This window comes from Rutidosis leptorrhynchoides, chromosome 4, assembly GCF_046630445.1.
Source record: "Rutidosis leptorrhynchoides isolate AG116_Rl617_1_P2 chromosome 4, CSIRO_AGI_Rlap_v1, whole genome shotgun sequence".
Taxonomy (NCBI): Eukaryota; Viridiplantae; Streptophyta; class Magnoliopsida; order Asterales; family Asteraceae; genus Rutidosis; species Rutidosis leptorrhynchoides.
In genome coordinates, this window is record NC_092336.1 from 445,368,056 (window position 1) to 445,498,549 (window position 130,494).

At 34.9% G+C, this 130,494-nt stretch overlaps 4 protein-coding genes across 5 annotated transcripts; all 4 read left to right on the forward strand.

The window, feature by feature from the left end:
- Positions 1-18,681: 18,681 nt before the first annotated feature.
- Positions 18,682-19,206, forward strand: LOC139842149 (uncharacterized). The gene has a single exon (XM_071832323.1). The coding sequence runs from the start codon at positions 18,682-18,684 to the stop codon at positions 19,204-19,206; it is 525 nt and encodes a 174-aa protein (XP_071688424.1).
- Positions 19,207-20,167: 961 nt separating this feature from the next.
- On the forward strand, positions 20,168-81,635 carry LOC139839437 (uncharacterized). 2 transcript variants are annotated; one of them, XM_071829499.1, is made up of 12 exons: positions 20,168-20,248; positions 20,461-20,602; positions 59,452-59,742; positions 59,883-60,110; positions 60,207-60,467; positions 61,033-61,357; positions 61,477-61,546; positions 61,706-61,912; positions 79,875-80,101; positions 80,210-80,288; positions 80,648-80,773; positions 80,933-81,635. In XM_071829499.1, the coding sequence occupies exons 2-12, from the start codon at positions 20,584-20,586 to the stop codon at positions 81,107-81,109; spliced, it is 2,010 nt and encodes a 669-aa protein (XP_071685600.1). In that variant the 5' UTR covers positions 20,168-20,248; positions 20,461-20,583; the 3' UTR covers positions 81,110-81,635. The 2 variants fall into 2 exon arrangements, with proteins under 2 accessions (XP_071685600.1, XP_071685601.1); XM_071829500.1 differs by lacking the exons at positions 20,168-20,248; positions 20,461-20,602 and having other exon boundaries at positions 59,603-59,789.
- On the forward strand, positions 22,003-25,627 carry LOC139839438 (uncharacterized). The gene is made up of 8 exons (XM_071829501.1): positions 22,003-22,256; positions 22,709-22,892; positions 23,012-23,081; positions 23,320-23,526; positions 24,022-24,242; positions 24,328-24,406; positions 24,610-24,750; positions 25,004-25,627. Exons 1-8 carry the CDS (start codon positions 22,076-22,078, stop codon positions 25,088-25,090), a joined length of 1,170 nt encoding a protein of 389 aa, XP_071685602.1. The 5' UTR covers positions 22,003-22,075; the 3' UTR covers positions 25,091-25,627.
- A 2,986-nt stretch (positions 81,636-84,621) lies between the features above and the next one.
- On the forward strand, positions 84,622-86,238 carry LOC139839439 (glucan endo-1,3-beta-glucosidase-like). Its single transcript, XM_071829502.1, has 2 exons — positions 84,622-84,777; positions 85,089-86,238. Exons 1-2 carry the CDS (start codon positions 84,720-84,722, stop codon positions 86,045-86,047), a joined length of 1,017 nt encoding a protein of 338 aa, XP_071685603.1. The 5' UTR covers positions 84,622-84,719; the 3' UTR covers positions 86,048-86,238.
- The last annotated feature ends 44,256 nt before the right edge of the window (positions 86,239-130,494 follow it).

Here is a 130,494-nt window from a genome sequence, read left to right on the forward strand (position 1 = left end):
TTTCTATAACTATAACAATCTTATTTCAAGTGATGATCTTACTTGAACTTGTTTTCGTGTCATGATTCTGCTTCAAGAACTTCGAGCCATCCAAGGATCCATTGAAGCTAGATCCATTTTTCTCTTTTCCAGTAGGTTTATCCAAGGAAATTAAGGTAGTAATGATGTTCATAACATCATTCGATTCATACATATAAAGCTATCTTATTCGAAGGTTTAAACTTGTAATCACTAGAACATAGTTTAGTTAATTCTAAACTTGTTCGCAAACAAAAGTTAATCCTTCTAAATTGACTTTTAAAATCAACTAAACACATGTTCTATATCTATATGATATGCTAACTTAATGATTTAAAACCTGGAAACACGAAAAACACCGTAAAACCGGATTTACGCCGTCGTAGTAACACCGCGGGCTGTTTTGGGTTAGTTAATTAAAAACTATGATAAACTTTGATTTAAAAGTTGTTATTCTGAGAAAATGATTTTTATTATGAACATGAAATTATATCCAAAAATTATGGTTAAACTCAAAGTGGAAGTATGTTTTCTAAAATGGTCATCTAGACGTCGTTCTTTCGACTGAAATGACTACCTTTACAAAAACGACTTGTAACTTATTTTTCCGACTATAAACCTATACTTTTTCTGTTTAGATTCATAAAATAGAGTTCAATATGAAATCATAGCAATTTGATTCACTCAAAACGGATTTAAAATGAAGAAGTTATGGGTAAAACAAGATTGGATAATTTTTCTCATTTTAGCTACGTGAAAATTGGTAACAAATCTATTCCAACCATAACTTAATCAACTTGTATTGTATATTATGTAATCTTGAGATACCATAGACACGTATACAATGTTTCGACCTATCATGTCGACACATCTATATATATTTCGGAACAACCATAGACACTCTATATGTGAATGTTGGAGTTAGCTATACAGGGTTGAGGTTGATTCCAAAATATATATAGTTTGAGTTGTGATCAATACTGAGATACGTATACACTGGGTCGTGGATTGATTCAAGATAATATTTATCGATTTATTTCTGTACATCTAACTGTGGACAACTAGTTATAGGTTACTAACGAGGACAGCTGACTTAATAAACTTAAAACATCAAAATATATTAAAAGTGTTGTAAATATATTTTGAACATACTTTAATATATATGTATATATTGTTATAGGTTCGTGAATCAACAGTGGCCAAGTCTTACTTCCCGACGAAGTAAAAATCTGTGAAAGTGAGTTATAGTCCCACTTTTAAAATCTAATATTTTTGGGATGAGAATACATGCAGGTTTTATAAATGATTTACAAAATAGACACAAGTACGTGAAACTACATTCTATGGTTGAATTATCGAAATCGAATATGCCCCTTTTTATTAAGTCTGGTAATCTAAGAATTAGGGAACAGACACCCTAATTGACGCGAATCCTAAAGATAGATCTATTGGGCCTAACAAACCCCATCCAAAGTACCGGATGCTTTAGTACTTCGAAATTTATATCATATCCGAAGGGTGTCCCGGAATGATGGGGATATTCTTATATATGCATCTTGTTATTGTCGGTTACCAGGTATTCACCATATGAATGATTTTTATCTCTATGTATGGGATGTGTATTGAAATATGAAATCTTGTGGTCTATTGTTACGATTTGATATATATAGGTTAAACCTATAACTCACCAACATTTTTGTTGACGTTTAAAGCATGTTTATTCTCAGGTGAATATTAAGAGCTTCCGCTGTTGCATACTAAAATAAGGACAAGATTTGGAGTCCATGTTTGTATGATATTGTGTAAAAACTGCATTCAAGAAACTGATTTCGATGTAACATATTTGTATTGTAAACCATTATGTAATGGTCGTGTGTAAACAGAATATTTTAGATTATCATTATTTGATAATCTACGTAAAGCTTTTTAAACCTTTATTTATGAAATAAAGGTTATGGTTTGTTTTAAAAATGAATGCAGTCTTTGAAAAACGTCTCATATAGAGGTCAAAACCTCGCAACGAAATCAATTAATATGGAACGTTTTTAATCAATAAGAACGGGACATTTCAGTGTGCGTCTTTGTAAATTGTAGGCCAATAAAATCCAGCATCATAAACTTTTCTTGCTGTTAGTTGAGGCCCATAATGCCCTCCTGTTGGTCCTGTGTGATAATGGTTTAATATTTTACTAGCTTCATCTCCAAATACACATCGGCGTATTATTCCATCGGGACAACTTTTAAACAGATGTGGATCTTCTCAAAAATAGTGTTTTATATCACTGAAGAATTTCTTTCGTCTTTGGTACGATAATCCTTTTTCAAGGAATCCACAAACTAAGTAGTTTGCATAGTCTGCAAACCATGGGATTTCTTTATAATCTATCTTCAATAGATATTCATCAGGAAAGTTGTCTTGTATGGCCGATTCATTTAGAACTTCTAATTCGGGATTTTCAAGACGAGAAAGTTGATCAGCGGCGAGATTTTCTGCTCCTCTTTTATCTCGGATTTTAATATCAAACTCTTGTAAGAGTAAGATCCAACGGATTAATCTTGGTTTAGCATCTTGTTTTGAAAATAGGTATCTAAGAGCAGAATGGTCGGTATAAACCACCGTTTTTGCTAGAACGAGATATGATCGAAATTTGTCAAAAGCAAAGACAATAGCAAGGAGTTCTTTTTCATTAGTTGTATAGTTCGTTTGTGCTCCTTGTAACGTCTTACTAGCATAATATATAGGTTGAAATCGTTTTTCAATCCTTTATCCTAAAACGGCTCCCATTGCAAAATCACTTGCATCGCACATTAGTTCAAATGGTAGATTCCAATTTGGTGTTATCATGATCGGCGCATTAGTGAGTTTCTCTTTAAGAATATTAAAAGATTTGATACACTCATCTGAAAAGATGAATGGAGCATCCTTTTCTAGGAGTTTATTCATAGGAGTGGCAATTTTAGAAAAATCTTTTATGAAACGTCGGTAAAAATCGGCATGCCCTAGAAAACTCCTAACTCCTCTAACATTGGTGGGATGTGGAAGTTTAGCAATTACATCTACTTTAGCTCTATCCACTTCAATTCCTTCTTTTGAAATTTTATGTCCAAGAACGATGCCTTCTTTAACCATGAAATGGCATTTCTCCCAATTAAGTACTAGATTTGATTGTTCGCATCTATTAAGCATTCGTTCAAGATTAGCTAGACATGATTCAAATGTATCACCGAAGACTGAAAAGTCATCCATGAATACTTCCATGCATTCTTCTATCATGTCGTGAAAAATCGCCATCATACACCTTTGAAAGGTTGCAGGGGCGTTGCAAAGTCCAAATGGCATGCGTTTGTAAGCAAAAGTACCATAAGGGCACGTGAATGTGGTTTTCTCTTGATCTTCGGGTGCTATTGGAATTTGAAAATATCCGGAAAATCCATCTAGAAAACAATAGAAACTATTTTCGGCTAATCTTTCCAACATTTGATCTATGAAAGGTAAGGGAAAGTGATCTTTTCTGGTGGCGTCATTTAATTTTCTATAATCAATACACACACGCCATCCTGTTATAGTCCTAGTAGGAATAAGCTCATTTTTCTCATTTGTAATGACAGTCATGCCACCCTTCTTAGGCACGCATTGTACTGGGCTTACCCATGGACTATCAGAGATTGGATAAATTAGACCTGCATCTAGCAGTTTAATAATCACTTCCTTAACTACATCTTGCATATTAGGATTTAGTCTTCATTGGCATTGCACATACGTTTTATGACCTTCTTCCATAAGGATTTTATGTGTGCAATACGAAGGACTTATTCCTTTAATATCATGAATCTTCCATGCAATGGCTGGTTTATGAGCTTTCAACACAGAAATGAGTTGTGATTTCTCATTTTCAGTAAGAGAAGACGATATTATTACATGTAATTCAGATTCACCATGTAAATAAGCGTATTCCAAATGGTTTGGAAGTGGCTTTAACTCTAATTTCGGAGGTTCTTCTATCGATGATTTGTATCGATATCTGTCTTCTTCTTTTAGCATTTGAATTTCTTCTGTTGTTGGTTCATATCCATTAGCTATAAGTGTAGCTAACATTTCAGCTTCATCAATTGGTTCATTACCTTCTCCTAAAGAACATTCTCCTGTTCCTTGTAATTCTGGAAATTCTTCTAATAATTCTGCATGTGCATCTATAGTTTGAATATAATAATATGTATCATCTGCAGATTGTGGTTGTTGCATTGCTCTATCAACTGAAAAGGTAACACTCTCATCCTCTATACTTAGGGTCAGTTTCTTACCGAACACGTCTATCATTGCTTTAGCCGTGTTTAAGAATGGTCTTCCTAATATGAGAGGAACTTGAGAATCTTCTTCCATGTCCAGAACAACAAAATCTACTGGAAATACTAAAGTACCAACTTTAACTAGCATGTTCTAAATTATCCCTCTAGGATATTTTATTGATCTATCGGCTAGTTGTATGCTTATTCTGGTTGGTTTCAATTCTCCAAGGTCTAGTTTAGCGTATAGTGAATACGGCATTAAATTTATACTAGCACCTAAGTCTGCCAATGCTTCTATTGAACTAAGACTACCCAGAAAACATGGAATTGTGAAACTTCCTGGATCAGATAATTTTTCTGGTATCTTATTTAACAGCACTGCTGAACAATTAGCATTCATAGTAACAGCCGAGAGTTCGTCCATTTTCTTTCTATTTGAGATTAGATCTTTCAAGAATTTAGCATAACTAGGCATTCCTGAAATCACATCAATGAAAGGAAGATTTACATTTATCTGTTTAAACATATCCAAGAATTTGGATTGCTTGGCTTCAAGTTTCTCTTTCTTCATTTTACTCGGGTAAGGAAGTGGTGGTTGGTATGGTTTAACATAAGGTTTATCCTTAACTGTGTTATCTTCATTAACCTTTTCAACTACCGGTTCTTTTTCCTTATCTTGATCAGGTTGTGGTTCTTGTGGAGTAGGAATAGCTTCATCAGAAGTTACAGGTATTTCAGGTGGTTTAAGTGTTGTACCACTTCTTGTGGTAATGGCTTTAGCTGTTTCATTCCGGGGGTTAGCATTTGTATCACTAGGTAGACTTCCTGGTTTTCTTTCACCTATTAACCTTGCTAGGTTACTTACTTCTTGTTCTAGATTTTGAATAGAAGCTTGTTGATTTCTAAATGCTTGAGCATTTTGTTCATTGGTTTGTTTCTGAGATGTGAAAAACTGCGTTTGAGTTTCAACTAGCTTCGACATCATATCTTCTAAATTCGGATTTTTATCATCGGTTTGTTGTGGTGGTTTGTTTTGAAAATTAGGTCTTTGCTGATTGTAAGTATTATTGGATACTTGTTGATTGCTAGGACCTTGTTGGTTGTTGTATGGAATATTTCGGTTATAATTCTGGTTTTGATTGTAAATCGGTCTTGGCGGTTGATAATTATTCTGATAATTATTTCCAGGCCTTTGGTTTATATATGAAATATTCTCTCTTTGTTCCATTGTTAATTCAATACTGAGACAATCTTTTGTCAAATGTGGTCCTCCACACTGCTCACAACTAATTCGTATTGAGTGAATATCTTTAGTCATCTTTTCCATTCGTCTCTCGACAGCATCTATCTTTGCGGAAATGGAATCTAAGTCATGGCTAGAATCGGCTCTAGCTGCTTTAGATGATCTAACGATATCTTTTTCTTGGTGCCACTCATGTGAGTGGGAAGCAGTGTTATCAATAATTTTGTAAGCATCAGTTTCGGTTTTCTTCATAATAGAACCACCAGCTGCTATATCTATGTCTTTCCTTGTAGTGATGTTGCATCCTTGGTAGAATATTTGTACTATTTGACAGGTATCTAAACCATGTTGCGGACATCCTCTTAACAACTTTCCATATCTAGTCCACGCCTCATATAGAGTTTCATTTGGCTTCTGTGTGAACGTAACAATTTCTGCTTGAAGTCTTACGGCTTTAGATGCAGGAAAGAATTGTTTAAGAAATTTGTCAACTAAAACATCCCATGTATCAATAGCCCCTTCAGGTAATGATTCCAACCAATCTTTAGCTTCTCCCTTTAAAGTCCAGGGAAATAACATGAGAAATATATGTTCATCCTCCACTTCTCTTATTTTAAATAGTGTGCAGATCCTATTAAAGGTACGTAAATGTTCATTTGGATCTTCCTTCGGCGCACCACTAAATTGGCATTGATTAGTCACCATGTGTAGAATTTGTCCTTTGATTTCATAATCTGGCGCATTAATGTCTGGATGAGTAATTGTGTGACCTTGGCCAGTGCGTTTAGCTCTCATTCGGTCTTCCATACTTAAAGGTTCCAGATTCTCCATAATTGAATTTGTTGAATCGGAATCACTAGAGGATTATGATTTTATGGTTCGTTCCTCAACAATCTCTGTTTGAATGATTGGTGGTTCCGGAGGAAAGTTTAGTGGTTCAGGATCTACGAATCGTTCCTGAATATTCTCCGGATTCTCAATTGTGAGGTCGGGTTCAAAAAATGGATTATCGGAAATTTGAACTGAAGTACTTGGTCGACTGGATGACGATTCTAAAGAAAAATCAACGGCAGTAATATTTGCTAAATGTCTTGATCTAGTTACAGGTGGTGAACGTACAAAAGGTGATGAACGTCTTGCTCGGTGCATTCACTGAATATCCTATTAGTTTTTAAAAGGAAAGAAAAATTATAATAAGTTATCCAATCAATAGACTTTTCTGATTTTGCCCACGTTTCGAATAGCCAAAAGATGCAGCAGAGGGGCAGGATTCGTTTGGTCTCAATATAATTGAGGACTGTTTGGCTCCAATAACCCGGTCCACGTACAAATCCAACTATTACTACGAACCAGAAAATTTTGATGTCTATCAATTTAACTACTTAAAATAAATTTTCGTAATTTTAAGAAATTTAGATAAGAAGTAGAATAAAAATCTATGTCCTAAAAACTAGAATAGCGAGAAATAAGAAAGAAAAAGAGTTCGTCGAAAAAGGTCGAAAAAGAAAAATGGTTGAAAAATAAAAGGTGACGGAAAAATAAAAGAAACTTATAAAACTTAAAAATACTTAACTAACCTAACCTTATTACTACAACTAACTTAAAATTATAATCGCAAATTGAAATTACTAATTGGAATGATATTTGATACATAGGTAAAAGTCGTCTAAAAATATTAAAGCTTACAGGAAAAACTAAATCCCAAATGGAAATAACTTAAAAAGAAACTAAAACTTAAAAAGGCGTCGCAAAGTTCTAAAGCACCTAAATCTTAGTCTAAAGAAAAAGCACTTAAGGGATTTTACGGCAAAGCCTAAAAATCTAGAAGTAAAAATAACTATGGCAAAAACTAAGTTTAAAACTAAATATGAGCTAAAAATACAAATATTACACTAAAACGATTAATAAGGGACAAAATATAAAAATATACAAAAAGTTGTAAAAATTACAATTTTTATAAAAATATTATTTTTATATTATTTATTTTATAAAACTATTAATTTTATAATTTAATTAAACTAATTAACTAAATAAAACAAATTAAATAAAAAGTAAAACTTAAAATAAAACTAATTATAATAATAATAATAATTAGGGTTAAATAATAATAATAATAATTAATTACCCGTAATTAATTTCAGTTTAGGGTTTCTGTCGGTGTCAGAGAAACTCCGCGAGTCGCGGTATTCAATGCATCAAACCCCGCGAGTCGCGGGGTTCCAAAATTCAACTCTGGAGCAGTTTTAATTTGACGCGTTTTTCTTTTTTTTTTTTATGTTTTCTAATTTTCTGTTTTAATATAAATAAAAGATATTTAAATAAAACTTATATTTTTATAAACTAAAATAAAAATAAAGAAACTTATAAAACTTTTAACAAACTCTTAAAAATATATAAATTTTTGTTTTTCTTTTTATATTTTTGAATATTTAAAACGTATTTTTATAAAAACAAATTTTAATAAAAGTAAACTAAAAATCTTTTTTTTTTTTATGTAGCGTTGCGCTTCCGGCTTTTAAGAGATTCCCCGGCAGCGGCGCCAAAAATAACTTGATGTTTTAGCAGTGTGGTATAAAAATACTATTAAATTTTACAGGAAATACTATTAAATACGATACAATTTTACACAAGATATTTATTTATTTAGAGAATGGATATACTTAAACCTTGCTACAACACTTATAGGCAGTGTACGTAATCATACAGTAGTGTAGTTTTTAGTAAGTCCGGTTCGTTCCACAGGGAATCTTTTTAAACAAAGCTTAACGCTATATTAGTTTACTTTTATAAAAATACAAATATATATATACGTAATATTATTATTATAAAGGGGGTTTTTACCGTTTAATGACCGGTTTGTCGATTTTAAAACTTTAGTCGTAGTTAAAACCAAATGTAAAATATTAAAAATAAATACAAGACTTAAATTAAAGCGTAAAGTAAATAACGATAATGAAATTGCGAATAATAAAAGTGCGATAAAATAAACTTGCGATAATTAAAAAGTACGATAATTAAAAGTGAAATTAAATACAATAACAATAAAAATGCAATAATTAGAAGTGCAATTAAATATAAAATAAAGGAAATTAAATATGAAATAAAAGAATTATGCTTATTTAAACTTCCGTAATCATGATGTTTGACGTGTTGATTTTTATACCCATGGGTTAATTGTCCTTTGTCCTGGATTATTTAATATGTCCATACTGATTTGTCCATAATAGTCTATCAGTCATAAATATAAAGAGCGAAAGCCTTCGTCAAATTATTCTTATTCCCGAAGTCAAATATTCCAACTAATTGGGGATTCGAATTGTAACAAGGTTTTAATACTTTGTTTAATGAATACACCAGGTTATCGACTGCGTGTAAACCAAGGTTTTACTACTTTGTTAACAATTACACCAATTACCCTTGAATGTAATTCACCCCTGTTTCAACAAGTCTATTAACTATTAATCCAGTTCCGTGTCCGGTAAAATGAATAATTATTGGTATTTATAGATATCCCGCCCACCGTACCCAGTCAAGCGTATGTGGTTATATATAAATACGTCAAATTATAAGTTTGTATATTAAATTAACAAGGTATTGTTTAGTTAATATAAAACCCATTAATAGCCCATAGTCTAATTTACACAAGTGTCGTTCTTTTATCCAAACCCCAATTATGGTACAAAGCCCAATTACCCAATTTTAGTAATTAGCCCAACATCATGATTACTTCGGATTAAATAAGCATAATAATAACTTAGCTACGAGACATTAATGTAAAAAGGTTGAACATAACTTACAATGATTAAAAATAGCGTAGTGTTACACGGACAGAATTTCGACTTACACCCTTACAACATTCGCTAACATACCCTTATTATTAGGATTAAAATTAAAATTAAAATTAAAATTAAAATATAAATATAAATATTTACATAGTATTATGAGAGAAGAAGAAAAAGATGATTTTTGCGATCAGAATTCGTTTGCTTTTATAGGGATTTTCGACTTTTGGGGCTCCGCGACTCGCGGCATATTTTGCCTTCAAACTCCGCGAGTCGCGGAGTTTACTTTTACAGCTCACACGAGCTTGGCTCTTTGTTTACCGACGGTTTAAAATATAAATATAATATATTAAATAATTATAAGAATTATTTAAATATTATATTATATTTATGTGCATAGTTGACTTGTAATTTTTAGTCCGTTACGTCGAGCGTTGAGAGTTGACTCTGGTCCCGGTTCCGGATTTTCGAACGTGCTTGCGTACAATTTAATATCTTGTACTTTGCGTTTTGAATCTTGTACTCTTGTAATTTCGAGACGTTTCTTATCAATAATTGGAACTTCTTTGATTGTCTTTTGTACTTTTGAGCTTTTTGGTCGTTTGCGTCTTCAATTCGTCGAATCTGTCTTTTGTCTTCACCTTTTATTATTTAAACGAATATCACTTTTAAATGGAACAATTGCAACTAAAAGCTTGTCTTTCTTGAGGAATAATGCTATGAAATATATGTTCGTTTTTAGCATTATCAATGGTGGTGATTAATTGGTTTTGACAACTAATATAAATAAAATAATGATCGAGTAGTTTTGTGAAAAGAATAGTGAGGGTTGTGTTGTGGTGTTTTGCAGAAACATTACACCCATAATATAATCATACAAAGTCTCTCAATAATGTAAAGTAATAATAAAATAATATCATTAATAACACGTTCAATTAATTAGCCGCCTCACATTTGTATTACATTACCTCTACACGGAGTGCTAAATCGTTTTCCGTTGATAATCAGTTGCGGATAAAAGTGTTCAGAAAAATCCCATATTTTTAAATTAACTATATTTATTTATTTTGGTCATTATGGTATAAAATTCGATCACTAATTTGTTAAATAAAAATTACATCAAATGTCCCTCTTAATTCTGGGTAAAATATAAAAAGTGTTAAAACTTAACAAATAGTTCCTAAATACATTTTTAATAAGCCTAAAATTTATAGAACCCAGTTTCGGATCACCGTTTATTTTAAAATCATATAAGTTCGAATTTAACTTGTTTAATATCAATCGGAACATCAAACGAGTATTACAATCATCTAATATTTATTTTTAATATACTATATATATATATATATATATATATATATATATATATATATATATATATATATATATATATATATATATATATATATATATATATATAAATGCATTTTAATATCAAGTTTTATTATATAACTAAATATATTAAATATATTTTTAAATAAATAAATTTAATATTTAATCTTATATATTTACAATTAATATTCATGTACATATACATATATATATATATATATATATATATATATATATATATATATATATATATGTATCTATTTACCATTAGTTGTTCGTGAATCGTCGGGATTGGTCGAAGGTCAATTGAATAAATGAAACAGTTCAAAATATTTGAGATTCAACCTAACAGACTTTGCTTATCGTGTCAGAATTATGAAATCGTATCATGAGTTTGGTTTAAAATTAGTTAAAATTTTCCGGGTCACTACAGCGTGGAATGCTGATGTTGTTGTTGGTGAAGCTGATGCTGTTGGTGGTGATGCTGATGTTGCTTACGGTGCTTACGGTGTTGGTGATGTTGATGGTACGGATGGTAATGGTGGTGCTGGTTATGCTGCTGATGCTTGTAGATATCGCACCGTATTCTCCAGAGCCACCACTCGAGAGCGAAGCTCGTTGACTTCTTCTACTATTCCGGGATGATTGGCGGTTGGAACAAGGGGGTGAATAAGATCTAAAATCTTTGATATTATATATTCGTGACGGGATACACTGGAAAGAAGAGAGAAAATGGTGTTTCAGACTGGTTCGCCGGTAAGCGCTTCAGGTTCTTCACCAAGAGGTGAATTCGCTTGGTGGAAGGGATCACCTTCTTCTTGTCTCCATTGATTAAGTCGACTACGAACCCATCCCCAATTCATCCAAAATAGATGATGGCTGATTGGTTCGTTTGTTCCGGTTACGCTGCCATTGGAGCTCGAGGAGTTCGAGGAATCCATATTATGTGTTTTGGAATAGGGTTTGATATGAAATGGGTGTTCGATATTGAATGATATATTCGTTTCCTTGAATACGTATATATAGCAAAAGATTTCCGTAATTTACGGAGTAAATTTAGGAAAAATGGTAGACAAAGTCTATTGGGATAGATATGATAAGATATGATAAGATATTATGTGTTTATACTCCATTTATGTAATAATGGCAGTATGACGTGTCGAGATTTAAAAATGATAAGTATGTAATCAGATAAACTTTCGATTAAAGACTTTCAATTCGTAATGGCCTATTCAGGTCTAAGGGCTTGAGCTATAGGATCCTTTAAATTGGTAATCCAAACCCTTCCATTCTAGAGTTTCGTAGACGCCACTCGTCAAGAAAGATCAATGATCAAAATAACGAGAAAGCAAAGATTTTTAAAAGTAATGAATATGATTAATAGAGATTTTAAGAATCATGGTTAACCTTTCATGTATTACGTATGTAATACACAAAACCATGATAGATGACAAAGGAATGTCGAGAATTTTAATAATCATGAGTGACAGCCCTCGGTGTTTGTAATGATAGGGTTCATGCTAGTCATCATAAAAGAATGAGAGAAGGACGGTTACAAGCGTTTTAAGGAAGACGTAAGGCAAGTGGTAAAAGTATAGATAACATATAGCAAAATAATAAAAGATAGGCAATTAAAACTAAGGCAGGAAAGGCTATAGTCCTAAAGATTGCTAAGGCACCCTAGCTAACACAGGTTCTCTATAATAGCCTGCTCTGATACCAATCTGTCACACCCCCAAATAGGGCCTAGGGTATTTGTGACTAATTATATCAAATCACAGTTGTATAAACGAGAACGACTCTATATGAGATATTTTATTGAATTTTGCAGCGGAAGATAATTAGATTACATTGTATTTAAAGCATTAAATGTCTTTAATTGATATGATATGTAATGAAGACTCCAAGCATAACAAGCAATCACCATCAAAGCAGCAGTTATACAGCGGAAGCAATATTTAAGTACCTGAGAATAAACATGCTTAAAAAGTCAACACGAGGTTGAGTGAGTTCATAGGTTTATCATAAATCAATAGTTCAGTATAGCATTAGACCACAAGATTTCAGTTTAAAGTTGATTGATACCCATCATATCAATCTAAAAAGAGTTGCTGTAGTTTGTAATATCACGACTAAACAGAATTTTACCCCGAGACACCTTGAACAGTCAGTGTCAGTTTGAATCATTATTATGTAACCAAAGACCAGAAGTCAAATGATTAGAGACGTTACTCTCAATAGCGCTATTCATAATAACTAAGTTTGCGTTCACCAAGCAATTAACGATATTACGGCAGGGATTTAGCATGACAAAGCACGTATTCAGCATAAAAGTTTGAGTACTTGTGTCTAACATGTAAAACAGTTATAAAAGTTGCGCATGTATTCTCAGCCCAAAAATATAGATAAAATGGGAGCTATGAAAACTCACGATACAATACGATAGTTTGTAGTAAATATGTGTATGATGGCACTGAACAAGTGCAGAGTTGTCCTTGGATTCACGAACCTATATCAGTTTTATATATATTAACACATGTACTTGTAATCGAATAATTATATATATATATATATATATATATATATATATATATATATATATATATATATATATATATATATATATATATATATATATATTTATTAGTTATGCCAGTTTTATATTAATAACATATAAATTCCTCATATTCATCTTATATATTTAAGAATATAAATTTTATTATGTTATGTGTGTGTGTATATATATATATATATATATATATATATATATATGTATATATATGTGTGTGTGTGTGTGTGTGTATGTGTGTGTATATATATCATTTGTTTGTTAAAATAGTAATTGTAATACTGCTAAAATAATATTAGTAATGATAATGATAATACTTAATGTTTATGATGACAATGTTAATAAATCTATTAGTGATAAAAATAGTGATATTAATAATAATAATTGTAAAAATATAAATTTTACTGTTAATGTTAGTTATGATAATAATTTTTGTAATTACATAATAATAATAATACTCATTATAATATAAATAATAATACTTATAATAATAATATTAGTAATAACAATAATAATAATAATAATCATAATAATAATCATAATTGTAATTATAGTTATGATAATAATAATAAAAATAAAATAATAATAATAGTAATAATAAAAATGTTAATTTTAATAAAAAATGATAGTTTAATAGTAATTTGAAAAATTAATGTTAAATGGTAATTCTAATACTAATATTAATAATAATGATACTTAATGTCATTTAATCATAATAATGATAATACTAGTAACAATAATTATAATAATAATAATAATAATAATAATAATAATAATAATAATAATAATAATAATAATAATAATAATAATAATAATAACAAAAAAAAATGTAACTACCTTAAAGCTTCCCTAAAAAAAATGCCATGATCGGGACTCGAACCAGCAACCTCTCGCTCACCCGACGCCCTTCTTAACCATCTGATCTGTTATGTCTTTCTGTTTTAATTCTTGTTTCATTTGTATTTAACTATATCTTATTCAGTTCCATTTCTTCATTATATTTAAATCGACCAGAGGTAAAACAATCATTACAACAAGACATTGAATCGGTTTTAGGATTTAAAAACTAAACAGAAACGATTAATTGTGGTTGACTTGTATTAACAGAAAAAAAATGTACAGCAGCTGCAGTCGTGATGAACACATATGAACTTAACCCTTGATTTTAAATTTAAGACCGTTTTACACCAATATTATAACACGAAAAACATTGAAAATCGATCCTAGAAACTATTGGAAATGTCAATTGAACTTAAAACATAAAAACAAACTCGAATTTTACAATGAACACTTAGTTGACTTTTTGAAATTGAAACTTTGACCTCGAAATTAATACTTGATTTCGTGAATTAAGAACTCAAACCTTGCAGATAGTTTGAATGGGTGATTCCTAACCTAACTGCATTTAAGAATTTTGAAATTCGATTCGGTTTTGAAATTTTTGAAAAACGACTCAAGAACAGAGAGCAAGCATTTTTTTTATATATATATTTTTATTTTCTAAATTGCATCTCTGGATTGGCATCATATATAGATGGTGAAGTCTGTAAAGATGTTTTGAATAATATGCTAATGGTCGACAATGGACAACACGATCAAGCAGAATATAAAATAAAAAAAATCAAAAGTAATCACGATTACAAAAAAATAAAAATAAAAGTAGGTTTGGATCAAATAATTCAGAGTCACGATCAGTTTAAAAATCAAAAGTAGAAAAAGAATTAAAAACAAATACTGGATTTAGGTATCTGTTATTTTCGGCAATTTGTTATTTATTTACTTATTTATATATATTTATGTACTACTTTACCTAATAATAAATATAATAAGCGAAATACTAATAATAATAATAAATAATACTAATAATAATGTCAATAATAATAATATTGATGATATTATTTGATAATCAAAATAATAAAATGATATCATTGATAATAATTTTTAATAATAAGAATAATAATAATACTTTTAATATTAATTAAAAATAATAATAATATTAATAGTAATGACAATACTGATAATGATAATTGCAAATAATAATCATAAATGATAAATGATGATAATAATAATAATAATAATAATAGAAATAATAATAATAATGATAATATTAAAATGGTAATAATAATATTATTAATGATAATAATAATAATAACATTAATAAAAAGGTTAATGATAACTATAATAATATCAATAATAACAATATTATTAATAATAAGTTGTATTAATTTAACAATAATGATATTTATAATAATTTTTGTAAAAGTGATAACACTAATAATATTATTAGTAATTATTTTAATGATGAAGGTAATTATTAATAATAATAATAATAATAATTATAATAATAATAGTAATACAACTGATAATAATAATGATTGTAAGTGATGTATATTTACATATCTTTTTATAATCGGTTGTTTGTGAATCATCGGAAATAGTCAAAGTTAAATGAAATCATATAAAAGTTAGGTTTAAATTTAGTCAGAAATTTCCGGGTTGTTATAAAAGCTGCTGATGAACAGTTTAATTGGGAGTCTGCAGATGTTGCTGAGGGTGTTGAAGAAGGTGGAATAATTTCAGATCTGTCCGATGATACTTCGGCTACTTTCATACCGGAATCTATCTCAGATGACGATATGATGTCGGGTGAAACTCAAGAGTCGAAAGGTTCCGTTCCGATGAGAATTCCTCGGGCAGTCGCGATGGTATCGAAGAATGTATTCCCAATGAAAGCTGCTTATATATCGAGGCACCTGTTCCCACGCGTGACAATAAGGGGTTGTTGTTGGACCCTATAAAAATTCAAATTACTGATGGGCCAGATTCTAACTCTTCTATTGGGCCTGATTACTCTAATGAATCCAACAAACCCGAGACGGGCTTTGACCCCTCAATTGGTCTGGGCTCTGGTTCAGATGGTGAAGATCGTGATATGGGTGATCCTAACTTAAGCAATAAGGATTGCGTTGTTTTGCCTGACGTGATCTCTAATTCTATTTCTACCACGGTAGCTCGCTTTCGAATTAAAGAGAGGAAAATCCATCATTTAATTAAAAGTCATTTCATTAAACATGTTTGGGGTCGGAGAAATATGAAACGTAGCCGACGTCGTGAAAACTTTCGTTGGCATGAAAGATATTTTATCGAGAATGTGATGAATAATTCGGAAGAGGACGATGATGAATTTGCTTGTTGCTCATGTTGCTCTTCCTGCACGTCCTCGGATTCGGAAACATAATTCTGCATCTAGTCGCGGTGTTTCGAGATATGTGGTTCCTTTTGTTTCGAGTTTTTGTTTGTTGTGCGTCTTAAAATCGTGAGTTGGGATGTAATCTCGAGTTAATTTTGTTGGCTATGTGTTCTTAATTATGTGTTTGGTAGTGGTCTCGTGCCTTGTCTAGCTCCTTGCTAATTTTTTGTATCGTGTACTTTTATATATTAATAAAACTTACTTGCCATTCAAAAAAAAATAATTTAATATTGATATTGATATTGATTGATTTAATGAAAAGTTCATCAATTAATATTAATATATACACTATTCTACTATTGAAAAGTTTCCACCCGTGCACTAGGTTCGAACATGAACTTGTACGAACTTCTGGTGTAAATTTGTAATTTTTTTTGAAAACGTGTATTTTTTTTCTAACACTTTGAAAAATTGTACATTTGTCATTTCTCTTATGAATATTTTAGAAGATCATCACCAATACAAGAACGGAGAGTGTTTGGTTGTTTGAATCAACCAAATCAGAGTTTGTATGAAAAAAATATGACTAAAATGAAGACAACTCGCTTAAATCTGTAATATCAATCAAAATTTTACATTTTATTCATCTTTGGAAATAAAATTAAATATTAAACTATATAAGTATTGTAAGTTAATGAAATGAAACTAGATAATATACAATTAGAAATAATATATCGCTAATAATATAGTAGGTCGTGTACCAAACTTACTCAATTAAGATTTGATTCTCTAGACCAAAGGCAATCATGACTTTATTACGAACATAAAGTATTAGTTGTATGTTATCTAGTCATGTATAGCCCATTGTACAGTCCATATCATTTGTGTATTAGGGTCCATTAGGTGAGCATGTATTTTGTGTATATATATCTAACGTTTGTGAATAATATGATTCATTGAGAACATATCAAATTATATAAAGTTCTAAGGTATAGAAATTTAAAAGAAGTTGAACTAACTTAAATGAAATAATGAAATTTCAACGAAACACTTTTTCTTAATTATTCAGTGTCGTGATCTCATCCTCCTTTTTGGCTTTATTCAAACTTCGTCCATGCACAATATCAATATCAATATTTATAATATCTTTTATTCTAAATTGGGTTCGCACGGACACCAGTTTTTTCTCTCTCCTCTAAAAAAACGCTCCCAATTTCTTTCCTACTGCTCCTTTCTTTTTCATCTTCCCACTCATCAAAAATCCTAATTTCTCACGCCACCTTCCTCTGATCAGATCTGTTTCTCGTTTTGTAGCCCTCGTTTTCTTTCTTCCTTCATCCACCGGCAACTAGCCAGTGGATTGGACCTTCTGATTGGACATGGGTAAGAATTCGGGAGGCAACAACAAGAAGAATAAAGGCTAACAATCGATTGCAAAGGTATTGCGCAGCCGAACTATTGGAGGTGAAGACAAGATCAATGTTAGCGATGACGCATCATCTAAGAGTGAAACTGAGAAGAAGACTGATGATCGTAAGATGGATGTTCCTGATATGTCAGCATCGAAGCAAACTGAATCGATGACTAGTGATGAGGCAGGTAATCGTTCCACTCCATCTGCTACTTCTGTTTCTCCAACTGGTACTTGTGTTAATGTAACAATAGATGAGAGTGTGGGACCACATATCAAGAATCAAGTTGTTGTTATGGGCAAGGACCAAATAAGTGTTAAAACAGGTTCAGATTCTTCAGACTCTTCTGATGAAGAGGTCGGACTCAAGATCAAGGATCGTGTAGAGAGAGTTGGGGATATTGATTCTTAACAGATTCAGATTCTTCAGACTCTTCTGATGAAAAGGTCGAACTCAAGATCAAGGATCGTGTAGAGAGAGTTGGGGATATTGATTCTCCAAAGAACAAAGTTGTGGATCTTGATCCTCTTGAACAAGAAAAACAGTCGGTTCTTAATGGTTCGATGGAGGATACGTATGGGAGTGAAAAAGTTCCTACACCTTATGTTTCGTATTCTCAGGCGGCTGGGAGACCAAGTAAAAAAAAAAGACAGTGGACTTTAGGTTCATTGAGCCTTCTGTTAGTTTGGATGATGGTATAGATGTGGAGTTGGCGAGGGCATCTATTCTTGAAGTGAATGAACGATACAACAATACTCTTTATGGATACTTTCTAGGCCAACGAGTAGCATATCCGGTTGTTAAAAACTGTGTTACAAACGTATGGAAGAAGTTCGGTTTGGAAAAAAATGATGAACTCTAAGAGTTTCTTCTTCTTTAAGTTTGCTTCGGAAACAGAATTGCAAGGAGTGCTAGAATCGGGCCCATGGATTATACGTTCAACTCCTATAATTCTTGACTCATGGTCTCCTGATGTTTCATTAACAAAGGAGGATTTAACCCGTGTCCCGGTTTGGGTGAAGATACATGATGTCCCTATTGCAGGATTTACTGAAATAGGATTGAGCGTTATAGCATCAAATATTGGTTATCCTTTGAAGTTAGATTCATACACGAGTACAATGTGTTTAGAGTCTTGGGGGAGGCCTAATTTTGCCCGAGCATTGATTGATGTTTCGTCGGATAGGGAGTTAAAAGAGAACATCAAAATGGCGATTCCTAGTATCGATGGGAAGAGAAAATCCATATGTACTTTAAAGGTTGAATATGAATGGAAGCCCCCTCGATATGCGTCTTGTGCTATCTTTGGGCACACGGAGTCTCAATGTCCAAAAAATGTTACTATAACCGTAGAAATTCAGTCTAAGGATTAAGATTGTTATGTACCAGTTGGCATAAAAGAATCTAATGGGGTAAGCAAGGTTAATAACAAACAAAAGGCTGGATTTGGTGTGGGAAAGCCAAAGCAAAAATTGGTTTATAGGCGCAAGAAGAGTGTGGCCCAAAGTAACACTAATAATAATAATAATAATGGATTGCTGAAAGTTGACCCAATGGAGAGAAGAGATTCGGAAGTTGGGACAAGTAAGAGCTCTCAAGTAAAGATTCAAAATTTGTTTGGAGCCTTAAATAATGATATATATAATATAACTTAATTGATGAGCCAAGCGATGTCGAATCTGATAAAGACGAAACATTTCAAATTTATGGCAGGGAAAAATGTAGGCAAGGAAACGACAACATTTGAAATGAAAAAAGGCTGGTTGTAATTTGTTTGTTCTTGTTTAGTTAGGTAGGTAATTGTCATTGTGTTTGCTAGTCCTTGCGTAGGTAGGTCTAGCTTGTGTTTGTGGTTGTTTGTGACGCCGTAAGGCGCGCTTACGGTCGTTGTTCTTATTTGTATTTTTATTATTTTTATAAAAATATTTACCGGATAAAACCCTTTACCCAAAAAAATAATATCTTTTATTCTCTATGTACTAAATAATAATGATAATGTGTTACTTGAAAACAAAGCGCACGACTCTTTTACCAATGTGTTAAGAAATATAAAAAGAATCATTTACAATGATTAAAACAGTCACTAATTAACCAACAAAATGGGTATATGTGACCAAAGTACATGACATATTTCGCAATGTGCAAGGCGTTTTAATGTACTAATTAATAGCCACTATATTGTCATTTTGTTACGTTTTTTACATTAAATAATATTCGAATTATAATTAAAATTAAATTAAATTAATATTAAATTGAATTTAAATTAAATTAAATTAAAATTTAAAGTTTAAAATTAAATTATATCAATACTTGTTAACCGACCCGTTTAACGGCTCGACATATTCACAGACATATCGCCTCTCCGTCTCAATCCCTCTCTTTGGCGAATGATCATCTTCAATACGTGTATCGTAGGTACAATCATAACCCTAACTTATATTCAAATCTATATATACATACATACATACATACATATACATTCATCGGTTATTATCCATATATAATGTTCTAATAGTATTACTAGAATACTAGTAGCTGTTCGTATATAATTCTCGTACTAAGTTTGTTCTCATTTTAATAAACCCTAGCTTTAATGAATTCTTATTGTTGTACTGATGAATGAATAGGTTGAATTCGATAGGCGCTAAGCTGATTGATATTGCATAGTGGTCTAGTGGACACGAATTTGCAGGTGTACGCCTGTATTCAATTGGACTTATATTTTGAGCCCTAATAATAAGGAAGGAACAATGCTTGGCTCTAGTAACTGTAAGTTGTTTTTGCTCTTTTTGTTATTAAAGCTATATATAACTTTATGTTTATTATATGCACATTCGTATTGTCATGTATTTATCTTTTTACTTTTATAGATATAAACATATGTGTTGTGCTACTCTCATACATTATGAATTTAAAGGATAAAGTGGCAGTGAAGTACTACCTGTTATTTTGCTTTCGTTGCGAGTTATATAGTATTTTCAAAACTCTTCAGTATGCAAATATTTGTTAATCTCTGTATTGGTGCTACATTAGATTATTTGGTGCCCATGAGATGTGTCTTTGACTGCTTTACTAACTTAATAAGTATTTATCCAAATCTGAGGATACATAAGGGTAGATTTATTGTATTTTGTTGGAGTATATACAGTTACAAATAAAATCAAAACCAAAGGTACAGTTGTTTGTTTTACCCAGGTCTGTAAGTGAGGTAGCGAGCTTATAAAAAAGCTTGGTAAGCCTTTGGTTATGGTGACTTTGACCAAAAACAACTCAATACATGTCAATTATAAAGTGAAGTCTGGTGTGATATTGGCTCAACAGCTAAAATGATAATTGAACCCTGTATCGAGGGTATACACGTTAAGGATACGTAGCACTTTTGAGATTTTCAGTTTTATCTTCCTGTAGTGGCACTCTATGTAATTAGAGATCGTTGTATTGAAAGACGTAATAAAGAATGTAATCGTATTTTCATGCAAGCCCATAGGAGCAAAGTTATAGGAATCCATAAGAAGGAGCCTAGGCATATTAAGTGTTTATACATAAGAATGTAGCCTATATCAAGCATGTAAAAAACGTAAACTTGGCTTCTCCCCATTCATTTTGCTTTTCAAAAAAATAAATAAATAAAGAAATCTAACCTTCATTTTATATTTCCTTCATTCACTAGTATGTCTTGCTAAATTTTCTTTCCTCGGCTTTTAAAACATTTTTTTTTCTTCACATATTCACTACGCATCTTGAGTTCTTGACTAATGTCATAGTAGTTTCATCTTTGTTCTGCTTGTAACAGTACCATCTGTTGATTATGCTTTCTGATTCATTAGTCTTGTTATTGTTATTGTTGTTTATGAGTTATTTTAACATTGTGCTCTTTTACTCTTTATATATGTGATTATTTCATTTCCTGTAATTCACATTATTACAGGTTCGTCTGTATTTGAGCAAAAGCCTGCATTTAGTGGCTTCGGATGCACTTATCCGTTTTATTCCACTAATTCATCAACTTTCAGTACTCTGGGATTTGAAGGCTCAATATCAAGGATGCCCACATACAAAGAAACAAGTTATGAAGAACTTAGATGGGAGCTTTATCAACTAGGTGATAATTATTGTGGTGTTTTTCTAAATAATTTGTCTATTGATTCTCTGATTAATAATTAATATAATTAGTTTTCTTATATATAAAAATTTTTGTTTATTTCTGGGGGCCCAAATCCTGCAGGTCTGTCTTTTGTTGGAATGGGGTTCAATACTAACAACACACAGGAAAACCCTTTTTCTTTGTCGCCTGAATTTAGCCCGCCTGCTAATCCGTTTTCTTCCATTACATCTCCCAATCCATTCGCCCCTAAGTCATCAACTTTGAAAGAAAAAAGTTATGAAGAATTTAGATGGGAGGCCTGTGAACTAAGAAACAAAGGTTTTGTGGTGTTTTTCTTATTAATAATCTGTATATTTATATTGATTTTGTGATCAATTACTACTATTACCATTTTGTTCAAATTTGATAATGCTATCTGTTGGGATCAAAAATTTCAGTAACCAAATAAAGGTTCAAGATGTTAGATTTAGTCATATTCATTCTTATATTGCTCGAGTGTGGCTCCTATGGGTTGGATGACACATTCTGCATTTTGTCTCCTTTTTATAAGCATATGTTAGAATCTTTCTTATAACTACTCCACTACGTGTCTTGACTATGGTCATAGTAGTTTCATATATGTTCTGCACGTAATAGTTCCATCTGTTGATCATGCTTTTTGTTTTGTTAGTCTTCTTATTGTTGTTTATGAGTTACTACTTCTTAACAACATTGTTTTCTTTTACTTCTTATTTATGTGATTATATCATTTCCTTCAATTCACATTACAGGTTCATCTGTATTTGGGCAAAAGCCTGCACTTGGTGCTACAAGCACACCAACTTTTGGCTATACGTTTGGCGTTTCTAGCTCGTCTTTTTTTGGATCAAGCACTCCACCCTTTTATTTAGGTAAATCAGAAGAAGCTAATGATTTTACAAAAAGACAAGAGAGTATTGAGTATATTACAGAAAGGTATTTTATATTTGTTTCTTATTTCGTGTAACTTTTCTATCATTTTCTCCCCCTTTTTAATTCCGGTGGACCAAAATATGACCATGTGGAAGTTGACTTCTTTTTGTATTGAGTTTCAGGCTAAAAAGTATGAGTTTGGAGTCGGTCATACCTTTAGCTGACTGGATACATGAGCTTTTAACTAGAAAGGTACGGAAACAAGTAAATTGTTACACATTTTATTGTCCTCCTAATAGTTTTTCATAGACCTTATTAAATTCTTGTGAGTTGTGACATCAATTTCTTACATCAAAGTTGTAATCTTGTTATCTTGTATGCACGAAATCGTGTATCTAAATATATATATATATATATATATATATATATATATATATATATATATATATATATATATATATATATATATATATATATATACTTTTGACAGGCGGCGGGAAATGAAGCATATAAAGCCGGGAAATATGCAGATGCAGTTGAACATTACACTTGTGCCTTATCATGCAGCGTTGTAACACGCCCTTTTGCAGCGATATGTTTTTGTAACCGTGCAGAAGCTTACAAAGCTTTGGGTCAAGTTGTAGATGCCATTGCAGATTGCAGCTTAGCTATTGCTCTTGATCCAACCTATCACAAGGTTTTATAACTAACATGCATCACTTTTCCTGGTTTTAAAGTTTTTGATACGAAAGGCGTTCTTACTATTTACTAAAAGCATTGAATATTTTAGCATATGCAACTTAGAATGGGCTTATGTTGCTATTAACCATGAATTTGTGTCAGATATTAAATCTAGCCAATAGGGAAACATAAAAAGTATTGAAAGTTGCTCAAAGTTGTATCTAATGCTTACAACCTCCTAAACCGTCTATCCAAATATTCACATTATTTTTTTATTCACAAATAAACACAATATATATTTTTAGTCCTTAGAAAATAGACAAAAACTATAGTTACCTGAACCTATGATAAATCCAACCCGGCCTGTGATAAAAGACAACCTGAACATGATACCCTATCGACTTATCCACCCATCTTGTCTTCTATGGTCTAAATGGTTCAGCAATGTTATGCTTTTATTCTTTCTCATGGTCATATTTCACGATTCAAAAATGATTAATATTAATGCCAGGCAATATCTAGACGTGCGAGCTTATATGAAATGATTAGAGACTATGGACTAGCGGCTATCGATATTCGAAGATTGGTATCTCTTTTGACATCACAAATAGATGAAAAAAGCCTTCTTTCTGGAGCAAGCGCTGTAAATGAGCTAAGGAAAACTTATCGCTGGCTAAATAACGTTAAAAAGGAATCTAGAAGAAAAATTCCCTTAAATATGTATCTCATTTTGTAAGTTCGTATTTTTGTTAAAGTCATAATTTAAAGAGGAAACCTTTTTTCTGTATTGAATGATGATTTGGTTTGTACACTGCAGGGGTGTTGAATCAAGTGCTGCTGCATCAGAAATCAAGAAGGCATATCTAAAAGCTGCACTGAAACATCATCCTGATAAGGTTTTATGCAACATCCTAATTTGGGTTTGATATGTATTAAAGTTAGTCTTTGGGAACCTTTCAACCCATTGACTCATACATTTTAGTCCGCCTTTCTATTCAGTTAGAGATATAAACATAACTAAATCTACGCATTTATAAGTAACTGGTTCTAATTGCTAACTATTTGAATGGTTCTGACGTACCCTATTTTGGTAATGCAGGCAGCCCGATCAGTGAGTAGAAGTGAAAATGGAGATGATGGATTATTATGGAAGGAAATAGCAGAAAAAGTTTACAAAGATGCTGATAGACTTTTTAAAATGATTGGAGAGGCTTATGCTATTCTTTCAAACCCTTCCAAGGTATCAAAACTTATATACATATCTCTCTCTGCTTTATAGATGTATTGTTTTTTATTTTTATTTTTTATTTTATAAACTACTAAATTTATTAAAAGCTAAAAAATTTGTAAAATGGTTAAGCTTTCTTCTTTTTTCTGATATCTTTCTCCCCAAACCTGAGAACTGACCCTAATTTCTAGACAATGTGTGTATTCTTTTTTTTTTTTTTTCGTTCGGCTTTCATATTAGAATGTTGTTTATGTTTGTTTTATAGAGGTCACGATATGACATGGATGAAGAGATGAAAAATGGCTACAAATGTTCAAAGCCCTTTTTTGAGCGAAGTGCGAGCAGACGATGACAAGAAAAGTCCAGCTCATCGTATCGATATACAACAAGGTATTCTTGATGTTGTTACTCTTGGATGGGATATATATGATCAAACTTCCAAATTGTGAACGGTTGTATGTGAGTATGATTTGTGCAATGATCAAGCAACCTGATGTACAAATCTAGCATGTGCTTTTTGACGAGAGTGGGGATTGCTAGTCTTGTGTATGTACCGGTAATACAATCCTGAAAGCAGTGTGTACAAGTGGCACTGTGGTTGGATACATCTGTTCGTGACTTAAAAGTGCCAGATGTGTTGTGACACTGATATACAAAATGGTGAGACAGTTGCATTATACTTTTATTTTGTGAGGCTTCCATGTACAGTGATTATGTTATGTGATTTAAAACACATAACAGAACAGGTGTTGGTTAAAATCCTGGGTGGCGAGTTGTGCATCAAGCTATAGGTTTTATATGTGCAGTTCATAGTTTCTATTTGTGTTTTGTTGAGATTTTGGGCCTGTGAGTATTTGGCCTTGTTTTTACACACCATCCATACAATCTGTAAAGCTTCATATATACATATATAAGATCACACAAACTTCCTTTTCAAAAAAAGAAAAGAAAAAAAAAAGTGATTTAAAACAGTCTTTTATTGAATTATTGTATTGTATTCTCATAGGAAAAGATTAATGTATCAAACATCTCAAAGAGGTTACAACTTGGGTAGGTGTTTGGATGACACAACTTTAGAGTTTATGGGGTAGAGCTTAGAGCACTCGGTGTCCAACCACCGTCAGCTAAGTGACCGACGCCGAACAAAAATGGACACCGGCCCAACTTCTCGACCACCGTCGGTTGCCCAATTTCACCAAATGGACAGTGGAAACTAGTCGTTATTTTTGTTTGTTGTTTTTTTTTCTCCTATAAAATTTGAAAATTGAAGCTGAAATGGAAGTTGAAATAGACATTGTGGACGCCCCCACCCATGTCGGTTTCAACTTCCAAAATGGAAGTCGAAATGGAAGCTGAAAATTGACGATGGACACCTTTTGCTCATGATTTTAAAGAGCTTATGGTTTTAAGCTTGGTTTGGTAACAAAAAAAAAAAGAGTTTATGAATAAAGTAGAGCTTAAAGGTTAAGCTCTTTCTAACTTTAAAAATAAGCTCCTAGCTTTTGTGAGATGATAATTTACATAATTACCTTTCACATAATTATATATCATTATTATTATTGTTCTTTCTAGTCAATCTACACACATAAGTTCTAATTCCAATTACTTTACGAAACACTTATGAAAAATAATAAGTTCCAGCTTTCAGCTTTAAAATATAAGCTCCAGCTCTAATTATAAGCTCAAGCTACTTTCATCCATACATATCCTAAAGGGCAAGATGGTTCTTTATTTTATTTTTTAAATTGATTACTATGACAACCAATATGATATGAATATTGATTTACTGAAATGTTCATCAATTAATTAATATTAATATTAATATATATTATATATTATATATTCACTATTCTACTTGGTCATTGAATCAGTGGCCACATTTTTTTGAGGGGGGTAAAAAAAAAGTCACATACAGTCATGACATAACCTGAATAAGTGAATAGGATACGAAATTTGACTAAAAATAGTTGTTTTCCCTGATAGTTTGAACATAAAAACTTATTATCGGTCTTTTCATTACAGTATACGGAGTACTATTTACTTTCTTGATCTTAATATAAAATGCGAACTTCTTTATTTGTCAAGTTTGAAATTTTAAAATTAGGTGGAGTTTATTTTGTTTGGATTGGAAATAATGATGTTACTTATTTGTCATTGCGCTACTAACTAGTACATTTGAGAATTAAGAATAGTGAGTGAGCAAGTAGAGAATTTTAAAGGTATAACATCTTTTACGAAAGTTCTCATTTGTCAATATTGTTGTAGACAAAATGATCTTTGAAACCAATTTAACTCATCTCAAGTGGTGGATGTATCATGTTGATTCTCGACATTTCTATAAGGAGAAGGAAGATTAAGATCCCTCGATAAGAAAATGACTCGCCAAACATGATAAGCAACCTTACATTCTATAAATAAATGAGTATCGTTTTTCACCAGGTGTTGACCTTGACAAAGAAGAGTCCAGATCAATACTTCTTTCACTAAGGTTTTTTCTAACTAGCAAAACTATTAAGAAACAACAATAGTCGAGTTATTAATTGTAATATGTCAATCATCCTTGAAACTAGTGGGCAATGCCCGTGCGTTGCACGGCTTGCTCCAAATTTTAATATTTTAAAATTTATGCATCGAATCGTTAGTGAGCAAGAGTTGACAACCATAAAAAAGATAAAAACAACTATAAAAAAAAGCGCACTCATATATACATATATACATATATACATATATTAATAAAACTACACACAAATCAAATGTACATCTTTAAATGAATTCTAAACAATTACTTAAAATAAGATAAAAATTCATTCCAAACCAATTACATCTTAATAATATATATATATATATATATATATATATATATATATATATATATATATATATATATATATATATATATATATATATATATATATAATGCTAATGTGATGGATGTATGTCTGACATTGAAAGAACAAATCATTCATAATGACGATGATGATGAATAACTAACGTCTATAAAACTCTATCAATTACTTCAATTGTAAAGTATGACTAACTTTGAAATGAAAAATGAGTATTTCACAAATGAAAATGAGTATTTATAGATAACAATGTATCAAAGCAGTTAGCTATTTAATATAAGAAAATGAAAAGATTAAAACTAATATATTTATTATAAGAAAAATGAAAAGCTTGAAACTTGAAACTTATCTATTTATTGTAGGAAAAATTAAAGGTTAAAAGTTAGATATTTAATAAAATGAAAATTAAAAAAAACTAATTAGCTTAATAAACATTTAACAAATTTAACTTATGTCATAAATAATACTATTATTTCATTAATTACATTTTCATTATGCTAATAGCTTAATGATGAAAGATGATCAACTACAATAGTCACCTATACCAATTCTTTAGTTTTAGGATTATATCTACTTCATTACCCAATTATAAACGGTAATATGCTATGAATGTTGATATAAATCTATCTTTAAGTCTATATATTTATTAAAATTGGTAGATTAATTTTAAAACTTTTTAACTATGATAATATAAATTTATCTAAAAGTCTATAAATGTATTAGTATGGGTAGATTTTAATTTTAACTTTTTTACTATGATGATAAAGGCAAGAGGTAATTCATACATATGAAAATCAAGAGTTAATTTATTCATAAATGATACGTATTTAATAATTTAATAATTATTATATTCATAAATAATTCATAATTTTTTACTTTACTATTTTATATCTTTTTTATTTAGTTAATTCTATTTATTACAACATACTTAATCTTGTAGGACTAAAAATATATAGATATATATATATAGATAATAAAAGTATAAACTTTTATCATGTTGTTAAGTGATTATATTAGGTAAAAAGAAAATAGTAATTGAGTTGGGTTAATGAGCATATTTATGACACTTGGAGTGTATATATATATATATATATATATATATATATATATATATATATATATATATATATATATATATATATATAAACTTTTACCATGTTGTTAAGTAGTTATATAGAGTAAAATAAAAAATAATAGTAATTGAGTTGGGTTAATGAACATATTTATGACACTTGGAGTGAACATATATATATATATATATATATATATATATATATATATATATATATATATATATATATATATATATATATATATATAGATAATAAAATTATAAACTTTTACCATGTTGTTAAGTGGTTATATTAAGTAAAAAAATAATAGTAATTGAGTTGGGTTAATGAGCATATTTATGACATCTGGAGTCAGTTGGAGTGAATATATATATATATATATATATATATATATATATATATATATATATATGTATATATATATATATATATATATTTATAGGCTAAAAAAATAACTTACGTTACTTAGAAAATGAAAAGTTTATATATTTATTGATTATTAATTACTTAAAATTTATTTATGACATTTTTATTTAATATAATTTTTATTTTATTTTTTACTTTTTTACCATAATAATTTTAACCTTTTTTACCAGTATATTAAATTACGTGGGTAAGTTTTATTGAATTAAATGTATTTAATACATCATACTTATGATTTTAGGACTCAATTACTATAGATATATAGAATATAGATTTAGATAGATGTTATTGGTCGAGTCTTTGGTGTTTGTTTATTTGGAGAAATGGGAAAATTAGTTGAGGGTTTAAATTAAAAAAAATAAAAAGTAGATGGGTGAGAAGTGTAATTAAAAGATTAAGAGAAGAATTATAAAATAAAAAACTTGAGAGGTGAAAAAAAATACAAAACTTCAAGGATTGTCTCTTTGGTTTGTCGAAAACACCAAGTTTCGTCCTTAAACTATTTTATAATCATATAGTCTTGTGATTTGTATTCAATCAAGGATAGTCTTGCTCACTAACGAACATCAATTATTTCGTTAAATCCATACATGTTTAGAACATGTGAGGATATATCTTTTCACCTTTACCTTTCTCTTCTATAGTTATCTCATTCATCTTCCTCTAATATCTATCTTTGCAAGTTAAAAATCTTCTTCCTCATCATTTTCAAAATAAATTACCTAATTAATTCCTATTTCAACTAAGAATACCTATTTGCAATATTAATACAAATCCATTAATCTATTATCACTTGCAAACCCCTCATTCAAGACTATTGCCATTTCATCGTCATCCATATGAGGAATTGTAACAGTAACAAAAATCGACATCTCTAAATAACAATGGTGGTTTGATAGTCCTGATTAACAGTAAAAGTATTGCAGTGGTGAAGCAACCCGTCCTAATCCATCAGGACGAATACATTACATTTGGATACATCGCGAGGTACTTGACCTCTATATGATACATTTTACAAACATTGCATTCGTTTTTAAAAGACAACCTTTCTTTACATTGAAAGTTGACAGGCATGCATACCATTTCATAATATATTCAAACTATCAATGACTTAATAATAATCTTGTTGAACTCAACGACTCGAATGCAACGTCTTTTGAAATATGTCATGAATGACTCCAAGTAATATCTCTAAAATGAGCAAATGCACAGCGGAAGATTTCTTTCATACCTGAGAATAAACATGCTTTCAAGTGTCAACCAAAAGGTTGGTGAGTTCATTAGTTTATCATAAATAATCATTTCATAACTTTAATAGACCACAAGATTTCATATTTCCATTTCTCATAAACATACGTCCCATGCATAAAGACAAAAATCATTCATATGGATTGAACACCTGGTAACCGACCTTAACAAGATGCATATAGAATATCCCCATCATTTTCGGGATCCTCCTTCGGACATGATATAAATTTCGAAGTACTAAAGCATCCGGTACTTTGGATGGGGCTTGTTGGGCCCGATAAATCTATCTTTAGAGTTCGCGTCAATTAGGGTGTCTGTTCCCTAATTCTTAGATTACCAGACTAAAAAGGGGCATATTCGGTTTAATAATCCAACCATAGAATGTAGTTTCGATCACTTATGTCTATTTCGTAAATCATTTATAAAAGCAGCGCATGTATTCTCAGTCCCAAAAATATAGATTTCAAAAGCATTTAAAAAGGGAGTAATGAAACTCACATTACTGTATTTTGTAGTAAAAATACATATGACGACATAGAACAACTGAACAATGCAGGGTTGGCCTCGGATTCACCAACCTATATCATTTATATATATATATATAAAATATATATATATATATATATATATATATATATATATATATATATATATATATATTAATACACATAATTGCGATTGAACAATTTATATATATTATTATTAGTGAATTAAATGTTAAATTATACGTTTCATTAATAACTTACTTGAATATATTTATCTCATATACAAAAGAAAGAAAGAAAAAGTGTGTGTGTGTGTGTGTATATATATATATATATATATATATATATATATAGTTTCGTTGAATATATTTTTATATACTAATTTTTATCGTAATGATAATTATATTAATATTAATAGTAGTATTGATAATGATATTAATATAGTTGTTATAATATTAATAATGATACTAGTAATAATAATAGTAACATTAAAATAATAATACTTAAATGTAGTAATATTAATGATTATACTTTTAATATTAATAATAATAATAATAATAATAATAATAATAATAATAATAATAATAATAATAATAATAATAATAATATATCATATATAAAAACACGCGTATGGCTCCTCTCAATTCAGATCGAAGGAAAAGAAGAAAATAAAAAAAATGCAGAGGAGAGGGAAAATACTCGTCGACTACTTAATCCACAATCATCATCATCGTCAGCAATAGATTAGTCAAACGGTGATCGTCGTTGAATTGCAGGTTTGTTGACTCGTCCTCATCCTTGTTCAATTTTATCATCGGTCTTCATCACTTTCCATCAATAAATCAATTAATCGATATATTAATTGGTGAAGTAAGTTAATTGGTTCATTAATACTCTGTTAATTTTCTTCAATCCTATATTTTCAGTATTTTAATTTGATCGAATACCAAAAATCACCCAAGTAATCTGTATTTACTAATATAATTTATTTTATAATTTTCCCCCAATTCGGTTCCAAAATCGAATCATCTGTGAAACTGTCATCATCTTTTCTATTTTACAGGTTCATCTCCTGGCTCGATTTGTTTCACTTATAGCTGCAACAGTTCATCTGTATCTATTCTTATGATTGACTATATTTATTAGTTATGCTTCTTGTACAATCTGAGCTATTTACCAATTCATTAAATCTTAGTTATCTGGTATACAATATATATATATTCTTGATATTAAAGTTATTAAATTTGATATGCTTTTTGAATTAGTTTGTAAAGCTTAAATTATTAATTCTGATATATATTCTGTAAGTATTTTTAATAATTAGTTTGAGTTTTGAATTTATTTAGTTGAAATCTAAATTATTAAAATTGTGTTTGTTAAATTATTTAGATGACAAAGATTCGTATGTTAATGACCTGTTTATGAAGTGAAGACCAAACAGGAAATGATCAACGAGTAGTAGGTGCTATTTGGTTTTCATTGCAGGTTAACAGAAGGTAGATAACATCAACAGCTAGAGTTGATCGTGCAGCATTCAACACAGATGGTGATGGTTGGGTGAGATGGTTTGGGTTTCAGGTTATAATCGGACAACAACAATAGTAGCATTCTTCTTGTTGTTGCAGCAACTAACTTGAAAATGATTTATTTGGTGGTTAAATCGAATAGGGCAAAAATAGCAGTTAAATAACAGCTCATTTGGTTTATATAGCAGGTTTGATGTACACGTTGATCACCAAAACAGAAAGATTCAAGCAGCAGCTGCAGCTGCACACGTAGACAGAAACAGAACCATACATATCTTGCAGCTGTAGCAGTTCGTATATAGTAGTAAATCATTTGCAGGTGGTGATATGGGTTTGAACAACAAGGGTTTTCAAAAGATGGTTTTGGGTCTCGGTTGTAGCACAACGATGGGTGTTGGTATGATGAGAGAGGAAGGGAAAGAGAGTTATATGTGTGAGTCTTCTATTCTATGCAAGAATATTTGTAATATTGTTATATTAATAATTTGATGGTGAGTTAGATTGATAACAAACTTTGTTTGCTACTTGATATAGAATTCGATGTACAGTGAATGAAGTACCAATCATGAGCAGCAACATAATTAGATTGATTGTGATTAGATGAGTATTATGTATTGTATCAATATCATATATCTATATTTGTATTTATAAAGTATATAATATAATCAATATTTGTGATGACCCAGAAATTTCTGACCAAATTTAAACTTAATCTTTGTATGATTAACATTTCCGACACGATAAGCAAAGTCTGTAAAACTGAATCTCAAAATTTTTGAACTACTTTTATATATTTAAATACCCTTCGACTATTTTCGACGATTCGAGAACAATTAATTGTAAATAGATATACATACATACATATATATATGTATATATATACATATATATATATATATATATATGTATATATATACATATATATATATATATATGTATATATATACATATATATATATATATATATATATATAAATTTAGAATGTTATGTCATCTTAAAAAAAAAGAATATAATCTTTATAAATATCTAAGATCACTTTTGACAACCCGTTTCTTAGTTGTCATGAAAAAGATAAAGATTTTAACGTTATCCTAAATTTTGGAATTTTTATAAACTTTTTGACATTATTTATTGTTAATAGTACATCAAATAACAATCCGTGATTTAATGATAGATAAAGGTGTCGACACATTATTACAACCAAATATCACGAGAATTTTGGCCTTTGGTCTCTATTACCTCACGTGGAAGATAACAACAAGTAGGGTATTATTATTATTTTTACATATGGGATTGCACATATATATATTCCAATCTAGTTTTATAGTACATAATGAATGGGTCAAAGTTAAACATATATCACATATATTATGATCAAAGGTAGGTGGCATATAACACTAGATAGACATAGTTTAATTATATATAAAAAAAACTTAAATTTTGTTAAAAAGTATAATTATATTTATAGTTATATAAACTATAAATTTTATATATTACATTTTTGGTGGTCAGTTTTTCCTAAAACAAACGTATAACTATTTTAATCATGAGTAAACTTTTTACCACACGTTTCTACTTGGTCATGATTAAAATAAATATTTTAACTTTATCCTAAATTATGATTTTGTTTACTTTTACCATCAATTATTGGTAACGGAGCATAAAATATCAGTTCGTGAAAACACGGATCGAAAATAAATAACAAGACAACAAGTCACGGATTTAAACAAGAAATTTGTTCTTGAAAACAACTTGTCACATGTTTTGTTTTCTTTCTATATCTTTTTATATTTAATATATTATTATATATTTATTATTATTATTATAAACCTAATACTAGAAGTTGTATGTATCGTAGTGTCACGAGAATGAGATAGATGGAATCTTTATAAGACTTGTGTGGCTAAATTTAATCTCCGAAAGCAAACGCGTAGCTTTCCAGAACAAAATAGGGCCCATCATCTTTTGCATCAACTCATGTCCGGCCTGACTTTTAAGCCTCGCGTGTAGTAAAGTCATAGCCTAGAACCAAGCTTCTCCTTTTAATTCTTGTCCAACTCGCCTCATAATCCTCTCATCTAGTCTATATATATATATTGTTTCAAAAGAGAAAAACAAATGGAGCACACATATACATAAAGCATATATACTCCGTAACATATTATTATTAGTAATATTTTTATTATTATCATTATTATTATTATAAATAATACATAAAATACTACGACGGGGTTATGTTCGGGTAATTTCAAAACGGGTTTTTAAACGGATTATAGCTAAGATATTGAGTATTGTTCGTGAATCCAAGACCAACCATACAATCATCCACTATCGTTACGTCTACCTACAATATTGAATCTCAATATTGAATGGTGAGTTTCATATGCTCCCTTTTTAATTGCTTTTGCAATCTATATTTTTGGGCTGAGAATACATGCACTTTATTTTAAACGCAATGGATACAAGTACATACTAAATTCTACACGGAGTTTGAACTAAAAATCCCTTAGCTTTGGTAACTAGTAACTGCCAGTTATAAGAACTGGTGGGCGCGAGTAGTTGTATATGGATCCATAGGGCTTGACATCCCCGTCTGTTCCAGATATAGAAACCCTAGCCTGAACTATAAAACAGACGTATGCTATTTGAGTTTAGTACACGTTGGTTTGCGTGTATTGTACATGTTGGTTGCATGTATGTTAAAACAGGGGTACTTATTATAACGTTAAAGCTTAGTTACCAGGGTGCTCAACTTTGTAGAACCAATTGATAAACGTTTCGGATGAAACAACTGGAACCTTGTGGTTTACTTTTATATACAGATGATGTGAAATATTAACTCACAAATCTGATAAATGTTTTGAATAAAACAACTGAACTTTTGTAATCCACATTGATATACGGATTATGTGTAATATTAAAACTATGAACTCACCAACCTTTGGGTTGACACTTGTTAGCATGTTTATTCTCAGGTTTCCTAGAAGTCTTTCGCTGTTTGCTTAGATGTTAGACAAGCTATGTGCATGGAGTCTTACATGACATATTTTTCAAGGAAACGTTGCATTCACCAAATCATCACCATGTATCTTATTTTGACTGCATTGTCAACGAAAGTACTGTTGTAAACTATTATTTATGGTGATTGTCTATATGTAGAAATCATCAGAGGTCGAAAACTTTTGATTTAAATATTCATTTATGGTGTGTCTTTTCAAAAGAATGCAATGTTTACAAAACGTATCATATAAAGGTCAAATACCTCACAATGAAATCAATGAATGACGTGTTCGTCCATATGGATTTGGAGCGATCGTCACAGTTGGTATCAGAGCGTTGGTCCTAGCGAACCAGGTCTTGCATGGGTGTGTCTAACTGATAGCTGTTAAGATGCATTAGTAAGTCTGGACTTCGACCGTGTCTTCATGTTAAAAGTTTTGCTTATTATTTCTTGTCGAAAATTACATGCTTATCATTCTTAAGTCTAGACACGCTTTCCTGCATTTATTGCATAAATAGTATATAGACAAAAATTCATATCTTAGCATATCTGTTACTGTAAACTTTTCCTGACATCTTCCAAAAATTTCTCCTTAATTTATGGGATTTTGGTATTATATATACATATGTAAATTATGTATCGGAGAATACTAAACTTAATCCTATAATCTATTTCATATCAAAAACCCTTTATCCGATCATATAATATGGATTTCTCACTTGATTCCTCGAACTCCTCGAGCTCCGAAAGCAGTGTAACTGGAATGGATCAACCAATCAGCCATCACCTATTCTGGATGAATTGGGGATGGGTTTATAATTTACTTAATCATTGGAGACAAGAAGAAGGTGATCCATTCCATCCACCACATTGTCCTCTTGGCGAAGAACCTGAAGCACTTACCGGCGAACCTATTCGAGACACCATTTTCTCTCTCATTTCCAGAGTGTATCGTCACAATTATATATTATCTCAAATTCTAGATCTTATTCGTCCACTCGTCCGAACCAACAATCACCCCGGTGTAATAGAAGAAGTCAACGAGCTTCGCGCTCGGGTAGTGGCTTTAGAGAATGTGGTGCAAAGGTTACAAGCACCAGCAGCAGTACCGACAGCAATAGTACCACCACCAACAACAACATCCGCATCCCATACCTCAACATCACAATCTGTACCTTGAACATCAACGTCATACGCACCATAGATACCAAGGAATACCAACAACAACAAACGATGAAGTATTGATTCATAACTTCATCAAAGAAATATTTTGCAGAGAATATGTAGTTTCTAAAAGTTTTGGAGATTATATATTCTAGTCCTAGTCGAAAACCAGATGAGATTAATATTATGTTAACTCATTAAATCCATGATTACATCTAAGAAAAATATATAAGTAGGTATATTTTCATAAAGATTGTAATTAAGAAAATTCTTTTGTACAAACTGTTAATGGTGAAAATATTTTAACGGGTAGGTAATACCCGAGAGATATATAAATTCACAATTAATATGTTACATTCTTCGATTCTGATTCAACAAATCATCAACTATACTCACTACTTTCACACAATATATATTCTTTTATAAAAATCAAAACAACCATCCTCATCCAAATTTGATTACATATTTTGATTTTGACAAATCAAAATCCGAGTCAAGATTTAACAAAAGACATTATTCTTAGATCTCTACATCTTTCAAAGCTATACTTTGACTTCAAAAATGTGAAAGATCATTTAGCATTGTTATTACTGAAAATAACCTTGCAATTTCTTTTCAAAGTATCCAGTATTATCAACCGTTCAACCAGTCAACAACGACCTTTCAGACTTGTAACTTTGGCATATATGTTTTTGTTATCGGGAAATCTTTCATATTCCACCACATTAGCAGTAAATTTACCAACAACTTCATTGATCTTTTGAAATGTCCCGTTCTTATTGATTAAAAACGTTCCATATTAATTGATTTCGTTGCGAGGTTTTGACCTCTATATGAGACGTTTTTCAAAGACTGCATTCATTTTTAAAACAAACCATAACCTTTATTTCATAGATAAAGGTTTTAAAAAGCTTTACGTAGATTATCAAATAATGATAATCTAAAATATCTTGTTTACACACGACCATTACATAATGGTTTACAATAAAAATATGTTACAACAAAATAAGTTTCTTGAATGCAGTTTTTATACAATATCATACAAGCATGGACTCCAAATCTCGTCCTTATTTTAGTATGCGACAGTGGAAGCTCTTAATAATCACCTGAGAATAAACATGCTTAAAACGTCAACAAAAATGTTGGTGAGTTATAGGTTTAACCTATATATATCAAATCATAATAATAGACCACAAGATTTCATATTTCAATACACATCCCATACATAGAGATAAAAATCATTCATATGGTGAACACCTGGTAACCGACATTAACAAGATGCATATATAAGAATATCCCCATCATTCCGGGACACCCTTCGGATATGATATAAATTTTGAAGTACTAAAGCAATCGGTACTTTGGATGGGGCTTGTTGGGCCCGATAGATCTATCTTTAGGATTCGCGTCAATTAGGGTGTCTGTTCCCTAATTCTTAGATTACCAGACTTAATAAAAAGGGGCATATTCGATTTCGATAATTCAACCATAGAATGTAGTTTCACGTACTTGTGTCTATTTTGTAAATCATTTATAAAACCTGCATGTATTCTCATCCCAAAAATATTAGAATTTAAAAGTGGGACTATAACTCACTTTCACAGATTTTTACTTCGTCGGGAAGTAAGACTTGGCCACTGGTTGATTCACGAACCTATAACAATATATACATATATATCAAAGTATGTTCAAAATATATTTACAACACTTTTAATATATTTTGATGTTTTAAGTTTATTAAGTCAGCTGTCCTCGTTAGTAACCTACAACTAGTTGTCCACAGTTAGATGTACAGAAATAAATCGATAAATATTATCTTGAATCAATCCATGACCCAGTGTATACGTATCTCAGTATTGATCACAACTCAAACTATATATATTTTGGAATCAACCTCAACCCTGTATAGCTAACTCCAACATTCACATATAGAGTGTCTATGGTTGTTCCGAAATATATATAGATGTGTCGACATGATAGGTCAAAACATTGTATACGTGTCTATGGTATCTCAAGATTACATAGTATACAATACAAGTTGATTAAGTTATGGTTGGAATAGATTTGTTAACAATTTTCACGTAGCTAAAATGAGAAAAATTATCCAATCTTGTTTTACTCATAACTTCTTCATTTTAAATCCGTTTTGAGTGAATCAAATTGCTATGGTTTCATATTGAACTCTATTTTATGAATCTAAACAGAAAAAGTATAGGTTTATAGTCGGAAAAATAAGTTACAAGTCATTTTTGTAAAGGTAGTCATTTTAGTCGAAAGAACGACGTCTAGATGACCATTTTAGAAAACATACTTCCACTTTGAGTTTAACCATAATTTTTGGATATAGTTTCATGTTCATAATAAAAATCATTTTCTCAGAATAACAACTTTTAAATCAAAGTTTATCATAGTTTTTAATTAACTAACCCAAAACAGCCCGCGGTGTTACTACGACGGCGTAAATCCGGTTTTACGGTGTTTTTCGTGTTTCCAGGTTTTAAATCATTAAGTTAGCATATCATACAGATATAGAACATGTGTTTAGTTGATTTTAAAAGTCAAGTTAGAAGGATTAACTTTTGTTTGCGAACAAGTTTAGAATTAACTAAACTATGTTCTAGTGATTACAAGTTTAAACCTTCGAATAAGATAGCTTTATATGTATGAATCGAATGATGTTATGAACATCATTACTACCTTAAGTTCCTTGAATAAACCTACTGGAAAAGAGAAAAATGGATCTAGCTTCAACGGATCCTTGGATGGCTCGAAGTTCTTGAAGCAGAATCATGACACGAAAACAAGTTCAAGTAAGATCATCACTTGAAATAAGATTGTTATAGTTATAGAAATTGAACCAAAGTTTGAATATGATTATTACCTTGTATTAGAATGATAACCTACTGTAAGAAACAAAGATTTCTTGAGGTTGGATGATCACCTTACAAGATTGGAAGTGAGCTAGCAAACTTGAAAGTATTCTTGATTTTATGTAACTAGAACTTGTAAAATATATGAAGAACACTTAGAACTTGAAGATAGAACTTGAGAGAGATCAATTAGATGAAGAAAATTGAAGAATTAAAGTGTTTGTAGTTGTTTTTGGTCGTTGGTGTATGGATTAGATATAAAGGATATGTAATTTTGTTTTCATGTAAATAAGTCATGAATGATTACTCATATTTTTGTAATTTTATGAGATATTTCATGCTAGTTGCCAAATGATGGTTCCCACATGTGTTAGGTGACTCACATGGGCTGCTAAGAGCTGATCATTGGAGTGTATATACCAATAGTACATACATCTAAAAGCTGTGTATTGTACGAGTACGAATACGGGTGCATACGAGTAGAATTGTTGATGAAACTGAACGAGGATGTAATTGTAAGCATTTTTGTTAAGTAGAAGTATTTTGATAAGTGTCTTGAAGTCTTTCAAAAGTGTATGAATACATATTAAAACACTACATGTATATACATTTTAACTGAGTCGTTAAGTCATCGTTAGTCGTTACATGTAAATGTTGTTTTGAAACCTTTAGGTTAACGATCTTGTTGAATGTTGTTAACCCATTGTTTATTATAACAAATGAGATGTTAAATTATTATATTATCATGATATTATCATGTATGAATATCTCTTAATATGATATATATACATTAAATGTCTTTACAACGATAATCGTTACATATATGTCTCGTTTAAAAATCATTAAGTTAGTAGTCTTGTTTTTAAATATGTAGTTCATTGTTAATATACTTAATGATACGTTTACTTATCATAGTATCATGTTAACTATATATATATCCATATATATGTCATCATATAGTTTTTACAAGTTTTAACGTTCGTGAATCACCGGTCAACTTGGGTGGTCAATTGTCTATATGAAACATATTTCAATTAATCAAGTCTTAACAAGTTTGATTGCTTAACATGTTGGAAACATTTAATCATGTAAATATCAATCTCAATTAATATATATAAACATGGAAAAGTTCGGGTCACTACAGTACCTACCCGTTGTTGAATTTGGATGATCTTCTCGGTAGTTTCTTGTATAATCTCAGGACCCGTAATCTGTCTATCCCCCACTTCACTCCAACAAATTGGAGACCTGCACTTTCTACCATAAAGTGCTTCAAACGGCGCCATCTCAATGCTTGAATGGTAGCTGTTGTTGTAGGAAAATTCTGCTAACGGTAGATGTCGATCCCAACTGTTTCCGAAATCAATAACACATGCTCGTAGCATGTCTTCAAGCGTTTGTATTGTCCTTTCGTTCTGCCCATCAGTTTGTGGATGATAGGCAGTACTCATGTCTAGACGAGTTCCTAATGCTTGCTGTAATGTCTGCCAGAATCTTGAAATAAATCTGCCATCCCTATCAGAGATAATAGAGATTGGTATTCCATGTCTGGAGACGACTTCCTTCAAATACAGTCGTGCTAACTTCTCCATCTTGTCATCTTCTCTTATTGGCAGGAAGTGTGCTGATTTGGTGAGACGATCAACTATTACCCAAATAGTATCAAAACCACTTGCAGTCCTTGGCAATTTAGTGATGAAATCCATGGTAATGTTTTCCCATTTCCATTCCGGGATTTCGGGTTGTTGAAGTAGACCTGATGGTTTCTGATGCTCAGCTTTGACCTTAGAACACGTCAAACATTCTCCTACATATTTAGCAACATCGGCTTTCATACCCGGCCACCAAAAATGTTTCTTGAGATCCTTGTACATCTTCCCCGTTCCAGGATGTATTGAGTATCTGGTTTTATGAGCTTCTCTAAGTACCATTTCTCTCATATCTCCAAATTTTGGTACCCAAATCCTTTCAGTCCTATACCGGGTTCCGTCTTCCTGAATATTAAGATGCTTCTCCGATCCTTTAGGTATTTCATCCTTTAAATTTCCCTCTTTAAAACTCCTTGTTGCGCCTCCTTTATTTAAGTAGTAAGGTTATTATGAATCATTATATTCATAGATTTTACTCGAATGGGTTCTCTGTCCTTCCTGCTCAAGGCATCGGCTACCACATTTGCCTTCCCCGGGTGGTAACGAATCTCAAAGTCGTAATCATTCAACAATTCAATCCACCTACGCTGCCTCATATTCAGTTGTTTCTGATTAAATATGTGTTGAAGACTTTTGTGGTCGGTATATATAATACTTTTGACCCCATATAAGTAGTGCCTCCAAGTCTTTAATGCAAAAACAACTGCGCCTAATTCCAAATCATGCGTCGTATAATTTTGTTCGTGAATCTTCAATTGTCTAGACGCATAAGCAATCACCTTCGTTCGTTGCATTAATACACAACCGAGACCTTGCTTTGATGCGTCACAATGAATCACAAAATCATCATTCCCTTCAGGCAATGACAATATAGGTGCTGCAGTTAGCTTTTTCTTCAATAACTGAAACGCTTTCTCTTGTTCATCATTCCATTCAAATTTCTTCCCTTTATGCGTTAATGCAGTCAAGGGTTTTGCTATTCTGGAAAAGTCTTGGATGAACCTTCTGTAGTAACCAGCTAGTCCTAAAAACTGGCGTATGTGTTTCGGAGTTTTCGGGGTTTCCCACTTTTCAACAGTTTCTATCTTTGCCGGATCCACCTTAATACCTTCTTTGTTCACTATGTGACCGAGGAATTGAACTTCTTCCAACCAAAATGCACACTTTGAAAACTTAGCATACAATTCTTCCTTCCTCAATACTTCTAACACCTTTCTCAAATGTTCACCGTGTTCTTGGTCATTCTTTGAGTAAATAAGTATGTCATCAATGAAAACAATGACAAACTTGTCAAGGTATGGTCCACACACTCGGTTCTTAAGGTCCATGAACACAGCTGGTGCATTAGTTAAACCAAAAGGCATGACCATAAACTCGTAATGACCGTAACGTGTTCTGAAAGCAGTCTTTGGAATATCATCTTCTTTCACCCGCATTTGATGATACCCGGAACGTAAGTCAATCTTTGAATAAACAGACGAGTCTTGTAGTTGATCAAATAAGTCGTCGATTCTCGGTAGTGGGTAGCGGTTCTTGATGGTAAGTTTGTTCAACTCTCGGTAGTCGATACACAACCTGAATGTACCATCTTTCTTCTTGACAAACAAAACAGGAGCTCCCCACGGTGATGTGCTTGGTCGAATGAAACCACGCTCTAAAAGTTCTTGTAATTGGCTTTGCAGTTCTTTCATCTCGCTGGGTGCGAGTCTGTAAGGAGCACGAGCTATTGGTGCAGCTCCTGGTACAAGATCTATTTGAAATTCAACGGATCGATGTGGGGGTAATCCCGGTAATTCTTTCGGAAATACATCGGGAAATTCTTTTGCAATGGGAACATCATTGATGCTCTTTTCTTCAGTTTGTACTTTCTCGACGTGTGCTAGAACAGCATAGCAACCTTTTCTTATTAGTTTTTGTGCCTTCAAATTACTAATAAGATGTAGCTTCGTGTTGCCCTTTTCTCCGTACACCATTAAGGGTTTTCCTTTTTCTCGTATAATGCGAATTGCATTTTTGTAACAAACAATCTCTGCTTTCACTTCTTTCAACCAGTCCATACCGATTATCACATCAAAACTCCCTAAATCTACTGGTATCAAATCAATCTTAAATGTTTCGCTAACCAGTTTAATTTCTCGATTCCGACATATATTATCTGCTGAAATTAATTTACCATTTGCTAATTCGAGTAAAAATTTACTATCCAAAGGCGTCAATGGACAACTTAATTTAGCACAAAAATCTCTACTCATATAGCTTCTATCCGCACCCGAATCAAATAAAACGTAAGCAGATTTATTGTCAATAAGAAACGTACCCGTAACAAGCTCCGGGTCTTCCTGTGCCTCTGCCGCATTAATATTGAAAAATCTTCCGCGGCCTTGTCCATTCGTGTTCTCCTGGTTCGGGCAATTTCTAATAATGTGGCCCGGTTTTCCACATTTATAACAAACTACATTGGCATAACTTGCTCCGACACTACTTGCTCCGTCATTACTCGTTCCGACACCATTTGTTCCTTTCGTTCTATTAACCCCTGGTCCGTAAACCTCACACTTCGCCGCGCTATGACCATTTCTTTTACACTTGTTGCAAAATTTGGTGCAGAACCCCGAGTGATACTTTTCACACCTTTGGCATAGCTGCTTCTGATTGTTGTTGTTGTTGCGGTTATTATTGTTGTTGGGATGATTGTTGTAGTTGCTGTTGTTGTTGTTGTTGTTGTTGTTGTTGGGCCGTTTGTTGTAGTTGCGATTGATGTTGCGATTGTTGGGATAATTGTTGCGATTATTGTTGTAATTGCTGTTGTTGTTGTATTGATGATTCTTATCACCGTTTTCCTCCCACTTTCTTTTGACTTGCTTCACATTGGCCTCTTCAGCAGTCTGTTCTTTAATTCTTTCTTCAATATGGTTAACTAGTTTGTGAGCCATTCTACATGCCTGTTGTATGGAGGCGGGCTCGTGTGAACTTATATCTTCTTGGATTCTTTCCGGTAATCCTTTCACAAACGCATCGATCTTCTCTTCCTCATCTTCGAATGCTCCCGGACACAATAGGCACAATTCTGTGAATCGTCTTTCGTATGTGGTAATATCAAATCCTTGGGTTCATAACCCTCTAAGTTCTGTCTTGAGCTTATTGACCTCGGTTCTGGGACGGTACTTCTCGTTCATCAAGTGCTTGAATGCTGACCACGGTAGTGCGTACGCATCGTCTTGTCCCACTTGCTCTAGATAGGTATTCCACCATGTTAACGCAGAACCTGTGAAGGTATGCGTAGCGTACTTCACTTTGTCCTCTTCAGTACACTTACTTATGGCAAACACCGATTCGACCTTCTCGGTCCACCGTTTCAATCCGATCGGTCCTTCGGTTCCATCAAATTCCAAAGGTTTGCAGGCAGTGAATTCTTTGTAGGTGCATCCTACACGATTTCCTGTACTGCTAGATCCAAGGTTATTGTTGGTATGTAGCGCAGCCTGTACTGCCGCTATGTTTGAAGCTAGAAAAGTACGGAATTCCTCTTCATTCATATTCACGGTGTGTCGAGTAGTCGGTGCCATTTCCTTCAAAATATTCAAATGGAACAAGTTAATCATACAGAATATTAAGAGTAGTTAATAGTATTTCGTAGCATAATATGAACTCATTTATAAAAGCTTTTTCTTCATATTAGCGTTTTATAAGTTTAAATTCGGGTAGTACCTACCCGTTAAGTTCATACTTAGTAGCTAATATACAATTCAACTACTACAATTCTATATGAAAAACTGATTATAATAATATTTCGCGTTCAAACTTTTACATAATATTTTACAAACTTACAATACCGCTTATTTTACATATAGCATGAAATATAGCACACAATAAATTTGATACAAGATGGTTGTGAAGATAATTCTAGCTAGTACACAAGTCGTTCAGCAAAGGCAATAAAGACACGTAATTCATACGTCCAGAAACAAGTCATGCATTCTGGTTTTACTAAGATTACTTCCCATCCTTGGTCTTGTGGAACATAACCATTATGGCCGTTGATAAGACAGCGTGTTGTAACGTCGTCAAAGGGACGAGGGTTACGTAATGTCCAACAGTCCCGTAACAATCTAAAAACCTCATTTCTTACCCCAATTACCGACTCCGTCACTTGTGGGAACGTTTTGTTTAATAGTTGTAGCCCGATGTTCTTGTTCTCACTTTGGTGAGAAGCGAACATTACTAATCCGTAAGCAATACATGCTTCTTTATGTTGCATGTTAGCCGCTTTTTCTAAATCACGAAGTCCAATATTCGGATATATTGAGTCAAAATAATTTCTTAACCCATTGCGTAAAATAGCATTTGGGTTCCCCGCAATATATGCGTCAAAGTAAACACATCGTAACTTATGGATTTCCCAATGTGATATCCCCCATCTTTCGAACGAAAGCCTTTTATAAACCAAGGCATTCTTGGAACGTTCTTCGAATGTCTTACAAACTGATCTCGCCTTAAATAGTTGTGTCGAAGAATTCTGACCGACTCTAGACAAGATTTCATCAATCATGTCTCCGGGTAGGTCTCTTAAAATATTGGGTTGTCTATCCAGTTTGTGTTTTTATACTGTAAAATAGACAAGAGTTAGATTCATAAAAAAAATACTTATTAATACAATCAATTTTTACATATATCATAAAGCATAAGCACACTATGTTACATATATTACACCACACGAATACAACTATCTTATTCCGACTCACTTGTTTCTTCTTCTTCGGTTTTGGTTCGTTTTGCCAAGTTTCTAGGGATATATGATGTTCCCCTAATACGAGCCATCGTTTTCCACATTGGTTTAGAAAAACCTGGTGGTTTAGAGGTTCCCGGGTCATTGTTACAACTTAAGGACTTCGGGGGGTGACGATACACATAAAGTTCATCGGGGTTGGAATTAGATTTCTCTATTTTTATGCCATTTCCCTTATTATTTTCTTTTGCCTTTTTAAATTCAGTTGGGGTAATTTCTATAACATCATCGGAATTCTCGTCGGAATCCGATTCATCGGAGAATTGGTAATCCTCCCAATATTTTGCTTCCTTGGCGGAAACACCATTGACCATAATTAACCTTGGTCGGTTGGTTGAGGATTTTCTTTTACTTAACCGTTTTATTATTTCCCCCACCGGTTCTATTTCTTCTTCCGGTTCCGATTCTTCTTCCGGTTCCGATTCTTCTTCCGGTTCCGACTCTTCTTCCGGTTCCTCTTCGGGAACTTGTGAATCAGTCCACGAATCATTCCAATTTACATTTGACTCTTCATTATTATTAGTTGAGTCAATGGGACTTGTTCTAGAGGTAGACATCTATCACATAATATCAAACGCGTTAAGAGATTAATATATCACATAATATTCACATGTTAAAAATATATAGTTTCCAACAAAATTTGTTAAGCAATCATTTTTCAAGTAAACACGGTCGAAGTCCAGACTCACTAATGCATCCTAACAAACTCGATAAGACACGCTAATGCAAAATTCTGGTTCTCTAAGACCAACGCTCGGATACCAACTGAAATGTCCCGTTCTTATTGATTAAAAACGTTCCATATTAATTGATTTCGTTGCGAGGTTTTGACCTCTATATGAGACGTTTTTCAAAGACTGCATTCATTTTTAAAACAAACCATAACCTTTATTTCATAGATAAAGGTTTTAAAAAGCTTTACGTAGATTATCAAATAATGATAATCTAAAATATCCTGTTTACACACGACCATTACATAATGGTTTACAATACAAATATGTTATAACAAAATAAGTTTCTTGAATGCAGTTTTTATACAATATCATACAAGCATGGACTCCAAATCTCGTCCTTATTTTAGTATGCGACAGCGGAAGCTCTTAATAATCACCCGAGAATAAACATGCTTAAAACGTCAACAAAAATGTTGGTGAGTTATAGGTTTAACCTATATATATCAAATCATAATAATAGACCACAAGATTTCATATTTCAATACACATCCCATACATAGAGATAAAAATCATTCATATGGTGAACACCTGGTAACCGACATTAACAAGATGCATATATAAGAATATCCCCATCATTCCGGAACACCCTTCGGATATGATATAAATTTCGAAGTACTAAAGCATCCGGTACTTTGGATGGGGCTTGTTGGGCCCGATAGATCTATCTTTAGGATTCGCGTCAATTAGGGTGTCTGTTCCCTAATTCTTAGATTACCAGACTTAATAAAAAGGGGCATATTCGATTTCGATAATTCAACCATAGAATGTAGTTTCACGTACTTGTGTCTATTTTGTAAATCATTTATAAAACCTGCATGTATTCTCATCCCAAAAATATTAGAATTTAAAAGTGGGACTATAACTCACTTTCACAGATTTTTACTTCGTCGGGAAGTAAGACTTGGCCACTGGTTGATTCACGAACCTATAACAATATATACATATATATCAAAGTATGTTCAAAATATATTTACAACACTTTTAATATATTTTGACGTTTTAAGTTTATTAAGTCAGCTGTCCTCGTTAGTAACCTACAACTAGTTGTCCACAGTTAGATGTACAGAAATAAATCGATAAATATTATCTTGAATCAATCCACGACCCAGTGTATACGTATCTCAGTATTGATCACAACTCAAACTATATATATTTTGGAATCAACCTCAACCCTGTATAGCTAACTCCAACATTCACATATAGAGTGTCTATGGTTGTTCCGAAATATATATAGATGTGTCGACATGATAGGTCGAAACATTGTATACGTGTCTATGGTATCTCAAGATTACATAGTATACAATACAAGTTGATTAAGTTATGGTTGGAATAGATTTGTTAACAATTTTCACGTAGCTAAAATGAGAAAAATTATCCAATCTTGTTTTACTCATAACTTCTTCATTTTAAATCCGTTTTGAGTGAATCAAATTGCTATGGTTTCATATTGAACTCTATTTTATGAATCTAAATAGAAAAAGTATAGGTTTATAGTCGGAAAAATAAGTTACAAGTCGTTTTTGTAAAGGTAGTCATTTTAGTCGAAAGAACGACGTCTAGATGACCATTTTAGAAAACATACTTCCACTTTGAGTTTAACCATAATTTTTGGATATAGTTTCATGTTCATAATAAAAATCATTTTCTCAGAATAACAACTTTTAAATCAAAGTTTATCATAGTTTTTAATTAACTAACCCAAAACAGCCCGCGGTGTTACTACGACGGCGTAAATCCGGTTTTACGGTGTTTTTCGTGTTTCCAGGTTTTAAATCATTAAGTTAGCATATCATACAGATATAGAACATGTGTTTAGTTGATTTTAAAAGTCAAGTTAGAAGGATTAACTTTTGTTTGCGAACAAGTTTAGAATTAACTAAACTATGTTCTAGTGATTACAAGTTTAAACCTTCGAATAAGATAGCTTTATATGTATGAATCGAATGATGTTATGAACATCATTACTACCTTAAGTTCCTTGGATAAACCTACTGGAAAAGAGAAAAATGGATCTAGCTTCAACGGATCCTTGGATGGCTCGAAGTTCTTGAAGCAGAATCATGACACGAAAACAAGTTCAAGTAAGATCATCACTTGAAATAAGATTGTTATAGTTATAGAAATTGAACCAAAGTTTGAATATGATTATTACCTTGTATTAGAATGATAACCTACTGTAAGAAACAAAGATTTCTTGAGGTTGGATGATCACCTTACAAGATTGGAAGTGAGCTAGCAAACTTGAAAGTATTCTTGATTTTATGTAACTAGAACTTTTGGAATTTATGAAGAACACTTAGAACTTGAAGATAGAACTTGAGAGAGATCAATTAGATGAAGAAAATTGAAGAATGAAAGTGTTTGTATGTGTTTTTGGTCGTTGGTGTATGGATTAGATATAAAGGATATGTAATTTTGTTTTCATGTAAATAAGTCATGAATGATTACTCATATTTTTGTAATTTTATGAGATATTTCATGCTAGTTGCCAAATGATGGTTCCCACATGTGTTAGGTGACTCACATGGGCTGCTAAGAGCTGATCATTGGAGTATATATACCAATAGTACATACATCTAAAAGCTGTGTATTGTACGAGTACGAATACGGGTGCATACGAGTAGAATTGTTGATGAAACTGAACGAGGATGTAATTGTAAGCATTTTTGTTAAGTAGAAGTATTTTGATAAGTGTATTGAAGTCTTTCAAAAGTGTATAAATACATATTAAAACACTACATGTATATACATTTTAACTGAGTCGTTAAGTCATCGTTAGTCGTTACATGTAAGTGTTGTTTTGAAACCTTTAGGTTACTGATCTTATTAAATGTTGTTAACCCAATGTTTGTAATATCAAATGAGATTTTAAATTATTATATTATCATGATATTATCATGTATGAATATCTCTTAATATGATATATATACATTAAATGTCTTTACAACGATAATCGTTACATATATGTCTCGTTTAAAAATCATTAAGTTAGTAGTCTTGTTTTTACATATGTAGTTCATTGTTAATATACTTAATGATATGTTTACTTATCATAGTATCATGTTAACTATATATATATATATATCCATATATATGTCATCATATAGTTTTTACAAGTTTTAACGTTCGTGAATCACCGGTCAACTTGGGTGGCCAATTGTCTATATGAAACATATTTCAATTAATCAAGTCTTAACAAGTTTGATTGCTTAACATGTTGGAAACATTTAATCATGTAAATATCAATCTCAATTAATATATATAAACATGGAAAAGTTCGGGTCACTACATCTTTGACCTTCCGAAAAATCCTTATACTCATTGAAACCGTATCATGTACTCATCCACATCTTGTAACGGCAATTGCCATACCATCTATCGGGAATTAGCAATCAGTATTTTGAAATCTTGCAGCACGTTTACGCCAACGGTTATATGTGTGCATATAACGTCTACCTCCTGGACTTACATACTTCGAATATGAAGTTTCTGAAAAACATCCCAAACTACGAAACTAGTTCTCGAAATCTTGAAAAATGCTGATGAAGCATCAAAAACTGTGAACGGCTTTAACAGTCAAAAGTTTGATGATAAAGAATAGTGTGTTGGTAAAGCTCGGAAAAAATTTTGGTACTGAAAAACGGATTGAGCAAAGTATGAAGGAGGCTGTGGATAAATCACATAGACTAAACCTGCCTTTAAAGAATCCAAATGATTCAGTATCTACTGAAGCCATTAACGAATACCTTGCTTCTGAATCTAAACCCTTGCGGACAATATTCTTCATCATCCTCTGATATTAGAAATTCTAAGATATCATCGTATCTTTCATTATAAAAATCCTCCATATTTCTGGAGATAATTCCATAATCATTCTTATCGGAAATCAATTTTCTCCTTGCGATATCCGTGTAACATCATAAAAGAAACTATTTTAGTTTCTAAATTCTGAAACCTTCGAGTTTAAAATATGAATATTTTTGAAGTGGTATTGGGAGCTGAAGCATGAGTTAGTATAATATAATAACACTTGATCAACGTGATTATATTACAGTAAGTCATGCTGAGTTTCTAATGGAACTGGATAAAGGTTCACAGATCACACCCTCATCATGAACCATGTTACATAACTTTTTTATTCTATTTAACCTCTCAACATATCAAGAAAATATGTTTCTTGATGATTCAGTCTTTTCCATATATTCTGGTAATTTGACAAATCAAGATCGTGCCATTACGATTACCTTCTCAGAACATTAACTATGTTCATCCAAAACTCCATACCTACGAATTCTGGACCATTACAAGAGATGCCTAATCGCAAGAAGAAGAAACGAAGGGACAAAGCCCCGAAATAGAAATTGGAGTATAAATTGCAGCAAATGGGAGGGAGTATTAACTGTGAATGACAATGATTATAGAAGACAGAAGTAGGGACATTGAAATATAAGGGGAGATATAAAGCCCGATAACAAACCCGAAATTACAAACCATGTATATCAATGCGTATAGCAATATAAAGACACGGGAGAATGAAAAACACTATAACCCCAAGGTAATGGTAGAAGAAAATAACTTCCTCTGGTGGTAGATGAAGAAGAAGAATGACAGATATGAAAGTTAGGAATATATCAAGAATCAGAACTGGATGAAGCATTTCACAATCTTTTGGAAGTATGAAATGAGGAAGAAGATGTAGGGGTGGTGAAAATAATGAAACGGAAGAGGTCAATTTATAGCAAAATATCGGACGCAGCAATAGAGGCAGATTACGCATTTAATCAAAGAAAATCCTAATTTCCGCAAATTCTGAAAAATCAAATCTTATTTAAATTATGAAAATTTTCTATTCCTTAAAATCCGGAAATCAATCGTTACTACATCAAGAGATAAGACGCATCTCTATTCTCCATTTCACTTGATTACGATAACTTCTCTCATACGCTTCGAGTAATTGGATTATTTTATCCATATTATTCAAACATAGATAAAACTCTAATATCAACTCATATTCGTCATTAAAACATTTTTATTGTTAGCCATGACGACCTCACTCAAATTTCGGGACGAAATTTCTTTAACGGGTAGGTACTGTGATGACCCATAAATTTCTGACCAAATTTAAACTTAATCTTTGTATGATTAACATTTCCGACACGATAAACAAAGTCTGTAAAACTGAATCTCAAAATTTTTGAACTACTTTTATATATTTAAATACCCTTCGACTATTTTCGACGATTCGAGAACAATTAATTGTAAATAGATATACATACATACATACATACATATATATATATATATATATATATATATATATATATATATATATATATATATATAAATTTAGAATGTTATGTCATCTTAAAAAAAAAAGAATATAATCTTTATAAATATCTAAGATCACTTTTGACAACCCGTTTCTTAGTTGTCATGAAAAAGATAAAGATTTTAACGTTATCCTAAATTTTGGAATTTTTATAAACTTTTTGACATTATTTATTGTTAATAGTACATCAAATAACAATCCGTGATTTAATGATAGATAAAGGTGTCGACACATTATTACAACCAAATATCACGAGAATTTTGGCCTTTGGTCTCTATTACCTCACGTGGAAGATAACAACAAGTAGGGTATTATTATTATTTTTACATATGGGATTGCACATATATATATATTCCAATCTAGTTTTATAGTACATAATGAATGTGTCAAAGTTAAACATATATCACATATATTATGATCAAAGGTAGGTGGCATATAACACTAGATAGACATAGTTTAATTATATATAAAAAAACTTAAATTTTGTTAAAAAGTATAATTATATTTATAGTTATATAAACTATAAATTTTATATATTACATTTTTGGTGGTCAGTTTTTCCTAAAACAAACGTATAACTATTTTAATCATGAGTACACTTTTTACCACACGTTTCTACTTGGTCATGATTAAAATAAATATTTTAACTTTATCCTAAATTATGATTTTGTTTACTTTTACCATCAATTATTGGTAACGGAGCATAAAATATCAGTTCGTGAAAACACGGATCGAAAATAAATAACAATACAACAAGTCACGGATTTAAACAAGAAATTTGTTCTTGAAAACAACTTGTCACACGTTTTGTTTTCTTTCTATATCTTTTTATATTTAATATATTATTACATATTTATTATTATTATTATTATAAACCTAATACTAGAAGTTGTATGTATCGTAGTGTCACGAGAATGAGATAGATGGAATCTTTATAAGACTTGTGTGGCTAAATTTAATCTCCGAAAGCAAACGCGTAGCTTTCCAGAACAAAATAGGGCCCATCATCTTTTGCATCAACTCATGTCCGGCCTGACTTTTAAGCCTCGCGTGTAGTAAAGTCATAGCCTAGAACCAAGCTTCTCCTTTTAATTCTTGTCCAACTCGCCTCATAATCCTCTCATCTAGTCTATATATATATATTGTTTCAAAAGAGAAAAACAAATGGAGCACACATATACATAAAGCATATATACTCCGTAACATATTATTATTAGTAATATTTTTATTATTATCATTATTATTATTATAAATAATACATAAAATACTACGACGGGGTTATGTTCGGGTGATTTCAAAACAGGTTTTTAAACGGATTATAGCTAAGATATTGAGTATTGTTCGTGAATCCAAGACCAACCATACAATCATCCACTATCGTTACGTCTACCTACAATATTGAATCTCAATATTGAATGGTGAGTTTCATATGCTCCCTTTTTAATTGCTTTTGCAATCTATATTTTTGGGCTGAGAATACATGCACTTTATTTTAAACGCAATGGATACAAGTACATACTAAATTCTACACGGAGTTTGAACTGAAAATCCCTTAGCTTTGGTAACTAGTAACTGTCAGTTATAAGAACTGGTGGGCGCGAGTAGTTGTATATGGATCCATAGGGCTTGACATCCCCGTCTGTTCCAGGTATAGAAACCCTAGCCTGAACTATAAAACAGACGTATGCTATTTGAGTTTAGTACACGTTGGTTTGCGTGTATTGTACATGTTGGTTGCATGTATGTTAAAACAGGGGTACTTATTATAACGTTAAAGCTTAGTTACCAGGGTGCTCAACTTTGTAGAACCAATTGATAAACGTTTCGGATGAAACAACTGGAACCTTGTGGTTTACTTTTATATACAGATGATGTGAAACATTAACTCACAAATCTGATAAATGTTTTGAATAAAACAACTGAACTTTTGTAATCCACATTGATATACGGATTATGTGTAATATTAAAACTATGAACTCACCAACCTTTGGGTTGACACTTGTTAGCATGTTTATTCTCAGGTTTCCTAGAAGTCTTCCACTGTTTGCTTAGATGTTAGACAAGCTATGTGCATGGAGTCTTACATGACATATTTTTCAAGGAAACGTTGCATTCACCAAATCATCACCATGTATCTTATTTTGACTGCATTGTCAACGAAAGTACTGTTGTAAACTATTATTTATGGTGATTGTCTATATGTAGAAATCATCAGAGGTCGAAAACCTTTGATTTAAATATTCATTTATGGTGTGTCTTTTCAAAAGAATGCAATGTTTACAAAACGTATCATATTAAGGTCAAATACCTCGCAATGAAATCAATGAATGACGTGTTCGTCCATATGGATTTGGAGCGATCGTCACAATATTAATACTAATTATATATATATATATATATATATATATATATATATATATATATATATATATATATATATATATATATATATATATATACATATGTAATAATAATAATTCTAATTAATAAAATTTATATTAATAACACTTATTATTGATTATGGAAATAGAAATAGAAATACTAACACTAATAATAATAATAGAAGTACTTAAAATATATAATAGCAATATAATGTTATTACTAATAACAATAATGATAATTTCAATAATAATAATATTATTAGTAACACTAATAATAATACTAATATTAATAATATAGATATAAAAATTTAATAATTTATACATTATTATTTACATAATACTTTCTAATTGTATAATATATTCATTTTATTAGTAACTTAATTATTTTATATATTACTTTAAATTTCAATTCAATTCAAAAGATTTATTTGTATTATATTTATTTAAATTAGTACATACCTTTCTAATTATATTAATATATATATATATATATTCACACATTTATTTACAACAACTGTTCGTGAATCGTCGAGGATGGTCAAAGGTTAAATGCATTCATGTAATCTGTTCCAAAGTTTTCGAGACTCAACATTACAGACTTTGCTTTTCGTGTCGGAAACTTATAAAGATTAAGTTTAAATTTGGTCGGAAATTCCCGGGTCGTCACAAGTGGGGGTGATTACAATCTTTTCTGACAATGTGTGTTTAAGGAGTAAAGATAGATAACATACAAATTAACAAAAGTCTTAAGTAATTTTTAACTTATTCTTTTATTGATTAAATAATCTTAAAGAAACACAAATATTTTTAGAGTGGAATAGATATTCGTTTGATACATATTACACCTTGATAGCTTAGAATGAACTAATGCACATTCAAGTTAAAGACTCATGTAATTTGAGATCCTACACCACTAACTAAAATATTTATAGAGCGTATGTATTTATAGAGAATCTATTAACCATGTATTACTCTGTTGAGCGTTGGTCTAAAGACTTGTCTGTACTTCGGTAGGTAGAAAAGATGTTGTACTTTGTAGGCATGTGCAGCTCTCTTTCATTATTTATAGCTATAGCCTATAGCAGAAACATCCCAGAAAGGTCGAACACATTATTTGAATAACAAATAGAATGTTATGTTTGCAACGTGTTGACAAGTACATCGATGAACTGCGCATGCGATTGTACCTCTTCATTCCTCATGTTGTGTTGTAAGGTTACTTGTCACTGTCGACGTGCAACCTTCTTTCTTTGACTTTGTCTTCGCTGTTAGTAGAATGTCATGCTTGATTAGACAACTCATGAAACAAACTATGTCTTGGAAGAACTGACATAATCTGTCGAAGTTTTTGTTGTTGTTGGGTCTTCCAAATTATTTTGTTGGGTCTTCAGCGAACTTTTATCAAGTCTTCAGAAAAATCAACTACTGACTATCTTGTGCTGATAAGTGACAACTAAAACACTAAGACACAACACGAAAAAGGTTGTACACCATTTAGAACTATTTTTATAAACGTATGTTGGCCGCACATAAATACAATTAGTGGTTAATTACATATTCTGTCTTAATTAAATCATTAAATGAGTTATTGACTCGACATGATTGTTACAACTCGGTTTGTTACAATCTATTTCCCTATTCCAATAATTTATTAATTAAGAAAATCAGCATTCGTATATAAGGAATCAATTGAAACAAAATTTAGCATAAATTCAGATAGAATTAGTGGCATCAGTGTAATGGTTCGACTAGAGCTTCGGGCAACAGGCACAGGAGACGGATCGGTGTTGGTGTTGGGTTGTTCGACTAGATCTTTGGTAAATTGAAAGGTTTTGAAACATTTGTTGTTGATGATCATGGATTGGTATTGTGCTGTTCATTCAATAAAGTTTCAAATTATTTTTCTTGAAAGCCTATGATGAAGATGAAAGATTGATGATGAAGGATAATGAATAATTAAATGAAGTATATAAAGTTCCTAGTCAAACAACGTGCTGACTAAATGTTGAGCTCGAACATTAAATTTTTGAACATTTGGACTTTTGTTCGAACTTAACTAGGTTCTAACATGGTCGTGTTCGAACCAATTCAAATATAGTGCACGGGATCGTAGTTGTATTTTATAGGGCAACAAATTTTTTTGACCAGTTTACTATGTTCGAACATGGGTACGTTTAAACCATGTTCGAAACTTTGGTGTAAATTTGCAATTATACTGAAAAAGTATATTTTGTCCAAACACTTTAATAAAAGTGTATATCGTCATTTTCCCTATAAATATTCTTGAAGACCATCACCGATACAAGGACAAAGAGGCGTTTTTCTTTTTGAATTAACTAAATGAAAGTCCGTATGAACAAAACGGTAACAACTCGCTTAAATCTATAATATCAATCAAAACTTCACATTCTATTCATATTTTGGACATAAAAATAAATTTAAGCTAAATAGGTTTCTTAAGTTAATGAAATCAAACTAGTTAATATGTAATTAGAAATGATATGCCGCTAAAAATATAGTAGGCCGTGTATCAAACTTAGGGGGTGTTTGGATTTGCGTTTTGAAAACTGATTATGCGTTTTAGATAATTATAATCGGATAATCAGCTGTTAAGAAAACGTGGTGTAGACGGACGGTGTTTGGATTAGATTACACAATTTGATATCGTAATAATCATATAATCAGTATTTTGAGTGTTTGGAAAAACTAATTTTTCAACATTTATTTGATAAAATGACTAAAATAGACATCTTATTGTTAAAGTTAAGTTACACTGGTATTTTTTAACAAATAATATAATTAATACGGAGTAGTATTTGTTATAAGATGGTGTAAATTTTTCTATATTATACGTATAATATAATAATATATTAGATTAGATATTAGATATTAGAATATAATAATAATAAAAATAATATAATAAAAGTTAAAATAATACTATACTTCGTATTAGGAGAGGAGATAATATCACCTTTGCTGCACCTCGAAAGATTGAGAACACAATACAAGGATAGGACCGTAATTTTTACGAGCAAACAAGTAAATTCAATATCACGTTTTTGCTGCAGTGACCACTAGCTTACTTCTTAGAAAACGTGGTTTCATCATCTTGAAACGTAAAAAAGTGATTTTCAATTTTGATTTACCAAACACTATTAACTAATTATTTGCATTTTCAAAACGCAATAATCAAAAAATCTCATTCAAAACGCATTCTCAAACACCCTCTTACCCAATTAAGATTTGACTATCGAGAATGCCTAAGACGTCATTACGAACATAAAGTACCAAGCTATAGAAATTCAAAAAGAAGCTAACTCAACTTGAATGAGATATAATGAAATTTTACCGGAACACTTTTTCTTTTCAGTGTGATGATCTACGCCCCTTTAAAAGCTATATTAAAGCTTGTCCCTGCACCAATATCAATATTTCTTCTGTTTTCTATGTGTACATAATAATGTACCAGATGGAAGCAAAGCGCATGACCCTTTTAGCAATGTGTTAAAAATATAAAAAATCATTTACGATGATTAAGACATTCACCATTTAACCAACACAATGGGATATCACATATGTGACCAAATATGGCGGCCGATTCATGGCTTATCGGGGTTGATTCAATCTTTTTCCGATTTTGATACTATGATGACTAATATGGCAGCCGAAACTCATAATGTTATTGACATTCCCATTTCTTCCGGTGTGACCTCACTGAAGGCGACTAAAGTGAAAGTTTCAAGAAGAAGACGTTAGGTTCAAGAAGCCGAGATGGAGCAGTTTGGAAAATTCATTAAGGATGCTTGAGCTATTTCTTTCCTTTGTGTGGATGAATAGTTGTGATAAAGATGGTTACTAATTGTTCATCCTACGATAGATTAATTTTGGTTTCTTACTTATTTTTCTTATTGTATTCCTCGAATCTTTTTGTTCGGGGCGAGCTAAGTAAGTTTTAGATTTTAGTTTGAGCTCGAATTTCTTTGAATATATGTTTATTTTGGGACTTCAATTTTTGTTGAAGATCTCATTTGTTTTATCTATTTTTTCGAAAAAGAAGTGACCAAATTACATAACGTTTTCTGCAATGTGCAAGACGTCTTTAATGTACTAATTAAAATAGTCACTATACTGTCGTTTTGTTTTATTTTACATTAAATTAGATTAGATCAAATATTAATTGAATTAAATTAAATTAATATAAATTAAAATTCAAATAAATAAAATTAAAATTAAAATTAAAATAAAATTAAGAATAGCTTATTAATAAAGCGTACTTGTTAACCGACCCGTTTGAAAATATAAGAAGTTACCTTGAGCTGTTTACCGGCTTCCGCAGCAACAATTGCTTCAGCGCCAGCGGGAGCTGTTTACCGGCCTATCCGTCTCAATCCCTCTCTCTTTGGCGACAGATCGTCTTCTTCAATACGTATATAGGTACAATCGTAACCCTAACTTAACTCTAAATCTATACATACATACTTATACATTCATCTGATCGGTTATTATCTATATATAATGTTCTAATATTATTACAATAAGCTGTTCGTATATAATTCTCGTAGTAAGTTCGTTCTTATTCTTAATTTACCCTCGCTTTAATGAATTCTGTTTTCTCCTTTCTTATTGTTGTACTGATGAATAGTTTGAATTCGAATAGACGCTGAGCTGATTGATATTTCATACTGGACACGAATTTGCAGGTGTACGCCTGTATTCAATTGGACTTGCATTTTGAGCCCTAATAATAAGGAAGGAACAATGTTTGGCTCTAGTAACTGTAAGTTGTTTTTGCTCTTTTTGTTATTAAAGCTATATATAACTTTATGTTTATTATATGCACATTCGTATTGTCATGTATTTTTACTTTTATGGATATAAACATATGCCTTGTGCTACCCTCATACGTTATAAATTTATTGGAAAAAGTGGCAGTGGAGTACTACCTGTTATTATGCTTTTATTGCGAGTGGTTTTCTTTCCTCAGCTTTTAAAACATTTTTTTTTCTTCTTCTAATATTCACTATGCATATTGACTAATGTCACAGTAGTTTCATATTTGTTCTGCTTGTAATAGTGCCATCTGTTGATTATGCATTCTGATTCGTTAGTCTTATTATTGTTGTTTATGAGTTATTTTAACATTGTGATCTTTTACTCTTTATATATGTGATTATTTCATTTCCTGTAATTCACATTACAGGTTCGTCTGTGTTTGAGCAAAAGCCTGCATTTAGTGGCTTGGGATGCACTAATCCGTCTGGACCTTTTCGAAGCTCATACCAGCCTGCATTTAGTGGCTTGGGATGCACTAATCCGCCTGGTCCCTTTGGAAGCTCATATCAGCAATCACAACCTTGTTTTGGAACCCCATATCAGCAATCACAACCTGGTTTTTGGTCAAGTCCTGCTTTTGGTCAATCAACATCTGCATGTAGTAGCAGCCCCTTTGGTACTGCCACCTCAGCCTTTGGGACTCAAAGTTATCCCTTTGGTATTAAATTATCTGTAGTTGTGTTACAAGTATTGATTCGTTACACAGTAAGCTTTATGTGGCCTTGGATGAAACTCAACCTTTTTACTGGTCACTGATAATAATCAGTTTTCTGACAATTTGTTCCTACAAACATGCAGGAGCTCAGGCTACAACACCAACATTTGGGAGTCCCGGTTTTGGACAATCGTCTTTTGGAGGTCAGCGTGGGGGAAGTAGAGTAACCCCTTATTCGCAAACACCTGAGGCATACAATGCTAATTGCACACAGGCTTCTGGGAAATTGGAGTCGATTTCAGCGATGCACACATACAGAGAAAAAAGCCATGAAGAACTTAGATGGGAGGACTATCAAATGGGAGATAAAGGTGATAATCATTGTGGCGTTTCTCTTAATAATCTCTCTATTAATTCCTTGATTGATAGTTAGTTTTATTATATTTTATGATTTTTGTTTATCTCAGGGGGCTCAAATCCTGCAGGCCCGTCTTTTGGTGGAATGGGCTTCAATACTAACAACACACACGAAAACCCTTTTTATTGGTTGCCTGCATTTAGCCAGCCTGCTAATCTGTTTTCTTCTACTACATCTACCAATCCATTTGCCCCTAATACATCAACTTTCAGTACTCCGGGTTTCGGTAGCTCAATACCAGCGAAGCCCACATACAAAGAAAAAAGTTATGAAGAACATAGATGGGAGGACTATCAACGAGGACATAAAGGTAATAATCATTTTTGGTGCTGCTCTTATTAATCTATATATTGATTACCTGATTAATTTAGTACTATTAGCATCGATATTTCTGTTCAACTTTGAGAATGCTATCTGTTGGGCACATGAATTTCAGTAACCAAATAAAGGTTCAAGATGTTAGCTTTAGTCATATTCATTCTTATATATTGCTCGAGTGTGGCTCCTATGGGTTGGATGACACATTCTCCATATGGTAGAATCTTTCTTATAAGTACTTTACATGTAAAAAACGTAACCTTGCTTTCTCCCAATTCTAAATTCCAACCTTCTTTTTTATTTCTTTCATTCATTCGTATGTGTTGCTAAATTTTTTCTTCGTCAGCTTTTAAAACATTTTTTTATTCGCATGGTATCCACTACGCATCTTGACTACGGTCATAGTAGTTTGATATATGTTCTGCATGTAATAGTGTTGATAATGCTTTTTGATTTGTTAGTCTTCTTATTGTCATTTATGACTTATTTCTTAACATTGTTTTCTTTTACATCTTAATTTACATGATTATATCATTTCCTTCCAATTCACATTACAGGTTCATCTGTATTTGGGCAAAAGCCTGCATTTGGTAGCTTTGGATCCTCATTTCAACAATCACAACCTGCTTTTGGAAGCAGTGTATTTGGCTCTTCACCATTTGGAGCTTCAAGTCAACCCGCTTTTGGTGCTACAAGAACATCAACTTTTGGTTCTACATCGACACCACCAACATTTGGAAACAAAGGCTCTGCGTTTGGTGTTTATAGCTCGTCTCATTTTGGATCAAACACTCCTCCCTCTAATTTAGGGAAGGTAGAAGAAGCTAATGAATATACAAAAAGACAAGAGAGTTATGCTTATATTACATATATTACAGAAAGGTATCTTATATTTGTTTCTTATTTCTTGTAACTTCTCTCACTTTCTCTTTTCTTTTTGATTTCCGGTGGAACAAAATCTGACCCTTTGGAAGTTGACTTCTTTTTGTATTGAGTTTCAGGCTAGAAAGACTGAATTTGGAGTCGGTCATACCTTTAGCTGACACGATACATGGGCTTTTAACTAGAAAGGTACGGAAGCAAGTACACTGTTACATTTTTTGTCCTAATATAGTTTCATAGACCTTACTAATTTATTGTGAGTTGTGATATCAATTTCTTACATCGGATTTGTAATCATGTTACTTAACACAGATAGTGTTTGTAATTGTATAAATATACATTTGATAGGCAGCAGGAAATGAAGCATATAAAGCCGGAAAGTATGAAGATGCAGTTGAACATTACACATCTGCGTTATCATGCAGCCTTGAATCACGCCCATTTGCAGCGATATGTTATTGTAACCGTGCAGCAGCTTACAAAGCTTTGGGTCAAGTTGTAGATGCCATTGCAGATTGCAGTTTAGCTATAGCTCTTGATCCAACCTATCACAAGGTTTGATAACATGTACCACTCTTCTTGGTTTTAAAGTTTTGATACAATAGGCTTTTGTACTATTTACCACAAGCATTGTATATTTTAGCATATGCTCTCAACTTCCATATAAATGCAACTTAAGATGTAACGTAATTATAAAAATACGTGGACTTAAATCAGTTACCTTTATTGCAACTAATAGTCTAGTCTTAATAGTTTAAATCAGTTACCTGTATTACCTTAAATCAGTTACATATTGCCTCACCCACCCATCTTGCTGTTGGGATTTAACAAGTTTCGAAATGCTTAAAACATAATAAGAATCAAACTTAGCGGAAGCATGTAATTACCAATTTTAGACTTGTTAAACTTTAACCAATTAAAGTTAAATCCCAATTAGGATCAAGTTGTGAAACATACTTACAAACTACAAGATAGATAAGAGATTATACATTCTCCAAGCTATGTAGTTGATGATGAAGAAGATGATGATGAATGGAGCTTCAAAAGTATGAAACCTCAAGTTGTTATACCCCAAACCTTGCACCAACACCCTAGCTTTTAGTTAGGATTTATTTGACACTTAATTAGAACTTGCAAAATCAATTGAAGAACCCTTTTCTTCCCTCTTTTGGTCACGGCAAAAGACAGCAGCAGCAAGCAGTTTTTGCAGTTTTATTTTTATGTGTTTAAGTGTATTTTTTCAAGTATTACTTGAGTCAAGCTTTGGTAAACTACTTAAGCATGTGCCTTAGTAGTTGTGCTATCTTAAAAGTGACAAAACAAGGCATGGGTGTCTCCTAGGAGACTCCAAAATTCTGCACACTTTCAATTATATAATAATGTTTATATTTTATAAAACTTGTTATAAAATACTTGTAATTTATATAAAACTTATTATATAAAGTATGCATTTGTTAAGTCACTTATTTTATAAACCAATTTTATAAAATATAACACAACATAATTATTTAAACCTATAAATAATTAAATCCACATCATATATAAATTATCCAAATAATCTATCTCAAGTGATTATAATTTAGAAAACCGATTTTCTAAAGTTCAAGTGTCGCGTATTTATTTAACAATCCAACCGTTAAAATAAATACATATAAAGTGTTGGTTAGCTTGTTATTGGGTATGACCCGACTTGGATCATAACATAGTGGCCACGTTAATTTAATATGTCTCTCGGGCATACGAAATACCTTCAATCTCCCACTTGCACGAGAAACATAAGAAATTAATGCAAGTGATGGATACCACCTAACAACCGTCCATCACCCCCAATATGTTATGACTTTTGCCATTCAATAACATCATCCCTTTCGAGTTCCCATCTCGAATATGAATAGGTGAATCTTTTCATTACATCCTTTCGTCCTAGATGTCATGTTAAATCCAAGAGACACAGAGCGATCACTCTCTTTTAGATTTAACTTTATCAGGCCTTAGACATCTGACTCTCAACGAATAAGAGGGACAAATTCCATCTTGACTACATACGTCCTAAATATGTACCTTGCATTATGCCTGAGCTCTTCCTTGTGAACTACCATATTTCAGAATAGCGAAGGAAAGAATCAAGGTACAATACTTGGTAAATATCCGAACCCAATATATATCTCAGGTCAGAGGATACAATGATATTCGCCTTTACTCAAGATTACATGTGATCAACCACAAAGGCTCCATTTAGTAAGTCTTGAGGGCGGGTCTTCCAATATTTGTATCCCACAAATATCTATGAACCTTGGTTGCAACCTTGCACCACATTCATCCCGTGAATGTATACCAATCCGAGTTCATAATAGTCTAAACCTCACATTTGCTCCCACAAATGTGATCGACTACGGAATTTAGAATAATTACTTATTCATGGATAAAATATGCAAAATAGGAACATAACTCAAAATAAATTAATACCATAATTATATTAATGAGTTTGAACAATTTCGTTCCGTTACAATACTTAAAACAGATCATGACCAATCACTAGAATATCGAAGCCCTAATGCACAAACATGTCCTGCATGTTTTGATCCATGTAAGAGCTTCGTGAGAGGATCCGCTATATTAAGATCTGTGTGAACTTTGCGAATACATATCTTTCCTTTTTCAACTTCATCCCTTATGTAGTTGAATCTCCGCTCAATGTGACGGGTCTTTTGGTGAGCACGAGGTTCCTTGATTTGAGCAATCGCACCCTCGTTGTCACAAAAGATCTCAAGAGGGTCCTGAATGGAAGGGACTACTCCTAAGTCGTCGATGAATTTCTTCATCCATGCAGCTTCCTGAGCTGCCAATGATGCGGCGATGTACTCCGACTCTGTAGTGGATAAAGCAACAACATCCTGTTTTGAACTCTTCCAAGAGACTGCACCTCCATTCAACGTGAAGACATAACCGGATTGTGATCGAGAATCATCTCGATCAGTTTGGAAACTCGTGTCCACGTAACCTTTTACAGCGAGTTCCTCCTCACCAGACCCATATATTAGAAACATATCCTTAGTCCTCCTAAGGTATTTCAATATACTTTTAACAGCAATCCAATGACTGTTTCCTGGGTTATTCTGGTATCTACTTGTCAGGCTAAGAGCGCATGACACATCCGGTCTAGTGCATATCATTGCATACATGATTGACCCAATAGCAGATGCGTACGGGACTTTCTTCATTCTCTCTTGTTCATCTTTCGTGGTAGGACACTGAGATGAACTGAGAGGCGTTCCTCTTTGAATAGGTACCAAACCTTTCTTAGAGTTGTCCATCTTGAACCTTTTCAAGATCTTTTCAATGTATGCACTTTGATTCAAACCTATCAGTTTCTTGGATCTATCCCTGTAGATCCCAATCCCCAAAACGTATTGTGCTTCTCCAAGATCCTTAATAGAGAAGCATTTACTTAGCCAAGTTTTAACACCTTCCATTGCCGGAATATCATTTTCAAATAACAATATATCATCCACATATAGTACAAGGAACATGATAGTGCTCCCACTAGCCTTCTTGTATACACAAGCTTCATCACCATTTTTAATGAAGCCAAATTTCTTGGCCTCCTTATTAAAACGATGATTCCACATTCTGGATGCTTGTTTTAATCCGTAGATTGATTTCTTTAACTTGCATACCTTATTAGGATATTTCGGATCCACAAAACCTTCAGGCTGAACCATATAGACATCTTCCTCAAGATGTCCATTTAGGAAAGCGGTCTTGACATCCATCTGCCATATTTCATAATCATAATGAGCCGCAATGGCAAGTAATATCCTAATAGACTTTAGCATTGCCACAGGCGAAAAAGTTTCATCATAGTCAACCCTTTGAGTTTGAGTGAAACCTTTTGCTACAAGTCTAGCTTTATATGTATCCAAGTTTCCATGTATGTCGGTTTTCATTTTGAAAAGCCATTTACAATCAACTAGCCTAGAGCCAGGAGGTTGCGCAACAAGTTCCCAAACTTGGTTGTCATACATGGATTGCATCTCAGCGTTCATGGCTTCCTGCCATTTATCTTTATCAATCCTTGATAAAGCATCTTGGTAGTTGGTTGGTTCATCCAAATCAACCACATAGCAACCATCCATGAGAAACCCATATCTCTCAGGAAGATTACTAATCCTACCAGATCTGCGAACGTCTTGTGTATTTTGATCATCCATTTGATCATTCTCAACATTTTCATGTTGAGTGCTAGTGTCAACCAATTGTGTATCATCCAATTCATCTTGAACCTCCTCAAGATCTACCTTTCTTTCACTATTACCTTCCATTGGGAACTTAGTTTCAAGGAATTCAGCCTTTCGAGCAACAAATACATTCTGCTCGGTTGGATCATAGAAATAATATCCCATATCATCCTTGGGATATCCTATGAAGATACACTTCGTGGATCGAGCATTCAACTTATTAGGGACGTAACGCTTAGGATAAGCTTCACATCCCCATACCTTTAAGTATGATAGAGATGGAGGTTTTCCAAACCACATCTCATGAGGAGTTCGTTCCACTTTCTTGGTTGGGGCCATATTTAGAATACGAGCCGCGGAGCATAGACAATAACCCCAGAATGATAGAGGTAACGAGCTTCTAGCCATCATAGATCGAACCATATCCATTAGGGTTCGGTTCCTCCTTTTGGATACACCAATAAGCTGTGGTGTCCCGGGTGGAGTAAGTTGCGAGATAATTCCACATCTTCTAAGATGATCTTGGAAAGCATCACTTAGGTATTCACCTCCTCTATCGGTACGAAGTACCTTTATTGTCTTGTTGAGTTGATTTTGTACTTCGTTTTGATATTCTTTGAATGCTTCAAAGGTTTCGTCCTTGTGTCTTAATAAGTAGACATATCCGAAACAACTGAAGTCATCAATGAAAGTAACGAAGTATCTTTCACCATTCCTAGTCATGGGCTTAAAGGGTCCACATACATCCGAATGTATTAATCCCAATAAGTCTTTAGCCCTTTCATAGGTCCCTTTGAAAGGTGCTTTAGTCATTTTGCCTTGTAAACAAGATTCACATACATCAAACGAGTCTTGTTCATTTGATTTCAAAAGTCCATTCTTTTGAAGTGTATGCATTCGATTCTTGTTTATGTGACCAAGGCGACAATGCCATAAGTAGGAATCACTCAAATCCCTTTTAAGTTTCTTGGTGTTTGCATGGTATATTGAGCTATTGTATGATGTGTCATCACGAACCAATTCATAAATACCATTCACAGGCGAAGCCTTGAAATAGAACACATCATGTAAAGAAACATGGATATCATCATTAATGAAATTAAGATTAAAACCATATTGTTTCAAACGGGATACAGAAATAATGTTTCGAGATAAATCGGGTGCATACAAAACATTTTTCAAAATAAGCTCCGAACCACTTGGTAGCTTTAAAACAAAGTCTCCTTGAGCTTTCACTTGCACCCTTGCTCCATTTCCCATGAAGAGACTTGTTGTTCCCGCATCTTGATCACTTCTTTTGAACCCCTGCAAAGTATTGCAAATATGAGTTCCACATCCTGTGTCTAATACCCATGTATTAGAAGAAGTAATACTAAGCTTAATGTATACCATATATACATTACCTGAGGTTTGCCCCGCATCCCTCTTTTCCTTCAACTCCTTGAGGTAGACCGGGTAGTTACGCTTCCAGTGACCCATTTCACCGCAACCGAAGCACGGATCTTCCTTGGGGTTAGCCTTTCCGGCAACCTTTTGCTTTTTGTTGTTGTTGGTTGGAGTAATCACCTTCCCCTTTCCTTTGCCCTTGCCTTGGTAGGCGGGTCCTTTCCTCTTAGCCGCCTTCGGCTTAGAAGTGTTATTGTTTTTGGACCCGCCTTCATTGATCGTAAACACGGGTGAAGCCCTTTTACCCATGCTTGCCACTGCCGTCTTAAGCATGGCATGTAATTCGCCAATGCTTTTATCCCATCCATTCATGTTGTAATTCATTACAAATGTGTCAAACCTCTTTGACAAGGAATTAAGGATAAGGTCCGTGGCTAATTCATTAGACACGTTGCAGTTTAGACGGTTCGCTCGATCAATTAGGCTTTTCATCTTAAGGACATAAGATGAAACGGATTGGGAGTCGTCCATCCGACATGCATGAAGCGCTCGGACCGTTTCAAAGCGCTCGACACGAGCTTGTTGAAGGAACATCTCCTTCAACTGTGTGATCATGTCATATGCACTATGATGCTCGAAATCCTTTTGGAGTTCTGGTATCATAGTCCCAAGCATGAGGCAAGAAACTTGCACCGAATCGGTGCAATATTTCTCCCAATAAGCCATGCCTTCCGTATCATCCTCGTCCGGTTGATCGGGAATGGGGTCTTCCAACACATACGCCTTATCCTCAAGTTTGAGGACAATTCTTAGATTGCGGAACCAATCCATGAAGTTCGTATGGTTGAGTTTTTCCTTTTCGAGGATTGACCTCAACGATAGGTTGTTAAAGTTGATAGGTGCGTTTGGAATGTTGTTGTTGTTATTGGCGGCCATCTACAAAATTTAACAAAGTTGTTTAAGTATTAATTTTAATTTAACAATCAATACCCTTTAAATCCAATTGATATTTATTAAATTTTAGAATCCAACGGTAAATCAAATTTCGGTTAGGTGACCTTTATCCAGTCATTTGATTTAGCTAGGTAGTCATTATATGTGTAGCGACCCGACCAAATCATGTTTGACGGCGCCGTCTACTTAGGTCCCGTTACGTGGTCATAAGTCTTTAAGACAAAGTTTGACCAAAATATGTCGCCTTCATTTCAAAATAAAGATTTTTCCCAAAGTTTACAAGAATTGTTCAACCAATAGTTAAGTTACAACGTTATAATACGAATGAAATCTAGGCGACACGGTTTAAAGTAAAGTCAAAAGACGCTCCATGAAATGCACATATACTCGACATCCAATGCAAGTATCAAATAATGAGCGGAAGCATGTATCATGTATCGTTCAAGGACCTGAGAAAAACATAGAAATCTGTCAACGAAAACGTTGGTGAAATCATAGGTTTAAGTAAGTAAGTACAAGTGAACCACAAGATTTGCATCAATGAAATAATAGTAATACATTCCAAAAGTTTGTTTCACGAGCACCCAATTATCAAAGCTTAACATTCCTTCCATTGTATACCCCATCACTTAGTGCTAGAACAAACACTGATTCTCGAAAATATATTTCATCCGTAGACGGTAGCGAACCGTCAAAGATGAGGGTTGTCAACCCATATGGCCATATAACATAAGTTCTCGCTTACACCCGGCAAGTGTAACTAATGATAATCGAATTGAGGATTTTGTTCTAAACTCGTATGTAGAATGTTTGTTTTCCTGTACTTGTGTTCACTTAGTAAAAGAAATGTTTATGTTTTCTCATCCCAAATGTAAGTTCAAAAAGAGTAAAAGTGGGACTATGATCTCACCTTGAGTGCACGAGTAGTAAAGTACTTCGACAAGTAAACGTGTGCAAAGAACAATGCTAGTCTTGACCTAAACAAATAGGTCGTATCAATAACGGTAAACACGATAGGTCAAAGATGTTCAATTAGTCCTATGGCTCGTTACGACTCGATTATTTAGCATGTGAAATCAAATTGTCAATTTTCATGCAAGATACAAGTATATAAACAAGTTAGGAAGGTTGCAAAATCATTTGGTTAAGTTTGACAAAAAGTCAAACTTTGGTCGGTCAAAGTCAACGAAAAAGTCAACACGTTCGGGTCGTGTCCCGAACTATTTTTCTGAGGTTTTTAATCATGTATGAACATGCTAGGACAGGTTACATGTGAATCGGAGGTGCGTAGCATAGCAAACATTATTCGAAAATTGACCAAGTTGGACAGACCCAAACGGCGCGCCGCGCGGGTATATGGCGCGCCGTGCGGGTACCTGTGCAGAGAATTCTGGCAGTTTTTAAGTTTTATGCACGAACCTAACTTCAAACAATCACCATTTATGATCCGCAAACAATCAAGACAAGTATCTTATACCGTTGGGAAGGTAATTTGACGAGGAAAACAACTAAACACATTTCATCAATCAATCTACCTATTACAACAACCAAAACCGCATCTAATGCTTAACATTAACCGCATACAAGTTCATAAATGCAATTCAATGATTCGGGCAACCAATTTACATGAATGATATGCCGTTTCGAAGGTAATCAAGCATACAATCCAACTAAACACTTACCAATAATAATCCATGGCATTCAATGCATCAAAAGTCCATTTCAAGTTCATCAAACCCTAACCCAAATTCACCAAAATCACTAATCAGGTTCATGAAGTTTTCTAAGGCAACCTACACATCAAATTGAAGCTAGTGATGCTAGTAACACAATTAAAACATCAACTTTTAACATCTAACAACATATGATCATCCAAAATTCAAGAACAACACACCAAAATTCAAGTTCATGCTAGTTACACTAAAACAACGAGATCGAGCATATAAATCATATATTCGTGTTAGACTTGAGCCATAGACACTAATTAACACTTTTATAAGTTAAAAACATCAAGAACACAAAATCTAGTGATTTTAGAAAGTTTACCCAAATGAGATGAAGTTGGTACCAAAATGAAGAGGATGAAGAGAGGATCACAAATATGTAGTTTATTTTGTTGTAAGCCTCCTAGATCGAATTTAGATGATGATTGAATGAATTTGGTTTTGGGTGTGTGTTCTTGCTAGAGAGAAAGAGAGAGAGATGGAGGTGGAAATGAATGGGTGAAAGGGGTTTGACCCTTTGACCTAGTCAAGGGTTTGATCCCTTGTCAAGTTTAGTCCCTCAACTTTCGTTCGGGTGCGGGAATTACCTAAACGAGATAATTTAAAACGCGTATCAACGGGAGATGTTATAAACATATAACGGACTTTATATTAGTATAACGGAAAAGTAAATGGAAAAAGGCGGGATGTTACATTACCTACTCCTTAAAAGAAATTTCGTCCCGAAATTTAAGTAGGCGTAGTAGTCGTTGTTTCTTCCTCGAGATCTTGCGTTTCCGAATTCACGAATAGATGAGGATACTTCCTTTGCATTTGATCTTGTCTTTCCCAAGTAAACTCGGGTCCTCTTTTGGCATTCCAACGAACCTTGACAATCGGAATTCGGCTTTGTTTCAATGTCTTGACGGAGGTGTCCACAATTTCAACCGGTTCCTCCACAAAATGAAGTTTGTCATCAATAGTAAGTTCTTCGAGAGGGATGACGATATCGGGTTCGGCAAGACACTCTTTCAAGTTAGATACATGGAAGGTAGGATGAACGGAGTTCAATTGAGGCGGAAGATCTAAACGATAAGCAACGGTTCCAATACGCTCCAAGATTTCGAAAGGACCAATATACCGCGGATTTAGCTTCCCGCGTTTCCCAAAACGGATTACACCCTTCCAAGGTGCGACTTTTAACATTACTCGGTCACCGACTTGAAATTCAAGATCGTTGCGTCGTTTGTCGGTATAGCTCTTTTGACGACTTCGGGCCGTCCTAAGCCTATCTCGGATTTGAACGATTTTCTCGGTGGTTTCGTGAATGAGTTCGGGTCCGGTGATTTGCACGTCGCCTACCTCGGCCCAACAAAGAGGTGAACGACATTTGCGGCCATATAGCGCTTCAAAAGGTGCGGCTTTAATACTCGCGTGATAACTATTGTTGTAAGAGAACTCGGCGAGAGGTAAGTGCTTGTCCCAAGCTTTTCCGAAATCAACCACGCAAGCTCGTAACATGTCCTCTAAGGTTTGAATTGTACGTTCGCTTTGTCCATCGGTTTGAGGATGATATGCGGTGCTCATGTCTAAACGCGTTCCCAACGCTTCTTGCAATGTACGCCAAAATCTAGAAACGAAACGGCCATCTCGGTCGGAGATAATCGATAAAGGTACACCGTGTCGGGCTACGATCTCCTTAATGTAAAGTTGTGCAAGTTTCTCCATTTTGTCCGTTTCTTTCATGGCAAGGAAGTGTGCGGATTTGGTGAGACGGTCAACAATAACCCAAATGGTATCATAACCGCCCGTCGTTTTTGGTAGCTTGGTGATAAAATCCATCGTTATCCTTTCCCACTTCCATTGCGGGATCTCGGGTTGTTGAAGTAGTCCGGACGGTCTTTGGTGTTCGGCTTTGACTTTGGAACATGTCAAACACTTGGAAACATAAGTAGCTACGTCCCTTTTAATGTTCGGCCACCAATATAGTTGTTTAAGGTCGTGGTACATCTTATTGGCACCGGGGTGAATCGAGTATCGTGACTTATGGGCTTCATCTAAAATAAGGCTTCGTAGATCCCCATAACTAGGCACCCAAATTCTTCCGGCGAAATATCGGAGTCCGGTTTCTTTAACTTCGAATCGAGAGGTGAGGACGTTCAAGTGTTCGAGAGAGATGTTTTCATCCTTGAGAGCCTCATCTTGGGCTACCCGAATTTGGCTATTAAGGTTGGTGTGAATGGTGATGTTTAAAGCTCGGACACGGAGAGGCACCGCTCTTTCTTTTCGACTTAAGGCATCGGCTACTACATTTGCCTTCCCGGGATGGTAACGAAGCTCGCAATCGTAATCGTTTAAGGTTTCAATCCACCTTCGTTGTCTCATGTTTAGTTGCTTTTGATCGAAAATGTGTTGAAGGCTTTTGTGATCGGTGAAGATAGTACTCTTGGTTCCATAAAGATAGTGTCTCCACATTTTAAGTGCAAAGACAACGGCTCCGAGTTCGAGATCATGTGTCGTATAGTTTCGTTCATGAATTTTGAGTTGTCGAGAAGCATAAGCAATGACTTTCGTTCGTTGCATCAATACACACCCAAAACCATGTTTTGAGGCATCGCAATATACAACAAAGTCATCATTGCCTTCGGGAAGTGACAAGATAGGAGCGGTGGTTAGCTTCGTTTTCAAGATTTGGAATGCGGATTCATGTTCGGTCGCCCAAATGAATTTCTTTCCCTTGTGAGTCAATGCGGTCAGAGGACGTGCAACCAAAGAGAAATTTTCGATGAATCTACGATAGTACCCGGCGAGACCCAAAAATTGACGAATGTGAGTAGGAGTAGTAGGAGTCTCCCATTTACTAATGGCTTCGATCTTTGTGGGATCGACTTTAATGCCTTGATCACTTACAACATGACCAAGAAATTGAACTTCCTTCAACCAAAATTCACACTTGGAGAATTTGGCATAAAGTCGTTCTTGTCTCAAGAGTTCAAGCACAAGTCGGAGATGTTGTTCGTGCTCTTCTTCATTTTTAGAATAGATCAATATATCATCGATGAACACAATAACGAATTTATCGAGATACGGTTTGCACACGCGGTTCATAAGATCCATGAACACCGCCGGTGCGTTAGTGAGACCAAATGGCATGACGAGGAATTCATAACTACCATAGCGAGTCCGGAAAGCGGTTTTGGAGACATCTTCCCCCTTAACCCTTAATTGATGATAACCCGAGCGGAGATCGATTTTCGAATATACACAAGACCCTTGTAGTTGATCAAAGAGGTCATCGATGCGAGGAAGAGGATATCGGTTCTTAACCGTCAATTTATTTAGTTCACGATAATCAATGCACATTCGTAGGGATCCGTCTTTCTTTTTAACAAACAAAATCGGAGCGCCCCAAGGTGAATGGCTAGGTTGGATAAAACCACGATCAAGTAGTTCTTGGATTTGACTTTGCAATTCTTGCATTTCGGATGGGGCGAGTCTATATGGTGCACGTGCTACGGGTGCGGCTCCCGGAATAAGATCGATTTGGAATTCAACCGGTCGATGAGGTGGAAGACCCGGCAATTTGTCGGGAAATACATCGGAAAAGTCACTAACAATTGGCACATCATCGATATGCTTCTCATCGGACTCGACTTTCTTAACGTGGGCAAGGATCGCAAAACAACCCTTACGGAGTAGTTTTCTAACTTTAAGGCACGAAACGAGATTGAGTCTGGTGCAACTCTTATCGCCATAAACAATCAAAGGTTCACCATTCTCGATAGGAATTCGGATTGCGTTAAGATCACAAAGGATGTGAGATTTCGTTTTGACTAACCAATTCATACCGATTATTACATCAAAGCTTCCTAGTTCCATGGGTATCAAGTCAATTTCAAATTCCTTACCCAAAATGTTTAACGCACACCCCCGGTAATATGTGTCGGCACTTAATAGTTTCCCGTTAGCCACTTCAATGGTATAAGGGGTATCTAATGGAAGAGGTGGAGTGCTAAAAGAATGAGTCAAAGTCTTGGATACAAAGCATTTATCGGCACCTGAATCGAATAAGCAAGAGACATAAGAATTGTTGAGGAGAAACGTACCCGTGACTAGTTCAGTGTCATCCCGGGCTTCCTCGGTGTTGATGTTAAAAGCTCGGCCGCGCGTGTTGGGGTTATCTTTCTTCTTTGGGCATGCATTTCTATAATGACCCGTTTGGCCACATTCGTAACAAGTGCCCGTCTTTGGTGCATTGGGCCACTTTCGAGCGACGGGAGTGGCACTTTTACAATCGTTGGCCTTATGACCAACTCCTTGGCACCGGTGGCAAATTAACTTGCCACATTCACCAAAGTGATGTTTGTTGCATTTGTTGCAAAGAGGTAGGTTCCCGGCATAACCCCTCTTGCCGTCGGAGGTGTAAGGCTTCTTAGCAAAGTTGTTGTTGCTTGATTGGGAGGGTTCCCACTTTCTTTTGTTGCCGCCCGATTTATCCTCGGCTTTAGGTGCCGGAACTACGATTTCGTCAACCGTTTCAATTAGTTGGCGAGCCATGTTCATAGCGGCTTGATGAGTAGTGGGTTTGGATGACATCACCCCTTGTTTGATGCTTTTTGGAAGACCGAGCATGTAGAGCTCAATCCTTTGAGATTCGGGGTTAACAAGATTAGGACACATCAAGGATAGTTCGGCGAAGCGTTGATTATAAGCTTTAAGATCGTTTCCGACCGCTTTCAAAGCTCTTAGTTCTTCCTCAAGCTTTCGGGTTTCTTCGCGCGGAAAATACTCAACAATCATCTTTTCCTTTAGATCGGCCCAAGAGAGGGCATGAGCTTCATCGGTACCCACCGATTGAACATAGGTGTTCCACCATGTTAGAGCAATTCCGGAGAAAGTGTGAGTGGAGTATTTGACCTTGTCTTGGTCCCGACAACCGCTTATGCTAAAGACGGCTTCCGTTTGCTCAAACCATCGGGTGAGCACGACCGGTCCCCCGGTTCCATCAAAAGTGTGAGGTTTGCACCCCATGAAAGCTTTATAGGAGCATCCCTCGTTTGAGTTTCCGGCTCCATTGTTGTTGTTGTTGTTGTTGTTGTTGTGGTTGTTATTATTATTGTTGTTGGATGAGTGACCGGCCATGGCCGCATCTACGGCGGTAGCTATCATCCGTTCGAGAGCTTGTTCGGGAGTTTCATTGCGGCGTACACGACGAGGAGCCATTGTTCCTTCAAGACACAAGAATATCATTGATTAGTATTCTCAATAATACTAACCGTGATATAGAATAAAGATAAAGAGAAGTTTTTCCTCGACTCGCCTTAAATTCTTTATGTCATAATGTCGGAACGTTCATATGAGTCACCGTAATATAATCCCGGAAATTATATTACCCTGATTCATATGTGCATTCGACATCATTTCATATAGTCAAGGTGGCGTGTCAATCAAATTAAACAACGTGAGATTAAGATGAACTAAGAGTAGATATGAGTAGAAGCGTTCGAGTATAAATGCACAAGTAGTCAAGTAATTCCTACTTCAAGTCTATATGCTGGTTGTAGTCTAGACTCACCAATGTACCCTATGACTCGGGGTTGACACTAATGAACTCTAAATCCCTACAACCAACGCTCTGATACCATCTGTAGCGACCCGACCAAATCATGTTTGACGGCGCCGTCTACTTAGGTCCCGTTACGTGGTCATAAGTCTTTAAGACAAAGTTTGACCAAAATATGTCGCCTTCATTTCAAAATAAAGATTTTTCCCAAAGTTTACAAGAATTGTTCAACCAATAGTTAAGTTACAACGTTATAATACGAATGAAATCTAGGCGACACGGTTTAAAGTAAAGTCAAAAGACGCTCCATGAAATGCACATATACTCGACATCCAATGCAAGTATCAAATAATGAGCGGAAGCATGTATCATGTATCGTTCAAGGACCTGAGAAAAACATAGAAATCTGTCAACGAAAACGTTGGTGAAATCATAGGTTTAAGTAAGTAAGTACAAGTGAACCACAAGATTTGCATCAATGAAATAATAGTAATACATTCCAAAAGTTTGTTTCACGAGCACCCAATTATCAAAGCTTAACATTCCTTCCATTGTATACCCCATCACTTAGTGCTAGAACAAACACTGATTCTCGAAAATATATTTCATCCGTAGACGGTAGCGAACCGTCAAAGATGAGGGTTGTCAACCCATATGGCCATATAACATAAGTTCTCGCTTACACCCGGCAAGTGTAACTAATGATAATCGAATTGAGGATTTTGTTCTAAACTCGTATGTAGAATGTTTGTTTTCCTGTACTTGTGTTCACTTAGTAAAAGAAATGTTTATGTTTTCTCATCCCAAATGTAAGTTCAAAAAGAGTAAAAGTGGGACTATGATCTCACCTTGAGTGCACGAGTAGTAAAGTACTTCGACAAGTAAACGTGTGCAAAGAACAATGCTAGTCTTGACCTAAACAAATAGGTCGTATCAATAACGGTAAACACGATAGGTCAAAGATGTTCAATTAGTCCTATGGCTCGTTACGACTCGATTATTTAGCATGTGAAATCAAATTGTCAATTTTCATGCAAGATACAAGTATATAAACAAGTTAGGAAGGTTGCAAAATCATTTGGTTAAGTTTGACAAAAAGTTAAACTTTGGTCGGTCAAAGTCAACGAAAAAGTCAACACGTTCGGGTCGTGTCCCGAACTATTTTTCTGAGGTTTTTAATCATGTATGAACATGCTAGGACAGGTTACATGTGAATCGGAGGTGCGTAGCATAGCAAACATTATTCGAAAATTGACCAAGTTGGACAGACCCAAACGGCGCGCCGCGCGGGTATATGGCGCGCCGCGCGGGTACCTGTGCAGAGAATTCTGGCAGTTTTTAAGTTTTATGCACGAACCTAACTTCAAACAATCACCATTTATGATCCGCAAACAATCAAGACAAGTATCTTATACCGTTGGGAAGGTAATTTGACGAGGAAAACAACTAAACACATTTCATCAATCAATCTACCTATTACAACAACCAAAACCGCATCTAATGCTTAACATTAACCGCATACAAGTTCATAAATGCAATTCAATGATTCGGGCAACCAATTTACATGAATGATATGCCGTTTCGAAGGTAATCAAGCATACAATCCAACTAAACACTTACCAATAATAATCCATGGCATTCAATGCATCAAAAGTCCATTTCAAGTTCATCAAACCCTAACCCAAATTCACCAAAATCACTAATCAGGTTCATGAAGTTTTCTAAGGCAACCTACACATCAAATTGAAGCTAGTGATGCTAGTAACACAATTAAAACATCAACTTTTAACATCTAACAACATATGATCATCCAAAATTCAAGAACAACACACCAAAATTCAAGTTCATGCTAGTTACACTAAAACAACGAGATCGAGCATATAAATCATATATTCGTGTTAGACTTGAGCCATAGACACTAATTAACACTTTTATAAGTTAAAAACATCAAGAACACAAAATTCAGTGATTTTAGAAAGTTTACCCAAATGAGATGAAGTTGGTACCAAAATGAAGAGGATGAAGAGAGGATCACAAATATGTAGTTTATTTTGTTGTAAGCCTCCTAGATCGAATTTAGATGATGATTGAATGAATTTGGTTTTGGGTGTGTGTTCTTGCTAGAGAGAAAGAGAGAGAGATGGAGGTGGAAATGAATGGGTGAAAGGGGTTTGACCCTTTGACCTAGTCAAGGGTTTGATCCCTTGTCAAGTTTAGTCCCTCAACTTTCGTTCGGGTGCGGGAATTACCTAAACGAGATAATTTAAAACGCGTATCAACGGGAGATGTTATAAACATATAACGGACTTTATATTAGTATAACGGAAAAGTAAATGGAAAAAGGCGGGATGTTACAATATGACAATTGCAATCCTTTTGCAACTTCTAAGTTATGGGATCATGCAATCCTTTTGCATGACATATTATCCCATCAACGCCTATTTGTTCCTCATGCTTCGGTGACCCTAAGTTCATGATTCCCAAATCAAGTCGTCCTACTTATGTAAACGTGTAAATTTAACATACAAGTGGTTAGGTGACCTTTATCCCACAAGTGTGCGAAATTTACCTCAATCATATTAGTTTGTTCATAACGGTTAGGTGACCTTTATCCCATTATGAGTTCCCTAATATTTTTAAGTGTCACATAAAAGGATGGCGTTTTCACTTGTTTGCCTTGTCGATAAGGGATTTTAAGTTTCCTTTAATTCTAGTTTGAGAAAACTTTTATACCATACACCAACATGCATTTAGTGTATGGTTTATTTGGAATCCATTTTCAAGTCTTGTAATTTTAGCCAATTACTTGATATAAACCATTTTATATATATGATCCTTATCATGTTCTTAATAACCGATTATTAATGTCCTTTTAGTCATTTTTAATTTAACCATTTAAATTGACGTTTTACATGTCGTTAATAATGTATTAATTTAACCAATTAAATTGCCATTTTCTAGTCGTTGACTTGTGTGATTAACTTGTAGCAAACAAACATACAATCCACATAATCATACAAAACAACCACGCATGCAAAATCATATGTTCACAATCAAGCCATTTTGGTGGACATTTGTTTAGCCGAAAACAAATGCCACCGGTAAAGGGGTTATAACACAAAGTAGGAGATTTTAAATCTCCCACTTAATCTTGCATCCAAATGCTTCTTCATGTGTTCTTCAAGTCTTCATCATCTTCATCATTTTACAAAATATATCCTAATACATTTTGTCTAAAAAATGAAAATACAACCTAATCTATTTTACATACCAAATATAAAATAAATTACATAACCAAAATAATATAATTACAAATCAAATTGAATGAATATTACAACCACATGAAGGAATTAATATTACATACCAAATGAATTATTAATAATCATCCAAACATGCAACCATTCAAACAAAGGGTCAAGGCTTGATTGTGAACTTCTACATACAACAACAAAATATGACCAAATTTCAAGTTCCAAACCCATTTAGAACTTGCTAAAATTCGGCCAAAAATGGAAACCCACCCAAACACTTTAATTTTTGCATTTTACAATCATGCATGTACATAAAATGCAAAATATATAGTGAGTTTAATAATCATCTCGAAGCATATTTCAACAACTTCGGCTCTAGATACCATTGTTGGGATTTAACAAGTTTCGAAATGCTTAAAACATAATAAGAATCAAACTTAGCGGAAGCATGTAATTACCAATTTTAGACTTGTTAAACTTTAACCAATTAAAGTTAAATCCCAATTAGGATCAAGTTGTGAAACATACTTACAAACTACAAGATAGATAAGAGATTATACCTTCTCCAAGCTATGTAGTTGATGATGAAGAAGATGATGATGAATGGAGCTTCAAAAGTATGAAACCTCAAGTTGTTATACCCCAAACCTTGCACCAACACCCTAGCTTTTAGTTAGGATTTATTTGACACTTAATTAGAACTTGCAAAATCAATTGAAGAACCCTTTTCTTCCCTCTTTTGGTCACGGCAAAAGACAGCAGCAGCAAGCAGTTTTTGCAGTTTTATTTTTATATGTTTAAGTGTATTTTTTCAAGTATTACTTGAGTCAAACTTTGGTAAACTACTTAAGCATGTGCCTTAGTAGTTGTGCTATCTTAAAAGTGACAAAACAAGTCATGGGTGTCTCCTAGGAGACTCCAAAATTCTGCACACTTTCAATTATATAATAATGTTTATATTTTATAAAACTTGTTATAAAATACTTGTAATCTATATAAAACTTATTATATAAAGTATGCATTTGTTAAGTCACTTATTTTATAAACCAATTTTATAAAATATAACACAACATAATTATTTAAACCTATAAATAATTAAATCCACATCATATATAAATTATCCAAATAATCTATCTCAAGTGATTATAATTTAGAAAACCGATTTTCTAAAGTTCAAGTGTCGCGTATTTATTTAACAATCCAACCGTTAAAATAAATACATATAAAGTGTTGGTTAGCTTGTTATTGGGTATGACCCGACTTGGATCATAACATAGTGGCCACGTTAATTTAATATGTCTCTCGGGCATACGAAATACCTTCACTTGCCTTCTCTAGTCTTAATAGTTTAGCAAATGTTTTTCTTTTATTCTTTCTCATGGTCATATTTGACAATTTAAAATTTGATTTAATTATATGCAGGCAATATCTAGACGTGCGAGCCTATATGAAATGATTAGAGACTATGGACTAGCGTCTATCGATCTTCGAAGATTGGTATCTCTTTTGACAACATCACAAATGGATGAAAAGGGCCTTCTTTCTGATAAAGCAAGTGTTGTAAATGAGTTAAGGAAAACTCAGCTCTGGCTTAATAACGTTGAAAAGGAATCCAGGAAAAAAATTCCCTTAAATATGTATCTCATTTTGTAAGTTCATTTTTTTTTTTTGTTTTTTGTTTTTTTTTTTAAACTTGTGATTTTAAGAGGAAACCTTTTTTCTGTATGAAATGATGATTTGATTCATACACATTACAGGGGTGTTAAATCAACTGCTGCTGCATCAGAAATAAAGAAGGCGTATCGAAAAGCTGCACTGAAACATCATCCTGATAAGGTTATTATATGCAACATCCTAATTCTGGTTTGGTCAAAACAGTTGATTTATTGATATTGGGTCAGATTGGGTTAATGGGAAAAGGTTTTTTTTTTTTCTTTCAAATTTTGTGATTAGCCTTTGTAATATGATTTCAAGTTGATTTAATATTTCCAGATCTAGGTTTTTAATATAAAATTAAATTGAGACGTTTTATGTATTAAAGTTACTCTTAGGGAACCTTTCGACCCATTGACTCATTTTGACCCATTATTCAGTTAAATGAGAGAAACATAACTAATTCTACACATTCATAAGTAACTGGTTCGAATTGCTAACTATTTGAATGATTCTGATGTAGCCTATTTTTGGTAATGTAGGCTGCCCAATCTGTAAAAAGTGATAATGGAATGTGGAAGGAAATAGCTGAAAATGTTTACAAAGATGCTGATACGTTTTTCAAATTGATTGGAGAGGCTTATGCTATTCTTTCAAACCCTTCCAAGGTATCAAAACTTAATACATATATCTCTCTCTGCTTTAGATGTATTGTTTTAATATAAACTACCAAATTTACTAAACGTTAAAAAATGTCTAGATGATGTATGTATTTATTTATTTTTTCGTTGGACAATTTTAAAACGCCGTTACTGTTTGTTTTATAGAGGTCACGATATGACATGGATGAAAAGATGAGAAATGAAGTAAACAAATATAATGGTAGAAGCAGCTCAGGAAAAATGGCTACAAATGTTCAAAGCCCCACTGTATTTGAGCGAAGTGGGAGCAGTCGATGGCGAGAAAATTCCAGCTCATCATATAGATATACATGGTATTCTTGATGTTCGGATGGAATATAAGATCAAACTTCCAGAATGTAAATGGGTTGCATGTGAGTATATATTGTGCAATGATCAAGCAACCTGGATGTACAAATCTAGCACGTGTGGACGGAAAGGAAAAAACTTCCCATTTGAGGAAAGTGGGGATCGCTAGTCTTGTGTATTAACCGGTAATACAATCCTGAAAGCAGCGTGTACAAGTGGGGATGAGGTTGGATACATCCGTTCGTGACTTAAGTGTCAGATGAGTTGCAACAATGATATGCAGAATGGTGAGACAGTTTCATTGTACTTGTATTTTGTGAGGCTTCCGTGTATAGTGATTGTGGTATGTTACTTAAACAGATTACTAATGGAGTGGACTAATTCTTTTATTGATTTATGGTGTTCTGTTAGGAAGTTTAACGTATCAAACACCTTCAAGGGGTTACAACTTGGGTATTTTTTTTATTAGCGAAGAAACCCTTAGCGAGTACATTGATTCCCCCATAGAGGATGGTTTTATATTTGTTAAAATTTATTATTATGACAACCAATATTATTAATCATTTAATATTGATTTACTGAAATGTTCATCAATTAATAAACGGTCATGACATAATTTGGTTAGGATACGAATGTTCTTTTATGGTAGTTTGAATGGAAAAACTTCTCTGTCTATTTATTTATTTTAATGTAGTTTTTGATCATAAATTAGAAAATTAACTTGTTTATTTGTCATGTTTGAAGTTTCAAAATTAGGTCGAGTTTTTTTGTTTGAATTGAAAATAATGATGTAACTTATTTGTCATTGTGCTACTAGTACATTTGAGAATAAAGAATATTGAGGAACAAGTAGAAAATTTCAAAAGGTGTTATGAAAGTTCTCATTTGTCTATATTGTTGTAGACAAAATGATCATTTAACCAATTAACTCACCTCAAGCAGTGTTATTGAGTTCGTCTGGACCACAGTGGCTTTGAGATGCCATGTGCGATGCTTCAAGAAAGTTCTAAACCAAACTCTGGCACTTGGTAAAGATTTGTGATCTCCGCGTGATGACAAGTAACTCGTGAAGGTCTATAGTCAACTACGGCTATTGAGCGTCGAGATGTTTTACCGCACGAGATCCTTTTCTCACGCACGGTACTTATATCATGACATGAAAATATGCACCGGTTGCGACAGATAGTCGTGGCCCAAATGACTGCCTCCCACGTGGGTTTTTGCTTTTCAGATCAATGCCCAACATTTATACAAAGGAAAAGATAGATCCCTCCGTGAGAAAATGGTGCGCCAAACAAGATAAGCAACCTTACATTCTATAAATCGATGAGTATCGTCTTCCACCGTGTGTTGACAAAAAGGACACACCTCTTTCATTAAGATTTTGTCTAACTGCGAAACGATTGAGAAGTAGTCTCCACGATTAAGAAACAACATTAATTGAGCTATTAACCATAATCCGTCAACCATCCATGAAATGTTGGCTTAGGGATGGCATCGGGCCGGGTTTGATCGGGTATAGGCAAAATCAAACCCAAACTCGATTAAGAAACTCACTCCCAAACCCGGTATCATACCCGGCGGGTAACCATTAACTAATTAACCGTCGGGTAACGGATTTCTCCACGGATAATCGGGTAACCATTTAATTAAAATCAAATTAAATTAAATGTTAAAGAATTTACAAACTACATTACTAACTGAGATTAAAATGTTAAAGAATTAAATGTTAAAGAATCTTGCTGTGCAGCTTGTTCATAGTAGCATCCAAGGATTAATCTCAGTTACATGTCTATACTCGGATGTAATGTATGCATGTTTTTCTTGTCCATTTTGGTGGGCCTTATGAAGTGGGCTAGTAGGATATAAGCCCAGGTTGGTATTTGTTTGTAACTTTCAATATAATATATTGAATAAACTAATCGGGTATATGAGTCGGGCATACGGGTCGGGTATATGAGTTTTTATTTAAAACCAAACCCGAACCTGAACCCGCGAAAAAAAGTAAACCTATAACCATACCCGACCCTAAACTCGTATACCCGAACCAAACCTGGACCAATAATATCGGGTTTCGGGTTTACCCATCGAGTACGGGTATTTTTGCCATCCCTATGTTGGCTGTTCTTACATAATCTTAAGGGTTTACGCTTAACAAAATCCTTATTACTAGTTATATACAGGACTATAATATTAGTTGTTGACCAACGAAGCATTGCTTCAATGGTACCGCGGTTACACTTGTGTACTCGCAGGGCTAGAGGTCTCGGGTTCGAACCTCGTCACCCGCTCTAGAAATTGAAACATTATTCCTTGAAGGTGGCCCAAAGGGAAGGTTTTACCGACCCGCTCCGGGACTAAGATCCGGCCCGCCTGCCCCTCGGGATGGTTTAAGGGTCGGATCCTCAGAGTGTGGTTCGGGTTTCCTGCCCGAAAGCGCGCGTGTGTGCAAATGATGACTAGGCTTCGGTCAGGACTGATGCAAGCTTGCCTTTCAAAAAAATAAAAAAAAAAAAAAAAAAAAAAATATAATAGTTGTTGAAATTATAGTTTATAAAATTTATAGTAAGACTGAGTGACTGACAAGTCCTTCAGAATATGCATGATATTATGAGATTTGAACATAAATTTACTACCAGTCATCTAATTAATCTGTACTTTTCATTACTAACTTAGTTCGGTTATCTATAAATCATCATTTAATCTCAAAAAGATTCTTATCATCAATCACTAGTCAATCAGTCATTGTAATTGGTATAGTCTATGTATGAACTAATTCATTGCGTGGAATAGATCGCATTACCTATTCAAAGGGGAATTACAAATGGGTGGAGTGTTGGACAATTTTTTAAAAAATACTCGTAACAATTTTATTATAATAAACAGTTCCGTCGTCTTTGTGCAGATTATTTTGCAAACTCAGTCCCTTGATCATAACATTCATTTCACTTCTAGTCCTTGAAGAGTAAAAAATTCATAAAATTCTAAGGGTATTTTAGTTTTCACGAGGGATGAGAGATTGAGAGTGAAATGAAAATTTGGATCAAGGGGCTAAACTCGCAAAAAGCCAGACTCATGAAACTGGGAGTGAAATCAACGAAATACTGCATGAAACTTATAAAATAAAATAAGATTAAACTCACGTAAGCTTTTAAAAGGTGTGTTGACTTTACGATCTATAAGAGAACCAATGTGCTCGTTTATAAGAGGTTTTTTTCAATAATTCAAAAAAAGAGACTTAGTTTAATTTTTTTTATATCTAACGCACCTTTATATACAATAGGTATTTTTGACTATTAAATTTAATGATCAAGCAATATTTATCATTCATGAATCAAGAATTATTATTAAACAATAATGTTGACAAAATCAATCATACCGTTAGATATGGGCTTATCAGACTCTTGACTACAAGACTTTTCAGTGACAAAATCACAAAATTGACCCCAACATTAAAAACACAACTTAAAACACACGTTGTGTGGAAAAGTTCCATCACTTGTTTGACGGGTAATTCCACAATTAAAATCTTTTTTTTTTTCTATTATTAAATATATGCTTGATGCTTGATTTTCTGCATTATAAATAGCGTTAAATCTTTTAAGGAATTTTATAACCAGAAGACATGGAATCAAAACTTGTAATACTTGCTCTTCTAGTTATAGCTGTTCTCAATGTCACAGGTTTATCTTTTTTCATTCTGTTGACCTTTATTAACTAGTCATTAAATATGAAAGGTATTCGTACATCATTTAAATACGCTTTAAAATATTGTACTGCAAAACACTATAAAAGACGTTTGGTGGTGTACAAATCGCGCCCTTTAAACATGATATATATGTTTGTGTAAGTATTGGTTTTAAGGTATATATAGCATACGTACAATTTGAAAACATAATTTTCTAAGAAAATGTAGCTTTGTTATTCGTGTGTACTTTTATAAGATACTTGAATAGCTATTTCAATGATTTCCATTTTATTTTGTGTAATATAGATGCACAATCGGTTGGCGTGTGCTACGGGCGAAATGGTGATGGTTTGCCCTCGCAACAAGACGTGGTAAAGCTTTACCAAAACAACGGCATAACAAGGATGCGAATCTACGATCCAGATCAAGCAACTCTCCAAGCACTCAAAGGAACCAACATCGAACTCATGCTTGGTGTTCCTAACGACGCCTTACAATCCCTTAACGATCAAAACACCGCAAACACTTGGGTTAACGACAACGTCGTCAACTACCCCGACGTCAAGTTTAGATACATTGCCGTTGGAAATGAAGTTGACCCAAATAACGAAAATAGTAAATATGTAAATTTTCTATTTCCGGCGTTACAAAATGTTCACAACGCAATTAAATCCGCAAACCTAGACAACCAAATTAAAGTCTCAACCGCAACCTACACTGGTCTCTTAGACAAATCGTCTCCACCAAGCAGTGGCGTTTTTAAAGATAATGTAAAGGGGTTTATTGGGCCGATAATTAATTATCTAGCCCAAAATAATTTACCTATGCTTGCTAACATTTACCCGTATTTTGGTTACCTTGGTGACCCGAATAAGAATCTTCCGTACGCGTTGTTTACTGCACCAGGAACTGTTGTGAACGATAATGGTCGAATGTATTCTAACTTATTTGATGCGCAATTAGATGCTCATTACGCAGCTCAAGCGCCACTTGGCGGGGGAAATGTGGAAATTGTTGTGTCGGAAAGCGGATGGCCTTCAGCTGGTGGTGATGGAGCGACGTTAGATAACGCTGGAACTTATTATAACAATTTGATTCGACATGTTAAAGGGACATCAGGGACGCCGTTGAAGCCAGGAAGATCGATAGAGACGTATTTGTTTGCGATGTTCGATGAAAACAAAAAAACCGGAGATGAAACAGAGAAACATTTCGGGATTTTTTCGCCTAATCAACAAGCTAAGTACCAGTTGAACTTCACTTAGAAATGTTTCATCATTTTGGGAAGTAAAAATAATGTTTACATATAGAAAATAAAGTAGTCGTTTTGCTACTAATATGGAGTATACATGTATTATTGAATAAATCATGTTGGTACGTGATAAACAAGGAGTGTATATAATGGTTGATTTTTATTGTCTTGTATCGTAATAATAAAAACTCGTCATTTTCATCCTTTTTGTTTGCTTGCATAACTATTATTTCTAGCAATTAAGTTGGAAAAATGATATGATATCTGTTTTTTTCTCTCCCAAATTATACTATATTTCAAACCCATCATATCATTGTCGTTTGATTACTATTTTTCATTAGAGGCATAATGGTAACTTTATCTCTCTTTTTTTCCTTCTTTCTTGCTTTGTCTCTAGAACCCAATGAAGTAGAGTCTACCGACCCTGGTTATTGTACAATATTTAAGTTAAGCAATCACAACCTGGTTTTGGAAGTTTAAATGATTAAAATGTAAATCAAAACCCATCAATTATCTGTTTTGGAAGTAAATGAAGTGAAAGTAGGTTGCTTTTTATAGCAAGTTTGTCCATTTCTTTTTGTGTTATTAACGTGGATTATTGATAGAGATCAACTCACATGCTTCGTGACCCAACCCAAGAGTGCCCAGCCCAAGCCCAATCGAATGGAAAGCATACAAGGGAAGGATAAAGAGCACATCAAGATAGAAGGCTGAGATGAATTGTTCAAAATGGATGGTTGAGATGATTTAGGTTGTTACATTCTGTTTTAAGAATAAGTTTATATATTGAGTGTCCTTTGTTGGAAATATGTTCTCGGGTTGGCTACGGTTCGACCGTGGTTTGACCGTGGTACATATATTCCGAAGATATGCCCATGACATTAAATAATAAAAGTCCATTTATCCTATTCGGTCACACACAAAGGCCAATAATAAATTGTTTGATATACCTTCTAATCGGAAATTAATTTATTAATCATTAGTTAATGGTTTAATAAATTAAGTAAGTTTTTTTTATGTGTTTACATATACTTACAAATCTAAATATGTACAGATTTGATTAGATTTTGCAAATCATATTTTATATAAGATATAAGATTTGATTTGATTTATAAACTATGATTTGATTTTGTAAATCTTATTTTATATAAAGATTTGATTTTGCAAATCTTTCCAAATCTTCATTTATTATATTTGTACTATATGTATTATTGTATCAACTAGTTTACGAACCCTCGCTTTGCGCCGGGGGTTCGTTTTTTAATGTATTTTACTGCGTTTAGTTTGTAAAATTATTTCGTGGCTAACGATGTTGTCGTTGAAGCGCAACTCGAGTCGAACTAAAAGGTATAATCCGTTAAAAATTTAAATGTTATTTTAAATTAACAATATATGTGCATCTTCGCGTTTCGCTATGGAGTTCTCGACTTTTAAAAATTTAACGCAAAATCAACGTGTATGAAAAGTACTTCAAATATTTAGCGTTTTTTAAAAAGCGTTCGTTTTGCGTATAGTTAGCGACATTGTGTTCCTAAAATTATTTCGAGTTTAACGATGGTGTCGGGAAAATTTAACTCGTTGCGAGCGAGAAGATATGACCCGTTGAATATTTGGGTGAAGTTTAGTTAAGATTTTTTATGAAAATGGTTATTTGACACTTTACCCTTGTTTGGGGGGTCGCTTTTAATTTTAGAACAAAGTTTGGGGTTTTTTTGGAAAAAGGAAAAAAGGTGAAAACACAAAAAAAAAAAAAAAAGGTGAAAGGACGAAAGTGTCCCGAATTACTATTCACAGTTTTTGTCTATTAGATAGTATATAAATATAAATAATAATAATAATAATAATAATAATAATAATAATAATAATAATAATAAATAATAGAAAGCTTTGGCTACTTTTGTAAATATATAAGATAATATATAATAATAATATTATAAGGTTTTGTGACTATTTTGTAAAAACTAAAACTTTGTTGTTTCTTTTCAAAATGTAAAAAGTAGACTAATAACAATAATAATATAAGGTTTTGTGGCTATTTTGTAAAAACTAAAACTTTGTTGTTTGTTTGCAAAATGGCAAAAGTAGACTATTCATAACTAATAATATAAGGTTTTGTGGCTATTTTTATAAAAACTAAAACTTTGTTGTTTCTTTGAAAAATGTAAAAGGTAGACTAATAATAATGTAAGGTTTTGTGGCTATTTTATAAAAGCTAAAACTCTATTGTTTGCTTGTAATATGGTAAAAGTAGACTATTCATTACCACTTTGTCAATTAGATAAAGGAATAATAATTATTAATATATAATACCAAGTCTTGGTATTGGAAATATATACAAAAGATACAAAACACACATACAAAAATGCTATTTTCTTTCACATTTTCAAGTAACCAAAATACTTGAAATCTATAATTGGGTACCGTTTTTGGTGAAAATAAGGAAGAAGAAAAGATCCGTTAAGTAGAAGGTATAGATCGAAACAAGGTTGGAACTTTGGTTGTCTACCGTTTAGAGGAACTCTTCTTTGAGTTTTCAAATTCGATCTTCAAAAAGCTACAAAGGTTGTATTCTAATCTTCTCTTGTTCGGTTTCGCTAATTTATTTTGTTTGCTAAAGTTTTGTACAATGATCCGTGGAAGAGTATGATTTTGTAAAGTTTTAAAAATGCTTCCGCTTGCTTTGAATTTGTATCATACTCCAACGGTGGTATCCGAGCCATCTTGTACAAGTTTTAGCAAACTAATGTACTTTATGATAATCGGTTTTGATGAGTGTGTTGTGCATGATTCTTGGAGATGATTATGCATAACAAACATGCAAAACTATTATCATGATTTGTGTATTTATGTTTCCTAAATAATATTTGAATCTTGGGTTTTGGCAAAATGTTAAATGGTTAATCTCATTTTTTGAAGTTTTTTTTTCAGCTTGAACAGTCTGTCTTTGATGGACTGTTTCGAGGCTTTAAACTCAATATTATTGTATGAGACCAATTGCATTTGAAAGATAACTGAAAGAACTTAAATTTGAAAAAAAAATTCATCGAAAACGGATTAGAAATGAGTAAGATATGACCATTTAAAGTTGATGTATGAATCTGTTCAAAATCCGAAAATTTTAATAGTAGCTTTGTTGTTGACTATTAAAGATTCAATGTTTAGGAAAATAAAGTACATAAATTATATTCATGTTTTACATGAAATGAGAAAATTAAAATTGTTAATTTTAGACTTTATGCCTTGTTAAAAAGTGAATAAATCTCCAACATATTTTGATTCACTTAATATGTTTGTTTGGATGGTTTTGGCATGAAAATCATACTTACAAATATGAAGTGAGTTTACATACATACATACGTTATGTAAACAATGATTGATTATTTTGTGTGTCATTAAGTGTTTAAATCAATCCTTATCGAAACATGTTTCATGAAAATGGATATTTGGCACTCCATTTGTTATGTATGTGATTGTTGTATGAAATCGGTAGCATTTGCCTCAATAAGACCCTTGTGTGGATGTTTGGTTGTATGATTTAATTTATTATTTATTCGGGATGAATGTAATAATTTATTAAACGGCTTGCATGTCGTGTTTATTATTTATTCGGGATGAATGTAATAATTTATTAAACGACTTGCATGTCGTCTTTCTATTTATATTGTATTTGTAATAGTATAGAAAATAGAATAGTTACTTTGTAAGATAATGCAACCAAGATTGGAATCAAGAAGACGATGTTCACAAGGCGGCCCATCCGAGCATATAATGGAGATGGCGGTTTTAGAGGGAGCCAATTCTCACACAAGGTTATGTCCCTAGTTGACCATGTTTTTCCGTGTGTTGGCTCACCGAAAAAACGCATAGGACTCGAGGCATACTATCGATAATTGCGTGTCATGATTATTATTGTGTTCTTATTTGTCTATGCCATAATAGCTAGAAAATTAGTATAGAAACAAAAGACAATAATCACTTAAAATGGTTTGGTAAAATTAGTTTAACAAATGCAACACGCAATACATAATTAGCAAATATTTTAAAATGGAATAAACTACTTTTGCTAAAAGAAAACAAAACCCCGTTTTAAATGTAAACTTTACGCTACCCATGAGTAGTACACACATCCGAACCTTCTACCTGTTAGAGTTCGCGATACCCGAGAGTCTTGGGCCGGACTTTAGTTGGGTGTTGGGAAGGGTGAGGTGAATTTTGCGATACCCGAGAGTCTTGGGCCAGATTTCACGCGTATCTATCACGGACGGTTTACAATCTGAAATCGTGGTTCGCGACAAACCCGCCACGAGGAAGGATTAGCGTAGAAGGGATTAAACATGCCAAGTGAAATAATTGATTATCACTAAATCCCGCAGAACCTAAGAATCTCATAATGAATGAAATTGGTAATATAGTTACCTACCTAAATAGCTTATGATTGGCGATCCGTGATAAACCCGTCGTTACCATAAGTGAAATATGGATCTTAACCTTGTTAATTATAATTGTTTGAATTTTGAACACACTTGGGTAATTATCTTAACAAGGATTAAACATATCAAACTAACTAATACAACTTACTTTAAAAATATGATAGATGTCTGCAACAAACACAAATCCTACTCCGTCATCAATCACTAATTTCTGCCTTAAAGGGCTCCTCCAAAATGACAAGCTTACGGGCTTGAACTACATGGACTGGCTTCGCAACCTAAGAATTGCTCTTAGGATGGAAGGAAAGATCAGGGCAATTGAGGAACCCTTACCGTCAGAACCTGGATCGAGAGCTACTCAAGCGGCTAGGGACGAGTTTGAAAAATGTCGTTCCGAGTCTAATGAGGTAGCATGCTTGATGTTGGCGACCATGTCTCTGGAGCTCCAAAAGGGCATGGAGAGCTTAGGGTCGTATGACATGCTTAACCAACTCAAAGACATGTTCCAACAACAAGCAAAGCAAGAAAGGTTTGACACCGTGAAAGCTCTCGTATCTTGTAAAATGGCAACGGAAAGTAGCGTTAGTGTCCATGTACTATAAATGAAAGGAGACATAGACCGACTGGAGCGCCTTGGTTTTTCCATAAGTCAGGAGCTTGCAATGAATTTTATCCTGAACTCGCTGACTAGTGCATATGAAGGATTCATTATGAACTATAATATGAACAATATGGAGAAAACAATCATGGAGCTCCATGGTATGTTGAAAACCGCTGAGGCCAACATGGCCAAAGCTAAACCCGCAACTACTGTTCTAGCCATTCGTGAAGGTGGGATCAAGAAGAAGAAAAACAAAACAAAGGGCAAGAACAAGGGCAAGGGTAAGGTTGGCACGTCCAACTTCAAACCTAAACCTAAGGGCATTGCTAACTCTTCTACTTCAAAGATCCAGCAAACCAAGTCTCCTAAAGAAGCAATATGCTTTCATTGTGGGGAGAAAGGACATTGGAGGCGCAATTGGACCAAGTACTTGAAGGAACTTAATGAACTACGGGCTAAGGGAGTCACCGTACCTTCAGGTTTGTTCATGATTAAACTAAATAATACTACTATTTCTAATTCCTGGGTATTGGACACAGGATGTGGTACTCGTATTTGTACAAATGTGCAGGGACTCACAAGAAGTAGGAAGCTGAAGACCGGAGAGCTCAATCTAATCATGGGGAATAAGAACGTTGCCTCTGTTAACATGATTGGAGAATATAAGCTTTCTTTTGATTCTGGTCTATGTATTGTTTTATCTAATGTTTGCTACAGTGCCGAAATGGCAAGAAACATTATATCTTTTAATGCTTTATTTAATGGTGGTTTTGATTTTAGTTTTGATAATGGATCAATACTTGTTCACAAAAATGGGATCTTTTATTTCAAGGCTAGTCCTTGTAAAGGCATCTTAGAAACCACAGCAAAGCTAAATGATAGTTCAATCTACAATGTTGATTCATCCAAAGACTTTTTGGATAAAACGTATCTATGGCATTGTCGTTTAGGCCATATAAACAAGAAACGCATAGCAAAACTTCAGTCAGATGGAATTTTAGAATCATTTGATGTTATATCATATGACGAATGTGAATCTTGCTTGTTAGAAAAAATGACAAAAGCACCTTTCACAGGAAACTGTGAAAGGGGTAAGGATCTGTTGGAGTTGGTACACACTGATGTGTGTGGTCCATTCAGATTACCTACTAGACACCAGGAACGATACTTCGTTACATTTACTGATGACTTCAGTAGATATGGTTATGTTTATTTAATTAAACAAAAGTCTGAAACTTTGGGAGTGTTCAAGGCATACCAAAATGAAGTAGAAAATCAACTGAACAAAAGAATTAAGATTCTCCGATCTGATAGAGGTGGTGAATATCTTAATGATGAATTTCGTGATCATCTACGGGGTTGTGGGATAATCTCACGATTAGCTCCTCCTAAAACACCACAACATAATGGTGTGGCTGAAAGGAGGAATCGAACATTACTTGATATGGTTTGATCTATGATGAGCCGCACAAAGCTTCTGTAGCGACCCGACCAAATCATGTTTGACGGCGCCGTCTACTTAGGTCCCGTTACGTGGTCATAAGTCTTTAAGACAAAGTTTGACCAAAATATGTCGCCTTCATTTCAAAATAAAGATTGTTCCCAAAGTTTACAAGAATTGTTCAACCAATAGTTAAGTTACAACGTTATAATACGAATGAAATCTAGGCGACACGGTTTAAAGTAAAGTCAAAAGACGCTCCATGAAATGCACATATACTCGACATCCAATGCAAGTATCAAATAATGAGCGGAAGCATGTATCATGTATCGTTCAAGGACCTGAGAAAAACATAGAAATCTGTCAACGAAAACGTTGGTGAAATCATAGGTTTAAGTAAGTAAGTACAAGTGAACCACAAGATTTGCATCAATGAAATAATATTAATACATTCCAAAAGTTTGTTTCACGAGCACCCAATTATCAAAGCTTAACATTCCTTCCATTGTATACCCCATCACTTAGTGCTAGAACAAACACTGATTCTCGAAAATATATTTCATCCGTAGACGGTAGCGAACCGTCAAGGATGAGGGTTGTCAACCCATATGGCCATATAACATAAGTTCTCGCTTACACCCGGCAAGTGTAACTAATGATAATCGAATTGAGGATTTTGTTCTAAACTCGTATGTAGAATGTTTGTTTTCCCGTTCTTGTGTTCACTTAGTTCAAAAGAATCGTTTATGTTTTCTCATCCCAATATAAGTTCAAAAAGAGTAAAAGTGGGACTATGATCTCACCTTGAGTGCACGAGTAGTAAAGTACTTCACAAAATAACGTGTGCGAAGGATAGTGCTAGTCTTGACCTAAACAAATAGGTCGTATCAATAACGGTAAACACGATAGGTCAAAGATGTTCAATTAGTCCTATGGCTCGTTACGACTCGATTATTTAGCATGTGAAATCAAATTGCCAAGTTTCATGCAAGATACAAGTATATAAACAAGTTAGGAAGGTTGCATAATCATTTGGTTAAGTTTGACAAAAAGTCAAACTTTGGTCGGTCAAAGTCAACGAAAGTCAACACGTTCGGGTCGGGTCCCGAACTATTTTTCTGAGGTTTTTATTCATATATAAGCATGTTAGAACAAGTCTCATGTGAATCGGAGGTCTAGAACATGGCAAACATTTTTGATAAAATGGAAAAGTTGGACAGAATCTGGACAAGGCAAATGTCGTGCCGCGGCAAGGGGTGTCGCGCCGCGACATAACACATGGTCTGGTGTCAGGTCGTTTTCAAGGTTCAAGTCTTGGTCAAAACTTCAAACAAACGCAAAACGCAAACCGCAAACAATTAGAAGACGTATCTTATACCGTTGGAAAGCTCTTTTGACAAGGAACACAACTAAACACAAATCCTCAAACAAAAACATCATTTACAACAATCGAATTCTCGTCATGTGATCAATAAACGCTCATTTCAAAGCCTCAAGTTCATCAATATGCATTTTAAGTTCCGGGAATCCAATTTACACATATGATATGCCGTTTTGAAGGTAATGAAGCATACATTACAACTAATCACTAACAATTAACATTCCATGGCATTCAAGCATCCAAAAATTCATTTCAAGAACTAGCAAACCCTAGTCAAGCAACACCAAAATCAATAATCACGTTTTTGAAGTTTCTTTGATCAATCTATATATCAACATGAAGCTAATGATGCTAGTAACACTTTTAAAACATCAACTTTCAACATCTAACAACATATGATCATCCAAAATTCAAGAACAACACACCAAAATTCAAGTTCATGCTAGTTACACTAAAACAACGAGATCGAGCATATAAATCATATATTCATGTTAGACTTGAGCCATAGACACTAATTAACACTTTTATAAGTTAAAAACATCAAGAACACAAAATCTAGTGATTTTAGAAAGTTACCCAAATGAGATGAAGTTGGTACCAAAATGAAGAGGATGAAGAGAGGATCACGAATATGTAATTTATTTGGTTGCTAGCTCCCTAATCCGGATTTAGATGATGAATGAATGAGAAAGGAAATTGGGTGTGTGTGTTCTTGCTAGAGAGAAAGAGAGAGAGATGAAGATGAAATGAATGGGTGAAAGGGGTTTGACCCTTTGACCTAGTCAAGGGTTTGATCCCTTGTCAAGTTTAGTCCCTCAACTTTCGCTCGGGTGCGGGAATTACCTAAACGAGATAATTTAAAACGCGTATCAACGGGAGATGTTATAAACATATAACGGATTTTATATTAGTATAACAGAAAAATAAATGGAAAAAGGCGGGATGTTACATTACCTACTCCTTAAAAGAAATTTCGTCCCGAAATTTAAGTAGGCGTAGTAGTCGTTGTTTCTTCCTCGAGATCTCGCGTTTCCGAATTCACGAATAGGTGAGGATACTTCCTTTGCATTTGATCTTGTCTTTCCCAAGTGAACTCGGGTCCTCTTTTGGCATTCCAACGAACCTTGACAATCGGAATTCGGCTTTGTTTCAATGTCTTGACGGAGGTGTCCACAATTTCAACCGGTTCCTCCACAAAATGAAGCTTGTCATCAATAGTAAGTTCCTCAAGAGGGATGACGATATCGGGTTCGGCAAGACACTTTTTCAAGTTAGATACATGGAAGGTAGGATGAACGGAGTTCAATTGAGGCGGAAGATTTAAACGATAAGCAACGGTTCCAATACGCTCCAAGATTTCGAAAGGACCAATATACCGCGGATTTAGCTTCCCGCGTTTCCCAAAACGGATTACACCTTTCCAAGGCGCGACTTTTAACATTACTCGGTCACCGACTTGAAATTCAAGATCGTTGCGTCGTTTGTCGGTATAGCTCTTTTGACGACTTCGGGCCGTCCTAAGCCTATCTCGGATTTGAACGATTTTCTCGGTGGTTTCGTGAATGAGTTCGGGTCCGGTGATTTGCACGTCGCCTACCTCGGCCCAACAAAGAGGTGAACGACATTTGCGGCCATATAGCGCTTCAAAGGGTGCGGCTTTAATACTCGCGTGATAACTATTGTTGTAAGAGAACTCGGCGAGAGGTAAGTGCTTGTCCCAAGCTTTTCCGAAATCAACCACGCAAGCTCGTAACATGTCCTCTAAGGTTTGAATTGTTCGTTCGCTCTGTCCATCGGTTTGAGGATGATATGCGGTGCTCATGTCTAAACGCGTTCCCAACGCTTCTTGCAATGTACGCCAAAATCTAGAAACGAAACGGCCATCTCGGTCGGAGATAATCGATAAAGGTACACCGTGTCGGGCTACGACCTCCTTAATGTAAAGTTGCGCAAGTTTCTCCATTTTGTCCGTTTCTTTCATGGCAAGGAAGTGTGCGGATTTGGTGAGACGGTCAACAATAACCCAAATGGTATCATAACCGCCCGCCGTTTTTGGTAGCTTGGTGATAAAATCCATCGTTATCCTTTCCCACTTCCATTGCGGAATCTCGGGTTGTCGAAGTAGTCCGGACGGTCTTTGGTGTTCGGCTTTGACTTTGGAACATGTCAAACACTTGGAAACATAAGTAGCTACGTCCCTTTTGATGTTCGGCCACCAATATAGCTGTTTAAGGTCGTGGTACATCTTATTGGCACCGGGGTGAATCGAGTATCGTGACTTATGGGCTTCATCTAAAATAAGGCTTCGTAGGTCCCCATAACTAGGCACCCAAATTCTTCCGGCGAAATATCGGAGTCCGGTTTCTTTAACTTCGAATCGAGAGGTGAGGACGTTCAAGTGTTCGAGAGAGATGTTTTCATCCTTGAGAGCCTCATCTTGGGCTACCCGAATTTGGCTATTAAGGTTGGTGTGAATGGTGATGTTTAAAGCTCGGACACGGAGAGGCACCGCTCTTTCTTTTCGACTTAAGGCATCGGCTACTACATTTGCCTTCCCGGGATGGTAACGAAGCTCGCAATCGTAATCGTTCAAAGTTTCAATCCACCGTCGTTGTCTCATGTTTAGTTGCTTTTGATCGAAAATGTGTTGAAGGCTTTTGTGATCGGTGAAGATAGTACTCTTGGTTCCATAAAGATAGTGTCTCCACATTTTAAGTGCAAAGACAACGGCTCCGAGTTCGAGATCATGTGTCGTATAGTTTCGTTCATGAATTTTGAGTTGTCGAGAAGCATAAGCAATGACTTTCGCTCGTTGCATCAATACACACCCAAAACCATGTTTTGAGGCATCGCAATATACAACGAAGTCATCATTGCCTTCGGGAAGTGACAAGATAGGAGCGGTGGTTAGCTTCGTTTTCAAGATTTGGAATGCGGATTCATGTTCGGTCGCCCAAATGAATTTCTTTCCCTTGTGAGTCAATGCGGTTAGAGGACGTGCAACCAAAGAGAAATTTTCGATGAATCTACGATAGTACCCGGCGAGACCCAAAAATTGACGAATGTGAGTAGGAGTAGTAGGAGTCTCCCATTTACTAATGGCTTCGATCTTTGTGGGATCGACTTTAATACCTTGGTCACTTACAACATGACCAAGAAATTGAACTTCCTTTAACCAAAATTCACACTTGGAGAATTTGGCATAGAGTTGTTCTTGTCTTAAAAGTTCAAGCACAAGTCGGAGATGATGTTCGTGCTCTTCTTCATTTTTAGAATAGATCAATATGTCATCGATGAACACAATAACGAATTTATCGAGATACGGTTTGCACACGCGGTTCATAAGATCCATGAACACCGCCGGTGCGTTAGTGAGACCAAATGGCATGACAAGGAATTCATAACTACCATAACGAGTTCGGAAAGCGGTTTTGGAGACATCTTCCCCCTTAACCCTCAATTGATGATAACCCGAGCGGAGATCGATTTTCGAATATACACAAGACCCTTGTAGTTGATCAAAGAGGTCATCGATGCGAGGAAGAGGATATCGGTTCTTAACCGTCAATTTATTTAGTTCACGATAATCAATGCACATTCGTAGGGATCCGTCTTTCTTTTTAACAAATAAAATCGGAGCGCCCCAAGGTGAATGGCTAGGTTGGATAAAACCTCGATCAAGTAGTTCTTGGATTTGACTTTGCAATTCTTGCATTTCAGATGGAGCGAGTCTATATGGTGCACGTGCTACGGGTGCGGCTCCCGGAATAAGATCGATTTGGAATTCAACCGGTCGATGAGGCGGAAGACCCGGCAATTCGTCGGGAAATACATCGGAATAGTCACTAACAATTGGCACATCATCGATGTGCTTCTCATCGGACTCGACTTTCTTAACGTGGGCAAGGATCGCAAAACAACCCTTACGGAGTAGTTTTCTAACTTTAAGGCACGAAACGAGGTTGAGTCTGGTGCAACTCTTATCGCCATAAACAATCAAAGGATCACCATTCTCGATAGGAATTCGGATTGCGTTAAGATCACAAAGAATGTGAGATTTCGTTTTGACTAACCAATTCATACCGATTATTACATCAAAGCTTCCTAGTTCCATGGGTATCAAGTCAATTTCAAATTCCCTACCCAAAATGTTTAACGTACACCCCCGGTAATATGTGTCGGCACTTAATAGTTTTCCGTTAGCCACTTCAATGGTATAAGTGGTATCTAATGGAAGAGGTGGAGTGCTAAAAGAATGAGTCAAAGTCTTGGATACAAAGCATTTATCGGCACCCGAATCGAATAAGCAAGAGACATAAGAATTGTTGAGAAGAAACGTACCCGTGACTAGTTCAGTGTCATCCCGGGCTTCCTCGGTGTTTATGTTGAAAGCTCGACCGCGCGTATTGGGGTTATCTTTCCTCTTCGGGCATGCATTTCTATAATGGCCCGTTTGGCCACATTCATAACAAGTGCCCGTCTTTGGTGCATTGGGCCATTTTCGAGCGACGGGAGTGGCACTTTTACAATCGTTGGCCTTATGACCAATTCCTTGGCACCGGTGGCAAATTAACTTACTACATTCGCCAAAGTGATGTTTGTTGCATTTGTTGCAAAGAGGTAGGTTCCCGGCATAACCTTTCTTGCCGTCGGAGGTGTAAGGCTTCTTAGCAAAGTTGTTGTTGCTTGATTGGGAGGGTTCCCACTTTCTTTTGTTGCCGCCCGATTTATCCTCGGCCTTAGGTGCCGAAACTACGATTTCGTCAACCGTTTCAATTAGTTGGCGAGCCATGTTCATAGCGGCTTGATGAGTAGTGGGTTTGGATGACATCACCCCTTGTTTGACGCTTTTTGGAAGACCGAGCATGTAGAGCTCAATCCTTTGAGATTCGGGGTTAATAAGATTAGGACACATCAAGGATAGTTCGGCGAAGCGTTGATTATAAGCTTTAAGATCGTTTCCGACTGCTTTCAAAGCTCTTAGTTCTTCCTCAAGCTTTCGGGTTTCTTCGCGCGGAAAATATTCAACAATCATCTTTTCCTTTAGATCGGCCCAAGAGAGGGCATGAGCCTCATCGGTACCCACCGATTGAACATAGGTGTTCCACCATGTTAGAGCAATTCCGGAGAAAGTGTGAGTGGAGTATTTGACCCTGTCTTGGTCCCGACAACCGCTTATGCTAAAGACGGCTTCCGTTTGCTCAAACCATCGGGTGAGCACGACCGGTCCCCCGGTTCCATCAAAAGTGTGAGGTTTGCACCCCATGAAAGCTTTATAGGAGCATCCCTCGTTTGAGTTTCCGGCTCCATTGTTGTTGTTGTTGTTGTTGTTGTGGTTGTTATTATTATTGTTGTTGGATGAGTGACCGGCCATGGCCGCATCTACGGCGGTAGCTATCATCCGTTCGAGAGCTTGTTCGGGAGTTTCATTTCGGCGTACACGACGAGGAGCCATTGTTCCTTCAAGACACAAGAATATCATTGATTAGTATTCTCAATAATACTAACCGTGATATAGAATAAAGATAAAGAGAAGGGTTTTTTTTTTTTTTTTTTTTTTTTTTTTTTTTTTTTCGACTCGCCTTAAATTCTTTATGTCATAATGTCGGAACGTTCATACGAGTCACCGTAATATAATCCCGGAAATTATATTACCCTGATTCATATGTGCATTCGACATCATTTCATATAGTCAAGGTGGCGTGTCAATCAAATTAAACAACGTGAGATTAAGATGAACTAGGAGTAGATATGAGTAGAAACGTTCGAGTATAAATGCACAAGTAGTCAAGTAATTCCTACTTCAAGTCTATATGCCGGTTGTAGTCTAGACTCACCAATGTACCCTATGACTCGGGGTTGACACTAATGAACTCTAAATCCCTACAACCAACGCTCTGATACCATCTGTAGCGACCCGACCAAATCATGTTTGACGGCGCCGTCTACTTAGGTCCCGTTACGTGGTCATAAGTCTTTAAGACAAAGTTTGACCAAAATATGTCGCCTTCATTTCAAAATAAAGATTGTTCCCAAAGTTTACAAGAATTGTTCAACCAATAGTTAAGTTACAACGTTATAATACGAATGAAATCTAGGCGACACGGTTTAAAGTAAAGTCAAAAGACGCTCCATGAAATGCACATATACTCGACATCCAATGCAAGTATCAAATAATGAGCGGAAGCATGTATCATGTATCGTTCAAGGACCTGAGAAAAACATAGAAATCTGTCAACGAAAACGTTGGTGAAATCATAGGTTTAAGTAAGTAAGTACAAGTGAACCACAAGATTTGCATCAATGAAATAATATTAATACATTCCAAAAGTTTGTTTCACGAGCACCCAATTATCAAAGCTTAACATTCCTTCCATTGTATACCCCATCACTTAGTGCTAGAACAAACACTGATTCTCGAAAATATATTTCATCCGTAGACGGTAGCGAACCGTCAAGGATGAGGGTTGTCAACCCATATGGCCATATAACATAAGTTCTCGCTTACACCCGGCAAGTGTAACTAATGATAATCGAATTGAGGATTTTGTTCTAAACTCGTATGTAGAATGTTTGTTTTCCCGTTCTTGTGTTCACTTAGTTCAAAAGAATCGTTTATGTTTTCTCATCCCAATATAAGTTCAAAAAGAGTAAAAGTGGGACTATGATCTCACCTTGAGTGCACGAGTAGTAAAGTACTTCACAAAATAACGTGTGCGAAGGATAGTGCTAGTCTTGACCTAAACAAATAGGTCGTATCAATAACGGTAAACACGATAGGTCAAAGATGTTCAATTAGTCCTATGGCTCGTTACGACTCGATTATTTAGCATGTGAAATCAAATTGCCAAGTTTCATGCAAGATACAAGTATATAAACAAGTTAGGAAGGTTGCATAATCATTTGGTTAAGTTTGACAAAAAGTCAAACTTTGGTCGGTCAAAGTCAACGAAAGTCAACACGTTCGGGTCGGGTCCCGAACTATTTTTCTGAGGTTTTTATTCATATATAAGCATGTTAGAACAAGTCTCATGTGAATCGGAGGTCTAGAACATGGCAAACATTTTTGATAAAATGGAAAAGTTGGACAGAATCTGGACAAGGCAAATGTCGCGCCGCGGCAAGGGGTGTCGCGCCGCGACATAACACATGGTCTGGTGTCAGGTCGTTTTCAAGGTTCAAGTCTTGGTCAAAACTTCAAACAAACGCAAAACGCAAACCGCAAACAATTAGAAGACGTATCTTATACCGTTGGAAAGCTCTTTTGACAAGGAACACAACTAAACACAAATCCTCAAACAAAAACATCATTTACAACAATCGAATTCTCGTCATGTGATCAATAAACGCTCATTTCAAAGCCTCAAGTTCATCAATATGCATTTTAAGTTCCGGGAATCCAATTTACACATATGATATGCCGTTTTGAAGGTAATGAAGCATACATTACAACTAATCACTAACAATTAACATTCCATGGCATTCAAGCATCCAAAAATTCATTTCAAGAACTAGCAAACCCTAGTCAAGCAACACCAAAATCAATAATCACGTTTTTGAAGTTTCTTTGATCAATCTATATATCAACATGAAGCTAATGATGCTAGTAACACTTTTAAAACATCAACTTTCAACATCTAACAACATATGATCATCCAAAATTCAAGAACAACACACCAAAATTCAAGTTCATGCTAGTTACACTAAAACAACGAGATCGAGCATATAAATCATATATTCATGTTAGACTTGAGCCATAGACACTAATTAACACTTTTATAAGTTAAAAACATCAAGAACACAAAATCTAGTGATTTTAGAAAGTTACCCAAATGAGATGAAGTTGGTACCAAAATGAAGAGGATGAAGAGAGGATCACGAATATGTAATTTATTTGGTTGCTAGCTCCCTAATCCGGATTTAGATGATGAATGAATGAGAAAGGAAATTGGGTGTGTGTGTTCTTGCTAGAGAGAAAGAGAGAGAGATGAAGATGAAATGAATGGGTGAAAGGGGTTTGACCCTTTGACCTAGTCAAGGGTTTGATCCCTTGTCAAGTTTAGTCCCTCAACTTTCGCTCGGGTGCGGGAATTACCTAAACGAGATAATTTAAAACGCGTATCAACGGGAGATGTTATAAACATATAACGGATTTTATATTAGTATAACGGAAAAATAAATGGAAAAAGGCGGGATGTTACAGCTTCCAATCAGTTTTTGGGGCTATGCCCTACAAACTGCCGCAAGGATCCTTAACCTCATCCCAACCAAGAAAGTTTCTAAAACACCTTATGAGATATGGCATGGTAAAACTGTGTCTCTCTCATATCTAAGAATCTGGGGTTGTGAGGCTTACGTTCGTCGTGAAGCTCAAGATAAACTTGAACCCAGATCCGAAAAGTATTTATTTGTTGGTTACCCGACTGATTCTTTTGGATATTTGTTTTACAACCCTACTGAGAACAAAGTCTTTGTGTCTCGAAGGGGAGTCTTCCTTGAAAAGGATTTCATATCAAAAGGAACCAGTGGGAGCAAAATTGACCTTGAAGAAATTCAAGAATCAACCGACATGGAAACCGATATTGGAACCGATTCTCCTCAAGAGGTCGACGAGCCTGCAGTTGAAAGAGAAACTGGCCTACAGCCACCACCCATACGTAGATCTGATAGAGTGCGTCGAACACCAAAGAAATATAATTTACACATATTTGAGGGTGATGACGAAAATATAGATTCTGATGAACCTATTACCTATCATGAAGCAATGACAGGCCCCGAGTCTGTCAAATGGAAGGAGGCTATGGACAACGAGATCCAATCCATGCATGATAATCAAGTCTGGACCTTGATTAATCATATACCAGGTACTAAAACTGTTGAGTCCCCAAAATAATTAAGGATTTAACTATGACAAAACTGTAATTTATTTGCACTAAAGTGTTATGTGCAGTCAGCACAAGTTTGTTCATGTATAGACAGCAGATGTAGCTGTGCCGAGTGTTTAGTTTGCTGCTCAGTCTACCAGCACAAGGTAGACAGTGTTCTTCAATCAGCACAGGATGTGTACTCAGCAAATCAAGAACATGAAGTGGCTCAGCAATGAAGAACCAGCATAGCTGGAATGTAGCTCACTACACAAGATAGCTATGCTCCATTATAAGCATAGTCGTTTTCCTGAGTGGTCTACATCAATGGTACTATTCAACAGAAGTCAAAGACAAAGTTGAACAGAAAAGGACACGCTTCGGCGGCTGACAAGTGACCTTACAAGACCACGTGGGAATGCAGAAGGTTAACGCATGTGCAGACATGGGTTATACTTTGTCATCACCTATGGAACACAAAATTCTATTTGTTTAATCAAATGGTGGTGCCAAACCGAATTGGGGTGTTCCTGTAAATAGCTACCAAAGAGGAAAGAAGAGAGCATGCTCTCTGATATAGTTGTCTCCACAAGTACAGACATCCTATGTACCAGTGGACAATAGAACCATTACACGGTTAATAAGACTACTATAAATTGTTGTATCCACTATTGTTACAACTAGTGGTGTGGGTTTATTTTATAGAGTCAAAACGTGTAATAGCTGTTAGTTTACCTCTTAGCTATAATCTAGGTAATTTGTATCAACCAACTATCATTCCGCCAAGGATAGTTGTGATTCTTTGTGATTCAATCAATAAAGAATAACTGTTGAAAATTACCTGTGACTCTATTTATTTGCATGATTGAATACTAATCGAGTTTAACTATTTAGTTAATTAAAAAGAAATTGTATTCACCCCCCCTCTACAATACTCCTGTTGTTATCAAGGGACCAACAACTGGTATCAAAGCTTCAGTCTTGATAATTAATATCTTGGATCTGAATTCTCTCATGGCTGCATATTCTAATACAGCTTACCTTGAAAATGGCTCATCTAATAGACCACCCAAATTTGATGAAGATGAGTATGAAACTTGAAAGGCAAGATTCATGCTTCACCTTGAGTCTATTGACCCACTCATACCTGGTATCGCCACAGATGGTCCATTTGTGCCTACTGAAACTATTGATAGTGCACCAGCTACAGCTGACACTCCTGCTGTTCCTGGCAGAGAGGTTATTCTCACTCCTTCTAGATGGGATGCTGAGGATAAACGTCGTGTTGGACTTGACCCTAAGATCAGAACCTTGTTAGCTATAACTTTGCCTAACCCACTGTTCAAACTGATTAAGGGAAAAGAAAATGCCAAACTTATGTTGGACTATCTAGATGTTACCTATGAGGGTATGGGAGAAGTTAGGCAGAACAGAATGATTGCTTTAAAAAAAGAATATGAAATGTTCTTTGCCTACAAAAACGAAACCCTTAAGCAAACCTTCATTAGGTTTAACTCCTTGATTGCTGACCTAATCACTCTGAATGTCACCTATACTGAGTTTGAACAAGTTAACAAATTCATAGATTCACTGCCTACTAAATGGAAATCTGTTACTGACCCCTTAAGAACCACTCAGACCCTAAAGAACTTTAACATGTCTTCTCTCTACAGTTCACTTTGGAACCATGAGAAGGCAGAGGATAAATTTGAACTTAACTTGAAAGAAAACTTTAGGTCTGCCCCCACCACTTCAAAATCTTCTAAGACAGATGATACTGCTCTTATTGCTGCTACTAAAAAGAAAGCTCAAAAGGCTTTACTGGTTCAAAAGTTGCTGGCAGAAGAAGAGTCAGCTGGGAGTGATGTGGATAGTGGTACTGAGTCTGAAGAAAACAGTGATGATGAAAGTGATGCAGAAGGGTTTGCTGAAGATATGGCTTTGCTGGCTAGGCAGTTCAAAAGGTTCAATCGTAATAGAACCAGCAAGTCATACAAAGGGAGTAAGAAACCGAGTGCTAGGTATAGCAGCAAGACAGTCAATGGTCCTAAATCTGAGTGTTATAATTGTGGAAAGGTTGGACATTTTGCTGCTGAATGCATGTCCAGGAAACCTTCAACTTCACATGCTAACTCTTTCTCAAAAGCTGACAAGTACAAAAACAAGTACAAAGCTATGAAAGCTCAGATGAAGGAAAGTGCTAAGACTGATAAGAAGGGTAAAAAGCCAGAAAAGGTTCTAGTTGCTGAGCATCATGATTGGGATGAAACCAGCTCGTCGTCTTCCTCTGATTGTGATACTGATGATGATGGTGCTGGTTATGCTCCAGAAAAGAAGCTGTGTTTAATGGCCAAGGAGTTCAAGGAGTCTGATGAGGATGATAGTGGTAGTAAGTTTTTGGCTGATATGAGGGAAGCTGATCAGAAAAGAGATTCTCCTCAATGGAAAACTGAATTGATGTATAAGGTTGATAATTTTCGAACTTATACTGATGATGAAAAGGCCGAAATGTTTGACTACCTAAGAGTTGACATATGTAGAGGCAGCAAACGTGAAGAAGTTTTGATATTAGACAACAAATCTTTAAATGAGAAACTTAAATACAAAAATGATGAAGTTAAAATCTTGAAAGATGATATTTCAAAACTCGAAAAACAAAATTTTGCTTTAAGGTCTCTTCACGTTGAGGCAGCAAAAGTCAAGAACCAGCTGGATAATCTTAAAAAGGTTGTCACTTCATGGTGTACATCTGCTCAACGCACATCAAAGTGTGTTAACGAGCAGGTGCCTGCCCAAGTTGAAGCTTTCTTTGCTGGTGACTATGCTGCTTCTGCTGCTATTGCAGAGGTTACTTTCATGGACCCAATTCTTGAAACAGATCCTGAAGCTGTCTTGCCAAATACTTTTGCCAAGATAGTTAAAGGTAAAAAGGTCTTGACAAATAAATTTGTTAGACCTGACACTGTGTCCCCACCACCTGCCATGAAAGAGATTTTGGAGGATGAGGTTAGAGCAAGAGAAGCCAGTACCTCAATTGATGAGACTACTGACCCCTCAAGCATCTACTATATGACTCCAAAAGAAAGACGTATCAAAAGGGAAATCACTGAAAATAATCTTAGAAAAGTTAAATCTACTGATTCCCCTTCGTGTTCGAGTTCCAATTGTGCTGAGCCAGCTGATGACAAACTTACTGGTCAACTAGTAGCTGCAGACAAGCCAGTCAAACGTAATACTGGCAAGTCCAAGGCAGCAGGAAAAACATCTTCTAGTTCATCAGCTTCAGTAGACAAGCCAGTAACTTCCCACGCTGGCTCGTCAAATGATAAAGGCAAAGCAATACGTCATGACTATGGTACTGGTTCCAAGAAGAAAGCTGCCCTTAAGGGAAAAGCAAAAGTGGACTCGAATAAAGAGCTGTCTATCACTGAGATTATGACAGTCAAGCTTGACCAGCTTATTGAGGCAGTAACCAAACATCGCCTTGATCCCCTTTACAATGTGTATGACCCATCACCGATACCAAATGTGAGAAAATGCTACAAATGTGGCAGCAAGTTTCACTTAGCCAACCGGTGTCCTTTTACCCCAACCCCGTCTGCTGATGCTTCTTCAAGCAAACCAGCAGACACGAAGAGATCATCAAAGATGACCCTTCCAGAACCCATCCTTGGATGGGTTCCCAAAAAGAACTAATCTCTTAGCTACTGTGCAGGGCATTCAAAACAAGCAAATTTGGTATCTTGATAGTGGATGTTCGAGACATATGACCGGATGTAAGTCCCTGCTAATGGACTATCAAGAAAAAGATGGTCCAGTTGTTTCGTATGGAGATAATTCGTTGGGTTACACAAAGGGTTTTGGTACTTTGACTAATGGGAATGTCACATTCTCAAATGTTGCATATGTAGTTGGGCTTAAACATAATTTACTCAGCATAAGCCAACTGACAAGCAAGAACAAGATAGTCCAATTCAGAAAGAAAATTGGAACTATTTTTTATAAGACATGGAAGCCACTGCTGACTGCAAAACGTCATGAAAACATGTATCAAATTGACATGAACACAGCAGTCACAACAATTGATACTTGTTTCTATTCGAAGGCAGCAGACAACCTGAAATGGTTATGGCACAAGAGACTCTCACATCTCAACTTCAAAGATATTCACAAATTATCCAGTAGAAGTTTAGTGTCTGGGCTACCCACTATGTCTTATGTAAAGGACATACTGTGTCCTGGTTGTGAAAAAGGAAAACATCACCATGCCTCATTCAAATCAAAGCAAATCTCATCTGTTGAGAAACCATTTCATTTACTTCATATGGATCTTTTTGGTCCTGTTAATGTGGCCAGCTGTAGTGGGAAGAAGTATACACTGGTTATCGTTGATGAATACTCCAGATACACCTGGGTATTCTTTTTGAAGCAAAAGAGTGAAGCTGCTGATGAAATTATCAATTTTATCAAAAGAATGGAGCTTTTAAATGGGCAACTGGTGAAACAGCTAAGAAGTGATCATGGTACAGAATTCAGAAATGCTGCATTAGAAGAATTTTGTGCTGATAAAGGTATTTCACAGAACTTTGTATTTCACAGAACTTTTCTGTTGTGAGAACACCTCAACAAAATGGTGTTGCAGAAAGAAGAAACAGAACTCTCATTGAAGCAGCAAGATCTATGTTAGCTGAGTATGGGCTGAAAAATTCATATTGGGCAGAGGATGTGAACACTGCATGTTTTACCCAGAATAGATCTCTAATTGTGAAAAGACATCAGAAAACTGCTTATGAAGTTCTTAAAGGAAGAAAACCCTCAATCTCATTTCTTCATGTATTTGGCACTCCCTGTTTCATTCTAAATAATAGGGATCAGTTGGGCAAGTTTGATGCTAAGGCTGATGAAGGTATATTCTTGGGATATTCCAACATGTCAAAGGCATATAGGGTTTTCAATAAAAGAAGGGGTTGTTTTGAAGAATCAATTAATGTTACATTTAATGAAACTGCCCCAGCCTCATCTTCCAGTCAAGAAGATGAAGAGTTATTGTTTGAAGAGCCTACTCAGCAAGGTCTCAATGATGAAGAGGAACCAGCTGCAAATCCCTCACCAATCCATGTTGCTGGATTCTCTGATGATGAGATGGAACACTCTATTCCATCTGTGTGTAAACCAAGTGGACCTACTGGCTCTACTGAAGTCCTACAACTTGAGCATAGGTCTACTGGTTCTGAAGGATCACAAGCTGGTACTGGTTACAATAATACTGAACTGCTGTCTCCAATTGCTGCTCATACCTTTGAACCAGCTGATGATCATGATGTTGTGTGTTCCACAACAAGCTCACCTGTTCATAACACTAGATGGACAAAAGAGCATCCAATTGAGCAAGTCATTGGTAATCTGGCTAGTGGTGTTAAAACAAGAAGGCATGCAACCAGCAATTTCTGTATGCATGTAAATTTTGTGTCTACCATTGAACCTAAATGTCCTGATGAAGCAATCAAAGATCCAAGCTGGGTAGGAGCTATGCAAGAAGAGATCTTCCAGTTTGATAGGAATAAGGTTTGGATATTGGTACCTAAATCTGATGATGAAACTAAGAAAATCATTGGTACCAAGTGGGTTTTCAAGAACAAGATGGATGAAGATGGGATTGTGATCAGAAACAAAGCTAGATTGGTAGCTCAAGGTTTCAAACAGGAAGAAGGATTGGATTATGGAGAGACTTATGCTCCAGTGGCTAGGATGGAAGCTATCAGACTGTTCTTGGCGTATGCTGCTAAGATGAACTTTAGGGTATTCCAGATGGATGTTAAATCTGCATTTCTAAATGGGAAGCTGCAAGAAGAAGTTTATGTCAAACAGCCTCCTGGTTTTGTAAGCAGTAAATATCCAGACCATGTCTACAAGCTAGACAAAGCTCTTTATGGCCTCAAACAGGCTCCAAGAGCATGGTATGAGACACTTCATGTGTATCTCACTGGTATAGGTTTTAAAGTTGGAACAAATGACACCACTCTGTTCTCAAAAGAGACAGATGGTGATCTCTTGTTGGTTCAGATATATGTGGATGATATTATTTATGGATCTAAAAACGAGAAACATTGTCAAGATTTTTCAAAACTTATGTCAAAGACATATGAAATGAGCTTACAAAGAGACTTGCAATACTTTTTGGGATTGCAAATTAAACAACTTGATGATGAAATTTTTATAAGTCAGGATAAATATATCAAAGATATGCTAAAGAAATTTGGTCTGACCTGTTTAAAAGATATAGGGACTCCAATGGCAGCAACTATTAAAATAGATGCTGATCCCAATGGTGAACCAGTCAATATCACTGAATATAGAGGTATGATTGGATTCCTACTTTATCTCACAGCCAACAGACCAGATATTATGTTTGCCACATGTCTCTGTGCCAGATATCAAGCTGATCCTAAAGAGTCATACTTGCTAGCAGTAAAAAGGATATTTAGGTATCTGAAAGCTACTGCTAAACGTGGTCTTTGGTATCCCAAAGACCAGGATTTTGAGCTAATTGGGTATTCAGATGCTGATTTTGCAGGGTGTAAAATAGACAGGAAAAGTACTACTGGTGGTTGCCAGTTACTGGGTGGTAGGCGAGTCAGCTGGACGAGCAAAAAGCAAAATACTGTGTCCACATCTACTACTGAGGCAGAATACGTTTCTGCTGGTAGTTGTACTGCTCAAGTACTGTGGATGCAAAGCCAGCTGAAAGACTATGGTGTTCATGTTACAAAGACTCCAATTTACTGTGACAACACAAGTGCAATAGCTATCACCAACAATCCTGTGATGCATTCAAGAACAAAGCACATTGACGTCGATATCACTTCATAAGGGATCATGTTCAAAAAGGAGATGTGGAGCTACATTTTATTTCAATAGACCAGCAGTTAGCAGATCTATTCACAAAGCCCTTAGATGAGAAATGTTTTAACTATCTCATCTCTGAGCTGGGTATGCTTGAACTTTAAATAAAAGACAATTTTTGTTGGTGTGCTAACTCTACAATATGTAGGGCAAACCAGTAAGCCATTTTTGTTAACTTACTGCCTACATGTAAAACACTCAGCACAACAAGGTCTTTTATATTTTGGTTACTCAAAATGTTTTTAATTGAAATAATAAATAGCTCACAAAATTAAATGATTCCTTAAATCTGAAACTCATTTACTTCCAATGATTTAAATTAAATTCATGACATATTAAATGTAACAAAGTATTTTGTATTTAATACAAAACTTATTTTGTGGTTTTTAAATTTTTTTTAAAAATTAAAACCTGCTGCATTTAATGTTGAATGGGAGGTATGAGTGTTCAAGCCGTATATACGTCAAATCATCAGTCTGTGTCTCCTCGAGTGTGCCAGTCTGTCATATCTGCCCACGCGCCTGCTAATGGCAGTTGTCATTTTCTCTCTCCTGCCTTTTTCACCCAATCACAACGGTTAAAAGAGTGTTTTATCTTCCATAATAACCTTCGGTTATTCAGTTTTCAAATTCACACTCTTCTCTCTAAAAATCCCCAAATCTTCAAATCAATTCATACATCCATCTTCTACGAAATCATCAATGGCAGAAAAACAACAACATCAATCACCACCTGCTGCAAACCAGCCAGGGGAACAACAACCACAGCAACAACAACCGGTAGCACCACAACAACCGGAACAGCAACCACCACTGGTCATCGAAGAACAAGTGGTGCAGGGCCCTCTGTTCAACCTGCACCCAAACCTTGTTAGGGCTACAAATGCACCAGAACACTCTTCCATTCACCTATCAAGAGGCAATGCTGCTCATGCCCTTTCAATTCCCAAAACCAAATCCAACTTGGGTTATGATGCGCTTATCGATTACATACGACAATCACCACTGGCTCGAGCTATTACCGACATACCTTCTCGTCTTTATCTGGCTTGTTTGGCCAGATTCTGGTATACTGCCACCACGTCCACCACTCAACAGAATGTTCCATGTATTCGTGGCATGGTGACTGAAACCCTAGCCTGCTCCATCACTGTTGATGCCATCCGATGTGCTCTCCAATTACCCATTGGTCCGTTCGTTAATTCACCAACCAGTGATAAGTTTAGAAGAGAGGTACTGGAGATTATAGGGTTTGATGGACCAGTGGCTCATACACCTTAAGGAGGCAGATGCCACCTCTGTGGAACTATTTCTTTGGCTTGCTGACTCATTGCATCAGTCAGAAGTCCGGGAGCTTTGATCAATGCTCAGATTTTGAGCTGAAGATTGGTCATGGGATGCTGTTCAATCGAAATATTGATTATACCGGTGAAATTTACTTAAGGCTAAGGGAAATGGTGCTTGCACCTAAACGAACACACTTAATCCCCTTTCCAAGGTTTTTGAGCCTTGTTTTTGAAAATGAGCTGGGTGAAGCTTACCAGCAGATTGCTGATGAATCATTCGACCTGCCACCAAAACAAGGGGGAATGCCAAAAGATGCTCCTGCTGCTCCATATAATGTCCTGACACCAGGCATGCTTGAGTATCTTGCTGCTCGAGGTAGAGTGAACCAACCGGCTGCCTCTGGTGCTGCACCAGCTAAGGGGGAGGGACCTCAGCGAAAGCCAGCTGTAAAAAGGAAGAAGCCAGCTACCTCAACTAGTACAGCCACCGTCTCACATACTGGTAAAGCAGTAGTTGTATTAGAATCTAGTGCTCTCTGATCATAAAGAACAGCCCTAGTCTTATATACTGACTATCTACTTCTAGTATTGGAATCCGTTGCTTAACTATTTCTTGGTAACAGGAAAATCCAAACGAGCAAAAGCTGGCTCCAAGCTCACCACAGGGGAGATTGCACCAGTCTCAACTGCTGCTTCTGCAAAGGATGTGGCTATGGAACCTGGTGCGTTTCTAGACCAAATAGCAGAAAATTCTAACATAATTAAACATCTTTTATCTGCTGACTTGAAAAATGAATGTCGAGTTCAAGGTATAACCCTGGCTCCCAAGCTGACTGGTTTTAAAACTAGTGTTAAGAAGAGTAGCAACCCATACTCTTCTAGCCAGACACTTCCACATTTTTTAAAATTGAACTTCATGCTATATCCTCTGCTGCCAGTACAATCAGCAGAGCACATACCTGACCCCCAAAGCAAACTTGAGCTGGGTCCTCATCGTGTTGAACCAGCTCAGGATACTGCACAGCCATTATGTTACTCGGATCATGATAAGAGTCTCACTCCTACATCTTTACCTGCCAGATCTCTTACACTATCTGGGTCAACATGTGTCGCCAATGAGTCAGCAGAGTCACAGCTGTACTTACAGACACCTTATTCTGTCTCATTCGAAGGGCTGACCACATCACCAGTCTGTCCCCAGAGACCAACAACAGATGCAATTGTTGAGTCAAATTTATTTGGTTCTACAGTTGTTAACATAAAATGTTCTATTGTTTCAGTTCTTAGAAGGGTAGATGAACAGGCAGAGGGGGAGCAAGTTAAAGATGATATTATTCCTACTGAGCAGATTGCTGCCTCTGCTACTGGTATTGGTGCTACTGTTTCTCCTACTGGTGGTGCTGATGCTAGTACTGTTGCTTCTACAGCTGCTGGTTTTACTGCTCCCAGTATTTCTGCTTCTACTACTACACCTGAAGTGGAAGATGAAATCATAGTGGATCCTCCTGTTCTTAAAAAGGTAATTGACAATATTGTCAAGGATGTTCTACTTGATGAACCTGTCATTGAACCAAAGGGTGACATTGCGTCTGCTGCTGCTACCGATGCACAAAATGTTATCATGGAAGCTGGTACAAGTGCTACTTTTCCATCAGATGTTATCATGGATGCTGGTAAAAGTGCTACTTTTCCATCAGATTCTGGTTCACAGGGTGATACTGTTCTGGAGGGTCTTGATTTTATTAATGCTGGCTATGTTGGCTATGTTCCCACTGAGCCAACGGTGGATACTGCTGCTACTACTGAAGATACTGCTTCTTCACCTACTGCACAGTTACCTACCGCTGCTACTGGTTCTACGAAATCCGTTATGGATGCTGGTACCTCTGTTTCTGCCACTAATGAGTCTTCTCAGGCTACTGTTTCTACTGAGAAGAAACCTTTTGTGTGCCAAGTGCCAGATCCTGATGAAGTTGTCCCTAACTTCATCTATCGGGGATCGTCTATTACTCCCATAGTTGCTCTGCTGGTGGATCAGCTAACTTTTGATCCTCAAACTGCCATAGTCTCAGCCAGCAAATTGCCTCGTGAAGAGCTGACTGAATTATTGTCTCAGCTTGATCGACCAGCTAGAGAAGAAGTTTATGAGAGGTTGGCTACTTTAGAACAGATCAACGAGCAGCCATATTATCATTTTTTTGGCATGGCTCCAGCTGCTTCTCCATGGCCTGGTACATGGAGGCCTCTCAAGTTCATCAGAGATCCCTCTACTGGTAAATATGTTATGCAGAATATTCCTGATTCACCAGTACCTTCTGATTCATCAGCTTCTTCCTCATCATCTTCTTCTTCTGATGGTAATACTGATAAAGGTACTGGTAAGGATGAACTAGTCACTCATGATAATGTGACTGGTACCAAAGATAAACCAGTGGATCTCACTGATGATGCTGTTCATGATGTTGACAAGAATACCAGTGGTTCTAAACCTTCGGGTGAAGGTAAAAATGATGGTGATCATGGTGACGAGTCAGATTCTGACCTTCCACCTCCACCACCCCACGGAGGTAGTTCTGTGTTAGCTGCTTCTGACCACCCCTCAACCAGCTATGTTAAATTTAATGCTTATGAGGTGGCTGACATCTCCACCCTGGCTGTCTATAAGACACTCGTCGAGGTTACACCTGATCTACAGGCCACCATTCGCACTGCTATTGCTGATAGTGTGACTGAAGCCATACGTAACGTTGGGCAGGTTACCACTTCCAATATTGAAGCCCAGCTCAAACAAGTATGTGCCTTTGCAGATCTTGCGGTGGCTGCCATTGTCAAACAACATGAAGAGGAAGAGGACTTAAAGAAACGAATCATATCTCACAATGAATATACCGAGGACATTGCCCGTCTTCAAGCTGATTTAGATGCTGCTAATCGCAGAATTCTTTTTCTTAATGAAGAAAATGCAGTGCTACATGAGAGATTGGATTCACAAGAGCAGCAAATGGCTAACATGATTCCTGCTTCTGCCTATGTTCAAATGGTTGAAAATATGCATCGACTGGCTACCCTACAGGGTGATGTTAGGGCCATGGTTGAGCAGATGGCTATGGGTGTTGCAAGGAATAAAGTTAGGTTTTCCAACCTCCTTCTTCGACAATTTGGCGTGGATCATGGTGCCCATCTTACTCCTGAAGTTGCTGACTGGAACAATTTTGCATTCTCTGTTCCAGATTCCGATAGTGACCTTGATGCACAGGTCTCCCATGTTCACCTTTCTGCCCCTGCTGATGACAAAAAGGGGGAGAAGAAATCTAAAAAGAAACTCAAAAGAGAAAACAATCAGAGGGGGAGCATGAGCATGAAAAGGTTCCAAAACAACCAAGGAGAGATGGTGATGGTGATGATGGTTCTACTGGTCAAGACTCTGGCACTAAGCCCAGCAACGCTCATACTGAAGCTGGTGTACAGGCACCTGGTGAATCTCAACCCAGTGTGTCTGCCACATCAGTGGATGATATTTGTTCTGGGAGTAAGCTCAGTGATGTTTCTGCACGGGCTGTTGCTGAAGCTTTTGTTGTTTCTCAAACTATTGAAAGAAGAATGAAAAGAAAACTGGAGAGACATCAGAAGAGACAGAAAGAATTAAATGATGCCTTCAATGTCAAATGGGATGCCTATGTTGCTTTTAAACGCCACAGAATTGAGTATAGGAGATGGCTGACCCCGAAAAAGAGGGACATTGATGATGACCTGATTGGCATTGATAAATTCAAAAAGGATGTACGAAAAAGAAATGCCAAATTCATGGTCAAATACGACAAAAAGAGGGCAAAACTGTATGCTGAGCGAGCAGATAGGATCGAACGGATGACTCCCGAAGAAATGAAAGATTATCTTGCATCCACTGAGTCAGGAAGAGGAGTTAGAGCTGACATTTTTATGAAGTGGTTAGATGCTATGTTAGAAACCAGCTCATCTTATCGCCCAACATCTTCTGCACAGCCAGCTACACAACATAAGTGTGACGATCGCTCCAAATCCATATGGACAATACGTCATTCATTGATTTCATTGCGAGGTATTTGACCTCTATATGATACGTTTTATAAACATTGCATTCTTTTGAAAAGGCACACCATAAATGAATATTTAAATCAAAGGTTTTCGACATCTGATGATTTCTACATATAGACAATCACCGTAAATAATAGTTTACAATAGTACTTCCATTGACAATGCAGTCAAAATAAGATACATGGTGATGATTTGGTGAATGCAATGTTTCCTTGAAAAGTATGTCATGTAAGACTCCATGCACATAGCTTGTCTAACATATAAGCAACAGCGGAAGACTTCTAGTAAACCTGAGAATAAACATGATAACAAGTGTCAACACAAAGGTTGGTGAGTTCATAGTTTTATTGTTTCGTATAATCTGTATGTAAAGGTGAATCACAAGATTTTAGTTGTTTCATCCAGAAACGTTTATCAATAGATTATATAAAAATGGATCACACGATTTCAGTTGTTTCATCCAGAAACGTTTATCAATAGATTCTACATAACAGAGCACCCTGGTAACTAAACTTTAACGTTATAATGATAAATACCCCATTCGTTTTAATACACGCAAACCAACGTGTCCTAAACTCAAATAACACACGTCCGTTAAAAGGCTAGCGCTCTAGCTCGGACGAGGATGTCAAGCCCTATTGATCCATATACTATTATTCGCGCCCACCAGTCCACATCCTATGTACTGGCAGTTACTAGTTACCAAAGCTAAGGGATTTTCAGTTTAAACTCAGTGTAGAATTAAGTATGTACTTGTATCCATTGCGTTTAAAATAAATTGCATGTATTCTCAGCCCAAAAATGTATATTGCAAATGCAATTAAAAAGGGAGCAAAGAAACTCACGCATATAAATATTGTATATCGGTTAACAAAGCATTTGCGTGTATTCTCAGCCCAAAAATGTAGAGTGTAAAAGGGATCTTATGAAACTCACCTTAGCAGCATATAAAGTCGTTCACCAAAATGTGATCGAAACTCGGATTACCAAATAACCGTAGATCTCAACGTATCAGTATTGAGATTCAATATTGTAGAAAAGTACGTAGACGTAACGGAGATGATAAACACTAGGTTTGATTCATAAATATACCCCCCGAACATTACCCATAACCTCCTTGGCAATAACCCATAATTTCCTTAGCTCTAGCTTGCTTGTAAATTTATTTTAAAAGTGACACGCTCATAACCTCGTCGTAGTATTTTATGTATAATACTAATAATATTACTAATAATAATTAGATTAATAATAATATTAATCTTAATAATAATAATAATAATAATAATAATAATAATAATAATAATAATAATATTAAATAAAATAAATAAATATCTACGGAGTAATTAAAATAAGATCAGAAACAGAAATGATCGGGTATTTATAGTTGTGGCCTGTCCCTGGTGTCCATGCGATCGCCCTGGTGTCCATGCGATCGCATGGCTGGGAAGGCTATATCCCATGCGATCGCATGGGCCGGCTGTCCAGCACACAATCCTTTTGTTTTCTTGCTTGTCGACATATTTTAATATTAATATAATATATATAATATATATAATTAATTATATATTATATTAAATTCATGTGCATAGTTGATTTGTAATTTTTGTCCTGAAAAGTCGTACGTCGTCTCTCGACTTATGTCCCGGTTCCGGTTTTTCGAACGCCCTTTCGTACGCTGAGAAAACTAGTTCTTTTCGTTTCGTGACTCTTACCTTTGTCAAAATATAGTCTTAAATCATCCATAAACTATACCACTGTAGCAAAGTACTGTAGCAATTCACTGTAGCAAAGTCAATTTTTACTATAGCAATTTCATTGTAGCAAATAGTGATTTTCGAAAACACTGTAGCATTTTGGGTACTGTATCAATTTGAAAATACTGTAGTAAATTAGTGTTTTACTGGTTCATATTAAACGCTTTAGTTAACTTATCTAAATATCAATCGAATCAATAAACGAATGTTACTATCGTTTACTAAATAACTTGAAATTATATATATGTATATATCTTTTTAATATACATAAATCAATTTTTAAATACACATTGGAAGTTATTTATAAATAAATTTTAATAATAAATATTTCAACTTATCATATATATTCAAATAGATATTTAAACCAATAAGTTTAATGTACGGTATCAAATAATTAATACATTGTTACCTTTTCAAGTTATAGTATATATGTATCTATTTACATATAATTGTTCGCGAATCGTCGAAAACAACTGAAGGGTATTTAAATATATAAAAGTAGTTCAAAAATTTTGAGATTCAGTTTTACAGATTTTTCTTATCGTGTCGGAAATGTTAATCATACAAAGATTAAGTTTAAATTTGGTCAGAAATTTCCGGGTCATCACAATAAGCCAGCAGAAACAATCAATCTTGATGATGATGATATTCAGGGGGAGCATCTTGCTATCGTTCCCTACCTGCCTCCACTTGAGCCAGTATCAACACAAGAACCATCAGCTGAACCAATGCCCATAGATAAATAAAGGGTGAAATCTACTCCTAGGGACAATCAGCCCCTAAGGAAAGGACCCTTATTTGAGGCAGCTGATGAAGATACTGAGGTGGTTGTACCAGCTGATACTAATCAGTCAGCTGGTACTGAAGACACAGCAAGGAGTGTTGTGAATGAAGACCCAGCCAGAAGTGTGCTGCTGGGTGTTACAAGTGTTAAAGACCCAGCCAAGGTGGTTGAGTTGGGTGCTAATCAAGATGATGATACGGTTAATCCTGCTGACTTTACAGTCTGGGGTAGTGGAGATCATTTATTTGTTCAATCACCTATCTCTCCCCAGACTCTCACCTATTTTAACAGAACAAAGGATAATCGTGTCAATCAGTTTCCAGTGAGTTCATCTGGCATAGGTGAATCAATCATGTATCCTCCATCTTCCCCAAAACGTCATGGTAAACACAGAACTTGGGAAGATGATTCAGTTACCTATGATGAGCCAGACTTATTTAAAATGAATCCAGATGAAAGAGATGCTTACCGGCTGGAGATCACTATACAGGAATTGCTTGAGCAAAGACAAGCTGCTATCAATGAAAGGATACGTCAAGTTAGGTTACTGCATCATCCCCTTGATCAGCCACTCTACATCACTGCCTTGACTTATGGCATTGAAATTGGTGTATACTTAAACAACAGTGGTCAAAGGCTCTCTACTGATGAGGAGAAAGCTCAATTTCAAGAGGCTCACCAGTTGGGTATGGATCTAAGGGAGTATCGTGCTGCCCTTAGAACTGAAGAGGGTAGAAAGATGATTGAAACAGTAAAATCCCTGAAAATCACTGCCGACGAGGATTTGTTGGGTCTACAAGCTGAAATTCAAAGAAGGGAGGCTGCTGATGCTGAACTCGCTGAGAGGGTAAGGCTCCAGGATATAGAAGACAAATTGGCTACTGATAGAAAGCAAGAGGCTGAGTCCCTAGAATTAGCCAAAGCCATTGTCAAAGAACAGGATAAGGCATTTGATAAGATTGAAGCTGCTGAGAAAGCACCTGCTACTGCTCCTATAGAATCTGTTCGTACCAGTGAATTTCCTGATCATTATTATAGGAGTAGGTATGGTGATGTGATGAATAGAAGATCCAATCCCAGCAGGATCATCAAAGTAAACAGAGGGTCAAAAAAGCGTTCAATATTGTAAGGGAGAATAAAGTTCAAGAAAGAATAAACTATGATGAGTTAAGATCCCTTGGATTTAGTGAATGGATGGAGATCTTGGAGTATTTCATTGGTAAAGGTGAAAGTGCTATCAAAAATACACTTAAATCTGAACTCCAACAGCTCTTCAAGAAAGCAACAAGGTTTGGGAATGCACCAGTGGTGAATGTAGATGAAGTCCTCTCTTAAAAACCTAAAGGAAAGCAATCCACTGGTGAAGGACCAACCGAAAAAGGCCCCATCATTCTACCTCCTCATATCCCTGTGTTTGACCCTGCTGATGTACCTTATCTATTCCCTGAAGCCCGGAGAATCAAACAAGAGGAGCTATCTGAAGAAGAACGAGAAAAAGATAAAGATAGATAGTCTCCTATGTGCTCAAATTGTAGCTTTTGTTTAATTCACTTTTCATTCTGCTGTTGTTGTAATTACTGTACATATTGTGTTGCAATGAAAGTGAAATGAGTTTATCTTCAAAATCATATCAAATTATAAGATATGGATAACTCGGCAAAAGATCCCAAAACAAACTTAAAAAGGACAAATTTACTGCCTATTTTTTTGGTCCCTCCGTGCTGATTTTAGTGTTTTCTCTACATGTCATAGGTTTTGTCATCATCAAATAGGGGGAGATTGTTGAGTCCCCAAAATAATTAAGGATTTAATTATGACAAAACTGTAATTTATTTGCACTAAAGTGTTATGTGCTGTCAGCACAAGTTTGTTCATGTATAGACAGCAGATGTAGCTGTGTCGAGTGTTTAGTTTGCTGCTCAGTCTACCAGCACAAGGTAGACAGTGTTCTTCAATCAGCACAGGATGTGTACTCAGCAAATCAAGAACATGAAGTGGCTCAGCAATGAAGAACCAGCACAGCTGGAATGCAGCTCATTACACAAGACAGCTATGCTCCATTATAAGCATAGTCATTTTCCCGAGTGGTCTACATCAATGGTACTATTCAACAGAAGTCAAAGACAAAGTTGAACAGAAAAGGACACGCGTCGGCGGCTGACAAGTGACCTTACAAGACCACGTGGGAATGCAGAAGGTTAACGCATGTGCAGACGTGGGTTATACTTTGTCATCACCTAGGGAACACAACATTCTATTTGTTTAATCAAATAGTGGTGCCAAACCAAATTGGGGTGTTCCTGCAAATAGCTACCAAAGAGGAAAGAAGAGAGCATGCTCTCTGATATAGTTGTCTCCACAAGTACAGACATCCTATGTACCAGTGGACAATAGAACCATTACACGGTTAATAGGACTACTATAAATTGTTGTATCCACTATTGTTACAACTAGTGGTGTGGGTTTATTTTATAGAGTCAAAACGTGTAATAGCTGTTAGTTTACCTCTTAGCTATAATCTAGGTAATCTGTATCAACCAACTATCATTCCGTCAAGGATAGTTGTGATTCTTTGTGATTCAATCAATAAAGAATAACTGTTGAAAATTACCCGTGACTCTATTTATTTGCATGATTGAATACTAATCGAGTTTAACTGTTTAGTTAATTGAAAAGAAATTGTATTCACCCCCCCTCTACAATACTCCTGTTGTTATCAAGGGACCAACAAAAACCATTGTGTGTAAGTGGGTCTTCAAGAAGAAGACCGATATGGATGGAAATGTACACACATTCAAAGCTGGACTGGTGGCTAAGGGTTACACGAAACAATATGGTGTAGACTATGATGAAACTTTTTCACCAGTAGCTATGTTGAAATCCATTAGAATACTTCTTGCCATAGCTGCATTTTATAACTATGAGATATGGCAATTGGATGTAAAAATAGCTTTCCTTAATGGTAAGCTAACAGAGGATGTGTTTATGACACAACCTGAGGGTTATGTAAATCCTAAGTATCCTAATAGTGTGTGCAAGCTTCAAAAGTCCATTTATGGACTTAAACAAGCTTCTCGTAGCTGAAATCTTTGCTTTAATGAGAAAATCAAAGAATTTGATTTCATTAGAGGCGAAGATGAGCCATGTGTCTATGTTAGGTCTAGTGGGAGTGTTGTAGTCTTCCTTGTACTATATGTCGATGACATATTACTCATGGGAAACGATATCCCGACATTGAAAGATGTCAAAGCTTGGCTAGGGAAATGTTTCTCCATGAAAGACATAGGAGATGCATCATATATTTTGGGAATAAAGATCTATCGAGATAGGTCAAAGAGATTAATTGGGCTAAACCAAAGTGCATATATAGATAAGATACTAAAGAAATTTGGTATGCATAACTCCAAGAAAGGGTGCGTTCCTATGAACCCTGGAATGATATTGAGCAAGTCTCAATGTCCTAATTCTGACTTGAAGTCAGCTACCATGAGTCGGACTCCATATGCTTTAGCTATAGGATCGATCATGTATGCGATGATATGCACTAGGCCTGACATGTCGTATGCACTAAGCATGACTAGTCGTTATCAGGCTAATCCTGGTGAAGCTCATTGGATAGCAGTCAAGAACATTCTAAAGCATCTTAGGAGGACTAAATAGATGTTCTTGGTCTATGGTGGGAATGACGAGCTGAGCATCAAAGGATACTCTGACGCTAGTTTCCAATTAGATAGAGATGATTGCTCTTCACAATCAGGATTTGTATTTATGTTAAACGGTGGAGCCGTCACGTGAAGAAGTTGCAAGCAAAGTACTATTGCTGATTCTACTACAGAAGCCGAGTATATAGCGGTAAATGAAGCTGCTAAAGAGGCCATGTGGATAAAGAAATTCATCGGGGATCTGGGTGTGGTTTCTACAATCCATGATCCTGTTGAGATTTTCTGCGACAATGTGAGTGCGGTTGTCTTGGTTCAAGAACCGAGGTCACAAAAGCGCACACGGCACATACTCAGAAAGTACCATTACATCCATCAACTTGTAGCAGAAAATGACATATTATTAAGTAGAGTAGACACGACTAAGAACTTGGCTGATCCTTTCACCAAGCCTTTGCCACAGACTAAGCATGATGTTCATAGCATGTCTATTGACATTCGTGTCATTGAGGATAAAGTTTGATTGTATTTTTTTGAAACTTTAAACATTGGGTAATAATATATGTTGCAATTGATCTGATGATTAATATATTGAGATTATATTATACGCACGATGCGATCATTTCATTGTATATTGCCATGTTTCATTTTGCATGTTTTAACTTCCAATGAATATTATTTCATAAACTTCCACAGTCGGTCATTCTCTAAGGAAGAGAGAATTGAATTAAGGCTGCTATGAAGTGTAGTAATATAGGCTTATATGAAACTACATTCATGAGGAAATTGATAGTTGATTCAAGGTTCTGGAATGACTACACTTAGACATTACTTCATGGTTTTTAAGTCAAAAGGTAAGCTCTAAGATGGCAACATCATTTATCCTAGAGTGGATATGTATGAGAAATCCTGACACAAACTATGTTATACTTTGACCTGTTTCTAACGCTGTGCGTAAATGCCGGTCATAAGGGAGCAGATTGGGTATATCATGGAATGTGGTGGATGTCAATACAGTTGAAGCAATTTGTTCCTTCTTCTTTAAGCGAGTTTAAGCGATATCTCTGGGCCCCTCGTTGATTTGTGCTGAATTAAATGCATGGCCATGCTACGACTAAATTAATGCAATTGCAGTCTATTTGATCACCACAAATCTCCATCGGGAAACATAATCTTGAACGATGATGATTGACACTTAACCATGTCACACGTTCATATAGATATCTTGAACAAAAGGATGATTGATATAAATCAAAATATAGGAGTGTAACGTAGCAGACTAGTTGTTACATATGGTGTGTCTTTTAAGACAGGCCAATATTATTAATGTCAGTGCAAGTGGGAGTCTGTTGGAAATATGTTCTCGGGTTGGCTACGGTTTGATCGTGGTTTGACCGTGGTACATATATTCCGAAGATATGCCCATGACATTAAATAATAAAAGTCCATTTATCCTATTCGGTCACACACAAAGGCCAATCGTAAATTGTTTGATATACCTTCTAATCGGAAATTAATTTATTAATCATTAGTTAATGGTTTAATAAATTAAGTAAGTTTTTTTTATGTGTTTACATATACTTACAAATCTAAATATGTAGAGATTTGATTAGATTTTGCAAATCATATTTTATATAAGATATAAGATTTGATTTGATTTATAAACTATGATTTGATTTTGTAAATCTTATTTTATATAAAGATTTGATTTTGCAAATCTTTCCAAATCTTCATTTATTATATTTGTACTATATGTATTATTGTATCAATTATGTAATATATAATATCAAGTCTTGGTATTGGAAATATATACAAAAGATACAAAACATGCATACAAAAATACTATTTTTTTTCACATTTTCAAGTAACCAAAATACTTGAAATCTATAATTGAGTACCGTTTTGGTGAAAATAAGGAAGAAGAAAAGATCCGTTAAGTAGAAGGTATAGATCGAAACATGGTTGGAACTTTGGGTGTCTACCGTTTAGAGGAACTCTTCTTTGAGTTTTCAAATTCGATCTTCAAAAGGCTACAAAGGTTGTATTCTAATCTTCTCTTGTTCGGTTTCGTTAATTTATTTTGTTTGCTAAAGTTTTGTACAATGATCCGTGGAAGAGTATGATTTTGTAAAGTTTTAAAAATGCTTCCGCTCGCTTTGAATTTGTATCATACTCCAACATCCTTGGTGTGAGAAAGGGTATCAATTGAATTTCCATTTTGTTGAGTCATAGAGTAGGCCATAGTTGGCCTGGGCAGAAAGCTTGCAAGTGTGCAGCTTTTCTGATTGTTACCATTTCCATTTTCAGTTATTAATAAAGTTGCTTTTTCCATTTACATTACTGTTCAAGCTATAATTCCTATTCTATTTACATCAATTATCCAATCATAATATTGAGTATCTATCAATATCCAATCATAATATTATCCAGTCATAATATTGAGTATCTATCAATATCAATTGGTTCCATTGTTGTCCAGCGGTTAGGATATCTGGCACTCAATATATAACCTTATTCTTAAAACAGAATGTAACAACCTAAATCATCTCAACCATCCAATTTGAACAATTCATCTCAGCCTTCTATCTTAATGTGCTATTTATCCTTCCCTTGTATGCTTTCATTTCGATTGGGCTTGGGCTGGGCACTCTTGGGTTGGGTCACGAAGCATGTGAGTTGATCTCTATCAATTATTTAACGTTGATATCTACAAGTGCAGGTTAGTTTGGATGCGATGTTTGATGTTCAGATAAAGAGAATACATGAATATAAAAGGCAATTGTTGAATGTATTAAGTTAAACAATCACAACCTGGTTTTGGAAGCTCATATCAGCAATCATAGCCTAGTTTTAGATACTCATATCAGTAATCACAACCTGGTTTTGGAAGCTCATATCAGCAATCACAACCTGGTTTTTGGTCAACTCCTGCTTTTGGTCAATCAACGTCTACATGTGGTAACAGACCCTTTGGTACTGCCACATCAGCCTTTGGGACTCAAAGTTATTCGTTTGGTACTGAATCTTCTGTAGTTGTGTTACAAGTATTGATTCGTTACACAGTAAACTGTATGTGGCCTTGGATAAAACTTAACTTTTTTTTACAGATCATTGATAATATTCAGTTTCCTGACAATTTGTTCCTAAACATGCAGGAGCTCAGGCTACAACACCAACATTTGGGAGTCTCGATTTTGGACAATCATCTTTTGGAAGTAGAGTAACCCCTTATTCTCAAACGCCTGAGGCATACAATGGTAGTTGCACACAGGCTTCTGGGAAATTGGAGTTGATTTCAGCGATGCACACATACAGAGAAAAAAGCCATGAAGAACTTAGTGATGGAAAATCGTGTGTACTTTTACCAATTCAGATTAACGCAGCGGATAGTTAAAATAATAATCTTTTAATATTTCATAAAATATTTACAAGATTAAATATTCATATATTTAATGAAACATGCACACGATTAATTTATCCCAATGAGATCCAGTTACACCACTAATAATTGTCAAAATATGTAATTCACAAAGTGAGTAAACGATATACCTTTCTTGAAGAAACTGATTGAAGGAGAGAAATCTACGATCAAAAATATGACCGTCTCTTAGGATAGTCCACACTACACTTCAAACGACCGTCAATGGATGCTAGTCCAAACCCAAGTAACAAATTAATCAACCCTTGATTAATTGTGTGAAACAATTAAAAAGTAATACTCCTCATACGATTTCACTTTACATTTTCTTTTACTTTTTGTTATGCTCTCAAAGCTAGTTTTGAGATGGATATAAGATGTACGTACTTATGAAACTCTCTCCAACTCTTTGTTGTATGTATGTGTTTTTATCATTGTGATCATCAAATCAATATATAGAAAAAGGTTTGTAATAATAGAGTTGAGTTGTAGTGGTTGAGTTTCACATGTCACGGGAGTTCAAAACAAAATAGCTTTTCATTAGTCAATAAAATCATATTTCGTTTGATTCGGTTTTAAAAAGTCGTATTTCTTAAATACTTTAGGGGTATGTTATGTAACTTATAATTAATAATTTCTGTCATGTCACTTTCATGTGAATAGTAAATTAATTAATTTCGTTTCATTTACTATTCATATGAATAGTAAATGAATTAATTTCGATTTAATATTTTGTTACTTGAGTAATATATATACATCATATATATATTTTATTTGACGTCTCGGTGTATATGTGTGTGACCCCGAAGGCTCAAATGAAGTTAGCCATATAGTTATATGTTGTACCTTGCACATTAATCCTACAGACTCCCACTTGTGCATGGCACAACACTAAGTAACTATACAAACAATGGTAAGCATCTAGCAACACGTCATTGTCCCCAAATTCATGTGAGGGTAGTTTCTCGAAACTGTTTATGGTAAGTTTTAAATGTCATTCGTCCTTTTGTTTCAGATACTTTAGTTAAACTTGAGATATGGATCATCGGTCATTCTCATTTGTTTAACAATTTCGTTTCTCGATCTTAGAACTGAATTAGATCACCAAATTAATTAAGTATCATCTTAATTACATCTGGGTGCGGCCACACAAATATCTTATTCATTCATCGAGGAGCTCAAAAAGTATCTAACTCCAAACATTTTAGAGGAACAAATCCTATATTGCATACACGTGTCTATCACGAGCTTTACATTATACCCAATAATGGCCTTTATAACAGTCTTAATCAGGACAACGTTTAACCATATCAAAATACAATGCCACACTCATCAAGACGGGCGTGCATCTCAAGTCTAAGGACACAAAAACATAATCACTAAAAGATTTACTACTGACTACGATCCATGTAGAGACATCTCATGGTTGGGTCATTCCAATATTCATCATCAATGAATACATATGAATTTTGGTCTCAACAAGTTAACTATTCATCATCAATGAATATAACCAAAATTTCACATTAATCATAGTTCATGTTATTCCCATAACATGACCGATTATGGAGAATTTGTGTAGCGACCCCGACAAATCGTCAAGTGACGGCGTCGGCTTCGTGGGTCCCATTACCTGATTATAAGTCTTTAAGATAACGTTTGACCAAAATATGTCGCCTTCATTTCAAAATAAAGATTGTTTCAAAGTTTACAAGAATTGTTCAACCAAAAGTTAAGTTACAACGTTATAAGTACGATTGAAATCTAGGCGACACGGTTTAAAGTAAAGTCAAAAGACGCCCCATGAAATGCATGTATACTCGACATCAGATGCAAGTATCAAATAGTAAGCGGAAGCATGTTTCACATATCGTGCAAGACCTGAGAAAAACATAGAAATCTGTCAACGAAAACGTTGGTGAAATCATAGGTTTAAGTAAGTAAGTACAAGTGAACCACAAGATTTGCATCAAAGAAATAATAGTAATACATTCCAAAAGTTTGTTTCACGAGCACCCAATTATCAAAGCTTAACATTCCATCCATTGTATACCCCATCCATAGTGCTAGAACAAACACTGATTCTCGAAAATATATTTCATCCGTAGACGGTAGCGAACCGTCAAAGATGAGGGTTGTCAACCCATATGGCCATATAACATAAGTTCTCGCTTACACCCGGCAAGTGTAACTAATGATAATCGAATTGAGGATTTTTGTTCTAAACTCGTATGTAGAATGTTTGTTTTCCCGTTCTTGTGTTCACTTAGTTCAAAAGAATCGTTTATGTTTTCTCATCCCAAATATAAGTTCAAAAAGAGTAAAAGTGGGACTATGATCTCACCTTGAGTGCGAGAGTTATAAAAGTACTTCAACAAGTAAACGCGTGCAAAGACAAGGCTAGTCTTGACCTAAACATATAGGTTATATCAATAACGGTAAACACAAACGGTCAAAGATGTTCAATTAGTCCTATGGCTCGTTACGACTCGATTATGTAGCATGTGAATCAATTAGTCAAGTTTCATGTACGATACAAGTAACTAAGCATGTTAGAACGATCGTATAATTGTTTGGTTAAGTTTGACTAAAAGTCAAACTTGGTCAAAGTCAAGGTCAACGGGGTCGGGTCGGGTGTCCGAAAATTTTCTCATGATGAGAAGTCATATACTAGCATAATAGTCAAGTTTCATGGTAAACGGGGTTATAGTAAAGCGGGAAACATTTTTGTGACATGAAAAACAAAGACAAACTGAGCTGGGTAGTATGCGCGGCGCGCAATGGGTTGCGCGGCGCGCACCCAAGTGTAAATCCTGGTCAGAACTTAACCACGAAGGCAAACATCTGGGATTTCTAATTATGCGCGGCGCGCGGGTATATGCGCGGCGCGCAATACCTGGGAAAACATGCAGTTTGCAGAAAAATGGTCCAAGTCACGAACCAAAACTCAAATTTACATATTTTATGAACCGAAAACATCCAAAATGCATACTATATATCGTTGGAAAGGTAATTTGACAAGGAAAACAACTAAACACGTTTCATCAAACAAAAACATCAATTTCAATAACCAATTTTCCGTCAAGTGATCATTAAGAATCCATTTTCAAAGTTTCAAGTTCATCAAATGCATTTTAAGTTTCGGGAATCCAATTCACACATGTGATATGCCGTTTTGAAGGTAATGAAGCATACATTACTACTAAACACTAACAATTTACATTTCATGGCATTCAAGCATCCAAAAATTCATGTCAAGAACTATCAAACCATAGTCAAACATCTCAAAATCAATAATCATGTTTTTTAAGTTTTCTTAATCAACCTACACATCAAAACGAAGCTAATGATACTAGTAACACTTCTAAAACATGCACTTTAACAATCTAACAACATTTAATTATCCAAAATCAAGGATTTAGCAAGCAATTTTCATATTGAACTAGTTACACCAAAAACAACGAATCGAGCATACAAATTACATACACGACATCACAATGAGCCATAGACACTAATTAACAACTTTATAACTCAAAAATCTCAAGAACACATAAAATTAGTGATTTTAGAAAGTTACCCAAATGAGATGAAGTTGGTATCAAATTGAAGAGGATGAAGAGAGGATTCCAAATATGTATTTTGTTTTGATGTTTGCTTCTCCAATCGGATTTAGATGATGATTTTATGTTTGAGGGTTTTGAGTTCAAAAATGGGAAGTAGAGAGAAAGAGGAGGATGAAGGTGGGAGGTGGAGATGAAATGAATGGATGTGGTAAGTGGGTTGACTAGTTGACCTAGTCAACTAGTTTGCCCATTTGGCAATCTCGGTCCCTCGAGTTTCAAAGCGGGTGCGGGAATTAACCCAACGAATATTTTAAAAACGTTCGAGTAACGGATGACTTTATAATTAGATAACGAGAATATTATGAACGTTAGTTAACGAAAGATACAAATTTGAATAACGAAAGATATTATATAAAAAAAAAGACGGTGTTAAAATAAATTTAACGGAAAAACGCGGGATGTTACATTATCCACACCTCAAAAGAAATTTCGTCCCGAAATTTAGTTGGAAGTAATAATCGATACCTCTCACTCGAGACCGGAGATGTCAATGCTATGAATAAGTGAAGGTACGTCCTTGAGTGTTCTCATGAATTTGGATTTTTACGATCCCCGGTTTCAACTGGTTTTCCTATGAAGAGAAGTTTGTCTTCAATAGTTGGTGCATTTAGAAGAATTGCACGTTCCTGTTCCGCAGGACACGTTTCTATGTTTGTTACACGAAATGTAAGGTAAACGGAAACTTAATTGAGTCAGAAGTTCTAAACGGTAGGAAGCGGTTCCAATACGCCCCAAGGTTTCAAAAGGTTCAATATTGCGGCTATAGCCTTTCTCGATTTCCCAAAATGGGTTACACCTTTCCAAGGTGCGGTTTCTCAATATTACGCGGTTACACACTGGGATTTGTGAGGTTTTCATCTAAGTTTGGTATAACTCTTTTGGCGACTACGGATCGTCTCGAGCCCTCCTCGGATTTGAATGATTTCAATTGTTGTTTCTTGATGGAGTTCAGATTTCGGTGGTTGATGCTTTGGTTAAATGAACAGGGGTATGACATTAGCGGTCATATAGGGTTTCGAAAAGTGCGTGTGAACACACGAGTGGTAACTACTGTTGTAAGAGGGATCTACTAAAAGCGACCATGCAAGTTTGAAACATGTCTTTCGAAGACGTAAATCGTTCGTTTGTTCGGTTCGTCTGTTTGTGGGTGGTACGCGGTACTCATGTCTAATCGGGTCTCCAAGGTTTCTTGTAAAACTAGAAGTGAAACGAGTATTTCGATACGGAATAATTGACAAAGATACACCGTGTTGGAATAGAATCTATTAAGATACGTTTGAACAAGTCAGTTAGGGTTCGAAAAATGTTCGTTAGAACTATTCACCCTCGTGGCGAATACTAATGTAATATGATGAATTTCTCTATCCATGGAGAAATGTTACAAGGAGTTCCCTTAAACGGAAGTGCGAGCGATAAAGATAGGAGTGAAACGAGGACTTAGAATAGGATGAGCTTACATCTCGAGGTTGCCATAACGTGCCTCTAGTTGTCAAAAGTTGAAGTCTGAAAGAGAAACGAGGTAGTACACGTAGTTGTATAGTTCGGGGTTGAATAATAGTTGACCGATTATCAGAAACACAAGGGCGTTAAGTCAAAGAAGAGTGAAGTATCATTGGATTGTTTGTTATCTTAAATTCCAGTAATATTAGACGGTGACGGTAAAATAACAGAGGTAGGTAGTGTGGTACGGGATGACGAGAAAATTGATCGGATCCACAATTTAGTATTCGAATTCTTCGTGCAAAATAACGAATTTTAGTTATGTTGATTTTTGAGACGAGAGAGTATGCCTTTCGGCGTTCAAGTAGAAATATTTCCATGTTTGAGTTCCATCTGTTGCTATACGATTTTAACTAGAAATGTTGGTGTGAAGAATCACGCTCAAGGTTCGAACACGGAGAGGTTTAGAGTTTTCCTTAGTGAGTTAACGAGTTTAAAAGTCGTGTGACACGAGAAAAGTCAGAAATGAATCTTCGGTAACAACCGGTGAGATCTAAGATTTTTACGAATACAGGTCTGAGTTGGGAGAGTTTCCTGATTACATGTGGCTTGATTTCGAGATTGATTGTAACGACCTGACCATAAACATCATGGTCTAGAAAATTGGACTTCATTCAACAGAAATTCTCACTCAGAGACTTTGGTATAGAGTTGCTCTTTTCTCAAAAGTTCGAGCGTAAGATGGTGATGTTGTTCGTTTTCCTTCTTTACTTAAATAAGTTAAGATGTCATCTATAAATACGATA

Coding starts and splice junctions, on each gene's coding strand:
- LOC139842149 (XM_071832323.1), top strand. CDS start 18,682: ATGATGAACTCTAAGAGTTTCTTCTTCTTTAAGTTTGCTTCGGAAACA.
- LOC139839437 (XM_071829499.1), top strand. Junction 60,468..61,032: donor CTATCAACGAGGACATAAAG/GTAATAATCATT, acceptor TTCACATTACAG/GTTCATCTGTATTTGGGCAA. Junction 61,547..61,705: donor ATGGGCTTTTAACTAGAAAG/GTACGGAAGCAA, acceptor TACATTTGATAG/GCAGCAGGAAATGAAGCATA.
- LOC139839438 (XM_071829501.1), top strand. CDS start 22,076: ATGGGGTTCAATACTAACAACACACAGGAAAACCCTTTTTCTTTGTCG. Junction 22,257..22,708: donor CTGTGAACTAAGAAACAAAG/GTTTTGTGGTGT, acceptor TTCACATTACAG/GTTCATCTGTATTTGGGCAA. Junction 23,082..23,319: donor ATGAGCTTTTAACTAGAAAG/GTACGGAAACAA, acceptor TACTTTTGACAG/GCGGCGGGAAATGAAGCATA.
- LOC139839439 (XM_071829502.1), top strand. CDS start 84,720: ATGGAATCAAAACTTGTAATACTTGCTCTTCTAGTTATAGCTGTTCTC. Junction 84,778..85,088: donor AGCTGTTCTCAATGTCACAG/GTTTATCTTTTT, acceptor TGTGTAATATAG/ATGCACAATCGGTTGGCGTG.